This window comes from Ammospiza nelsoni, chromosome 4, assembly GCF_027579445.1.
Source record: "Ammospiza nelsoni isolate bAmmNel1 chromosome 4, bAmmNel1.pri, whole genome shotgun sequence".
In the NCBI taxonomy this organism is placed as follows: domain Eukaryota; kingdom Metazoa; phylum Chordata; class Aves; order Passeriformes; family Passerellidae; genus Ammospiza; species Ammospiza nelsoni.
The window spans coordinates 23,482,556-23,626,734 of NC_080636.1; the positions used below are offsets into that span (position 1 = coordinate 23,482,556).

At 43.0% G+C, this 144,179-nt stretch overlaps 2 protein-coding genes and 1 long non-coding RNA gene across 5 annotated transcripts; 1 reads left to right on the plus strand and 2 right to left on the minus strand.

The window, feature by feature from the left end:
• Positions 1–8,835: 8,835 nt before the first annotated feature.
• Positions 8,836–15,279, plus strand: CHRNA9 (cholinergic receptor nicotinic alpha 9 subunit). The gene is made up of 5 exons (XM_059471026.1): positions 8,836–8,905; positions 11,161–11,306; positions 12,125–12,279; positions 12,930–13,462; positions 14,735–15,279. The coding sequence occupies exons 1-5, from the start codon at positions 8,836–8,838 to the stop codon at positions 15,277–15,279; spliced, it is 1,449 nt and encodes a 482-aa protein (XP_059327009.1).
• Positions 15,280–37,848: 22,569 nt separating this feature from the next.
• Positions 37,849–112,437, minus strand: RBM47 (RNA binding motif protein 47). Of its 3 annotated transcripts, none has more exons than XM_059470665.1 (5): positions 112,251–112,437; positions 46,137–47,296; positions 44,457–44,660; positions 41,049–41,251; positions 37,849–40,684 (listed from the first exon to the last, which is right to left on the minus strand). In XM_059470665.1, the coding sequence occupies exons 1-5, from the start codon at positions 112,277–112,279 to the stop codon at positions 40,439–40,441; spliced, it is 1,842 nt and encodes a 613-aa protein (XP_059326648.1). In that variant the 5' UTR covers positions 112,280–112,437; the 3' UTR covers positions 37,849–40,438. The 3 variants fall into 3 exon arrangements, with proteins under 3 accessions (XP_059326648.1, XP_059326647.1, XP_059326649.1); XM_059470664.1 differs by having other exon boundaries at positions 44,457–44,663; XM_059470666.1 differs by lacking the exon at positions 112,251–112,437 and adding an exon at positions 79,053–79,197 and having other exon boundaries at positions 44,457–44,663.
• Positions 112,438–119,821: 7,384 nt separating this feature from the next.
• LOC132072850 (uncharacterized) lies at positions 119,822–121,115 on the minus strand. Its single transcript, XR_009418412.1, has 3 exons — positions 120,920–121,115; positions 120,323–120,494; positions 119,822–120,100 (listed from the first exon to the last, which is right to left on the minus strand). It is a non-coding gene; the product is annotated as an uncharacterized LOC132072850 (long non-coding RNA).
• Between the last annotated feature and the right edge of the window lie 23,064 nt (positions 121,116–144,179).

Consider the following 144,179-nt stretch of genomic DNA (forward strand, 5'->3'; position numbering starts at 1 on the left):
CTGGCTGGGCACTGCCCTCACCGCGGCGCGCTGCGGATACCCCAGGGAAGAGGTCACTCGCCTGGCAAGATGGCCCTGCGTGATCCCAGGGAGATTCCTGCCGAGGAGACCAACGGGAGAATAGAAGCTAAGGAATCATCTTCTTTATGTAGAGTCAAATTTAGCTGTATAGTTTATAGCTTTTGACAGGAATTTAGTGTTAACACCTGAAATTAATTTTCTACCTCACAGTGGGGTGATCCTAAATTAACACAGAACTTGTTTGTTCTGTCTGTGTTTAAAGGTGGGGGAATGTTAAACCCTTGTGCATGAACTGCATTTTTATCTTGTATAGTATCCTTATTATCTTGAGATAATAAATATTGCCTTTTTAAAAACAGTTTCTGCCTACTAGTACTATTGCTGGTATTTACTCAGAAATCGTAATCGTGGCACTGAGAGCAAAGAATGACAAACTGAATTTTCTCAGTTTGTCATTCTTTGTTCTCAAAGGAAAACAGAGCTTTTAAGGTACTAGTTCTAAAGAGGAAGCTGTTAAATAGTATTGTATTTTGGCATAGCTCTACACGTTTTGACACTAACATTTCACTAAGGTCAAAAGGAAAGTATAAGCTACATTATTAGCCAAATAACAGACACCAAAGGATGATCTTCTTAAAATGTTGATCATCATAAAATGTTCAAAATAATACCTTTTGCTGTTTAAATGGATGATAGTAGCTTTTCATCAAACTCTGCCTCTGAAAAGATTTAATTTAATCTTCCAGACTCAATTCCCTGTGAGCATAATTAGCTTAATCAGTATTTTAAATAACAAAAATAGCACATGGTTCACCTAACAGTTAATGATTTCCTTAGGATGTGCTATATGCTGGCCTTAATTTGACCTGCTTTTTTTCCTGAATTTTAAGCTACTTTTTTAAATTGAGTTTTCAACCATAACCATAAAGTACAATGGCTTGAACTTGAAGTACAATTTCTTATTTTGGTGTTAATAGCATTTGTAGCACTTTGATAGCCTCTGGTGGAAAATATTTTTCATCATATGGCTGGATGGGGACAGGAGTTGGTGAGTCAGACAATCCTCTGTCTGAGAACGGTGGTGAGCAAGCCTTTTAGATCACCCTGATTCCTATCACTGCTTCCATCCTGTACTATGATTATAGCTCAACAGGGTGGTTTTGTATCTTGCTCTGCACTACACTCTTCTCTAACAAAGAAATTATTATGGGGAACAGAAAGATGGTAGCTGGCTGAAATTGAATGCTGACTTCATCTCCATGTGGGTAATCAGCCGTGATTTCTGAGACTTTTTGGTTTTAGTTGCAATACACCCTGTCCATGCAGGGCAGCCCCTCAGTCTCTGCTGTGCACAGTGTTGGGGTCACTGTGGGAGTTACCTACAGCACAACAACACTTCTGTGGTTGTGCTGATATCAGAGACAGCAGCTAAAAGCTGTCTTTTTCACTTCTTTCCTTTGTTCACCTGAACAAAGGTGCACAATAATTTCCATTTCTGTGCATGAAATCTTCAGTGTAAATAGAGCTAAGCAAAAGTAGCATCTCCCCAGGAATTATTCTGAGGTGCCCACCGGCTGCTGCGGCTCTTTAGGCAGAGCAGGTACTTAGAACACACCTGCCTAAGGAAGTGCTTTGTGCTCCGTGGAAGCTTTGGGTTTTTGCTGTCCCCTGTGTATGTGATGTGTCTGCTCACTGGCTGGTGCTCCATCTGGGCAGGCTGCTTTTTGGTGTTGTCTGTTCACCTTGCTGTGAAAGGTCTGTGTATTGGCCTTGTGTTGCACAGCTTTAGTCGTGGTGGGAGGGGGAACTGCAGGGGTGGCTCTGTAGAAAGAGGTAAAAGGGGCTGCCCCATTCATACTTTTGTTACTCCCAGTACCCAAATATTTTTTAACAGCCTGACAATTTAACTAACTGCTAGGACTCTTCCTTTTAATTGATTTCAGCAATAAATTGTGTTTCCCAAATGGGGATACAGGAAAGTTTTTTGCAAGCATTTTAGGGGTACAAATAGTTGTCCTAGCAGACAGCAATGGTTGTATTAATGCTTGCACCTTTAATATAGGTGCTGTTATGAAAGCTTTTAGATAAGTCTGTCTTCTGGGGAACCTGGTATTTGGCAAACAAATGTCATGATGATTGCTCAGGAATATTGGGAAAGTGGATGTCTGCCTTATCTGTAATTTCTATGTCTCTGATGCACGAAGCAGAAAAAAGGATTATCTTTGCTCTTATTTCTGCCTACATTTTATACCTATAACCAGAGTTTTGATCTTGTACCACTCCCTAGTGGAAGTAAAACCTCAGAAGCGGCACTCCTGCCCCTCCTTCTCCACTGACCTGGGTGTCTGCAGAGTTGCTCCTTTCGCATATTCTCGCCCTTCTCTTGCCACACTTACATCTGCACGATAACTTTCTTTCTTCCTCCTCAGATATGTTATCACAGAGTCACTGCCACCATTTCTAACTGGCCCAGGCTTGGCCGGCAGCACGGCTGTCCTGGAGCCATCTGGCACTGGCTCTGCCTGACACAGGGGAAGCTTCTGGCAGCTTCTCACAGAAGCCACAGCTTTAACCCCCTGCTACTGAAACCTGGCCATGCAAACCCAACACACTAGTTCTTTTCATTTAGCAGTTCTACAGTATAGAAAATTAATAGGCAATAAGAAGGGTATTTACTTCAAGGTGTAAAGTAGGGAACTACTTCAACTCACATTTTTCCCTACCATGTCAATTAATAGTTTCATGCATTTTTATCATGTTCAGGATGAAAAGCTAAGTGTACTGACTAGAAAAAGCTGAAAACCCCTTTGTCTTAGGTTGCAATGCAAGATGTAACCAAAAGTGTTCTATCACCATCAGTTAAAACCAGGCAGAGCAGTGTTCTTTATCTCTTCCATGACCCATAACTCCAGGGGGGATGTCCTCTGTGAATAGGCCAGCTATCAAAACCCAGTAGGGTAGTTTTCTTTATCTCTTCCATGACTCATCCTTTGTCTAAGGAAATATTAATAGGCCATTAAGTCTCACTGCATCTACACCACCACTAGACCTTCAGAAGAAAACTGCAGCCTTCTACAAGGCCACTGCTTCAACAAAACTGCATCTGTCACTCCAAAAACACTGCAGCCACCATTTCAATTTGACTGCTACCAATACCCTGACCAACAGGGTGCCAGGCTGTATTCTGACTCTGTCAGTGCTGTTTTGTATTACTACATTTTTATTTTAATTTTCCTAATAAAAACCTGTTATTTCTATTCTCATATCTTTGCCTGCAAGTCCCTTAATTTCAAAATTATAATATTTCAGAAAGAGGAGGTTTACATTTTCTATTTCAAGAGAAGCTCCTTCTTCCTTAACAGACACCTGTCTTTCAAACCAAGACACTCTTGTATTACTGATGGCTCTTCTGTGGGATTTCACTGTATTATGTGCAGATACTGGTGAATCATTCATGTGAAAGTTCAAACTCTTAAAATTTCTAGAGTTTTTAATTGTTAATTTAAGTAGCTAGACTCTTCAAGAATGAAGGGGAAGTAATAGAATAATAGAATCACATAGAATTTTTTGTTGAGATCTTTAAGACCATCCAGTTGCAGCCACTCTGCCATAGGCAGGGACACCTTTACTAACTTCACCAATTTACTCAAAGCTCCACCCAGCCTCCAATGCCTCCAGGAATGGGGCATCCACAAGTTCTGTGGGGAAACTCTGGGAATACCTTATCCCTCACAAAGTGAAAAAAAAAAAATCCTGGTATCTAATCTAAACCTACTGTTCTAGTTGGATCCATTTCCCATTGTCCTGCCACTACACGATCCTGTAAAAAATCCCTCTCAATCTTTCTTTTAGGCTCCATTCAATTACATCATCGCTAAACCTTCTCTTTTCCAGGCTGAACACTCCCAGGTCTCTCAGCCTTTCCTCATAGGAGAGGTGCTCCATCCCTCTGACCAACTTGGTGGCCCTCCTCTAACAGGTCCATGTCCTTCCTGTGCTGTGGCCCCAGAGCTGGCTGCAGCCCTGCAGGTGGGGTCTCACCAGAGCAGAGCAGAGCAGAGGGGCAGAATCCCCTCCCTGCCCTGCTGCCCACGGGGCTCTGGATGCAGCCCAGGACACCTTTGGCTCTCTGGGCTGTGAGTGCCCATGGCTGGGTCATGTCCAGCCTCTCATCCACCAGCATCACCAAATCCTCCCTGGCAGGGCTGCTCTGGGTCTGTGCATCCCCCAGACAGGGCTGATACCAGAGGCTGTCCTGACTGAGGTGCAGCACCCTGTATCGGTCTTGTTAAACCACAAGGGCTCACTTCTCAAGCTTGTCCAGGCCCTTCTGGATGGCACTGGGTCCCTTGGGAGTGTCAACTGCACCACTCAGCCTGGTGTCACCTGCAAATTTGCTGAGGGTGCACTTAGTCCTTTCATCTATGTCCTTAATGATGATATTAAGTAACACTGGCCCCAGTACAGATCCCTGAGGGGCACCACTGATCTCCATTAGGACTCTGAGCCATTGACCACTACCCTCTGGATGTGACCTTTCTACCAATTTCTCATCCATCTAGCAGTCCACCCACCAAATCCATCTCTTTCAAATTTAGACAGGAGGATGTTGTGGGGGACTCTGTCAAAGTCTTTGCAGAAATCCAGATAAATGATGTCTGTAGCCCTTCCCTTGTACCCTGAGGCAGCCACTCCATTGTAGAAGGCCCCTGGCTTGGTCAGGCAGGTCTTGCCCTTGGTGAAGCTGTGCTGGCTCCTCAAATCACCTCCCTGTTCTCCACCTGCCCTAGCACAGCTCCTAAGAGGATCTGTTCCATGATTTTCCCAAGCTCAGAGGTTGAGGCTGACAGGTTGGCTGTTTCCCCTTTCTACCCTTTTAAAAGATGGATACAATGTTTCCCTTTTCCCAGTCATCCGGGACTTCACCTGACTTTTCAAATATCTCTTTTCAAATATCACAGAATGTGGCTCAGCAACTCTATCAGCCAATTTTCTCCAATTTCTAGGTTCAGAAAGTTTCTCTTCAGGGGCTGGGAGGTGGTTGGCAGAACTCCCTGTGTACATGCATAAAAAAAATTATATTCAGAAAACCCTAGAACTGTAACATACAAATGAGGATTTCCCATCTCTGGAAAATGTGGCTAATATTCTTCATTATCTCATGAGCTAGAATTGTGAACTCTCCTAATGCATTTCCTATCTTCTGTGTGTACAGCAGGGTGGAAGAAAATATGAATGAGTGTGTTGGTTTCGGGTGGTAGGGGATTTTTAGAGAGAAGGAAGGAGGAGGCAGTAGGTGGGTGAGAAAAAATGAGGTGGAGAGAAACAAGTTGCATCTAAATGAAGAGCTGTGTGCTCTCAGCTGTTGTTACCCGTGCTGTTAAGAGCAGTTAGTCTAAGGAGAGAAGTCTGACTGAACAGTTAGTGTGCTGCTTGACCCTATCACAAGATAATATTCAGTAGCAAATGCTGTGAAGAAAGGGAATGCAACAGCTTCTGTGGGGAAAAATTGGCAGGAAGGCAAGTAGCAGACTGTGAGACATTTCTTACAAACTGTGCTTAGAAACCAATCTGTTCTTCTTTATTCTCTGATGGAGGGATGGATTATAAATGGTACAGACGGCCTTAGGCCTGTGATAGTACAGTATCTGCAGCTTTTCCAGTTGAAGGCTGAAAACTCTTAATGGTTTTTATGCAAAAAAGGGTAAGAATCCATTAAAAAATTCTGAAAATGTACATGTAAAAACCTTAGGCTCAAGAGCAAATTATTATTTTATGCAGGAGAAGAAGGATTGAAAGAAAATTCTAAATATGTTTTTACACTTCTTACCTACATTGCTTATAGTTTGGCTAAGATAAATATCTAACTTTGGAAGTTTTAATATGAAAGAGATCTCTCTTATGTCATCTCTACTTCAGTCTGTCCTATTTATATTTTTGATGATGTCTATAAAATAGCATATGCGTGTCTAGAAGCATAAAAAGTTAGATGTGTTATGTGAGTGGTGCACAAGCTCAGTGCACCAATCAATGGTCCATAACACTGAGAGTTAACAGCCCAGACTCATTCCCGCGGAGTCCCATGTTGGAGCAGAGTTCGTGGGAGCGGGGTTGGCTGCTGCGCCGTGCCTCGGTGTCTCCGCAGGGGCAGAGGCAGCCGGTGCCCCGCTTTGCGCCGGCTCCCGGGGATGGCACGGCTGGAATTCCCTGCCCCGGAGCCCCCGGGCCGGCTCGGCCCTGCCCAGAGGGATGTCCGGGAAGAGCCGGGATCCAGCCACCGAGCGGTTTGATTCCTTCTGCTCATCTTTCTCTTTAAAAGAACGTCTTGGCTCACCGTGATTTACACCAAATGTGTGGCAAAGGATCCGCGAAGCTGATGGAAGCAGGCGGAGACGCGATGGGATTTTTGGGTGATCGGTAGGCTGGGTGACAGGGCCATCTGCTGGCACAGGGACTGCGACAGCATCCCGGGAGCTCTGCTGGGAACGGCTCTCCTTCTGGGAGGGGTTACGGCTCCATTCTAACCTCCCAACACCCGCCACTCCTCTGAAATTATCCTTGTAAGCGGCTTCGTATCTTGTATTAACTTCTGATTTGGTAGCAGAGCTTTTTATTGTAAAGAAAGACAACTCTCTAACTATGAATTTAAGCTTCATTAAAAGTTAAAAGGGATGTTTGATCTGGGAATAATATTGCCTTAGATCACGCCAAAACTTAAAAACTATGTTCTGAGGAAGTGTGGGTTTGTAGAAGAATCCCTCAGATCAACGAGAAATTAATGTGAATGCTCGGCATTCATACAAAATATATACATTAGGGATATTTTGTTTAAAAATACAAATCAGACATAAAGAAGCCAAATGATCTGTCATACTAACACTGTTAAATTTCTTGTGTCTTCAATATTGAAAAGGCTTTTGGAGGTGTTTGAGTTTACTTTTGCAAGCACTGTGCACTCAATGCAGCATCTCAAATGTAACAAACATGTCTGATATACATGTGTGCTCATGTTTACCTGTCTGTATGTTTAAGTACATCAGTCCACACTGCTTGACGTGTGTGTATTGCTGGTGTAACAGGTCACACGGTTGTCTCAAGCCTGTGGCAGAGCAAGGCTGTCCTGGTTCCAGTAGTGTTTATAGCAACTCTTTTAAAGCAGTACTCCTCATCACCCTAGTGATTACAGTAAGAGATGTTAAGCAGTAGCTCCTTGCTGACAGAATGGCAATTTATTGTAGACTAAAATTATCCCCTGAGAATGCACTTCTCTGACTGTATTGAAAAATCTTTCGCCTTCTGTCCACAATATTTGTTGTATCTAGCATCACATACCTTCATCCCACAGAAAATGCAAGGTATTACATACTGCCTAGGGGCTGTTCTGACCTTTTTGACTTCTAAACAGTTTTCCACTTTTTTACTCCTTTGACAATTCTTCAAATTAAATGACAGAGATGGATTCCATTACAGGAGCTTTGACCAAAATTTTTTATTGCTTACCTAGTAAACCTGGCCATAAATGTAATTGATTTATAAATCCCACAAAAGCACAAACATTAGCCAGTGACTGCTTGTAGTGCTGCTGTGTAGAAATTATGTGTATGGAGGGATAACTTTTCTTCTGGCCAAAAGACTGTGCAAGAGCAAAACAACAATATTTTATGACCTCTGTGGATCAGGACTATTCTGGACCAATTTTTTTCCTGGTAGCTCATTCTATATTTTCACTTTCTCTTTTAGTGACTGTTTTCTGTTTTCTGTTCTAAAAGGATGGCAGAATGGACTGCAGTATATCACAAAGGATGGATTGGACTGCAGAGAGGAGGAAGCAATCTCCTCTCATCTGAGAAACTTGGAAGAAAATGTCTGTGGTACTAGGAAGATAACCTGTCAACATGAGTAATATAGACAGAGCTGTTGAAGTTCTGACCATCAGGGTGAGATGGAAGGCCAGGTAAGGTATTGTTTCATATTCACATTTTTCTCCTGAAACTCTTTTGGCTAAATGTAAGTGTGGTCCAGTAACTAATTTTTTTTTTTTGGTCAAGTTCAGCTGTGAAAAATTGTACTGTATAAGGGAAATGGCATTTTTCCTGCAAAGTCCAGTTTTACTCCTGATTCACTGTGCTGAGTACTGGTCTCCAAGTGTCTAGACCTGTTAAAGTTCTTGTTTGCACAGATATATTGGGCTACTGCAAATATTAAATGTGTTTTCTGCCCTTGGTGCAACTGCCTCTCTTCCATATGGCAACACTTCGCTAATAAAAACCTTGTTTTATCAGCATGGGAGTGGCCGTGGGTATTGGCTTTTTTTCTGTGTGACATTGGATGTGTGATGTACAGTGTTACTATTCCTATTAAAGTACTGAGTCAGATCACTTTCTTGTGAAGGTCCACAAGTTCCATAGAACTGTTCTGAGCGGGATATTGCAGAACATAAGTGCAGTAAAACAAAGCCCTCCAAAGAGCTGTAAAAGGATTTGTCATAAATGGGACGAAATCTTGCATTTGTAGTACAATTGCAATGGAGTGCAGTTATGCACTGATACCCAATCTGTCTGTTTTCTGTCTCAGCCCTGGCTGGGGAGCAGCAGCGCTCGGGTTACTCGGGGAGGGAGGGCTCGGCAGGGACAGAGCCCACGGTCGCTGCAGGGCTCCGACAGCTGCGAGGGACGAACGAGCTGCTTCTGGAACCGCACCCGTGTACCAGCGCCTGGACGCTGCTGTACTACCTGATTTACATCCTTGGGTAGTTTTGGACGGTGGCAAACACTTCTTTGCCCTTGGGTGAACAGTTTTATTTAAGGTCCAGAAATGAAGATGAGGAGCCTCTCCTCCTTTTACGTCTCTCTGTGGATGCTGTGCACAGCAGCGATACTCAAAGGTGAGAACACCGCTTGTTAGTTAAATGTTGCACCAAAGTTTATCGCATTCACATAGGATCTTGTGACCTGATCTACCCTACATGGCTGAGCCCCAGAAGTGTTTGATCTGTTTAGTTTAACTCTGTGTTTGATGCATAGACAAAACGGTTATGTACGACCAGAATTGCAGCGATCTTCGGGAAGTTTTGATTTGTTGGGATATCTTTTTAGTCAGGAAGATTTGCTTTGAACTCCTAATTAGCCCGGGAAGTAGGTGTGAATCACCAGAGATGTACTCCAAAGCACTTGTCCCCTGCGAATCGCCACCTGGCATTTGCTGGAGCCTTGCAGGAGCGCTGAAGCGATAACGACCCGGACAATTGGCCATTTGCAGGAGCAGCGGGTGCTCCGGGCAGGCCGGATTGCACCCAGAACAGAGGGGAGGAAGGTGGGCACAAAGCGGGTGAGCGCCCATCACCGGAGATCAGCGGGACAAATTAACCCTTGTTTGGCAACAAGCTTGGGCTTTGAACCAGATAAGGGAGAACACCGATAAAAAGCAGGTCCTGTGAGACGGGATAATTCTTCTTATCATGTATGGTGATACCGGTCCTCTCCATTATCTGCTCTCATCCTTTCTTTCTTTTTCTTTCTTCTGTATTTTCTGAAGCTTAATCTCTATGTTTTCATATTGCTTCATTTCTATAGCTAATAACCGATACGACTATGTACCTCTTTCCCATTGCTGGAATTCAGGCAACTTTTAAATTTTTTTCGGTGACTTTAGTCAGGGCTTTGCTCGCCTTTGCCCGGGGGAGGGGAATTGAAGTTAGTCTTCAAAAGACTGTTCGCCGGGTAAGGTCTGATGGGTTTAACATCTACAGGTGGAGAGTAGCCAGAAGGTACCCGGGAAATAAAGGAACATTAACGGACATTACTGCCCCGGAGACACTTGGTCTGGGAAAAGGTTGATAAGAGAACCAAGGAATGAGATCCGAATGAGTATCGGAGGTGAAGGGATCAATAACCAATAAAAGATTGAACTCTAAGGACGGTGTAATTTAAAACGAGTGAACGTGAATTTCTTTGGGGTTTTTATGTGTAAATAAGTGAAAAGTCTGGTAAAGAACCATGTAGGATGGAATGATTTTCACTGCACAACCCGAGCATGTGTGGATGAAGTAATTTCCATTGCAGGTCCTGCTCAGAAAAACATCCTGCCCAGAATAAAGGATGTTATTCTGAGCAAGAAATAATAATAATAATAATAATAATAATAATAATAATAATAATAATAATAATAATAATAATAATAATAATAATGATGATGATGATGTCTAATTCTCCAACATGGAAAAGACTGAGTTGGCGAATTTCTGTTTTCCCTGTAGTTTCAGTGGCAGCGTTGCATCAAATTGCTCTAAAATACGCCTGCCATACATAAATATGTGCATTTATACACAACCAGTCGTTCAGTGTTGTTTCACTCTTGCCCATCCCAAGGGATCTATCACGAAGAACCTCAGTTACCCCACCTTCAGGGGTGGCTTGTAACAGAGTGGTTCTGTTGTCCTTGTCCTTTGCTTGCAGAAATTTGTGTATCTATGTAAAGAGGTTACCTAGAGAAACTGTGATGTGCAAAACAGTATGAAACAGCAAAAGTATAATTTCAAACCTCAAGTTTCAGTCAATTATCTTTAGTATCTAAGTTTGGATAGCAAGCAGCATCTCCAAATACATGGTTTGGAAAAGATGTTGGTGCACAGATGTATTCACACATTAAGCAATTGCCAGCTTGTGAAGAAAAGCAGCTCAGACATTTTACAGGTGGTAGTTTAAAAAGAAAAAGACTAAATTCTGGAATTAGCAGGAATCTTACCAGTTCTTCATTTGGGGACATACCAAAAGCCATTAGCCTGTGAGTAAGTGTAATTTCAGACCTTGCTGACTGTAAGTCAGTAATATCTGCCTGGGAGAGTAATTTGTAAAATAAAAGTAATTATATTTACTTTCAAAAAATGTAAGGATTGCTGTATACACTATCTTTCAGTGGGTGTGAAAAGCTCAAGTTAAGTATTCACTTGCTCCAGCTGAACGCTGTTTTTATTTGAATAACTCAATCAGGTACTCTTCTGTATCTGAACTAATGATACTCTACCATATATGACTGATAAATATTGTTAGAGCAAATACTGCTTGAAGCAGTAGAAAGAAGGTGTATTCTGATGCTGCTCAGTGCTTAATCTAATGTACTGAACAAGTCCATGTTTTATAGCTGTAGAATCAGCCAAAGGGAAATATGCTCACATGCTGTTTAATGAACTGTTTGAAGACTACTCCAATGCTCTGAGACCAGTGGAGGACACAGATAAAGTACTGAATGTCACCCTTCAGATCACATTGTCCCAAATTAAAGACATGGTGAGTGAAAGTAGAGTTCTGTTTTTCCAAAAATATGCAGGACTATACTAGCTGTAAGCCTTTTGTTTGGAGTAGGAAAAGCATCCTTCAGTTTGTTGTGACAACTTCAGGAATGCTTCCTCAGGGGCAGGGGACAGGGGGTGCCCTGAGGGCTTGGGGGTGTGTTCTATTCTCCAGATTTTGTACATTCTTCTCTGGTTGCATCACTTAAGGCTTCCATTATAAGTCTGGAAACCTGGAGCTGCTGAATTTTTAAGACTTCTTTTGTAGTTAGGTGTTGGTATAACACCCTCCAGGCAACTTTTGCTGAGTTTTAAATACAGCAAATGCTTTTTCTAAGCTGCAATAATTTCTACATAAAATCCCTAAAATTAGTCATCAGTAATTTTTATAAATATGGGGTTTTTTTTAGACACACTTTTAAGGCAAAAGAAAATGTGTCTGGAAGGAGAAGGAAAGATTATTTTTGCGACTTCTGAATTATAATTTCAAGGCCTCGCCAAGCTCTCAAAGAATTTTTGAGCCTGGATCTGTTAGCTATTTGCTATTCTGAAACTTGCAAAAAGAAATTAGGAAGAACTAGGAGGATTAGATACTGTGATTAAAACTAGGCAGGGTGCTGAGAGGTGAAGGTTTGCACAAGTGAAAATCCAGACCAGTGATTTTCCTGTACAGTATATGGGCCTAGATTATTTTGTGTCCTGTTAGTATTCTGGCCTGTTTTGAACTCTACATCAAAGGCACATTACAAATGCTGTCTGTGTCTAAGATGTGATTTTGTCACCTTCAGCTAGAAATATCTCTACATTTTTATGCAGGATGAAAGGAACCAAATTTTGTCAGCTTACTTGTGGATTCGACAGAGCTGGTATGATGCATACCTCAGATGGGACAAAGATAAATACGATGGGTTGGATTCCATCAGGATCCCAAGCAATTTGGTTTGGAGACCAGATATTGTCCTGTATAACAAGTGAGTGTGGCTGGAGAAAATCAGCTTGCATATTTGAGGGGGGGAGGGGGTTAAAGGAGGAACTGGCCTACAGAGTCTGAACTTTCATCTCTACTTACCTTAGCAAGGGGTATGTTTGTTGTCTTAACATTTGTTGTTGATAATCTAAATATTTTGCAATAAAGCTATAGACAAGATCTGAAAATTATGCTACATAGCAAAGCTTTTCTGAATTTCTCTGCGCTGGGAATTGAATACCCTGGCTGTCTGAGGTGCTTTCTGCTGAGGCTCCTGAGAACTCTGGAAGATTGCCCACAAAAAGATGATACATAAAGGCTGCACTCCCTGTCTGCTCTCCCAGGCCAGTACTGACCTGCAGACTGTTTTCATCCTTTAATGGACTCTTATCCTACTGCCTTCTGTTTGAGGTCAAGTTTGAAGGAACTATGGCCAACAAATGCAACATAACTCAGCAGCACTGATGTTTGGCATTCATGGGCATTGTAAATAATGGTTATTAGTAAGTTCCTACTAAAATGCAGTGTAAATATGATTTCAGGAACATGCTTTTAATGGTGTGAAAGGAGGGTCTTCCCCATTCCCCACCTTCTCTGGCCCTCACCCTTAAGTTTTTGTCTGTCAATCCTGATTGCCATTTTTCTGTCTTTTAGGGCTGATGATGACTTTTCAGAACCAGTAAATACTAATGTAGTGCTGAGATATGACGGAAAAATCACTTGGGATGCACCTGCTATCACAAAGAGCTCTTGTGTAGTGGATGTGTCATATTTTCCTTTTGACAGCCAGCAGTGCAACCTTACCTTTGGGTCCTGGACCTATAATGGTAATCAGGTAGACCTCATCAATTCTCTTGATAGTGGTGACCTCTCTGACTTCATAGAAGATGTGGAATGGGAGATTCACGGTATGCCAGCAGTTAAGAATGTCATCACTTATGGCTGCTGCTCTGAGCCTTATCCAGATGTGACCTTCACGCTGATTTTGAAAAGGAAGTCCTCTTTCTACATATTTAATCTGCTGCTTCCCTGCATTTTGATCTCTTTCCTGGCCCCGCTGGGATTCTATCTCCCTGCAGACTCTGGTGAGAAAGTGTCTCTGGGTGTTACAGTTCTTCTTGCTCTGACTGTGTTCCAGCTGATGGTTGCAGAGATCATGCCCCCATCTGAAAATGTACCTTTGATAGGTGAGCTTTACACACTTTGTCTTTAAGCATGACTTATTAATAGCAGGGCTGTATGTCAGTGAATCTTCATGTAATTTGTGATTTCTGGGAAGAAAAAATTGCTGCATTTTTGAAGCATAGTGAAGTACTTAAAATATGTGTGGAATCTGTATAGGTATGCTGCAGTTTTTAGAAGTTATTTTGTATTTATTTTAAATTATACATTAGCCAGCTGTTTTATATTTATTAAATATAGTTAGAGATTTCAAATGATGCTATCACATCTTGAAGTAAAGCTGGTAATTGAAAACAATTTTAGAACTAACACATGAAGTATAATCAAAAGCTATAAGCACAAGGTCAGACTGTTTCAAGATATGTTTCTGTCAGATGCAGAAGGTTGGATGGCCTGACTGGCACACACACCGTTGACTTAATATCTGACAATTGCTACATTGGATTATAGTTCCTGGGAATTCATTAAGCTGAAATTTAATTTTTGTCTGGGAGTTCAGGAAAGTTCATGTGCAGTGAAAGGAACCTAGCTCAGCTTGTTGTCTCTATTCCCACACTCTCCCTTGCCATCCATCCCAATCCCTTTGGAACTGGGCTCGCTCACACCTGTCTGTGGCACACTTGTCTGTGCTGCTGCTGTCAGCTCTGCTTGTCCTGGAGAGCTGCAGAGCAGGGCTGGGAGCTGCTTCTCTCTCAGCACAGCCTGGTTGGGTGCTCAGCTGTGTTGGGTTCGGCTGCCAAAGCAAGGGCAGAGGAGCACAGCTTGTGTTCCCTCCAGCCCCGTGCTCTGACCTGGGGCTGGCAGCACACTGGCTGTGGGTGCCAGCAAGGTCTGCCTGTTCACTGGATCTGCTGGCGTGGGCTGCATCAATAGCTCAAACCAAGTGTGGTCATCTCTGTTGTTAAGACCTGAGGAAATGGGATTTCCAAGGCGCTGTGTGAAGCCATTGGCATGGGGATTTTGCAGATACTATGAAAAGAACAAGGCTCTTGAGAAACATTGAGTAATCAGAGGTCTTAGCTTGCAAATATTTACCATGCTAATACAGTAGTCACACACTCATCTGATAAAGACATGCCAATAATGAGTATGAGATTTTATTTTAATGGCTTTTATCTTTGTTTTTAAATGGTGAATCCTGATCTAAGAGAATTAGGTTGATTAAAATTTTATTTCTCTTGCATTTATGCTTAGCACCTGTTATCATGTTGTTGCTTCTCATTGAATTTTTTTTTATTAGAGTAATTTCTTTAATATAATTTTATTTTGTGTTCTAGGGAAGTACTACATAGCAACGATGACCATGATCACAGCTTCCACTGCATTGACAATCATTATCATGAATCTCCATCATTGTGGCTCAGAAGCAAAACCTGTTCCACAGTGGGCCAAGGTGGTTATTTTGGACTATATGTCAAAAATATTTTTTGTTTATGATGTGGGTGAAAATTGCACAAGTCCGAAAAGAGAGAAAGAAGAAGAATGTAGGTTAGAGGGGGATGATGGGAGTCAGAGGAGGCACCAAGAGGTAAGGAGTCCTCTTTCCACTAGGAACGATGACTGCAATCTCAAGGAGAAGCTCAATGGAAATTGGAATAAAAGCTATGGAGTTCATGGTGAAAATCTTAATTGCTGTTCTTGTTACAAAATGCTGATTAAAAATATTGAGTATATTGCTAATTGTGTTAGAGACCATAAAGCAAACCGGGCCAAAGGAATTGAGTGGAAAAAAGTTGCAAAAGTGATGGACAGGTTTTTCATGTGGATTTTCTTTATCATGGTGTTTTTTATGAGTGTGCTGATCATTGGGAAAGCTGCTTAACTGACAATGAATATGTTCCTTTTGTAAATCTGAATATTCCATGTTACTTTGTTTAGGAGGAGTTCAGTGATAGGGGTGCTTTTGAGATCTTTGTCTTGCATTCTGTAACAATAAACAAATTGCTTCCGTAGGCTGTGACAGTGAGTTGAGACACAGCACAGCTGAGGACTTTGCTGGTGGCTGTCCTTGCCTTTCAGTATGGGTGAGCTAGGGAGGCTGCAGGATCAGCAGCCACTGTTCACCTTGGTGGGAGGCGGCTGTGGCTTCAGCCTCTCTGGGCCAGAGTATTGCGGCAGTGGGGCAGACAGCCCACCAGGGAGTTCTGTATTCACAGGGCTGCACCTCTGCCCCTTGCAATTTGATCAGCCCTTTCTCTCTTCCAGGGGAAAAAGTGTATTTGTGATATGGTGACATTTTCTGGAGATCATCCCTTCACAGCGTTGCCTTTCCCCCTTTTATTTTAGCTTGACTTGAAAACTTATGTTTTTGTTCCAGCTCTCTGATCACTGTTCATTTCATAGGCTCTACATGCTGTGCCTTTAGTTTCTAATATGGTTGAACTTACTGAATATGATCTTCCTCTTTATCATTTTCTGCTGCAGAATATTACTGGGTTGTTACCATGGCTCAAGTAAACCAGATTCCCAAGATTTCTTCCTCACTGAGACAAAGAGCTTCTTTTCAATTCTTACTCTTGAGCCTAATAATAGGAAGAACTTCTCCTGTCCTTCCTACGTGTCTCATTGCCCTGGGCATTTGTTCAAGATGTGCATTTAAATGTTACTTGAGACTGCTAAAATAGGAGGCTGTGACTTCTGTCTTCTCTCACTGTATTTACCTGCCAGTGTTCACCCTTTGTGTCCCTTGTTCACTCTTACAAGCTCTTTAATGCTTAAATTTTAAACAGTTTACAGGAATGCCAAGGTTGCTCTGTGCATTACTTAGCACAAAATTATGATTTACAGACTCTTTAAAGTAGTGCCATAGTCAACGCTCCTTGCTCAGCACCTTAGTTCTTACATATATGGGGAAATGTTAGTTGCTGACAGCACCAAAAACCCCTGTTCTGTGTGTTAATTTCTGTTAACCCTCTCAGACTGATAGAGCTCTGGAGAAGGTCTCTTGCAGTAAAGTAAGAACCAGTACCACGGGCATGCCCATGGCAAATAAATTGCTTTTGCAAAGCACCCTGAACTTTGAAACCATGATATTCTAGATGCAGTGGGAGAGGTAGAATGGCATTGTAATGGATCCCAGTCAAAAGTTCATGTGATAAAGCTAGTTTTCATAATGGTTGCAGTTAATAGGAGCATACCTGCAAATCAGTAACTTAAGAGCAAGGAGCTAAACTGGTAAAGTGATGCGGTTGTTATGCCCAAATTTATTAGAAGAAAGGGAATTGTTCTTTTTATTTTGATGATGTAAATGATGCATTGAATTGCTAATGGCAGGTTTTCTTTTGTGCTGAATAATTAGCACTGTAAACTTATCTGGATTCTCATACATAATGCAGGCCTAAAGTCCAGGTTTTAATGTAAAGCTAAACTGGGTGACTAGCCAAGAAAAAACTCAGTATGTGGAAAAAGTCTCAAGTGTGTTCCCTGTGTATTATCAGTTCCCACTCAACCAGGGTAATTTGAGTGGCTCCTTTAGAAGACAAGCTGTTCATTTTCGTTCACTGTGCAGAAAAATGATTGCATCCCTTTGCCACATAGTTCAGGGTCTGGCACTTACACTGCCTGCTTGAGGAAACTGGTTTGCTCTACCTTGTGGAAAAAGTTATTGTCTGGAAAGCTGAGGGAGTAAGGTATTTAAAGATAAGGGTAAAATATTCAGAACAGGAGCCTTCAGCATGGAAAACTGATGACCAAGGGTTTATTTAAGGCTTATGGGTGGCATAAAGAGCTACTGTTCACAGTCTCTTACAATATAGGAACAGGGTACATGAAATGTACACAGTGTGTGGCAGTGGGAGAGTCTGTACAACATGTGATGAGGTTGATGAACTCTTTGCAACAGGATGGGTGAATGCCAAAAGATTATATGGATTTCAAGACTTGAGGGAAAAAATAAAAGAAAAATCTACTGGCATACTTCTAAATACAGTCACCAAGCATTTAAAGGAGGAGCAATATTTTAGGGATTCATGACTACATGTTCTTCAATGCTCTTCATCCCACTGATGGCATCCACTGAAGGCAGCTTCCAGATTTAGACAGCTCCTTAGTCTGATTCAGAATATCTTTCTTAGAAATTCAGATTTGTCTGTGTCACTCTGTTCAAAACAAACTGCTGCAGTTGTGGGCTTTCCATGTGTAAAGGAAAGTTTGCAATCTTAGGTGGATTGTGGGCCTCTGTCCTGCTGGTGCTTTTCAGTACTCGGCATGCTTGGATGATGATGTTGAAACCATGCTTTGCAATTGCCCAATACTTTTTATGTGAAGATGTGATGGTATAAGAAATACTTTCCTTGCAAGAACATGATTTGAAAAATAGTTCTGATGATTCAGCTTATTAACCAATAAATTTGCTTTTAAATTTTTATCTTTTTCTTTGGATCACCAGACATTCTCAAGTGTTTCTTTCACCCTTTGTTTACATAAGGTGATTTTTCTTGATCTTGTAAGAAAGACTTTTCCATTTTTAGCTCATAAGAGCCCTGGATTTGATAAAGATTGTGAGTAGAAGATGATGAGTGCCAGTAGAAGCTGGTCCCTGAATTTTTGTGATGCTAGGACCCTTGAGCCATGTCCCTGGACTTGATCATCATTCAGGGTAAAAAACATGATATGACTCTGCTTGCCATGATTCTGGTGACAGGGCTGACCTACGGCCCATGTTGCTGCCGTGCAAGGGCGGCCTGGTTTAAAGCTAGCTCAGGGGCTTCTGACTAAACTGTGGGGACAGTAGCTTAGGCCTTCATGTTTGCAAAAAACCAGAATCATTTAGATTGGAGAAGACCTCTGAGATCATCATGTAAAGTCCAGTTATTTCTTGAACACCTCTAGAGATTGTGACTGCACCACTCCCTGGGCAACCCTTTCCATGCAGAAATTCCATCAAGAAGGAACTAAATCAGGGCTGTGTGTGACTAGGCAGAACTGCACGTGGGAGCTGTAGTGCTAAGTGAGACAGGACTGTTTAATTTAATTTTATCTGTCTTGGTCTCTTCCTCTTTCCTTTGTGTGCCTTGTGCTCAGATCCAGTAATCTTTGAGGAAGATGAATTCCAGAAATTAATAACTATCGTTCTATAACAGAAAATTAGCTATTTATGCACTGAGTAACTCTGTTTACCATGAAGGCAGCAGGGTGACTGTATATTTACTGAGGAGAATGATGATGCTGTAAAAACACTGTTTTAGCTCTGTGTGCTGCAGAGGCCTTCGAGGGATGAGCTGACAGATTCTTTTGTTGCACCATCTCTTGGCAGAGAGATCAACTCTCCTTTCTTGTACTGAGTCACTGCAGTGTTGAAATGAGGAAAAATAGGAACTGTCTCTTGTGATGCCTTCACTGCTCTTTTCACAAGCAGAATTACAGAGCTCAAGTGTAAAGGGATGTTGGGGTGTTGAATTTCAATGGTGCAGAAAGGCAGAAGATGGTCTTTCCTAACCTAGGAAATCTGTTTGTTTTCATGGAAATTGGAGCAAGAGGGTTCAGACTAAACCAAAAAGGATCATCCTGAACAATAAATGAGATTCTGAGAGAGAAGAGGAATTTCCTATGTTTCAGGAATTCAGATGTCACATTCTAAGCATCTACATCTTTTGTCCACTGGTTAGCAAAGCTTGGTTCTCTGACACTGCCAGAATTATGATACATCTCACAGTCATTTCTCAAGAAATGCAGGAGTGTGCAATAATTCCTGATTGTGCACCAGTCCCAGTTTGAGAAGCTGACCACCTGAGTGTGATTCTTTTGGAGACAGGAAAAGGAGACTATGGGGTGAAAGGCAAGTCCTCTCATTCTGTTTACAGAAGTGTGAAGAATCCATCTTTTCTTACAAACTTCTGTTATTCATTGAAGAAAAGAATATATTGACTCTTGTTTTCTTTCTTAACATGCTTTAATCAGTGGCAATATATAGGACCAAAGGCGACCTCTGTAGTTTGTGTGCTTTGTACCTGCAGGCAGAGTGAGTGACCTAGAGCTCAATTAAAGGCTGAACATCTATTTTCCCACTGTTCTCTGAAGTCTACTAAAAAGGAGAAATCTTTCTTCTTTGTTAGAGGCAAGTCCAACTCTGTGAAGAGACACAGAAGGTAGTGAAGGTGTTTGTATCTAGTTTGTGCTGTGCCAATTGGGTCTTCATTGTGTCCAGACACTTTTTAAGAACTCCCTTTTACCTTTGCAGTAAGGAGTAACAGAGATAGTGAGTACCTAGCTCACTTTTGTTCTTACGTCTGCCTTTCTAAACACTTTTGTGCATTTGATTCCCAGTCTGCAGGCCACAGAGCACTGAAGATCTGCAAGACCACCAGGAGGACACTGCAGCACCAAGGTGAGGGTCTCAGGTGGTGCCTTCTGGCTCCCTGGGCTGAGGGATGGATGCTGGTGGTGAGCTAAGTCATGCCTAAGTCACATCAGCTGCTCTGTCTGGCCATGACAGCACTGGATCTCCTGTCAGGGGCACTTCTAGCCATTGCTGTTGAGAAGACAACCCAGAGGCACCTTTCAGAGGTGAATTTCATCAGGATTGAATACAAATGTAACTGTAGAGGGTGGGCTGTAAGCTTCTGAGGAGCATAGCAGGGTGGAAAATAGGGTCTGTGAAAAAGCTGGCATCTGGAACTGCTGTCGTCTCTTCTTTGGTATCCCTGCTTCAGAGTAGAAGTCCATCTACTGAACATCCAGGAAATGCAAACTGAGATTAAAAAAGGGCATCTGCAATTTCAAGTTGGGTTTCTATTCTGCTTTCTGAAGATATTTATTTTAAAAGTGATCCACTACTACTTTTTAAGTAACCCATCTAGGATCATGGGTTTTTTTGGGGAGCAGGTATTGTTTTTACCTCTGCCATTATCATCTTCTGTGTCTTGGCATTCACACAGCTACTCACAACAAATCTTTATCTCTATTTTAAAAGAACCTGAAACAGATTTTCATAGGTCATTATTTTTATTTATATCACCCTTCACTGAACAAGATTTTATAAATGGTGTTGAGAGTGCTGGAGAGACTGCACATCACAGTCTTTCCTACATTTGAAGAAAACACTAGTTTTCTTCAAAAAGAAGTGAAATGATTAATTTCACTTGATTAATTTAAATGTGATGCCAGAGATGTCAAAAGAAGAGTGGAACAAAAGATCATATGCTTTTAAAAAAATACTTAAATTTAACCCAGATTATTGTAGGCAGAGTGTTTCACTGAATAGAATTATTAAACTGGATTCACTGGGTATTTGCTTTCTATGCGTCTGTCATCACTAACAGACAACTTGATTAATAGCAGTCTTAAATGCTGTATAATCACATCATACTCTGGTTTTGTTTGCTTTTGAATTCTCCATTAGCATGCTTAACAACAAGTTATCAGGAAATTTTTTGAGGCAATATAATATGAACAAATAAAGAATGATAGCATCATTAATGCACACATCTGCATTCTTCTGTTGTTAGTGTGCCATAGATAAGTCATAGATCTGGTTGTTTTATTCATTCTGTGTTTTCAGTTCTAGCTGAGCACTACCAAGCTGCTCAGGACATTGCAGTAACAAGAGTGCCTTTTGTTAATGTTACATTGGAGCAAAAGCATACCCTAACAAGAAAGGTAATAGATGGTAAAGTCATCTGGAGCAGTCTCCAGCAGTCAGAAAAGACCTTTACAGAGAAAGCATTTGGCTAGAATGTGGAGTCCATGTTCAATGGGGATGGAAGTGTTGGTTTGACTTCCACAGAGCCACAATTGCTTAGGGGATGGTAGCAGACACAGCTGTGCTGCAAAATAATGCCACAGAATGTCAGCAAAATGAAGAAGAGGAAAGAGATGGGAAAAGCTAACTAAATATGGAGTGAAAAATGTAAATTACTGAGACTATTGAACAGCACCTGTGGGTTCACTAGAGCACATTCAGGCAGTGGGATAGCTCCTTTAGTTCTCCATGTGCCATTCACTGGGCAGCTGTGTACAGAGGTGGGCTGCTGGCAACCCTGGGGCTGCATCCCAGCAGGGGCTCTGCTGAGGGGTAAGGGGTGGCTGTCTCAGTCAAGGACAAGGTGCCAGCTTACCCCAAATCATGATGAGCTGTCCAAGCCTTCACTAGCTTGATGGATCGGTGGGACCCTGAGGACCCACTGTCATCACCTCCTGGTAAAGAACATCTACTTCATCTCTCTGCTCAGTTCCCAAAAGTGTCTGGTGGCCTTCAGCAGGAAAATTGTAATTTCTATAGTCTGGAAGGTTGGCTTTCTCTGGGCTACTTGATGGCACTAAGTTCCTTCTGGCACCATGATTGTTCAAATAATTTTCTGTCCAGCTCACCCATGTTCTCACAGGAAGTTGGTAGCTTCCTCCACAGGAGGCCTGACATGGCTCTTAGCTGTTATGGGTGTATTTTCTTGTCCTGCAGGTTGTGCCTACTTTTGATTAGCATTTTAATATTCTAGGTGAATGCCAGCAAGACATTTGTGGTGAATTAAACTTCTGTTACTTTTATCTACTGTTTTTAACATAGCTGAAAACAGAATGGTGGTCACAAGGTAATCTCTTTCCTCATAGTCAAAGGATGAGAATTCATGAAAAACTTTATGAAAAAGGCTTACCATTAACATCCCAAACCCAAGGGTGAACTGGCTTCTTACTCCCTCACTCTGAAACAGTAGTGGAGTGCAAATGCTGCTCAGGTATGGGCAAAACTTAGTCACCTTCAGGTACAGTGTCTCAGCTCTGCTTTGGAATGCCATGTCCACTACCCTGCAGAGGCTGTTTGACCTGCAGCAAAGAGCATTCTCAACACCTTGGTTCAAAGTGGACTGGGCTGGATAAGTGGGTTATTTGGGACAGCACCCTTGAGCTGCATGAATCCTCAGCAGTGCTTCAAGCCAGCAAATTTTGTGTCTCCAGGAGCATTATGCTGGGGCCCTAGACTGCTGAGGCACCAGCAGCAAACCAGTCTGGGGGTCCTGCCCTCAGGGGAACGGTGGAGAGGTGAAGGGTGGTGGAAAGAATAAGTCCAGGGCCCAAGTGTCTGCTGTGAAAGTTCCTTCTGAGGAGATAGTTCCTCATCTGAATCCTGAGACCTCTAGGGGTCATACAAGTACTGTTCTAGTTCCTGGGGTGCTTTGAGGCCAGGCTTGAAGGCAATTAAAAAAAAACCCCACAAAAATAAACCAACAAAAAAAGTAGCTCTTAGCCCTGAATGTGCTGTTTTCTCCAAGATGCAACAAGTGATGCAGCCTTGCTAGCACAGCTGCTCCTGTTAATCCTTTATTAAGGACTAAGTAAATAAAGGATTCTATCCTATGGGTAAGAGCAAAGATTGCTATCCAGAAAGGCTCCTTCGTTACTTCCTCAAAAGCCATGCTTTAATTTATAGTGTGATTCAGGGGCCAACACTCTTAGGAAGAGATCTGATTTGAGCTAGGCTCTTAGTCCTTGAAGCACTGCAGGTTGGAGCTTTCATGAGCAGTGGAGGTTGATCCCTACACTTGGTCAGAATAGTCTGGTATATTGCTGGGACCAAGGGAAAATGCCTGCTGGAGGCAATTGGAGCTATGGCAGGAGAAACCTGAGCCCTTGACCAGGCTGTGAAGGTAATTTTCTCCATAAGAGCCCTCACAAAGCTGTGCTTTGCGTTGGTGGATAGAAAAGTGTGGCTAACACCCCAGAGCTTTGGCTGTCACTGAGCAGTGATTCATTGCATCAGTCTGTCTCTCCAACATTCCCCTTGCCAAGGAGGCCAGAGCTGGGCATGATTTTGGGAAAGGACACAGCCAGGACAGCTGACCTACTGATCAAAGGGTATTTCATAACACAAGACATCTGCTCCTCTATAAGAGCTATGAGAAAAGAGGAAAGGAGGGTGGTGGTAGGGAGGGGGTGAGGAATTTTTCTTCCATGGCAACTTCTGTGTGTTCTGAATCCCTACTCCCCAGGAAGAAGCTGGACATCATCTCCTGATGGAAAGTAGAGAACAAATATTTTTGTTCCCTTTGCTTCCATGCTTTTTGTTCCCTTTGCTTTTGCTTTATTAATCTGCCTTTCTCCTTATCCATGAGGGGTTTTTCCCCACCTTATTTTCTCTCTCCCTCTTCTGCTGAGGAGGAGAATGGTAAGAGTGACTTAGTGGGTACCTGGTGTCCAGTGAGGGTCAACCCACCACACCAACTTAAACTTTTATTGTTGCATCAGGTTACCATCCTCTGGAGAATTCCTGAAGTGTAGAGACTGTGCTCCTGAGAAGTGACAGATGTAATAAGACTGTGTTGGAGGTAATTTGGTCCAGCTCAAGAGACCCAGAGCACTCTAACTGCAGCCTGGGCCTGGTTTATGCTCTAACCTTCCCCCATGACGCTGTTCCCACTTTCCCTGCTGATGTGCTTTGTAGGTGGTGCTCTCAGCCCAGCCAGGCAGGTGGCTTCTCCTTCCCTCTGCATCCCAGTGGACTCACACCTGGAGCTCTCCTGCACATGGCAGAGGGGAGGAGGAGTGCTGCTCAGCAGGCAGAGTGGCTGCAGACACCACCAGGCTCTGTCATCAGTCTGGCTGTACTTGCTGGCATGGTGATATGACCAGCCTGGGGGCAAGGACTTCATCTTGTGCAGCAGCAAAACATCAGCCACTGTTCACTCCCACTGTGCTGCTGCTGTGACAGCTACATTGCTCTTCTGTAACTTATCTTTTCTTTAAAAAACCTACAAACAGAAAAAAAATAGCTGGAACAAGAAGGTAAACGTTAATCAGACCTCTATCAATATTGTCTTAAATCCATGAAATACACAAAGCTTCCCTATAGAGAAGGAGCATGGCACAAATACTGATTTCAGAAATTCCTGACATCAGAAAAGCAATTAACTGAAAAAAGGAAACCTTGTGAGAATGCTGTGGGACCTAAAAATTGCAGGTTTTGCACACAGGTGATGGGGCTTTATCACAGACTGGAGAGAACCAGTGGGCAGATCTGCAGTGCTGTGGCATCTAGTTTTAATGAGATGCTTGTTTAAAGATGAGGCAGCAAAGTGTTATTATAGGTCTGGGCCATGGTCCTGCTGCTGAGGACTGTGACCGAGGCTTGCTCTTGTGGCTTGCACAACAGCAAGCAACCCATGTTTTTTTTCTTTAGCAGGATGTATGAATAAATTGCTCTAGATGGGGGTGAATGCAAGACAGAACAGAAAGATGCTGGGTTTTTTTTCATTCCCTGCTTCACTGTGTTTAGTGGGGGTGCTTAGCTAGGACACTCTGTATTGGTATTGACTTCCCAATTCCTTTTATTTAATGACTGTAGCTGTTTTTCCTTTCAAAATTAAGCATCTCTTGACAAGTTTAGAGATGGCATTTGTAGAAGCAGAGCATTGTGCTGGAGTAGCTGCTTTGGTTAAGTTCTGGATCCTGCTGAGGATCTTCATGCCCTGGTAGCAGGATCAGCACTTTGGAATTATCCCAAAAGTATGGCAGGCTTTCCTACAGCTCTGTAGTTCTCAGTGTTGACCCTTCAGGTGCACCCAGGCATTACTGATGAATAAACAAACACAGGCAATTTTTATTAAAGAGATGAAGATTTCTCTTAAAAGAGATTAAATCTGTAGGGAAAGGGAATAGGGACTTCATTTAGTCCAGGAAGAGCTGTGGTGGGGAGCGGTGTCAAACAAAGCAGAACTTTGTAAGAATTTTCTGGCTTTTTACCTGGTATGTGAGCTTCCCCTCTTTTTATTGCTCCTGTGGCTCATGCTGTCTCACTCTAAGTAAGATCTCTCCAAAGAGCAGCTTTATCTATACCAGGTAATTCACCTAATTGCATGCTATTGAAAGAAAAGGGTTTTACTCTTGTAGGGAGCTAGAAGTTCCAAGGTTCATGGCAAAACTGAGAGAAAAAGTATCTTATCAAGGAGCTATACAATCCCTTGTAGTTTGCTTTTGTTCTCTTAAATACTGTCCAGCAGCTCTGGATCCCATGTGGAATAAGTTTACTTTTATGACCTCAGTATACAACAAGTGGTGTTTTGCATACCTCTTCTGACACCAATACTAATTCCTTTTGCTGCTCTTGGTGGATGTTGCACAGCCTAACTTCTGTCTTGCCTTCTTTGCTTTCAACCTTGCCGACTTAAATGCTAGAGGTTTATTACATGCTCTCTGTCTGAGTTAATTTTTTTGGCCTCTGAATCTACTAATTGCCATTTGTAAATTTTCCTGGTGGTAAAGGTCACAGAGATAAAGACTGGCCTCCATAGCTCAACCTCTTGGCACATCTCAGGTTATGAAAGGCGGTGTTGAAGTCTGCTGATTAAATTAATTACTCTTCTGAAATTTCATCATAAAGAAAAACTCTTTTGCCTTTGTAGTTCACTTCCATAAAATTTTTGCATCATATCTCAGAGCTGGGTTAGGAACCTCTTATTTTACTGGAGCACAATCAGATGGTAGAAAGAGTTTATGTTGGTCAAACATAAACCTGATCCTGAACTGGGTGTTGCATAGATGCCTTCCTCTGCTTCATAAGACTGGAAGGCATGCTGCTGATTTTGCTTTCCCTCTAAACTTTCTGCCTTTGCTAGGGACATCTCTGAGCTGGAAAAGCCTGAGAATAAAGCTGGAAAAAAGCCTGAGAATAAAACAAGAGTGTTTTGGTCTCTAAAGGCACATAAACTAGCACTCAACATTCACTCTATCCCCTGCAGAAAACTCACCCATGAAAGTGTGTGCTTCTGAGCATAAGATGCACTTTCCAAAGTTATGCTTGAGTGCCAAGAGGGGATCTGGTGCCCTAAATTAACCTATTCCTATTTGAGGGAACCAAGAGCAGTGTAGTACCAGGATGTTGTCATAGAAAGCTGGTCTCTGGCTATTCCTTACATCCAGCACTCCTGGTTAGTCCTTGCTCCCTTCACTGGAATGCCCTCTCCTGCTGCTCCTGACAGCCAGAGTCCAGCAGGGTGGGGACAGCTGAGTTAATACCAGGTCATGCAGAATAGCCCTTGATGTGAGCTGCTGGGGAGGGTGTGTAAAAGCAAATGCCCCTGTCCCTTCTGCAGGCTGTCCCCTCCTGCCTTCCTTTGCTGGGGTGGTTCTTACTGTGCTTATTCACTGGGTACAGCATTGCAAAGCTGGCGTTGCAGCTCTTTGGAGCTGTTGGAGTATAGCTGATTGTGATGTGCTGACACTTTCTGAAGCTTAGCAAGCTCCCCAGAGCCACTGCAGCAGAGAAGGCCACTACCTGCAGAGGTAATCAACCCAGGGACTTCTCAAATACCTCCTTGCTGCACTCTGGTGTCCCTATGGACCAGCATTGCAGCATTGCCCTTCCTACCAAGATCACCTCCAAGGCAATTGCAGCAAAGCCATTGTGGTACCTCTGAAATATAGATTATAATTTTTAAAATAAGCAATATAGTACACATGTGGCTATATAAATCACAAGGCAAAATATAATAATTGCATTTATAGAATTATAGAACGGTTTGGGTTGGAAAGGATCATCTACTTCTGAGCCCCTGCCACAGGTAGAGGTACCTCCCACTAGACCAAGCTGCTCAAGTCCCTATCCAGCCGGGCCTTGAACATTTCCAGGGATGGGTCATTCACAATTTCTCTGGGCAACTTGTTTCTGTGCCTCACCACCCTCATAGGGAAGAATTTCTTCCTAACACCTAATTTAAATTAACCCTTTCTCAGTCCAAAGCCATTTCCCCCTTTCCAGTCACTACAAGCCCTTGTGCAAAGTCCCTCTACAGCTCTCTTGCTCCTCCAGCTCCCAGTGCTGGACCTCAGCTCAGGCAGAGGGGCTGGGGCCAGAGTGCTGCAGCTGCCTGACCACCCCTGGCTGCTCTTCTCCATGCAAGTCCAAGCCTTTGGGGGTTTTGCAGAGCATTTGGAGAAGAAACATACCCTATAACATCTGTGTCCTCTTGTACTGGGGAAAAGCTGACTTCAGCTGTTTATAGGGTCTTTGCTGGATTATGTTTTTGCACAGAATTTATGAATACAATAATTAAATGTACTTTTGAAGCAGCTTTTCTGGCTCTTCACTGTAGTGAAAGTAAGGGCAGTTTTAGGAAAAAAAGGCCCTCCAATCAAGATCTAAAGGCAACATCCAAAAATATTCTTAAGATGCAATTGCCTTCTCTTTCCAGAACATCCAAACCTCATGTCGCCTCCTTTTTTACTTAGTCACTGCACTTCATTTTTCCAAAGCCCAACTTCACAGTTCCTCTGCTCTATCATTTCCCAGCTTGGAAATCATTTGCAGCATTTCCTTGATCTTGGATACGTGAGATTCCCAGTTGGAGCCAGACTTTGTTGGTCCTTGTGCACTGGACATAGTTGATACATTAGCAGTACTCTGCCCAGTCTGTCCATGACATCTGCTGCATTTCTGCCAGATGTCAGGCTATCTCCCTCACCAGAAGAGTGTTTGGGCATGATCTGAACAGCCTGAGCACCTATGGCAGCCCCTGGCACTGAAGTTGCCACCTGCCTGCCAACACAAATTGCTTTCTGCAATATTGGGGCTGTTGTAAGCTTTATTTGCTCTTGTGGACTGTCTGCTCTTTCTCAATTTGAATTGCCTTGTGGAAAGTAGCTCTTTCATCCATAACTCCTTCCTTAAAATCAGTGATAGCAAATACCAACATGTTCAGAAATGCTCAAGATGAGATTTTCAAGGGCACATTCCTCTAAACCAAGTTTAGTGCCTCAAAAGCCAAGACAGAATGAGGGCTAAATCTTCAGAACTGCAGAGGAAATGCTGCGGGATGGGTAAGCATGTCAGAGTAACTACCACAGTCTCCAAAGGTGAATGTCCCTTCCCACCTTCCCAAAATGAAACATTATTCTCCTTCTATGTTTCAGGCCCAGGAAAGTCATGTATAGTTTAAATGGAAGTAATGACAGAAGGTAGAGGGAGTGTACTAAGTACCTATGCAAAATGAAAAGGAACAATGTCTGGTTGAGCTTCCATCTGTTTTATTTGAGAGGGAGAGTACTTATGTGTTGACAGTTGCTAAATAAACAGAAAACACATTCATCTGCAGAAATCCCCCGAGCTGGAACTGCCTGGAGGTAGAAGGGATGCTGGGGAACTGTAGATAAAATTGTTCTGTTCCTTCTCTTCTCTGGTTATTGACTTCTGACAGTGGTGGACACTAAATCTTGGGATAAATGGATCCTGCATCAGACTCAGCACAAATGCCCATAAATTCTAACTGTGCAGCTGCTAAAGAGATGGAAATACCTTCCTGGGGAGTTAATATATTTCCTCCTGTGTTGTAAAAGGTGTGGAAGCAAATCCATCACTCCTGCTTCTTCTCCCCTATTCATCTTGGGCTATTCTGAAAAACAATCTTCTCTCTTAGCATTCCTTTCAGTAGCAAGCAAGTTGAGTAAATTCAAACTGCTTTGCAGTTTGGGCTCAGCAAATGTAGAAGTAGGAGTTCAAGGCAGTCACAGTTGTCTCTGTTCTGGCAGAGACCCCCCATAGTACGCTGGACCAGAACAGCCATTGCATGAGGCTCCTTATAATGGCAATGTCCAACCAAAAATCAGAATTTCACACGAGCAGTTGCTTTGGCAACAGCCTGTTAGCAAGCTGTCATCTAGCAAGCTGCCAGGGGAGCTCTTCACCGAGTGGGGAGGTGTTGGCAGCTCGAGCCCATGGGAGCAGAAGTGATGGGTCAGGGCTGCAGCGCGGGGGCCGGTGCTGCGGCTGTCCAGTGCAGCACTGCTCACTCAATGTGTCTGTCCTGATTGGGATGCAGCTCAAGTGGATGCCTCTGAACAGCTTTTTGGCAGAAATTTCACAATGATTTGCCCAGCTTTGTCATTTGTATCATAGTTCCTGTATCAGCTTATCCTTGTTATTGAGACTTTCATGTCAATTTAAATATATCTATTTCTAGCTTTCATCAGTTTGAGCCTCTTATGCCATCTGCTAGATGTCCAAAAGTTGCTTTCTTACTAGAAAATTGTGATCTGCTATATTTACTCTTCAATCAGATATTAGCTCATTTGGACTCATTTTTTTGTCTTTGATCAATAGATCCTATAAGGGTCATCAAAAGCTTTTGTTCCTTCTGATCAAAGTGAAAAAGTAAAATGTAGAGAATCACCTCCATTTTCCTTAGCATTCCTCTGCTTTTTGAGAAGAAGAGCCTTATTCCTTGTCTATTTTCTCTCTTCTACGCCTTCTTAAGGTTCATCACTATTATATCTTATATTTTGGGTTGCCATTATCTTCTTGGATCAAGCAAAGCCCTAATTACATTGAATTTCTATATTAAAAACACTGGGTAGCAGCTCCTTAGCCGGCTCTGCCATTTCTGGAGTGAAATTGCTTCATAAAGCTGCCCTTTGTTTTCATTGTTGACCTCTTGCAGGTTTTTCCACTCTGCCCTCACTTTTTTGCTTCCCCTTTCTGATTTCATTAAAAGAGCAGCTTTCATCTTTTGTTTTGGGAGGTGTGTGTTTCCATGGGCACTCTTGTGCTGGCTCTTTTGTGCTGCTTTCCCATCAAACTCAACAACAGCAGAAAACTTACAGGGGACAAGACCTGAGACCTCTAAGCCCTGTCCAACCCTGTGACATTGTCCTGCTCATTACACCGAGGTTGTAATGTCAGACTGCAAGGAAAAGCATTCTGGAAGAGCACATAGACAGAATTTTGTCGGATGATGACTATACTTCCACCCCCTCTACTCATTTTGGGGCTTATTGTTTGGCCAATTAAGAAATAGCCAGGTAACAACTAATTTTAAAAAAAAGGACTCTACTGGTAAGACTGGAATTGACAATGGGAAACCAGAAAAACTCTAAGAAAGCCTGTCAAGATTAATTTATAATAATGATTTTAAATTTATAAATTTATAACAATGCTTTTAAATTTAGAATTGAGGTATCAGAAAGCTGTTCTGAAACATCTTTTCGGCAGGCATGTTCTCTTTTTTCCCCAGCATAACATATGGTGCTAGGATGTCTTAGTAATCTCTTCTTAAAGACTTGTCATGAAATACACAAAGTCATCGAGTTATGTGTATATAAGACTGTTACATGTGATCCCTTATCTTATACAATCTGTTCCAGGGTGTTCCTAAGTTCTGCCAAAGTCAAATCCTGAAATGCTTCTTGGTAGGAATTTTCCATGGTTGTGGTAAGATGAGAAGCATGTAGCTGTGCGCAGGTGCAGTCTGATATGCCAGTCAAACCAGACCCACAGAGGAGGCCAGCTCATCCTTTGCTTTTCATTAATATTTTTGTCTGTTCCCTATTACAGGCCATGTAGTCTCTGTGGATCACAGCAGCCAGGCCAGGTCTCTCCACAGCTTTCCCTGTCTGCACACATGAAAATCCAACCTCTCGGAGGTGAGCGGTGGTCGCGGCGTGTGTGAGCGCCGCCATCGCTCGGATGCTGACACCATGGCAGGAGCAAGGGGAGCAGCAGCCTCTGGGCAGCGCCCACGTGTGAAAAGTTATTGGTGCTCAATCCTTCTCACTTGTGGCTGCTGCTGCTGCTGTGGCCCCTCCTAAGCCCTGGGGAGATGTGTAATGCCATTGTGCAAGCAGCGGGCGAGACAGCAGAAGAGATGAGAGAATTCTGGTGGAGTAAGTTGTCGGGGAATGGGGGCTGTGTTGGGCCCAAGAATTATCCTAGCAATAAACCTACTCACAAGAATAAATGGGAGCAGGAGAGCTGCCAGTTCATAAAAAAGGCTCGTAGCAGAAAATATTGGGCTGAGCACCAGAAGCAGCCTGACAGGCAGAGTCACAGTGCATTGCGGCGTTGCCCAATTTTATGTACAAGATGTTTTCTGTGCCAAAGGTGGGGCTTTCACACTGCTCTGCTGTGCCATGCTTACCTGCCAGGGCATTGCTTGGTGTGCTGCTGCTGCTGCTGTGCCCTCAGCATTGCCCTGTGGATGCAGGCAGGCTGAGACGGGAGCAGATGCTGGGCTGATCCTGCAGAACCCCCTTGGGCTGCACAGCTCAGCCCTCTGCCTCCTGCAGTGGCTCCTGTGGGGACATGGCACACGGCATCAGGGAGCTGAGCCTGGTTAAACACAAGCCTTCGCTCCTCCCCTTGGGTCCTGCAGCCGGTGGGAGCTGGGGCAGCCAGGCTGGGGCTGGCAGCAGCCATTCCCCGGGCTGGTCACAGGTACCTGGGCTGTGGGGCTCACCCACCACTGCTCTGGGCTGGTCAAAGCTGAGCCAGCTCCAGTCTGGAAACCTGCATGTCATTCTCTCATAACCCCTGAGATGGAAAGCCCTGCTCAGCCTGTATGGGTGTCCAGCTGGCAGGTCACAGGAGGTTGCAGCAGTGCCTTTGCAAAGGTACATTTCATCTTTAGCTGTTGTCACACTTGGGCCAACATTTCTATGGATTGAGCGGACTTCAACAAAAAGCTGTTTAAATAATATGATGAGACTAAGGTTGTCCTAAAGAAGATGTTGGCATGTGTTAGCATGTGAGAGTGAAGCCAAACAAAAACCACCAAAAGTGAAAAGCCACAGTTCTCAGAAATCACACCACCCTAGGAGCTGAAGAAGACAATCTCCAGTGCCCAGCACTCTGACAGCTGCAATTGCACCCCTCAGTCATTTGAGGTCTGTTCTTTGTGCTAACAGGAAAATCAGAGCACACCCTCTGGACTGCACCAGGGCAAGCCATGGGCACAGTCTGCAGAGTTTCTTCAACATCTTCTGTCCCCATTAAGCTTTCCCCAGCCTGCGTCCTCATCTCAGCTGACAATGCTGACTAAACATTGCCTTGCCAAGGACTCATAACCTCACCTACTGTGTGTCTCAGGCCAAGACTGCCCTGGTCCCTTCATGCTGGTCCCTGGTGATGCTCCATTAGGAAGGAGTTGCTGAGCATACCCTGGCATCTCCACACATTCTTGGAGCATGCTCCTGATCCAGGGTGGTGGCAGACCTGTGCCTCTGGTTGGTCTGAACTGGATTTCCCTGTCACAGTATAGCAGAGTGTGCAGCTCCCCAAACACCCAGCTGTCATTTCAACAGTTCATGATATTCTGGAGATGATGCAGAAGTTATAGTAATTGCTGCTGCTCTATCTCAAAACATAATTGGCTTTTGGGAAGTTGTTATTCATACTCTGGGTGCAAAAGGAAATGGTGGGCAATCCTCACCTGTGACGAGCTGACATGTCCCTAAATGCCACAGCCAGGGAGAAATAGTGAAGCTCACTAAGAGTTTTCAAGGTAAGAAAGAGTATTTGGTCACGAACAGATGCCCAGTCCCAGCCTTACCTATGTTAACCAATTCTGTAATATATTTTTTCTCTCTTGTGGGCAAATAATTTATAGTAATTTAACAACAACCTCATGAAATTCACTTCCTTCTGTTGAAAAAAAAAAAAAGACAAGAAAAATAGGATTAAATATCTCAGTTTATCTTTCCACGTAGGTCACATGGCCAAAGTTGATTGTAAAATGTTGAAATACTAGTTTGAGGTGTAGCCAGTGCCAAGTGTTGTACATTTCCGTGTTCTCCCTCCCCTCCTATCACTCACAAAGATGTCACAGAAAGACAAGGAAGTTCATTTTCTCAGGAGGCAGATTTTTTTTTTTAGTGTAAATTTAAAATATAATTTATTGTCCTTAAATCTAATCCTTTTAGACCTTGTTGTTGTCCTAGTCCCAAATCCAAAAGGAGCAGACTGAAAAAAACTCATAGAAGCCAAAGTGTGTAATGAAGTCACTGCATCTAAGAGTGTCTCAAAGCCCCAATGAGCTGCAAGGAGTGGGCCCAGAAATGTGAAGTGAGACCCTCATGTAGCCTTTTGTGGAAAGAGCAGTGCAGGTCCCTGTGTTTTTGGGGTGTCTACAGACCCAGGCAGGGGCTCAGGCAAAGGCGAGCTGGCTGAACCTGGTGAACACCTGCCTGGCAGAACGCTGAGGAGATTGGGGGTTTGAATCAGCATTTGGGAATTTGGCTCCTAAGGGTCATGGGTGTGGAGGAGTTTGGGACTCAGAGACAGTACAGTGCCATACAAAACTTGATTTTTCTTCCCAGCTACAAATTACAGCAGACTTCTATGACTTGTTTTTCCATGAGCAGCAGTTTATGTGTGCTATGGTGGAAGCAGCTTTGGTGCTTCAGTGCTCTGCCAAGCTCTCCTTAGCTGTCCCATTGCTGCCTGGATGCCTGCATTGCAGCTGCTGACTAGCATTGTGTCCCTCCGTGTCCTGCACAAAGGCTGATGAGCCAAGGGTCCATCTACTGGAGTGAAGCCAAGCTTTAAGGGAATTCTTGGCTTATCCACATGGCCAGAAAGCCTCCTGCAAGGGACAGCACCTGAAATGTCAAAGGCTCAAGGAGTTAAGGATGCCCTATGCACAGCCAACGCATGCATAACAACTTTAATAAGTAATCCCTTGTCATTACATGCCCTTTGCAGTGACTGTAAGACACCTTGGTCCATAACCTATGGATTTGTTACAGGAGTGAGAATTGCTTATTGTAGTTATTGCTTCAAAGATTTGGAACAAAGGACCTGCTTTAAGGGTAGGCTGTTTTGCCTCTGACTGACTTAAGTGCATTTTTCTCTCTGCTGGTTAGCTTGAGGTCACTAGGTCACTTCTGTGGGTTGTGTAGGCTGTTTGCAGGGGTTTATTTTATGCTTCATGAAGATCTTTGGGCTTACCTGTGGCTTCCTGCTTCCCACCAGTGCACAGATTGCAGGCAGTGGCTGAGCCAATGATGAGCTTCTGTGACATTGCAAAAACATGCAAGGATGGGCTCAAAGTGCAACCTGGCTGGCAGAAATTATGTGTGTGTGTTTGGAAAGAGGTGAAAAAAAAAAGAACACAAGCATATTTTTCTTCACAGTAGAAGTATGATGGTGTCAGCCAAAACATGAAAAGTGACCCAGCTTCCTCCAGGGCAGTCACCACCCCACAAACCAGCTCTGTGCAGAAGCACAGGAACAGTCAGGGTGAGCACCAGGTTAGTGATGGTGTGTCTCCAGATGCCCTGGGGAAAGGTGGCTGTGGGGAGCCCTGGTCAGAGGAGGTGAAGCCCCAGGGCCCACTATGGAGCAGAGTTTTAACTTTCACAAACTGTTAGGTGGAGATGTCTGACAACTGACACAGCCTAGACAAAGACATCTGACACTATGTTGGGAAGCCACAGGCATGTGGTACCTGTGGGACAAAGCTGAGCATGCCTGAGCATTTTTCCCTGTAAAATTTTTTGGTGCAGGCAGTCCTTGACTGGTCATCTCCCACATGCAGGATTTACAGTTTTGCCTGAATCAGGACTGTGAGACCGAACTTCTGTCTTCTTTGATTAGCAACCAAGTGCACTCCAGTTCTTGTCTTCTGGCTGGAGGAAAAAAAAAAAAAATCTGATCTAATTCATCAGCTTGACAGAAAATGTTTCATGTGGAAGTACTCCTACAGTTCCAAATTTCTGAAACTTACCGTTTTCTCTTTCCTCTTTGAACAATCATAATTGCATGGCACAGTCTGTCTTTGTGCCAAAAGGGAGGGACTTGGTGCCACAAAACTACTTTTTTTTTTTTACTCCCTAGCTTGCAGCTTCTCCCTGCAACACCATCCTGACCATTTTGCTGCCAGGCAGGACTTGGCTCTAAAACTCAGTCAAGTGTGATTCAGCATTTAATTGACACACTGGAGCATAAAACCTGAATATTACTGGCTTTTAGATGCACAGCAGAGGTATTTTCTCTTGTTACAATGTAGGTCCTCGGTTTATTTATTTTACAGGTCAGCATGATGGGCCAGTTTTGTGGCTGATTGGCATCCAGGGAGCAGAGAGTCCTGTAAGTGCTCAGGACTCATTCAGACCAGAAGGGTTAGGGTTGTAACCCCAGCCACAGAGAAGGAGATGAAGTACTGCATCTACCTTTTGGTATGTATGAAAAATGCATTTTACATGTACTCTGAGTGTTTTTATAGATGAGATGTTGCCGTATCAGAGTGACGCACTTGGATTTCTTCTAAATCTGCTCGTGTAATAGTTGTGTCACAGTTGTGCTACTGGATGGTGTTTCCTGAAGAAAGCCAAAGCTGGTTTTTAGCATGGTTTTTAGGATGATACCAGCCAGGGAAGAGCATATCTGTTCTTCAAGACCATGAAGAAAGACATTCAAAAAGGGAATGGGATCACCTTGATCCTAGCATTCTGAGTTGTCACAGTGCCCAAGGCCTCAGCAGAGCTCCTGACATTCCCAAGGCAGCAAGGTCATCCTGAAAGCACAATTGCATTTCTCTGGCATTGTTTATGTTAATATCCTGAGAATGACTTGCATATTTCAACCTTACGACGAGTTAATAATTAATTAAGATCTTACAAAACTGAAGACAGAAACCAGCAGTCTAAAAAAATAAAGAAATAATCTTGTAAAGTGTATGTTTAGAAAAAGTTGTGTAGATTAATTTTCTTGGGTAGTTTGGGTAAAGGGAAAAAGGAAAGAGCAGAAACATTTCAGTGTGGCAGAGTTCATCTCATTTGGAAAATATTGCTTTTTGTGAAGGTCATGCCTCATGTTTAAACTATAAAGGACCGGGGTTTGCTGGTGGTTTCTTTCTCATCCAAGTGAATTATTGAATCATTGAGGCTGGAAAATACCTTTGAAATCATCAAGTCCTGCTAACCTAGCACTGCTATGATCACTAATAAACCATGTCCCCAGGTGCCACATCCATATACTGTTAACACTTCCAGGGAATGGTGATTCCGCCACTTCCTTGGGCAGCCTTTCCAATGCTTAACCACCCTTTCAGTGAAGAAGTTTTTCCTAATGTCCAATCTAAATCTCACCTGGCACATCTTCAGGCCATTTCACCCTGCCCTGTCACTTGTTACTTGGAGGAAGAGAACAACGCCCACCTGGTTACAATCTCCTTTTGGGCAGTTGTAGAGAGTGATCAGGTCTCCCCTGAGCCTCCTTTTCGTCAGGTTAAACATCCCCAGCTCTCTCAGGTGCTCCCCATAAGCCTTGTGCTCCAGACCCTTCCCCAGCTCAGTTGCCCTTCTCTGGACACCCCCCAGCCCTTCAATGAGCTTCCTGTGGTGAGGGGTGCAGAACTGGATGCAGGATTTGAGATGTGTCAGTGTTGGGTACCGGGGGAACAATCACTGCCCTGGTCCTGCTGGCCACGCTGTTGCTGACACAGGTCAGGATGCCATTGGCTCCTTGGCCACCTGGGCACTCACTGGCTCATGGTCAGCTACCTGTGGACCAGCACTCCCAGCTCCTTTTCCTCTGGGCAGCTTTCCAGCCACTCTGCCCCAGCCTGCAGCACTGCCTGGGCTTGCTGTGACCCCAGTGCAGGACCTGGCGGGGGCCTTGTTGAACTTCATAGTGCTGGCCTTGGCCCATGGATTCAGCCTGTGCAGGTCCTTCTGCAGAGCCTTTGGCCCTCCAGCAGATCAACACTCCCACCTGACTTGGTGTCACCTGTGAACTGACTGATGGGCACTCAGTCTCTTTGTTCAGGTCATCAGCAAGGACATTTAACAGGACTGGCCCCAGTACTGAGTCCCGGAGAACACTGCTCTTGGCTGGCTGTCAGCTGGATGTAACTCCATCCATGGGTGTAACTCTGGGCTTGGCCAGTCAGTCAGTTTTTTACCTAGTGAACGGTGTGCTCCCTCATGCCATGGGAAGCCAATTTCTCCAGGAGAATATTGTGAGAGACTGTGTCAAAGGCTTTACTAAAATAAGGTTAGACAACTTCCACAGCCTTTGCCTCACCAACTAAGTGGGTCACTCCTGATATTCCCTTTGGAAGGTTTCTCCTTCCACTCCTTCTTGTAGATAGTTGTCAGATTTGATATCTTCCAGCAACTGGGACCTCTCTGGTTAGCCAGGACTAGTGCCTCAGACTTCTCCACAGACTTGGTATTTGCAGCAAATTTTCTCCAGGTATATTTACACTAAGGAAACAGCCAGGGAGTCTAGAACACTGCAGATGAGGTGCAGCTTAGCTTTCTGTGTGTTTGAAGCATGGAGCATGCTGAAATGAAAAGGATGAACCAATTCCCAGTGCTCCTGCTTGGCAGTGAGGATATACAAGGAAATATAGGAATTTGTGCATGGGGTGGATGGAAAGCACAGAGAGATATTAGCTGCAGCTCCATCCACATCTAGGCACTGACTCTAAACTGCATACAAGAAGAGATTTTGGTTGTTCAGAGGATGCTGGAAGAATGGAGAGATGCCCACTGAGCACGCTGGGAAGGTCACTGTCCTCTGCAGGTGGTGGGACAGAGGAGTCAGTGGGACAGTTCATCTCCCCTCCCTGCAGGAGCCTGCAGGGATGCTGGCTGCAGTGCCCTGCTTCCCTCCTGCCCTAAAACCCTCTTCCCAGCTTGGAGGGGAGCACAGCCTTGCCAGAGTGGGAGGTTGCAATGAAGTAACAGTCTCTGTTTTTAAAGAATGCTTTATTCACTACATCCTAGAAATGTACCATAAATGGAGCAAGAACTAAATAAACTCAGAGGCTTCTGACAATAAAGAGAAGAGAGATACAATAAAATATCTAAAATATCAGCTCTTTTGAGAATAAGGCACACTAGTTTTGTTTTATTTTTAAATATATATACTTTTTTTCTTAGAATAGTTTGTTCTTAACCTAAAGATGTTCACATTTCAAGTTATTAGACTTACCTCCGTAGTAGTGTACATGAAATGTTTTAGAAGTAAATGTCAAGACAGGCACGGGCAGAAGCCTCAGCATGACCTGGCTGCCTGCATGCCTGGGTCTTGCCTCCATCCCTGGGTGCTGCCTGCTGCTACCCAGGCATGGGCAGCACCCACTGCTGGCTGGGGACACCTCACGGTTTTCCCTCATTGGCTCCTTTCTCTTCCTGCCATCTCTGTGAGCAGCAGGCCCCTTGTCCTGTTGGCAGGGAGAGGATCAGTGGGAAGGGAGCCCTCACCCTTCCTCTCTCCTCTGGGGGTCAGCCATGGCGTGGGGCTGGAAGGGCCAGCCGAGCCCAGACCACTGGAGTGCCTGTGCTGGCCCCAGGGCTGTTTGTGCACGGCCCAGGGACCCACGCTGGCATTCAGTGTTGAGCCATGCAAGACCTTAGACTGGAGGAGGTAGTGCTGGACTCTGGCTGGGGGCTTGGCCCTTGGGCTTTGCCCAGATCTCCTCCTCTCTCACCCTGCACAAGGGCAGGACCTTGGGGCTGAGGTCTGGCTGTGCTTTCAGGTGTGCAGGTACAGACAATAAAAGTTTCCTGGGAAGGGGCGTGGAGGAGCAGAGTCCAACCTAATGGGTAACCTCACAGTGCTTTTACTAATGGGTTGGCAGGGTCAAGGGCAGCTCAGATTGTCTGAGCAAGAGCACCTAAAATACAACTGCTCAATTTTGAGGCAAGCAAAAGCAGTGTATTAAAAAGGTCACTTAACTGAGCTCAATATGGTCTGGAAGTGGTTCAGTTGTCAAAATATGGCCAATGTGAAACTCCTTTGGTATGTACTTATACCTCAAAAAGTAAAAGAACATTGTTTACTGACTCCCTGCTTCTCACCTTTTGTCACCGGACTTGTGTTTGTAGAGCTGATGCACTTCATACAAAGGGCAAGATATTTTTTACCATTTTACTCTATTTTACATTCACTGTACTACTAAATAAAAACCTTTAAACAGGCCACAAAACACTGCAAGAATATATTTACTTCTTAATAAAACAAACTTTTTTATAACATTGCAATAAAAGGTTTTTGTTTTGTGGCAAACCACATACCATGTAAATTTGCAACATAAAATGACTTTAAAATGAATATTAAAAGATATTTACAAGCTCAATGTCTTAAAATCATTGGGTCTAATCACTCCCACCCCTGATGTGCATGTACAACTCCAGTTGTGGAGAAGGGGAATTAAGAGTGGAAGGGAGGCTGGGAGGGAGGCTAGCCCTGTTTCACTAATTCCAGTATCACTACCACCCCTAGTACCTTTGGAATTTCTCATGGAGCATGATGGAGCAACGAGTAAGTAATGCTGCACATCCTCTTGGCGAGAGTGTGGCTACTCTTGCTAACAGCAACACAAAGTGTTCTCAGTCACTACAACATATACTTCAAAGAATAAAATGAAGAGCATTGAGAAAAAGCCTTGGCTTTATACTGGATGAAGATCTAAGTCAAGACACCTCGCGTGAAAAGCCAGCTACTCGTTTCTGTACGTGCTGCAACTACAAGTAGCTTCAATAAATAGAAAATCCAGTTGCTAAGGAAAACCTGGAGCCTTTCTTTAGCTGAAAACAAGCCTGCAAATCACACTGTGAAGAGGTATGTGTGAGGAGGCTTTTTTCTTTTCTCTTTCTTCCAAACAGGCAATATTAGTTACTTGTGATTTCAAATGAGAATGAGCAGATTGTATTAATGCCAGCAAAAAATGCAGAGGTCTTGCACATTTTTCAAATTGCACTTTCCAGTATAATTTTTAAATAAGATACTTGTTGTTTTCTTCTTAAAAAAACAAAAAACAAAACAAAACACTAAGGTATGTATTTAAATATTGAATATACTCTTCAAAATATATTGTTAAAACTTTCCCTAGCTGCTCAGGTGTGCTTTTTAATATATAGCTGATATATTATTAAAGGCACTACAAAATAGACATCTCTGGAGTGCAGAAATTACTAAAAAAAAAAACCTTCATACCACAAATATATTGAAAATATAACTGCTAAAAAAAAAAAAAGACCCTATGCAACCCTACTGCAGTGCATATAAATGCATGTCAGTGGTGGGCTGGATGCACCGAGGTCCTTTGGAAATGTATGAATACAGGCATGTTAAATTTTTAAAAATAGCCTAAAAAAGTTAGTGAAAACTTCAAGCATAGAAAATATTTCAAACACGTTTTTCTATGACATTCTTCACTTTCTGCATTGTTTTACCAAGCCCAAATGTTTACTCTTTCGCGGACAGTTCTTTCTTCATAAATAGTAAAGTGTTCCTTCAGTGTGTGTTTCCCCAGCACCCTCCTCCGCCGACAGTGTCAGTACGTGGGGTAGACGTCGTGGATGGGCACCTGGATGGTGGCGGCCGGGAATGCCGGCGGGATGTAGCCGGCGTAGCCCCCGTAGGCGGCGGCGGCGGCGGCCGCGTTCTTCTGTAGCGTGGCTATTGTGGCCGTGGCCGCCGCGGGCGCCGCGAAGGGCACGTAACTTGTCCCGTAAATGCCGGCGGCAGGGATGCGCTGCACGCCGGGAGTCATGGTGTACACCGGCGTGATGGGGCGGCCCTGCAGGGAAAGGGAACAGACCTCGCAAAATGCGCTTTGTTGTGACACCCCACTTCCATGAATGGCAAAGCCCCAGAAGGGAAGGGGGTGATGGAGAGGGTAGGCAGTGCGTGCCCTGTTGATTGAGAGTTTATGCTGCCAGGGGAGGCTGCTCCCCCCTCACGGTTTGGGTCCCCCACAGCGGGGAAAGCAACAGCCCAATGCGCAGATGTCTGACAGGTGAGATGGACTTCAGGGCTCTTGGGCACTGTGACACCCTCAAGAGCCTGTCCTGAATGGAGCAGGGCAAGAGAACAGGCTTTCCCCCCACCCTGGGTATGCACAGCAGGATGCATGGGAAGCGGGATTTCTGTGCTGAGCTCACCTGGAAGGGAGGAGGTGTTGACACAGCTGGTATTACAGCTGCGGCTGCGGCCGCTGCGGCAGCTGCTGCACTAGCTGGGTCCTGCTGGACAGCTATGGGGTTGATGATGTGCTCAACAGTGTGGATTTTGCCATCTTCCATCATCTTGGCTGGTGGTGCGGCCTGAAACATGGAGTACTGGGCACCAATGGCAGGGATGGCCACTAGGAGAGACCAGACATATCAGATACACTGGGAAAGAGTTTCCAGGACCTCCTGTCAAAGACTCTCCCCCGCAGCTGTGCCAACTCTCCAGCTGTGATCCTGTGCTGCTCTCATCAGGGCAGGTAGCCTTTTGTGCAGGCAGGGGACCTGGGGCATCTCTTCCCTCCCATGCATGGGAGCACCATAGCTGATGCACAGTGACAGGCTCAGTGCTGCTTGGTCCAGCATTTTCCCCCATGCTCCTGCCATGAGTATCCTAGGGCCAGTCCTCCTGGGGAGTGGGAGCTGTGACCCAGATTTACACAACCCCTTCTGACCACTGCTGTCCTTCTCTCTGGCTGAGAGTGGCCTGATCACAGGCAGTAAGAGTGTGTAATGTCCCAGTGAGTCCCTGCTCCAGCTCTTGACATCAAGGAATATGTAGCTGCCATAGGAAGAGCTGCTCCAGGACAGAAAGTTGTGGTTTATACTGCAGAAGTTACAGGCAGCAATGGGTCTGCTTTACATGCCATCCTGTGGCCAACCCTGTGAAAATATCAGCTCTGTTACCAGCATTTCCCAGGACTACCTTGGCTAAATATGTTTTATCCCATCTGTTTGCTACTGGAGTGCTGTGTCCAGTTCTGGAGCCCCCAATATAAGAAGGAAGTGAACCTGTTGGAGCAGGTTCAGAAGATGTTAAACAAGAGGGAGCACCTCTGCTGTTAAGTCAAACTGGAAGAGTTGGGGTTGTTTAGCCTGGAGAAAAGATGTCTTCGGGATAAAGACCTCTGCTGGAGTTTTTCAGTACTTAAAGGGGTCCTACAAGAAAGACTTTATGGTAAGGCCTGTAGTGATAGGACAAGGGGTAACAGGGTTAAACTGAAAAAGGGTTGGACATAAGAAAGAAATACTCTATTATGAAGGTGACGAGACACTGGACTGGTTGTCCAGAGAAGTTTTGTGTGGTTCATTATTGGAAGTGTTCAAGTTCAGGTTGGATGGGTCTTTGAGCAACCTGATCTAGTTTAAGACATGTCTGCCCATGACAGGGACATTGGATTAGATGATCTTTAAAGTCCCTTCCAATGGAAACCATTCTATGGTGCTGTGATTTCCATCATTGCCTCATATTGCACACTTCAGCATTCAGCTTGTTAGCTTTTTAGCAGTAAGGCTATTCACAAGGAAAACAAAGAAATCCATAAATAATAGATGATGGACTAAGAGATGGCATTGGCATTTATGGGAGGTGCAGCCACTAAGCCAGAAATGAACCCTATGTACACAGGTTTATTTCTGTGCAATGGAACTTTGCAATGTTAAAGTGTGCAGTTATGCCTGGTGGAAGGAGGTGACAGAAAGCACTGCTTTTGCTCTGATGCTGGAGACTGCAACAAGGAAGCTGCTCAGATATCTTTCAGGCAGAAATGTGCTCTCCACCAGTGGACTATCACTGTTTCCTCAAGCAGAGACCCCCAACACATGAGGTTTTCCAGTTCTCCTTTTACACAGAGTCCACCTGGTCAGGTCAAACCGGTTTTGTCTCTGGTTTAAATATCCTGGATAATTTCTCACCAAGGCGAAGAGCTCACGTGCTCCATTCTCACATGCAATAACTTCTGGCAGAAAAACCATAGCAGGTATCTGGGGTACTGGGGTGACCTCCCAGGAGTATTCCAACTATTTGCAGAGAAATGAGCTTTAAGGTTGGTCTAAACAGTAGGCAGGAAACTTTGCAGTCAGTACATTTCTACTCCTCTGCTCTGGTAATGTGCTTTCAAAGTCATACCCTCTTAATAACAGAGGTAACTCTTGTGTGAGGTACCTCTTATTAGATCAGCTGATGTGACTGGGGAAAACAGACCAGGTGCTGCTGTGCTCAGAGGCTGTGCTGAAACCATAAAACAGGGGAAGGTCTGATAAAAAACCCTGAATTTTAACATGCTTCAAGTGTAGAAACACTTTGGCTTGAGCTTCAAGCTTTTGTTTGGCAGTCAAATGAAATATAGACACCACTAACATGCATGCATTTCCAAGCTCACTTTTCAAGCATCCTTTAGTAATACCTGGAATTCCTAAAGTATCTTTGCAAACACACGTAGCAGTAATATTTTCTGGTGGCGGGTGGGTAGTTTTCTCAGGAAGTCTGATCTTTCTCCAACTCTAATCTTAACAGCCTTCCTTTGTCTCTAGACTTCTGATATTACCTCATCCAGTTGTTATGAGGAACTCTTCACAGACTTCATTAGATGCAAGCTGTAATTTTCACTGACATAAATGAAATATGTTTTGGGAAACCACAGTAGCTCTATTATTAAGCAATCTTGCCATTTACAGTTTACTTGGAAAGAAAAATGAAGGAGAAGACATCAGGACTTCAGGATGGGGTCCCCATCCCCTTCATGGACCTTCTTCCTTAGGCTACTTTTCCAAATAAAAATCTTTCCAAACAGGATCTTGAGGAATTGCAGAGCTTCAGATTTCCTCTTGTTCACTTGGGAATGACAAGGGCTGGGCACTCAGCTGGCAAAGCAGCGGAAGGAGGCAATCCCTGTCCCAGCCCTTGGACTGGCCCATCAGAGCCCAGCAGAGATGAGAGCACTCCTGTAGGCACTGCACAGCTGCAAAGATGGACCTGAGGGCTCCCTGCCTTGCTCCTTCCCCATGCCACTGATGGAGATGGAGGAGCTTGCCTCACCCAGGGACTTTCCTGCAATGGGAAAGCCCCAGATCCTTTTCTCAGCCTCATACCACTGGAGCAAGATGGACTAAACAGGGCAGGGCTCCAGCCTGGCTGGAAATCTAGGATAGGCATCTCCCAGGGTGAAACTAGCATTGAAGACCTTAAAAGAGAGATTGATCTTAGTCACCATGTTCTGGTTTCCAGGACTAGAAGGAGAGGAAAGTCTGCTTCCTCCTAAACAAATGCAAAAGGGGAGAGGAGGAGTGGGAGTTGCTTTAGTCCTTTTTACTTTGGTCTGAAGAACTCCCAGATATCTGTGTCCCCTATCCTGCTGTGTGCCTCTTGTGTGAAGAAAGTCTGGCCAGGACCAGGAGGCACTCAGCACAAGGGAGCACTGAGCCCCAGCCCTGGAGCCACCCCCATTGCTGCAGTTGCAGTTGTGGACTGGCCCTGGAGGGGTTCTCACATGCCTGAGACAGGGCTTGGAGTGGGGGCCTGCCCACCACCCCTGCTTTACTCCCCTCATTACACATACTAACCTGCACCAGGCTTAATGGCCACTGGATTGACTGCAGGTAACTCCAAGTTGGGAACCAGTTCGAATCCTTTCTCTTGCTGCTTTCCTTTGCCTTCATGGTACCTGCTGTAGATTCCACGGCCGGCGGAGTATCCCCCCAGGTAGGACCCCCTGGGACCCGGAGCTCTGTTGCCAGCTGCGCCTCGCCCTCTGCCTCGTATGCTGCCTGCTTATGATAACAACACAGAAGATGGTGAGTAATGGACAGCGACAGCCCTGTGGGGAGCACGAGTGACCCCAGGCTGAAACCTGGAGGCTTGCACTCAGAAATGTGGCTGCTTAAGTCAGCATGGTTGAGTCTTAGTGACCCTGCTTAGGGAAACAGAGGTGCCTAAGAAGTATCCAGTAAGCCTATGCTTGTTTAGCTTTTGATGTTTGTGAGCATATATTAACTGCTCATTTATATTGATGGAACTCTTGTAGTGAGTGTTACAGGTTCAATGCAGTCAGTAGAGAGTGAGAGGATCCTCTGGCTGATTTCTATGCATTAGGAAGAGCTTCTGCTTTCAGATGTCCTCCAGAGAAGACCAAACTTGTCAACCGGCTGCAATGGGACTCTGCCAAGATGGCACAGCATCACACCTGCCCTTTAATCAACTTTGTCCCATGACTGCATATATTTTCACTTACATTGTTGAATTGTTTTCTCTGCTATTTTATTAGGTGTATATAACCCATTTCCAATAATATTGCCTTTATTCATCTTAGTGACTACACATCTGTTCTGACAGTACTTTGAACACTGCAGTATAGATTTACTTTATGATGACCTAATTGAATATTTAGTCTGTTACTCAACTCTGCCATAGTTCATTGCAAGTACAAACCTGGAAATTGAGAAGAAGCTGAAATTCTTGAACGATTACGGTTAAAAATACTTCTCGGTTTATGTGGGAGCTTTAAGAATATATTTATGCTAAATTGCTTCTTCTATGGAAATACACATCAAATGTCAGGAAACTCTAATTCCTGTAAGTACAGGATAATTGTAATTATAATACCAGTTATAGCTGTTAGGTTTTTTTTTAAGAATAAGTGATTTTTGGTTAATTTTTAATGACTATAACAGATAACTAATTAAGGTATATATAATAAAATAATTTTTTTTTCACTCATGTGATTCCTTCTGCTTGTAGTTCTCAAATGACTTTATGAAGGAACATTACTGTTATTTTAATGTGGAAGGTAAATGACACCTAGAGAGCTCCTAACTAAGGCTTTCCCTCACTCCTTCCTTTTGGATAGGTCACCATACCCACGCCTCCAGAGCACTCTGCCGTAGGATGCAGCTCTTTGAAAGGAGACATCAGACAATGGAATCCTTAGACTTGCTCAGACTTAATACATTGCTCATAAAACCCAGATCCATCTGTTCGCCATCTCATGCTTGGTTTTTACCTGCTCTTAACCCCATATTTGATATCTCTCTCATACTATCTTGCACATTTGCAATTATTTATAGATATATACATTTTATGTAGTCATAAACTAAAGTAAGACCCAACAGAAATATGACAAAAAGGCCTATACAAGAGTATTAAGAAAAATTGCGTAGTACTAGCTGTCCTTTGGCTGAGGCAGACCTCTGGCATCAGCCTAAGATCAAAGCTGCCCATCACATCTCCTAATTGTGCTTACTAACCTTTCACAAAGTAATCTCTGTTGGGCCCGATCAAGGCATTGTATGGATATCCATAGTATGCCAGTGTATATGGATCACAAGAGTAAACATAGTTAGGTTGCTGCGTTACTTCGGAGGTTGCTGCAGCCCCTCCTTTTGCTGCTTTCTGGTAGCGAGTGTACTGCTCCTTGTCTACAGGCTTGGCCAAGGTAACCTCCAGGCACGAGCCCTCTAGTTCAACACCATTGAGGTTGTTCATGGCATGAATGGCATCTTCCCTGGTTGTAAAGTGCACAAAGGCGTAATCACGGATTTTTTTCACTCTCTCTACACAGCCAGGGTTAAACTGACCGAACACCTTTTTAATGGTGTCCTCTGTGGTCTCAATCATTAAATTCCTCACATATAAGATTTTAACAGTCTCCATGACATCTTCATCCACATCTATCTCTGGTTCTGCCCAGTCAACAGCAATTTGATGTCCCCACAGCTGGATCCTTCCTGGCATGAGTTTTCTCCTGGCCATGGCTGCTGCTCGATGGCTTTCATACTCCACAAAGGCAAAGCCTCTGTTCTTCATCTTGTCTGCGGCGCTGGCATACACGATGACATCCAGCACGCCTTCTGTCACCTTGGCAATCTCTTCCAGGATCTCCTCTCTCTTCTTCATCTTGGGAATGCCTCCGATGAAGAGCCGGCAGTTATCCACGCTGCAGCAGACCCCCAGCAGCCTGCCGGGGCGGATTTCGTAGTTGTTCAGCTCCCTGACGGCGCGCTTCGCCTCATGCTTCTGGGTGTACATCACGAAGGCGTAGCCACGGTTCTTCCCATCGAAGTCCATCATTAGGCGCATCTCGTAGATGCGGCCCACAGACTCGAACACGGGGACCAGCTCATCCTCGTAGACGTCGCGGGGGATTTTGCCCACGAAGACTTCGCAGCCCCGCGGCGGGTGCAGGCCCTCCCAGCCGGGAGGAGGCCCTCCGTACTTGCGCTGCCCGTTCTCCTGGATCATGCTGTACCCAGTGCGGGCCATGAGGGCCAGCAGAGCCGCCTCGTTGGGGGCACCGGCAACGCCTTCGGGCACTTTTGTGGTGGCCACATTAGTGGAATCATTGCTCATCCTTGCAGTGGAATCCTCAGCGGTCATGGTGTCAAACTCATTCACAGCGTGATAAAACCTGGCCAAATGAAGAAGGAGGACACTCGTTAAAAGCTATTAGCTACCATGAGAATTTCACCTCTCTTTTATTTTCCTGTGGTTGTTCTGCAAGTTTGTTTTTCAAACTGGGACTAAGACTGCAGAAAAACAGAGTAAGAAGTCACACCAGCCTGAAGAATGTTACTGCAGGAACAGCACATCCTGGACATAGGCAAAGCTCCTCTTTGAGGGAATGGTCGAGGATCACCTGCTCACACATCCCAGGCATCAAGAGCTGCTGTCACAGGACACCAAAGGCACATGAATGGATGCCATCAAGTACCTCAAAATCTCAAGACATCTTTGAAATGGTAAGAAGGAGATTGCACAGAATTGGGAGAGAAAAGATACTGACAGGAAGACAGAGGTACCCTACAGAGCCTTCTCTTCCCTCTCAGTCACTCATCAGTTAATCCATTTACTGCTGAATAGCACAAGCACCAGGTGCCATATTCCATGGTGAAAGGTGGCAAATGCATGAGAAGCACCAGACAGCTTCCATTTGATAACAAACCCCTTGCTCCTCTAGACCTCTGCAGTAACTGTCAAGTAGGAAATAGAAAATACACTTTAGCAGTGGGGGTGGGGGACAATTTGTGTTCTTTTTGTGCAAAGAGTGATCTGACAAGTTTCTGAGTTGCCTACTGCGTGTGTTACAATGTCTGAGGTGTTTGTCTCTTCCATTATTACAGCAGGACTTGACAAAAGCTGAAGAGAATCACTCCTTTATGAGAGGCTGTGCTTTAAACCAAGCATGGCACTGCAAGCCTGCAAGAGGAAGGTAAATCACAGAAACCTTATTCTGCATTTGAACAGAGGCAGAGAGCAGGAAGTGAAGACATACAGGAAATGACCATGCTAACAACCAAAACTGCAAGACAGGGAACTTTCTTTCTGAGCACAATTAAATAAGACACCTTGGACTCTGAGAGTAGTTAGTTCATCGACTTTTAAAACTGCAGTGGTCCACCAGACAATTTAATACAAGTGATTGTATATGATATGGACCATTACATTTTAGTGTTATTTGCACATTAGGTGCTATAGCATTTATCTCAGTAAATTGTATTTTCCACAAGGACCTTGGCTGTAAGTAATCAGAGAGCTGTGGACCACACATCCCTGTATGGCTTGTTTGCTAACCACTCCCTCATACAAGTAAGTGTGCAATATTTCTCACGAGAATTTCTCTGGCTTTTGTTTCCAGACAGGATTAGATAGACTAAGCAGTCTTTCAAGACCTCTGCTTATGCCTTCTAGTGATATTTAAGTCACTGAATCACAACACAAGTCTGTCTTTCGAATAGAACTTGCAGGCTAAGCTCACAATTAGTCACTTGCACCCAAAATTACTGGGTTTTGGTCTTTTGACAGTTCTCTAGAGCTTCAGCCTCTTTCACATTTGCTATATACAGGGATGAGGATCATCCCTCTTTCTTCTCCCCACGTCTGTCTTGCCAAAGCCTGCTTCTTCACACCTTCTCACTGGCAAGTCACATGTAGTTGGGGAGAGTTTTTTCAATTCTAACCTCAAATCCTCTATAGAAGCACCACGTGCTCTGGTTATGTCCCATGTAGCAGGCATGACTTGTGTTTACTACTCTGAATGCCACAACCTTGCATTCAGCCCTATCCCAACTGCATTTCGAATAGATCCCACCTATTGAATGTTACACTATTGGCTCCTTCCCATGGTGTTCTACAACTCCATCAGTCTTTCCTTCACTGATTTATTTGTCATGACTTGCATTCATCACCAGTCTGTTGATGGAACTGTCAAAATACACTCACCCTTGTAGGACACTGCAAACCGCTGTAAGAAATGTTCCCAATATATAGGTTTGACAGGATTATTTTTTATTTTAAATAAAAAAGGATGAAGCTTCAGAGAGATTTATTTATTCTATACAGTTTTCTTATTCAGTGAGACATAGGTTTCTCTCTGTCCCATAATTGCATTGGTGACCACCAAGGAAGATTTTTCATTAGTGCAGCAAGCCCAAGTTCACAAAAATATCAGCACAAATTTTAGGCACCAAAGTCTGATTTATATGGTTCACAAAATCTATTAAAATCCTAGTAACTTCAGCACCTCAGATTGTTTTCAGTAAAGCTCCTGAGCTGTCCAGAGCTGTGCTGGTCTATACCCAGAGGTGCCTCTGCACAAGCCAGGGCAAACACTGTTGAGCCTGGTTCAACTCTTAAATGTATTTGGGATTAAGAAACCAGACCTCTGAGCTTTGGTCTGTGGTAATACCTGATCCTGCACGTGATTTTGGCTATGAGTGTTGCATGCTGATGCTTCTGAGCCATTTTAATTTAAGAATATGGAGAGCAGAGGAGAAGATAAAGAAAGTGGAGAGCAATAAAAGTGATGCTGATGCTCAGGCAATACTTTACTAAACATGATTCCTTTGAAGCCAGATCTGTCATGAATAGCTTCTTGAACTGTTGATACACATTTCTCTCAGATTCAAACATCACCCTTTAACAGTTATTTAACAGACACCCTTTAACACACATTTTAATTTTATTCCTGGGAATTATTTGAAATAATTAAGAACTTAAGATAGAGTAAAACATCTTCATTTTTCACTTGATAGTTTGGTCCTAGAAGTGTAACTTCACCTTTCTTGGAATAAAAGCACAGCTGGTTATACAAACACTTTGGTGGGAAATAATCATTACCTTTACATGAGCCACCTGTTGGCAAGTCAAGTACTTATCACCCCAAGTTTGGCTAAGTTTAAAAATTACCAATTCCATTCAAACCACCTGTTTCAGGTCAACTCACAAAATAGGTCTCCATATCTCTGTTATCTGCAGGGCTCTGTGTCTGGGGCTATAGTCTGGAAAGCTGCAGATGGCTACTGGGTTTGTGAGGGGAGTTGAAACAATCTCCCCTGAGCCCCAGAAACCAGTTGGTAATTCAATGGCCATGCAGGTGATTGCATGTTCTCCAGCATTTTGCATTGCACCAGCAAGATGATTTCTCATATTGCAAGTTGTACCTGAAGCTGCTTCTAAGTGCTGCTGGCCACCTTTGCTGCAGACACTGCCACACACCATTTGTGATAGTGCATCATTAAAAATTCCTTATGAACCTAAAATGCATTTATCCCTATGTAATTTGTTTTGAATCAAGATTCATGATCAAATGTGGTTTGGGTTTTTTTTCCTGTGCAGCTACATAGAGCTGGGTTTCATAAGTAAGTCCTACCTAAGAAAGTTATAATGCCCATATAGCCCTAATTTTTGTAACTAAATACACACTTAACAACTTGTTCATTCATTGTCGTGCTACACAATCAACACCTTGACTAAGTTCATATAATCAACACCTTGATAAATGTTACCAGAACATTTATCATCACTGATCACCTGTAGCTTGATGAGAAAATGCACAGCCTGTCTGGTCTGAGTGCTTTTCTCTTCTGCTGCTACTGCCTTTAAAAATGGGCTACCAACACAATTTAACCCTTTTCAGACTAAAATGCAATCCCTCTCAAGAAAACAGTTTTTGAAAATACCAGCTTCCAAAGTGTTCAAACCTGCTTGTGCATTTTTTAAGTCAACAGTAAACTGATCATGAAAACCTGCTACCCTGTGTTGTGGGTCTACACAAGGCACGGGCTGGTAATATGGGTCTAGTGGCCTTAATAAAGACAAACTGATTTCCAGCACCCAATAAGTGAGATTAGTGCTAGAAAAGGCAAAAATTTAATCTCCATTAAATTACAGTGTCTTGTGAAATATAAGTGCTTGGTTTCTAGACTCTGAGGAGGAAGGCACATCTGATCTTGATAACATAGATTCAAAAAAAGAGAGACAGGTACATACATTTTTAACAAGAAAGGTTGTGTTTTGGAGACAGCAAAGTTTTAAATGACTCACTATCAGGACTGAGACAAGTCCTTGGCTTCTTTTTAGAAAAAGGTAAATCCTGCTTGATTGTTCACACCAGATGTTGTTAGATGGACGCTAACATCTGCCAGCCTACCAGGAGTGAGGCTTACCAGCCTCTCAGGAGTGAGGCATGAGTCCTCTGTTCCAAGGACTTCTTGCACAGGTGAACTAGCAGACATACATGTTGCACTGAAACCATTCAAATTTCACTTCACCTTGCTTGAGAAACTCCTCTGCTGCCAGTAGGAAGACTGTAAATAAGTGTTGCCCTAAACATGAATTACCTTCTCTTTAAAGGCACTTACATCCCACATCCCAGAATATTAAATGGCAAGCTTACTGCGTTGGTAGTGACTGACCTAAAGCATACTGTAGGCAGGCTGATTAACTGAGGTAGGTATTTTATTAAGTAGAAATACCACACCTTGATCAACAACAATGCAGGGCCAGATGGTGATGTCCCTTGTCCCAGGGCAAAGGCAGCTTGGGGCCCCATCAGGAAAGCAATGCCCAAAGTCCACAAAGGAACTTATCCCTGGGTTAGTCCAGCACTGGGCAGTGCCCTGTGAAGTTAGGCAGACACGTTCTCCTCTGTTGATCCTAGTGTGGTCAAACAGGCTTTTACAAACACAGGGACACAGCCAGTGTCCTTGTGGCAGTAACTGTGTGTCCACCTCACTCACCTGATCCTAGAAAATGAGGTTGTTTATGTCTGGACTTAATTCACCCCCCCCCAGTTTTGTGTTACATGGGTTTAGTGGCATCATCTGTGGGTGACACAACTGCTGGCAGTCCCAAAGCCTGGGGACAGGTGCCAGCATCACCACAGGCAACAGGAGAGACCAGGGAGATGTGCTGTCTCTGTGATAACTGTCTAGGGGAGGCATGGGGACACCTGTGCCCCACCTGCAGACCCTGTACTGCACAAACTCCCACTGAGCTGACAGGGTGTGTCCTCATGGACTCTGCACAGCTACTGCTTCCTTCAAGAAACTGCCACAGCTTTGCATTTTAAACCACAGAGGGAAAGACAGTTGCTGAAATTTCAAATACACCCAGTTGACAGAGGAAAATAACAGCTACTGGCTTAAATGTGACCTTCCTGGTATTTTACTTGAAATAATGAGGGAAAATGTTGATCCTGATGATGATGATGATAGGGAGCAGCTCTAAAAGCATGGCTGTCATTAAAGTTCTTTATTTTCAAATCCTGACTCTATTCCCATGACAACTTTATATTCATAAAATGCATACAAAACCAACAGCTTACTAAGAACAACTGTGTAATTTTATCACAAACATCAGACACCCCAGAAATGCTCCTGCTGAAAACAGTTTGCCTGTTTAGAGATCTATTGGCTGAACAGAAAAATTCAACAGCCTCATCAATTCTAAATAAGGTAGTGACTTGTGCATTGCTTCAAGTGTCCTGTGCAAGTTACCTCCCTGCTTAAAGATGATTACAGTATCATTATACCTCACTTTGCTCTTTCTTGACAAGACTGTCACTCTTTTCCTCCTCATTAATTTCAAAAATGAGCTGAACAAAGCAGATGTCTTTTTTGCCAAAGCTGACCCATGGCATGCCCAGCTGCAGGATCTGGGGCCAGTGGGGATCAACAGGAACTGGATCACACTTGGTTTCCTACTTTCTGCCATTAATGAAATTCAGGTGTCCAAAGCTGAAATTTGTGAAATTTGGGTCAGTGCAACAGAGCGCAGCATTTCAGTACAGCTTTTTGGCCAAGGCCCTTTTCTGAAGGTCTTTTAGGCAGGAAAGCAAAGGTTGGATGGGATGGATGATGCCTTCACCCTTTTACAAAAAAGCCATACCTGAGCCAACAGGCCATGACAATGTCTGCAGTATGTCAGACACATCTTTACCTGCAGCTGAACTGGGTGAAGAAGTTGTTGCAGGCTAGGTGAAACATTTTGAAAAGGTGAATTTTCACAATCTGTATCATTTTGGCAAAACTCAGTGGAAAAAGTGGTGAACTGAGTCAGCAGACCTGAAGGGCAGGAACAACGGCTGGCGAGAGGCTTGATGAGTAGCTTGTGATGAACGGCTTGGAAGAAAGTAACCTCAGAGATCATTGACAATGACATGTCTGTCTGCTGTGCAATTTATCCTCCTGCCAGCCCTGCTAAAGGACTGCTTATTCTCATCATCATCATCTGCATGCCTCAACTGGGTCATTGAACTTGTCCCTCTCCAGCCAGGGTCAGGAACGTTTTGACTCAGGTGCTGCACAAACACAATGAGATGTGCACGGAGCAACATTTGCTGCACCACGTATTTCCCACGAATGTTCAGACAAGAACATGCACAAGCAGAGGCTCTCTGCCCACTAGAAGTATTATGCTTAAATATAGAGAACAACAATGCCTGAGAGGTAGGATAAACCAGACTATTAAATCCTGAGGCTAGCTGCTGAAATTAGGACAAAAGGAAACAGCCACAAGTTGCACCAGGGAAGGAAAGATTTCTTCATTGAAAGGGCTGTAAGCATTGGAACAGGCTGCTCAGGGAAGTGCTTAAATACCAACTCCAGAGGTATGTAAAAGATACGCAGATGTGGCACTTAGGGACCTGGTTTAGTGGTGGGCTTTGCAGTGTTCAGCTAATGGTTGATTTCAACCATCTTAGAGGTCTTTTCCAACTCAAAGGTTCTATGATTTTACGAAATTCCCACTTCTACTATGGTGACAATTAGCATTCTAATCTAGAGCCTATCAACAGAGTTCTGATTGATTGCAAGAGTTTGTATTTCATGCTTAAAGTTCAGTTTTATTGTGGTCAGTTAGTTATGTTCACTTTGTATGGGGCAAGTTAATGCTCAAGGCCTGAAGAGCAGTCGTCAGGGTGGATTTACTGCAGGGAGGGCCTGTGCATGGTTTTTAGTTGCTTAAATTTGTCTTAAGTGGCTAAACATGTTTAAAATTGTTTGTTCCATTTAAAACTCACCAAAATCTGTTGACTGTGACTTCTGATTGTATGAGGTTCAAAGAAAGAAACAGAAAATAAAGTGTGATATTCTGACAGTACTCACACGTAGCATGACTCCCCTGACATCAGTTACAAGACTCTAATGGCTGCAAGAGGGATATATTTAAGATAGGGATGAGCACTACAGAAAATCCTGTTTTAAAGGTCTTGCAGAGACAGGTTATATTCTCCAGGCACCAATCAAAAGCAATGTATTTGGCTTTAAAAATTGTAACAAAATTACTAGAAATCTGTTCTTTTACTTCTTGCTTCTTTTTAGTAGGAAAACACCTGAAATTATTCTGTAAATTAATATCCTGGAATTTCCAAAGTTAAAACTTGAATGCTAATCAGATAATTCAACAAGGAATTTGTACAGTCAACAATTGGCTACAGCTTCAAACTAGGATTTGAAGGTTAAACTTCTTATTTTCACCTTTATCATTAGAAAAATAACAATTAAGGATCTAATTCCCCTAACCTTGTTATATCAGTTCCCATGGTGTATTAATCTGGCCTCACAGAAATTTATGTACAATTTAAAAAATGGAGCTAAAATTATGATTCCCATACAAAATAAAGGCACCTTGTGTTGTGCAAACATCCTGCCTATCCTGTTACCAACTCTCTCTGCATCTTTCTATGGTGTATTTAATCTTGTGTGTGATCCACTTGCATTTTATGTAAGCACTATCCATGCCTAGCAGTGAACATTCCCAGGAGGAAGGTCCCTCAATGACCTGACCCCTGCTTAAAAACTGCAAAAATTATATTCAATGAGATATGAGTAATAAGTTTGGGTAAGCAAAACCTAGTCCCCCCTTATTTTATAATGCACTTTTCTGCAAGTCATTCAGAACTTTGTCCAACAAGTTGTGTAACCCCTGTGTTATCCTGTTTGCCCCAGCTCCATCTTTTACCCACTCCATTTGACACTAATTCATAACTCTCCCCTATTTGGATAGGAGTTGTTACTGGCTGAGGCTGAAGTTATTACCCTGCAATGTTTTGAAGCCACATGTTGAGGAAGGCTGAGAAGATGAGACATGGTTTGTGTAATCATTTTATCAGTGGTCTAAATCAGGGAACAGCACAACCATCCCCTTCTCCCCAAATTCCCATATTTCAATCTAGTCAATAAAGTCCATCATTACCATGATCAGACAGGAAAATGCGTGATATATAAATTTCAGTGTACTCTTTCCTATTCTGGATAAGCTGTACTTGATGGGAAACTTTTTGCAGCATTTCTTTACCAAAAATGAAATTCAGCACTGATCTCTGCAGAAATGCTGATACGGGTTAGTGTGTCCTCCTCATTAACTATCTGCATTAGAAAGCATTCTGCTTGGAAAGGGAGAAAGTTTCATTCAGGATCGACTCGAAGCTTGCAAGCTTTTGCCATAAGAAGGACAGGAGAAGCAATGTTCTGCAACTGAAAAACAAAACCACAACTAGACTCATCTGTTAATCATTACATGGGAAAGATAACACATTCACTTATTTTGCTTTTTGTTCTTCTGAAGAAAAATCTTATATATGAACACAGTGATTTAGTTCAATAATTGAAAATGTCTGTCAAAGTCTTTGCTGAACTCTGTGGTAAAGGAATTTATAACATAGTATCTATCTGTCTGTCTACCTAAATATTACATTAGTATGTTCCACTCTGCAGTGCTATCAATAGTATCTTAAAAAGTTCATCATCTGCAGCTTTTCTGATCAAACTTTTTCCTCTAACTCTCCTGGAGATTTCAGAGTGAAACATAACACATTCTGCCTGTTCATATAAAGTCTACTTGCTTATCAAATTTACTACAATAAAAATAGCCTCAGAATTTTGAGTTTACCCTAATCCCAGGCACTACTTTCATTGCAACACTCTAAGCTCTGTGTATACCACGTGAGATCTGCAACAACAGGGGCCCAACCTGCAGCCCTGCTTTCAGCAGGAGGCAAAGATTCCAGGAAAAGCTGAAAGTGGCTCAACATGTTCCCTCCCCCTCAGGTCACCGAAATGAAAATCAACATAAGGCAAACCACAGTTGGGATGTGAATATGTGAATGTTCACTGCTGAAAGTACATTAAACTCAAAGCATTTGGCTTAGTCAGTGGCTGGGATTTCGTCCTTTTTTTTTCCTTTGTGCACTGACATTTGACCCTTTTTATAATATGCACCTTGCACTGCTGAAACCCAGTTAGTTATTAATTAAACGGTGGTACCAATGGCTGACTTGTGCCTATCACCATTTTAACTGCCTGTGCACAGGAGTGGGGGCTGGAAGGCAATCGTCAGTCCTGTGAAATTCTGTCATATCGGCAGAAAGGAGCTGCAAAGTGCAGCAATTTGTACCTGACCTCTGAGCTAAGGAGTTTGTATAGACCTTTGAACGTTGGGTTGGAGAATTGAGAAACAAGATTTACAAGTACAAGGAAGAGATTTTCAGCACTTGTTACTCGTGCCCAGTGTTAATATTATAAATTTAAAAAAATGTTTAACCAAGGCAGGAAATCCCTCAGAGGGCAACTCTCCCGTGCTGGGTTAATTCAAGACAATTTAAGTCTACTGAAATTGCAGCTCACTTGGAAATATCTATGGTTTTGAAATGAAATTTCTGTTCACTCCAAAAAAGGACTGGGGTTTGAGACACATATTATTTGAAATTAACCTTTTGCTGACCTTAAGTGAGATTATTTCTCTTTTAATTAGAAGCTGAAGAAAGAAGACAAGGATCGTTTGATTCAATAAATTTTTTTCAGCAAAGACTGGAGGTAAAATGCAGAATTGAATGGAAATCATTAAAAAGACTAGCAAAATCTTTGTTAATTTTATTTTTATGCAACATATTAGCTAAACTTGATTATACAGTGCAAATCTGTATGAGAACCCATGGAAAAATAATCAGACCAACAACATTACAACAAGTTCCTGACAGACAGTCATGTGGCCTTGCCTTGACAAACAAGGAGGGCACGTTTCGATGTCCCATTGGATTAACCATGTTAATTTAATTAGAAACCTCTCTCAACTCTTACACACACTGGCAGGGTCTTTGGTGCAACACCATCAGCTAGCACCAACTGCAGACTGCATTGGGTGTGAAGGCCTTCAGAGATAACACTGAAAAGGATGTCCTTTCTGCAACCCAGTCTGCCAGGCCATGGAGCACTGCAGGGCACAGCATTTGCCGTGACATCCCTCAAAGGTTCTGAGCACAGGCTGTCCCCCATGGCAAGCCTGGATGTGCAGGGGCAGTGGGGGTGCTTTACAGATACATTGTGAATCATGGTTTCAATCCCACCTAGCTCAGGACAGGACAACATCATGCACAGCTGCTGCATCTGGTCCACATGTAAACTGACATTTTTGTCATTGGCTTTAATTGAACCTTACTTTCAGCAATTGCATTTATTCTTTTCCTGGTTTAAGTTCAAACTTCGCTATTGTTATCAGCACTGACCCCAATAAAGCAATAAATTAATAATGAAATAAATAAGGGTGAACAGATTAGCGTCATGTGTCCAATGTCACATACAAGTCTTACACATCTCACATGCTGCTTAAGTAGAATATGAATATCAAAGCTGACTTTCTGTAATGCTTTCAAATTTTCAGTATGCACATTGAGCTATAAAGATTCATTTGTATTAATAATACTTGCAGATATACCCTGTTTACTTAAACCTTCCTAGCCACCTTCAATTTACAAACCCCAAATTCTTCACCAAAACCTGATAATCCACTTTTAAAGCTTTATTTTTTATGTCAAGCTCTTGAAAAAGCAGAACAAAATACCAGGCAGCACAGACAATGGCAGAGACAGACTGACTGAAAACACAATGTCAAGCAGTTGCAATTGGCTACCTTTTGCTTCCTTAATTTAAGATAGCAGAAAAGATATCTCAGAACCATGATTTTGTTTTCTTCTGTCTAAAATATCCATGGCTTAGTGTTCATTGTTCTGACTTTTTTTTTGGTATTTGCTATGCAAATTCTTTTAGATATTCACATGTTGATCTCACAGCTCAGTCTCACAAGCAGTTGCTTAATTCTCAAACAACCCCTTAGGACCCTCTAAAGGATGGCAAACCCCTGAACCCAAACCTTGATGATGACATAGTTTTGGTCTCAACCCCCTGATAAATGAAAGCCAGATGAAAAGCCCTGCAGAGCAAACAAGATTTCCCTTACCTCTCCGCTCCTGCGATCGAAGTGCAACAGGTTAAGGGGACTCGCGCCTTTGCCCGAGCAACCTTTCTTCCTAATGGCAAGAGCTGTGCAACCTGGTTATAGAGTTTATGCATCTCTTTATTGGCCAGCGAGCGTTAGCCATTTAAATTCCTTGGGAGTCATTTGTTAAGGGCTCTTAGGCTGAGGCTAAGTGGGTGGGACGGGAGGGAGAGGGGATGTTAGTGCTGCCAGACGCGGCGAGCTCTCCGAAGTGGTTTGAAGATTAATAGAAAACTATCTGCAATGACGGGATCTTTGGGGGGAGGGCTGGGTCCAACCTTCAGGGAAGCATAGGAACGAGAAATTGTAACATTTTCACAGGTAAAAAGAGTTTGAAGAGAAAGATTTCATTCAAAATTCAAAACTTGGAAAAAAAGGAGTGAAACATGTACAAACAACTCCTTCCTAGCACAAGGCGTTGTGCAAATAGCTTGGGTTACTCACGACAGATAAGATAAGAAAAGGGCATATTTTGCTTGACTGCATGAGGCTTTTTCAGTGAAATATTTCTTTTTCTTCATGTATGTCTGGTAAAATTATTTCAGGGTGCGCTGAATCAATTTACCTTTGGTTGTAGGAAAAACAAAGGGTCTGCAGCTCCTGCAGTCAGAAGCAGATTTACTGAACATGTCGGCGGTGGGACGGTAGGAATAACTCAGCCTGTGCTGTGTACCCGACATGCACTGTGTCAGCAGTAAACACGGAAACTCCAACGTGTTTGCTCAAAAGGAAAAAAAGCACCTGGTGCAGAAGTAAAAGCACAGGGGTGGTAAAACATGATTCATGACAGTAGAAATGGTCTGTACATAACAACGGAGCATTAGGCCCTGGGAGCACTTAGGCAAAGCAAACAACACACCTTCTCGAGCAGCCAAGAGGAGGAACTGCTCCCAAACACTCTCTGGATGATAGATTTGCCCAGTTGGCAAGCAGTGTGCACAGCCAGCCGGTGGGAGAAGAGGGAGCAGGGCAAACCTTGGGAGATGGCTCATTTCTGGGAAAGGAGACAGCCTGGAGAAGGTGGGAAGCAAACAGCATATTGCAGTAGCAAAACAACTACAGTCTTTAGTCCTTTCCCAGGTGTTTTTTACAGGCATAACCATTTCTTTCTTCTTTCTCTGCTTTTTTACTGTTTTTTCCTACCCTGAAAAGAAAGCCTGATCCAAACCTCCATCCAAAGCACACAAGCAACAACCTCAGGTCATCCACATGTGCAAGGAAAAGTGTCTTAAGCTCTCAGTGACAAATCATAAATACAAGTATATTCTGCGGAATCGGTTTGTTTGAGATGGTCCTACATAATAATTTATTCTTGTCCTCTGAGTCCTTTAGTCTGGGCATGTAAAACTTAAGAAATAACCTCAAATTGCCAAGTCAGAGGCTGGTCAATAGGGAAGAGGGGTAAGGGAGTCAGTGGGGTGTAGAGATAAGCACTCTAATACTGGACGGCTCCAAGTTAGAAGAATGTGGAGGGTGGCAAAGACTGGCAAAAGAAGCATCTTTGTGGTGGTTTCTGAAAGCAAACAGGAAGGAGAACTGTTCTACTTACACTGCAAACCAATGGGTGATTACAATCACTCTGTTCTGGATTTTTATTCTTGTTTATCCACTGTGCTGGGCTGTGGTGTGTTAGGCACTGTACAAACACACCTGGAGCCTGGATCCTGGTCCCAGAGTGCTGGCAGCCCAAGTCTACTGTGCAAGTCTTTCATCTTCAGAATTCATCCCTGCAAATGTTAAGCTGTAAGAGCTGCAGAGAAGCAGGTACTGCCCTGCAGGCAGGGAAGCTGCAGCATGGAAATTTAAATGGTTTACCCAAGACTATGGAAAAAATCAGTGTCAAAACTGGGGCAAAAAATCTAGGAGATTCTGCCAAAATAAGATCCATGCCTTAATGCCACTGATCTCCACAGGAAAGTGAATAAAAGTGAATCAGCAGTTATGAATTTGCAAAACTCCAAATTAATTTATTTTTAAAATTCAGTATCATTCTCTTACTTCATATTTTTCTGTTGGAAAAAAAATCAAACTTACAGCTAAAAATATTGTCAAGTGAATTCTATCAGCTACAATTGTATGTGTACTTGAATGCCCAGAGAAGAGTCCTCTGATGTAAGTGAGAAAGCACTGATGCTAGTGAGTTGATGGGCTCATTTTCAGAAGGCTGTTCAAGGCTGTGTCAATTAGGATCATGTTGGGAGGCCTCTCAAACCCATGGCTTTCATTTCATATGTTCACTTTTAGCTGCATCCTGTTGTTAGTTTCCAAGTTATTTTCCCGTTATTGTTTAAAGCAATGATCATCAACAGATCATCTACTGCAGGGTATTCTGAGGTGTTGCCATTCCCAGTGGCAGAATTTAAAAATGTACTAGCTTTTCCTGCAGGCTGTGCTTTTATAAGAAACCTCAGAAGTTAGGGCAGAACTCTGCAGTGTGTCTCCCAGCTTTCCCTGACATTAGACACCTGGTTTCCTTTGACTTCAAAACCACTGTGTTCACAGTGATTGCACAACTCTTCATGTACCTCTTTATGATGGCACGTAAGGAACAGTGGAAAGTGTTAAGGGCAGAGCCATGCAAGCAGCAGGAGAATGGATTGTATGTACACCACATGCTCCTCTCTTCATACAGCATCCACTGCTCTGGGCTAAAAATATAAGCACTTCTTTCCTAATGTACAGCTGCCTACAATGAACAAAACCCACCCACTGTTACAATAATAACATATATATTTAGTTGTTTTGTCATTTTAATTATTGACAGTGAAGCAGGGGCTAAATCCTAAGAGATGTGAAACGAAAACTGTCCAGACCAGTCCATGCCCATGTTTCCCTTAAACCTTCCATTGCCTTTTATTCTTTCCTGTAGAGGGATTGAAGGTGAAAGATTTTTCCTAAATAATTATTCTCCTGAACACAGTGATAGAAAAGAAATGTAAAGGAAAAAAAAATGATATTCATTGGAATATGGTAATGCCTGTGAATGGGGATCTTCTCCCTGATGCAGAAAAGACTTCCAACAAGTTGGTGTGCTCCCCTCAGCTGTCTCTCTTCTGCAAGTACACACATAAACTGGCCTTTACAGATGGAGTGCACTGGGCTCCTCAGTGTGATGTTGTCTAATGAAGCATTGAATCTGCCTCTGAGATTTTTAGAAAGATCAAACCCAAATGCTTTGGGAGATCCAGAGGCTGAGCATAGGCTTACAATGTCTGGATGTCATTGTCCAGATAAGAGTGAGTGGTTTTGATGATTATGGTAGTAAATAGGTTTTGAGGAGATATTTCGTTATGGAAATTTAGCATTATGTAACAGTGCAGACATATGAGCAAGTGAAAAAAGAAGGGAGAGTAAGGAGTGAGCAGTGGGTTGGCCTTTATGATTTTATTTGCTCTTCAAAAACTGCTGAGAGACTGCAGTAGGAAGAGAAGGGAATGTACCGAGTGAAATATTTCACTGAAAGGGCACATGAATGTAAGAGTGACTGGCAAGGTCTCTAATCTCAGTCTCAGAAAGTCTTGATCACTATATTCACACATAAACCCAGAATCAGTCACAATACAGCTGCAAAAATTGGGATCTCATAATGTAACAAACAGCCTTTTCCTTTTCTATAATTTCCTTCTCTCTTTAACAAAGCCACTCTGTATTTGGTGAAACAGGTTCCCACATGTTTATAGAACAATTTTATTGCCTATTTGAATGTTTAAAGGGACAACATCACTTTATGTAAATTAATAACGTTATTTTACACGCGTTCTTATACAATGTGAGTTAATACAGCAGATTTTGTCATTTCCTGACTTCCCTAACCTATTGCAGACCAAAATCTGGGAAGATCCTTCAGAGAACATAAAGTCTGTAACAGGCACAGCTTTCCAAGTTCTCTCACACCCAAGCTGCTTCTATGCATAACCTATGTCAATGTTTTAACCCTTACCTTGCCACATCACAGAGAATTACCCTTTGAAAGATGGACTCCCATCTGCTCCCAGCAGCCACATGCCTTATCCCACTAAGGAGATGACAAAGTCACAGCCCTGAAGGTGGAGTACCAACAGAGGGAAATTTGGCCAAGGACACCTTGTGCTTTCCCATTTTGTTTTTTAGTCTTGGGCTTTTCTAGCTCATGGGCAGTAGGATTTGCTCTGATAACCTTTCTGGTCACTAGGCAAAGGTTTTGTTCTGTTTTTAGCAAAAATTTATTTTATTGTCATTCTGCAATGAAAGTCAGCACAGAGGATTGCTGCAACAGTCAGGCTCAGTTTCCCCATGTAGAATTTTGTGCTTTCATTTAAACTTGAAAGCAGGCTTTAGGTTCAAAAATATAAGACAGATACTGAATAAACCCACAGAGTGTAACAGCTTTTTAATTAGCACACAAAACAGGAGGAAACTGGCAAAACACAAAGTAGGTTTTTTGTTTTTATATAGCCATAGTCATTACATTTCTGTGGCATGTTTGCTTTCCATTCAAATAAATACAGGGTGGGTTCTGCATAGACATATCTACAAGGGAGGTTAATACAATAATTGCCTTTCAGTCCTAGGGTAAATAAAACACTCCATAGGAAAAAGGTTTGCCCTTGCTAGGCTGATGTGGCTGCACCAGACCACTCTTTCACACCACAGCTAAACTGGTGCTGTCTGCACAGGGTCCATCTCCATCCTTACTGCAGCCTCTGCCGGGGCTGCCACAAGGGTTTGTGCAGCTGCACCACCACCCACCCACACCACCTGAGCACGTGTGCTGGCAGAGGGGTAAAACAGGGTGGGACCTGTCCCTCTGCCAGCACTGCTGGCTTAATGCATTTATCAAGTCACCAGCATTGAGCAAATTCATGGGAAAACAGGGGAAGGGTTTCTTTTAAAACCTGCTGAATCAAGTTTCACAGCTCCTCCTCTGAGGAGGCCAATGAGATTCCACAGTGAGGTAAATGACAACCTTTCTGTAACACCAAGGAGCTCACTGAATAATCCAGGGAGACCAGAAGGTAGAATAGTAAAGTGCAACTCTTTATTAGTCTTTATGCAGCTGGGGAATTTTATTGAGGGGCTGAAGGTCCTGGAGGAACCAAGGAAGGAGGGGCAGCACAGCAGCGTGAGCTCAATAGGTCACCAAAAGGTACCCAATGGCCACCTCCTGTGGCTAGCAGGGATGTCCAACCAGCACAAGCCAACCGTGTACCAACCAATTTTGATAATTAAAAAGTTACTGGCAAACAATATTCTTGCTGGTTCCTTGCAGGGCTTTTTGCAAAGAAAACCACAGGGTTATGTGATACATGTTCACAAGAAGGAGAATAAAGACCTCCAAACATAGATTTACAGGAGCTTTCAGAATCAGGGTATGAAAATGAGTGTGGTTAGCACACACAGTCTCTTCTAAGAATTGTTCTGCTTTTTTACAGCTCACAGTAGAATATAAGGATATTAAGGGAAAAACTCTTCCTCCAGCCAACAGGCATCATCTTTGGTCAGGGCATGAGCTTTTCTATTTTCATTCCTAATGTCTTATTGAAAATTAAGCAATAAAAATCACATGGAAATTGTGTGTAAAAAGAGGTTATCCAATAAGGAGACTGATAGAGTTTCCTTTAGGAAGGCAAATTTATTTTTCTGCCTCCCAGTAACATGGAGGAAAAGTTTAGACTACAGGAGACTGAATGATCTGCTGGGGAATTTAAAATATCCATTAACTCCAGCATCTCTAATATTGTATTTTATTACATGTCCACAACTTCCATTTTTCAGAAAACTGGTTTACTATCAGGATTAGAAAAAGCAGCTTTTGGTGATGTTGGCAGAGTCTGCACGGGCGTGCACAGCAAAGGCACCTTTACCAGAGAAGTCTGTGTTGAGCAGGCTGCGATGGGACTTCACAAGAAAGGGATTTGCTGTGACTCAGTCACCCATCAGTGGTGGGTGCTGCCATGAGACCAGAGTGGGGTCACATCTCTTGACCCATGGCACGGCAGATTTTGGCCATGTGGTCCAGCACAGATTTACCCATGCTGTCACATGCCTTGCCTAAGCTCAGCCCAGCACTGGCTCCTCCTCTGCCAGCCTGTGCATCCTGTCTGCTCCTCTCCACTGCTGACCTCCCCTAGGGCAGGCAGGACTGGGGCTGCAAACCTCTCTCCAGCTCAGCTTTCTTCTCTGCAGCCAGCATCGCACCAGAAACGAGCTGCAGGCATGCTGCTCCTGAGCCACTCTTTGGGGTGACTTGAGCTGGGTTGCCAGTCTGAGGTGTGCTTCTGCAGAGTAGGAAACAGGATGGATTTGCCTCAAATGTTATCTACAGCGCAGGCAAGTGCTAGAGCTACATCTATCCCCAGCCACCTGCTTGGCACACAAAGAGAAGGGGAACATGAGCGACTCTTGACAGAAACTTTGCAACCTTGTGGTAAACGTGCTCACCTTAATGAAACATGCTTAAATAGTAAAAGGGCACTTTCACCTCTGCAGCTGCACCTGGTGTGGGACCCTCAGGCATCATCCCCTGACTGCCAGAGCTGCCCAGGTCACCCTGTGGGGTACAGCCAGCCTAATTAAACTTGAAAGTGCTCAAAGGCTGTGTTAATGGGCAGCTCTCCATAACCACAGTGAGGTGATTTTTTTACAGAACTACAATTCTGCTATAAAATGCTTCTTTCTCAAAGAAAAATCTTTGAGTGCTGGTGACATACCTCAATTGGTATTTGACAAGATAAACCAGGAAAAGTGTCTGGTTTCAAGGACCATAATAGCTGAAATAGTTAGGAATAAAAAGAATGGTCTGAATGGCTGTAATTATTAAATCCACTAGCCAAGTTGCTCTTTCCCTTTCTCAGCAAAGAAAATATCTCTACAATGACCCAGGATCTGCCACTCTTGAGCCATTGACAACAGGAGATATATCTCATTCAGGAAGAACCTAAGTCCCATACCTCCTATCTCTAGGAGAAGGTTTGTATTTTCAAGAGGACGTTTCCAAACGGGCAGTAAGACTTAAGTCAGATCTGGAAGCTACATGAAATGGTCCCGAGACAGGGAGACACTTTTACTTTGGTTAAATGAGGGGCTGTAGCCACAAAATGAAATGTTTTGTGCAGTATCTGCACTCTCAGCTCTGCTGTGTTTCTCACATTTCTTCTCTGCTCCAGGATGGATGCAGACACTTGGACTGCCCAAGCTAGACCCTGTGGTTGAGGCCACCTTGTTCTGGGGGGAAGGAGAAGGCTTCATCTAAAAGGTTGTCTGCTGTGCCGTCTTTGGGTTCAGGGAACACACCCCAGCATGTTTTATTTGTTAGGAGAGATATAACCCATGTGATCAACTGCTCTGCTGTGGGGCAGAAATAATGCTCACCATGCACCTGAGATATGAGCTGTTTGCAAGGATGCATCTGCAGTTAAGCTGGAAGTTGCAGCTTGTGACAAATGGCAATCAATATGCAGAGATACTCCATTTCTTTGGAAAAAAAAATTAAAAATCTTCTCAGGAATTTTAAAAGGTCAGTGACTTTGTCCTTCCTAAAAATAAGCAAGACAAACTCACTCCTAAAGGAAGCACATTTAATTGGTGGGAATATTTATAGGTTACATCTTCAAAGTAACCATTTTTCCAAATATCCAGGAGCTGCAACTGTCTCTATGCAAGCTAAAATGGTTGAAATGTGACCTTTGCATGGCTGTGTGCTGTCCTCAGAGAACTAAAGGAGGTAGGCAGAGACTTAAGCATGAGGACATTGCCCTTCCTGCTGCCTCACCAGTGAGTATTCCATAAGATTAGCACAGAATGTCTGAATATGAATAGATAATATATTGCAATCTAGCACATAGATTAATGTGCCAACCACCAGGTTGTCATCTGTACAAATACTCAGACTTTCATGTCACTTCTGAGGTCTGAATTTTCTATCTGTAGGAAAAAATATTTGTTCTGTTTATATTTAGAGGTATATGAAGAGGTGGTTGAAATTTTGTTGATGTATTACATTTATTTGAATGAAACCAATACACTCTTGGTGCCACATCATCATGCTTGACATGAACAATGTCATATCAGGACTTCAACTTGACTTCTCGTATGTTTCATGGTATGAAACTGGTGGTATGTAAAAGAGAGCACATTCCAGAAAAAGCAAATAAAGCTATCAGGTGGTGGTGAAGTTTGTCTTGTTCTAATCTCTGGCCTTCGAAAAGTGAAGCAAAATTATTTTCTGAAGATGTACCACAAGACCACTGAAGAATAGTAAGGTTATTCTGAGGCTTTAAACTGTTTTTCTTTGGAAACTCTCAATTCTTTTGGGACCAATTATTGCTAGAAATTAAATCTAAGTGTATTAAAATTGCCTTGATGATGCCAACAAAAGAAATGTCTTTATGCAGTTACTGTGTTGCATCATTTCAGAGAGGAAAAAATATAAGATTTTGACTTTGTGTATTTACTCCAAAAAAGAACAATTTATCCAGTTGAAAAGGTTACTTAGAAGATGAAACAACACTAAAAGAGCACTTGGGGAGCACAGCATGGGGGTTACTGTACATGCTGTGGCACTGGTGACCTGGAAGAACAGGAGCCTCCACAATGCCTGCCTGTTTCTAACAGGGATTCTCAGTCATGCTCAGAGCACAGTCAGCTTCACAAAAGGATCAACTTTGCTATCTAAAGCATAAGACAGTCTCTTGCATTTTATAGCTAAGAAGACAGATTCCTGAAACAAGCTTTTCCATAACCCCTCCTCAATGAACATTGCATTTTAGGGCATCTACTACTTCCCAAGAGACTGAAACATCTCTCACTGCCTAGGCTCCCCTTTGACACAGCCAGAACCCCTTCTAAATACCACAGGACCTACAACCATGACGACAATGCTGCCATGGGTTATGGTGACTAACCTAAATACCATACAATCACAACCACAATACTACCATGGGTTATGGTGACTAACCTGCAGGTTGTTCCTCAGCTGGCTGCCAGAAGGAGGTTTGTGTCCTGCTAAGCTGTCACACACCTGGTGCCTCTGTCAGCAGGGTGTCCCCAGCACCCGGCCATCCACTGCTTCAGGACCTCAGCCAGGGACTTTGGAGGTCACAGAGAAGCAGCAGGACAGACCTTGTGCTTTCAGATGCTCTTTTACTGAAACTATCAACGAAGCCTAAATCATTACAATCCCTAACAATGACTGGAACTGATTAAAGGGCATTTTACAGAAGGTTCCTCCCTGGGTACACTGTGATCGTGTTTCGCCGGGAGCAGCCAGCTTCTCTGCTACTTCAGCTGGCCAAAGGTTAGCACGTCAATGTGAACAAAGTCCAGCTGTAGTTCATGGTTAAAAGGCTAAAGCCACTCTGGCTCTAGCAGTAAAGCTGCTGTGACACTGAAAACACACACATAGAAACTACTCTAAAATTTGGAAGGGGAGAGAGTGCATTTCGGCACAGAAGACAAACAAGGTTTGCTGCTGTAACTGTGCAAACGGGCAATAATAGACTCATTGTCATTGCCTGAGTTAATTTCCCTGTTTGCACATCCTAACACTTGCATGCCCTTCCTGGTTTTGCTGAATGTGTGGTGTTCCCATCCTGGTTTCCTAAAAATGGTCCCACACCCTGCCCCTGCAGAGCCTACAAACTTGTGGCATGTCTTCCAGTCTTTCATCTCCTCATTCCCACTTGTGGATCTCTGCACCAGGGGCAGTCAAGCCACTCATGGGTGGGGAGAGGTCTCAGGGAGTTCATGCAGCCTTGGGAAAGCCAGGACTAACTCTGAGATTACATTTGTATGAAGCTGAGGGAGAAGCAGTCAGAGCTGAGCTTTTCCCCAGTGCTGTATGGGGAGGCAGTGGCCAGCAGGGCTGTACAAGGTGCAGGTGATGGCACCCATGGCTTCAGCAGCCACACAGCCTGCAGGACAGGGGAGAGGCTGGGAGGATGGGAATTGCTGGGAACCTGGACTAAAGCTGGAATTTCTCTGTAATCCTACAGTGGTATTGTAGAAAAGCAGACTTAGCAAGTTGTGTTAGTCATAGATCAGCCTGCTATAATGATTTTAAATCCTTCAGTCCTTGTCTGTCAAACACGCCAAGATAAGTACAAACTAAACATGCTCAAGAGCCTTTGAAGACTGTATGGGTGCCTAAATACTGGGCTTGGGAGGTCTGACTTTAATTATTCATGTCTTAAAACAGCAACATATAAAAAAACAGTTCTGTTCAAACACAAACTTGAATCACTCACATATTGCCCAGGTCACAGAAACTTTATCGAAAAAAGTACACAGTAACATTCTAACCCTGAGTAAAAATCAATTTTCTGAGACTATGATGTACTTTATTTCATTAGGCATAATTTTTAATTTAATCTAGACTTAAAGAAACATATTCCAGAAGAGCTTATAATGAAACAAGGAAGAAACACTGAGGACAGGTAGAAATCTGAAGAGCAGAGGATATCTTCTGATAAGGATGTATAAGGGAACAGTCCCATTGCTTGTCTGCCTGTTGGTTTGGAAACCTCTGACAGCTAAGGTACTGCATGCTTCTGTGCCTTTATTTCAGCAGAGGGAAAACACATTTTATTTATTATCCCATTATAGGGCTTTGTTTCTGATGTCCTTACACTCAAAAGCAGTAAAAGCACCAAAACAACACACTGTTTAATATCAACAGTGCTCTTGTTTCTCATCAGAACAGGGAAGTCAGTGCTTCCTCAGCTGCACAGACAGAATGAATATAATTATATGTTTAGACTGGGATTATCAAAGAAAAAAAGGAACAGTGTGAAAGCAGGGCAAATTTATGATAGCAGCAAAACCTGTTAGGAGTTTCTCTAAGTGCCTGTCAAGCTACGAGCACAATGTTTTATAAAAACTCAGTGTCAGTTCTTAGCTCAGAAAAAGGAACCAACAGATGCAGATGTGGCATGGGGAAAAGAAATACATTGCATTTCAGTGCAGAGTGGCACACAAGAGCCCCAACTTTTGTAGCTGGGAGAGAAGTTACTGCTGGCATCTCACAACTCAGATAGGTTCTCTGCCCTGCTTTGCAGCAGTTCTTTCTCTTGGTTTGGCCCATAAATTACGTTCTGGACATGAAAGTTCAATAGAAACTTAGTTCTTAAAAGGACATTTTTTGGTTCTAATCATGTATGCTCTGCACCAAAACTGTGTACAGTCTCAACAGGCCATAACATAAGCACATCACCTGGACTTTAGCTTTCATATCTTGAGGAGGAGCTGCAGAAACTCCCTTCTGAACAAGGATCACTTATACTCCTAGGAGGAGATTCCTGGTGAAGGAAGGACTTGCCCACTGCCTGTGCTGCACCTCCATTTGACCTGTGAGACAGCAGGGCATGGTACATGTGTGCTGTCCTTTCCCAGCCAATGGACCCCTCTGCTCTTTCTTAGATCCTCTTTTAGAGAGAATCAGCCAATTCTTCCTGACCAAAGCCTAAATGTGGCTCCAGGGACAGACAATGGATCAGCTAGTGCCAGGAATAGCTGCCTGGGCTCATGCAGCAGAATCTTCCAAGAGCATTGTTGCACTCCCAGGTGACCCTGTGTGACCCTGAGCTCTGGTCAAATGCACATCTTCAGTTTCATGACACCTCTCTGCTATACTTCAGGAGCTGACAGCAAACAAAAAGCATATGAGAAATTCTAACTATGCTTAGAACTAGGAGGGCCATCACATGTACTAGAGAAGACGTGGGGTACCTGTTATATGGATGAGCCAGCCTGCTCCAGAGAGGTTAGCAAGCCACCCCCAGCTTCTGGCACAAATAATACATTGATAGAAATTTAAATTAATAAACTGTCTGCTACCTACTTTTATTTTCCTTGAGCAACACAGCATAGTTAGTAAATGTAAGTGAAAACTGTTGGTTACAAAAGTTACTCTAAACAAAAACAATATCTAGGAGGCAAAATAAATTTGGAAGTCTGAGGTGCAAGCTGCACATGTTTAGTGTCATACCTCCAAATGACTTTCTGTGATTCTACTGAAACCTGCCAGGAAAAACCTACCCTGGGGTCAGGTGAGGCAAAATTTATTTTCCTTCTGGTTTCTCAGAAGTGGAGTTGTTGTATGAAATGTGGGCCTATAATTAAAAGGTTATTTCATTTATAAATGTGCAGAAACTTGCATCTAGCATTGGACCAATTAGAGGATGCTGTAAACACTCCTATGTCTGCCCCCCTCTCATAGGCATTTGCACTGCAAGTGGTGAAAAAAACCCCACACAAATGGAAATGGCATCTTCCCCTGGGAGGAGACAGGCAAGCAGAGGAGAGAGAGGCACATCATGGCACAGCCTGTGCTGACAGCCTTAAATCACCAAACAGGAATGAAATACTGTGCCATTACACCCAACTTGCACAGAAAGCATCTCACTGCTAGCAGGTGAATGGGAAAGTCATATTTCACAACCAGATTTCAGCAAGGAGGTCATGCTTTGAAGATGAGAGGCTGTGCAAAAGAAACAGGCTATTTTTAAAAGTGAAGCCCAAAGCTTGGAGAAAACCTGTTAAAAGGTAGCCGCCAGCACAGCTGTGTTTATGGGTCTATTCAACCAGAGAGCTGGCTCATAGAACTTGAGTGCAAGCAATGATTCAACATCATGACCCAAGCAAGAAACTGGAACACTCCAGAAACAATCTTGGCAAGGGTTCATTTAATGAGTCAGAGTGTCCTGTTATCTGATGGCATGCTTTTACATGGGGGGAGCTATTTTAATTGCTGTGTAATAATCTGAGAAGCTGCAAAGGGTTGAATGCTTCCCCCTTCAGTACCTGCCCAGTCAATGTCCATCATGGTTGTGCATTGTGTCCTCCTCAGCAAGGCAAAACTGCTCCCTCTCCACTGGACCCATCTGGTCATGGGCCAGGGCATGGAGTCACCCTGCCCATGCCCTCCAGACAGCTGGGACTGTGGCCTGGGCTGCAGCTCTCCTTTCCTTTCCTCTGAACTTTCCTTGTTTTTATGGCTGGGGAAAGGGTCCCATCCTCCTGGTGTTTGTGTCTGTTCTTTTTCACATGAGCACCAAGAAGAATAAATGAGAAATAGAGCATGTTCAGGAATCAGAAATAAATCATATTTGAAAGCAGAAGAGATGATTCAGATGGGTACATTTGTTCTGGTGATGGTTTCCATAAAAAACCACCTTCCAGCCTCTTTACTCAGTCCCACATTAATTTTCCAAAAAGCCCCCAGCAAAACCCAAATATTTGACCCTTTTGATCTGTTACTGATAGAACTGACAGGAGAATTATAGACACTATGAATTAACCATATGACTAAAAACTGCCAGTCCCAGATATTTTTATAAGCAAACAGGAAAATCTATTTCATGTAAGAAAACCACCAATGTAATATGCTAATCTGAGATGTCAAAAAGCTGCTCTCACAGCTAAAAATATTTAACACTTGTAAAGTTGCTTAATTAGAAAAAAACAGTGTGGTTTTGTTTTTTTTTTTTGATCAGGAGAAAGTTAGATCTGGAATGGTCAAATGCCAATTGCTGAACTATATGCAATCGCTTTTCTGTCAGGAATTGCCGTAATCTCTAATACCAAAACTCCACCTGCAGATATAGGAATATTGATTATTAACTGCCTTCCAGGGTCAAGGTGATCAGAGGGATTAAAGAGGAGAAGCAGAGGGATTGCTTGCACATCTGTTTGTCAGGTCCTTGCATGTGCTCCCCTCACACAAACTCACAGATCTTGCTTGCTAACAGCCTGAAGGACAAAAAGCAGAGAGGTTTCCAGTGCCTGCTGTCTTGACACAGAAACTAATCCACAAGATAGAATAACTCTTTTTAAAATTGCTAGCAGTTCACTCACAGAAACATAATATTAACATTAAATAATTTACATAATTTCAACTCTGGAAAACCTGAGTTTAAACAAAACAGCAAAATCCCTGGAACTGGATTGGACAAGCAGGAAAAAAAAAAAAAGAGGAGACACAGATCCTATCTTCCGTAGCCTGGCATTTTAGCACAACTCTATTCCAAAAAATTTACTTCCTATAAAACCTGTAAAAATCTGTCCTCTTGAGAATAACCTTCCTGCCCCCTTCCTCCCTGCCCCCACCTTTCTGTTTAATGTACCTTTATGGCATATTCAAGAACAAAACAATCATGCCTCAAAGTTCAGCACCGTTATCAAATTAAGTGCCAGTTAATAACTTGCCAAGGAGAGCAGTCCTGGACTCTGGACACAAAGTCTAGGGAGGTCACTGGAGTGTCCTACATAGCCAGGGCTAATGGAGATCTGCACCATGAAGTTCTGTTACGTGGTGCTAGCACAGAGTCCCTTCACTTCATCCGGTAGGAGTTTAAGAAGGCTGCTCATCACCATAAGGAAAGAGAGGGAAGAATTCTTGAAAGGATGAGTTTATCAGTTTTGCTATTGTCCATCAGAAATTATAAAATTTGACTAAGAATGATTATTATGTGTGTTTTTGAAATAATTCGTTCTTGACCTGTTTTTAACCTAGTTCTTTAGTTTTCCACAAAACAGAGCTCTAATTAGACTCCTGATGCAGTAAAATATCTAAGCAAGTGCAAGCAGTTTCATCACATTAACACAATTATGCTGTGTCTAAAACTACATATGTGCTGTTGGGGGTGGATCCTCTCTGCATCTCCCAAGGTGTAGCCATAAGTCAGTAAACTTCCTACCACTGTGGTTAATGAACAGAAGAGTTTCACTGTCTTTTCACACTGCCCTAAAGACACTCCCAAGTAATTCAACAATTCCTTTATTGAAACTTCCTTCTTTAAATGCAAATGAAGAGCAGAGCTGAGCCTACAGTGTTGAATGAACATAAATTTAAATGCCTTAACCGGATTTAATTTCCATGCCTTCCCTCTTCTGTTAGGAAGATGTGTCATCACAAAGTTTAAAAGAAATCTCTCTATATATCCTCTTTCTATTTACAGAGGGCTGCTCACCTTTCCATTTCCCACTTTTAAGATGAACTAAAAAGAAACACATTCTTCATTGAAACATGTCCTTTACACCTGTGCAGAAAGCAGTCACTTTGAAAAATGCTCAGTTGCAGACATGTACATATTCCAGTTAGTGAAAGTCATAGCATTTGTTTCCAACATCAACACTAACTTCCCATTTACATCAAAATATTCTGCAGCACAAAATGCAGTACTCTTAGAGTGAAAAACTTAGCATATAGAACAGTACCATATTCAACAGCTGTGCATGACTCTAGCTTTAATGTGGACTATCTCTTATTATGGTGGTAGTACAGAATCATAGTGGTGGTTTTCACTGTGGCTGATGAGAAAGAAATTTTCTTCAGCCTCATTGGAGCAACTGCACAACACAAAATGGATCAAGAGAGTCTGACTTTTGTTCAGGGTGAAACCCCATTAGGGCTTTGAGGAAGAGGACTGTAGCCTGTTGAGCCTGTCAAAATAGATTTGCAGTGGATGTACTGGCCATTCCCCTCATCTCTGGATTGTGAAAAGGAGGAGCCTGTTGCCTGTTGTCAAGAAGACAGGCTTGTTTAGGCCCTTTATATTGCTCCTCAGCACTCTAGTCCTGGATCTCCAGCCAAATGACACCTTTCTGCTATGGGGTGTGATACATTCCTGAAACAGGCAGCTGGTCATCAGCCCATCTTACTGCTCCCCCACTCCCTTCTCCCACCATCTCCCTGCTTGTTTCTGTGACGTTGCTCCCTTCCATGGAATTTTTCTCAATGTTGTCCTGATACAGGACAGGTGTCCAGAGCCCTTTTCCTGTCTTTCAGCCTTCTCTCAACCAAGGGCAGCAGGGTTCCCAGGCCCACCACCATATCAAGTCCTTTCCACAGAGATCTCTGGATCAGTGGTGCTCATTTGGATAGATGTACTCGATCATCTCCCACTCTCCCCTACGATATTGGTTTTGCAGGCACTGTAGTATGATAATGTCAGCATTACTCAATTTCAAACAGTGTCCCCTCTGCTGAGAGATTCCCACCTGACTGCTGATGCAGAGCTAAGCTTTGCACTTCTATACTGATTGACAAGAAATTGTAATAAAAATGTTGAGTAGATGAAAATATAGGAATTTATAGAATGGGGTCCATAGGCACATCCTACGAATTTTTTGGTACTGCAGCCTGTTTGTCCCTGGCAATCCATTCAGAGCTATCCCTGAGGTTATGTCCATATAATGACCCAGGCATGCATTGCCCTTTCAGACTTACTCACGAGAACAGTCCCTTCAGTATGTGGGATATAATTGCAATGTAGGTCCCCAGGATAAAGTTAACAGGTATAAGCCTGCCACCAGATAGAGGAGGGTTTGCAGAATCAAGATTTTATTTATTATTCCAGTTGATTAACATCAGTGGAGCAAATAATCTTGCAAAATTCATCCTGAAGAAGCCTATCCTCACATTTTCTATTGTTAAGTCCTTAGTTTCAGGTTTATAAAATTGTCTGCCCATACAGAGCTGATTACAGGTGTGGTTTGATCATTTCTGGGAATCATTCAAGGAAGAGCTTCATGATAGAGGGGCTGTGACTTGGAGAAGCATGAACAAGAGTGCCATAAATGAGGGTAGCAAAAGCTGTTTCTGTGCATTACAGAATATTTACTGAACAATGTTCCTTTTAAAGCATCCCAAATTTTTCAGGTGAAAGTATTCTGTTCAGTAAAGCTTATCATGATCCCAGCTAACAGTTTGTTTCAGGGCTGTTGTGGGGGCTGTTTCCAGTTGAGGTAACAGAGACTTCCCAGAGGAAAGAAGAGCAAGATGTGCAATTTTTCTGGAGACCATTAAAAACTACAGTGCTGCTAAAGTACAGCAGCATTTTGTCTGATAGTGTCTTCACAGGAGGTAGGAAAGACTGGAATAATGACTGTTTTCTGTAGTTCTTCAAGAGGGATGAGAAGCTTGTAGGGGCTGACTCTTCACTCAAAACCAAAAAAGATTTGGTTTGAACAATGCATTAAATTTTTAATCCAAATACTCATTAGATGCAAGAGATACAATCTGATGACCTCTCAAAGCTGCTTCTTTCAAAATACAAAGGTTCAATGGCACTATGGCACTTTTGCTCAGTGTCTTTTTGCTTTTCACCCTTACAGCCTGGGAGTTGCAGGGAGTCAGAATACTGTGCTATGAGAGGTAAGCCTTGCTTTAGTTCAGCCATTAAAAAAGATCTATGCACAATTATTTGTTATTGCTTCTACTTCTGCCTTCCAATGTGCAAGCAAATGGTGTTTGATACTGACAGCTGTTTAATGCTGGAATTAAAGGGAAACATTGTGGCCCAGCACCAGGGAGGGGAAGGCAGAACTGCCATTCATCTGGACAGATATGCTTGATCATCAACTCTGTACTGCACTCTGATCTGCGCAACTCCTGACTTCGGAGGAAATAAAAGGTCTGAAAGTTATTGCAGGAAGCAAAAATTGCATAAAGAAATATCACTGAAAGCACACATTGCAAAGAAGGAAAAACTAAATCAAGATCTAAGCACTCATTCCTCTTTGGCACCATTGGGAACTACATATACATGCATGCAGCACAAAATAATTTTTGCAATTAAAATAATTAAAGTTACTTCATTTTATGGAATTTGTATTTCACATTCAGCTGTAATTCATGGGTTAACTTTGTGTTATTTTAGCAAAATTGAAAAGCTGAGGTTTTAATGCATCATTAGTACTTCTGCTCAGCTAGAAATGTGCAAAGGTAAGTTTGCTTGTCTCTAATCACTGTCTTTTAATGTTTTCATTTTACCTGATAATTTCATTCACTGCAACAGAAAGAGGAGAGTCAGCTTATTGTCTCAAAATATGCTTCTTCAATTGGCTCTGAAAAAATAAATAGCTTCCCCCAGAAAACTCTTACTCCTATAAAAGAAAGTGTCCCCAAGTAAGATTTACACTTCTGCCTTAAGGAAATAAACTACTGAAATGTCAGTGTTTTAAATTGCTCCCAGAGTGACACACAGAGCTTTTTCTGGTCGTGTGGGTCATGTACAAGTAGACTTCTATAGAAAAGATTGTCCAATATTTAGGAAGAAAAGCCAAAAGCTTTTTTTTTATAGAAGGAATGAGTCTTCTGCCAGAGGCTGCAGAGCACTTGCTCTCCCGCCCCGAGCATCTGCAGTGGCCATAATCAGCTGCCACACAGCTGTCGGGGGAAAAAAGGTAACTACAAATTTGTCATTTGGGGTAGGCTCTTAGACAAAGAGGTCCAACACAGCAAGACACAAGTAACCCATCTGACCTAGGGGATTTGTTATCAACATCTTTGTAAGGGGGAATCTCACCAGAGGTGTGATAGCTGCTACACAAACAAGTGCAGTAAGGAAATGCAAGCCACCAGAACGAGCCTCCGGTGCAGGAGGTCTCTGGAAACAGGGCCTGGATGCTCCTCTTGGCACCCTCCCAGTGCCAGCCCTGTCACTCACCCACAGAGAGCAGGGACTGAGGCTATCCCAGCCTCCAGAGGGGCACTGCTCACCCTGTGGGGCCCTGGCAAGCATGGGCAAGCTGGGAAATGCTGACACTTTCCGGGGAGGAGACAGCAGAGTTTTGCAATGCCCATGCTGCAATCCTGGCTGCATGAAGGTTTTTCTTAGGCAGGTTTTCTTTTTTTGCCATTCGAATATCTGGCCCTGACATTGGGAGCATCATTCCCAAAGTATCTGAAGAGATCATTTCCATTTAATATGCCCATTTAACATGGTAATTTCTGGTTCAAATATAAATTAGAAATTTAAAATAGCAGCATTATGTGAACTTTGTGAGATCCAGAACATTTTATTTCATATAGGTTTAGCATTAATGCCTGTGTCACAGGAACTGCCTTCAAGGCTGAAGAGAGAGTTGTTTTTAAGCAGCAACTGTATAACTAGCCCAGTCTAAACTCTAGCCTCAGTCTGTTTTGCCTTGTATGTCCAGAAAAAGGTTTTGCAGAGCAGATTGTCCTCGTGATCCCTGTGCAGCCCTGCTCCTTTCAGTCTATGTACACAGGTTCAACCAACTGAAACTTTGTAAACAGCTCAGCTGAAAATCAAGCACAGGGGATGAAACCGGTTTGCTTCATTGATATGTTACTATTTACCGAAACAATTTAAATTGTTCACAATTTACAGATTGTCATGGCTCCCTTATCTGGAAAGTTGTCTCAAACAGGACCTAAACACTGAGCAGGTTTTGTCTGTGAACTGTCAGATACGATTTTACCACTTTTTTTTTGTTTTGTTTTGTTTTGTTTTGTTTTGGTTTTTTTTTTTTTTTGTTACTGCAAAAGAAACTTTTACAACAGTCCAAATTTACTGTCAAACATTGTTCCTGGGAGGAGAGGGCAAGAATCCCACAACACTGTGAAACAGATGAAAATCACAGGTTTTAATCAAAGTCATGCTTTATGTCTACAAATTCACCAGCAGACTGAAACTATGATGCAGCCTTTACTAAAATTTTATTGAATCATATTTCAGTCCTTTAAAGCAGCCTTTTGTGGGAATCCAGTTGCTTTGTTCTCCAGCAACCTTTCCTTGCACTTTTCTCTAGGAGTTTTAGTACTGCTAAGAGTTGGAGCCATACTTAGACTACTTTTAATAAAGTAAATGTATTACCACACTCTACTACAACTTTGCACCACAGAGCATGTACTGAGCATAAATATCATGTAGTGTGCAAGCGCAGGTAGCAAACACATCAAGAAAATCTCTGTCACATCAGGAAGGATCTAAACATGAAGCAAGCACAGCCAGGGCCAGACATGGATAAACTGGAAGCAACAGGTTATTTTTGTTTTAAATCTCTTGCATTTTGTTTAGCACACAAAACATGCTGATGATAAATCATGAATACAGTCAACACATCATTCACTTCACATTGAGCTGTCTTCAGGATTATTTGACAGTTGCCTGGGGTGTAAAAAGTAATTTCTGAGGAGTCACGATATGTACTTTTATAAAAGTACATCCAGATCAGCAAAGCACCCATGGAGGATGGCTCCTGCATGAATGAGTCAGTTTCCACTGCCTGGCAGAAACTTTGAGTCACTGAGCAAAATTAAAACAATTATTCGAATCCATTCATCTAAACCTGTCTGAGTGGCATATGCATACTAGGAACTTAAATCCTGGCATTTTTTCTGTGCCTAGTGTCCACGTTCCATGCTCCAAACATGGAAATAATCTTTAAAAAATTAGTCACTTTGACTATTTCTGCAAAGCTCAGTCAAAAATCAGCAAGTGTTTTTCAGCATGAGTCACTGCCCACATCCCCGTTGCAATAATTGGATTACACATTTTCATTAAAATCTCTGACTATTATTCCTACTCTTCAGTTAGAAGATGAGCAGAAGTCAGGTTTGGGTTTTATTAGAAGGCAATGACATTTTCAAATGCAATTATGCACTGATTTTGTTTATTTGAAGACACAACAAAATCCAAACTAATCAAGCGTGAGTTAATCAACCCATTATCTAGGCGACCCCGTTCAGCCAACTACAGCTGAAAAAAGCAAACCGCAAAATAGCGAGGCTAACTCCTCTTACTCCTTCCAAGCTTTGGCAAACCCCATAACCCAGCACCACTGCCCTGCTGCCTTTCAAGGCTGGGAAAATGAAAGTGGAAAGGTACCTGTGGAGAAGCTGCGGAGCTCCCGCGGGCACGGCTGCCGTGGGCTCTCGCTGCCTGCCCGGGCAGCGCTGCGCTCCCGGGGCCTCGCCCGCCTGGTCAATGTTTTACCAGGCTGGGAGCAGCCCGTGTGTGTCCCACCCTCCTGGCAAACATCTGGGCCACAAGGCAGCGCCGGGGCCACGGGGCAGAGCCGGGCTGGAAAGGTCGCTCCTCTTCTACCTGCCCTGCTCTCCGCAGGGAAAACAAAGCACTCCAGAAAACGAAAACTTGCTAAGAGGGTGATCTAGGGAAAGCGTGTCGTGGAGGGTAAAAAAAAAAAGGTACATAAGTGGTGCTATTAATAGATAATTTGTGGCAGGTAAGTCATGATAACCTTTCTCTGTATTGTTCTGAGGTTGCAGGCAAGCCTAGGCGTGCCTTGCTGAGGGCTGAGTGAATGCTTAATTTGTGGGAGTACATAAATTTCCGAGTAAATCTTTTGCATAAGACAGCACTCAGACAAATGACAGCTAAAACTCCAAAATGATAACAAAAAGACTAAAACTGCTTGACAAAATAATGTAAAGGGAGCTTAAACACAAAGACAGGGGGAAGAAATGGCCAAAGCAATCTGCAACACCTCGCTCTACTCCCGTGCCTTGGCTTTTCAGGAGTGCCTCAGAGTTAAAGCTCCACCTGTGCTAAACAGAAGTTTCCTGTTCTCAGGAAGTTAACAATTGCAAGCAGAGGGCAGAAGAAATGGGCTGGCAACAGAGCACAGTGCTGATAAGGTGACACTGCTGCTCCCTGAGGAGGAAAGGGCAGCTGCTGAACTTGGGAAGCACCCAGAGGCTGGGACTCAACATGGAGTGGCTGCTCCCAGCATGGGAGACATTTTCTGGACCTGGTACACAGATGTTCGCTCATGGAGGAACAATGGGAAAATTTAGGCTACGTTGTATAGTTCTGGTTTTGTGATGTTGCCTTGTCTGTCACGGGATTTCAATCCTGGTTTTCAATCCTGGGGAAGAGCAATTAATTTCATCTCATTTGGATCTCCAGCCTAAACAGTATGTATTTTAATGTACATATTTGAGGAGAAAATCTACACCACAGCTGCTCCAGCTAGTCAGATTAGCTGCTGAGACCTGCCACATGGTGCAACAATGATCACTGTAATGGGGTCCATATAATGGGGCTGCTGTTGATCTGGATCTTGAACAGCCTTGCGAAGGGTTGGGGATGTCCATACCCGGTGCTGCTGGGCTGAGGGACATCATCTGGGTCCAGTCAGGTTGGAGAGGCACTCTGCCTGCTGGGTTCACTGCTGTGTGTGTATCACAGGTGGCCAGCAGCACAGCTCCATCCAGCTCAACAGCTTGCACACACATGTGACACCGTTGCCTCAGCAGTGGGCTGTGGCTTGACTGCAGCAGATGTGTCACTGGAACCAGGAGAGCCTTCCCTGAGCCAGGAGTGCCCAGAGCCCAGGGCACACCTGCAGGGGCTGAGGCATGGCCACTTGCTGCAGTAACACAGGCCCCGTGGCTACAGCCTATTCCAGATGCCCAGTGTACCCAGCACACAAAAGTCTGCTCAGCTCTCCAGGGTCCATTTGCTCTGTGTGTTTTCAGGTGTGTTGCTCGCTCCTGCATTCACCTCCCATCCCCTTTAACCTGGAAAAGGAGAGGCAGAAGGGGAATGTCTCATGCATTTGGTACTATGCCACCATGGCAGCAGCCTGTGACTGCCTACTAGGATGGTTCTGTACTGGGAATGGGCAGGATGCTGGCATGATTAGAAAAGGCATGTGGACTTCCCTACAGCTGCTACACACAATCCTGCTGCTGTAGGGCAATCTGCAAGACTGATCAATACCTTTTGCATGAACCTCATGAATTCCCAACACCAATTTTTATACCCTCTGCATGAAAATCCCTCCCAGCTGCTTTACAGCATCTGCTCCCAGCCTGTGAGGAAAAGTGCAATAATTGTGCAGGGGAGGGAGAGACCCATCTTCCTCTGCCAGCTTCTCAGGCTCGTAAGCCACATTCTGATAACCTCTATGTGCCTTGCTGATACCACAGTAGGAGTAAGAACACCCTGCTAATCCTCCACTCCTTGGAGTCTCAGCTGTGGCTATCAGCTCCGAGACCCCCAGGCAGAAGCAGGGGATTTATCTGAAAGAGCTTATCTAGGCTTAAGACCCTGCCTAACCAGATTTAGGGAGCAGAAACTTCTCATGGCAGTCTTGCTCCTCCTGGTAACCAATGCTGCTCACAGAGAGGTGCACTAGAAAGGCAAGGGAGAAGGTCCAGCCAAGCTGTTGCTCTCTTCAGTTTGGATAAGGAGCCCACTCAAGATCTCTCAGATTTTCCCAACAAAACCTAGTTGGAAAAGACCATGTTTCTGTGAAAAGATTTACTTTTGGCAGTTTAACATTTTCTGGTTGCAGTAGCATTTCACAGAAGACTGGAGGAGACCTGGCCACAGATCTCCATTAGATAAAGTTTTTGTCACTGCTGTATTCCATGTCATGGTCTGGACTTTGGCAAGTTGAAAACTGAGGCTGCAGTGGTGAGATTTGGGAGTAGAAGAGCAGCACACTGGTACCTGGGTTATGGAGCCAGCTCAAATTTAGTTTGCCTGGCAGCATAGACAAGGTTACTGCTTGTTATGGGAAGGTTGTACAAATACTCAATTTTCCACAGTGCTAACATTTCTACAAATCATGTTAGCCTGGTACAAGCCTAAGAAAGTCAAATAGTGTGTTGTATTTACACTCTGAGGGCAGAGGACTTCGAAGAAACTCAGTTATCAGTTGTAGCTGCCAGGTATAGCTACCACAGAAAAATGATGGCTCTACTACAGCACACCTAAAGTTGTATCATGTCCCCCATGGCAAAGAGAGCAGTGGCAAATGTGATGGGTCCTCCCTCTGAATTTGCCCTTGCAGATCAGCTGATATAAAGCAACAGAAACTGAACCTTTTTTTCATTGTTGCACAAGAAACAAAAAAAGAGCCTTCCCTGTATAGCCATCACCTTGAGAAAACTCAGTCTGTTATTCACACATTTTCGCTCTCAGAGATAAGGTTTCCACAGGGCTCAGAGAGAGGAGGATGCTTCTGAGGAGGCCGAGTCTGCCCTGGTGTCACCAGGTCCCAGGTGTGCCCCACCAGGCTTGGGCAGGTCTCTGGGGTGGGCTTCTGATTAACACACACCTCACAGAAGGGACTGGGGCCCATGGAAACTTGGCATTTCAGTCTCCTTTCAGCCTGCAACCTTTGTCACAGAGCACAGGTTTCAAGGGCAATGTAACACTTGCATATTTACTCACTGTGGATGGAGGAGGTGCCGGGTTGGACAGCATACAGACCGTGAAGTCAAACATTAATTTGATACAGACATCGTATGACTTCTACTGGCTTGGGAGCAACTAATACACAGGGACATTAAAACTGAGAAAGCACCTAAAATTCACAAAGCTCTTTCAATGAAACACCAATTTACTTACAAATTGTTAACAACCTTAACAACACAGAGACCAAAAAACAAAACTAAAACATGCGTATCAGGTACCAGAGGGGAATTTCTGTGAATCTTAAATAGGGCTTAATTTTGTTCCAGTTCTCTTTCAACAGATGCATTTGTATTTCATCCTGCAGGGCCACACTTGCTTTGGAAAAGAGTACAGGCAGATCCAGAGGGGCTGCTGCAGAGGCTTTGAAAATTTTCCATTGCCAGTAAAGAGCCTGCATCTGAGCACATGGGGCTATTAGGAATATGTTTAGGCCCATCCCTAAGCAACGTGTCGAAACCACCTCCCCAGGAAACACAGCACTGATCTCTCCTAGAGGAGCTACATCCCCCTCTCTGGAGCAGAAGGATTAGCAACTACCTGCTGCTGCTAAAAAGCAGGTGGGAGGGGGAAATAATGGCTGTGAGCTGTGGAAGATCTTTATCACAGTAAAACAGCAGAGACCTGAAGTATGAATTGAGAGCACTATTTCAACAGCGGCCTGAATGCTGCACACATGAGGACACCTCTCCAGCTGTGGGTTTGATTTGGTGTCTGGGCTCCTGGAAATCCTATCTGGACATGCCAGCAGTGCAAGATCTACAGTCCTACCATACCTACTCATCCTTTTGGTCCATAATCTAGTATCTTGTGCTGAGCTTTCAGATCAAAATGCCCTGTAGATATTCATCTATCAGAGAATGAGTCCTCAGCACTTGACAAAATACTCCTCTGGATGACAAAAGAGATGGTAAGGAAACTGAAACATTGCTGCTAGCTGATCCCAGAGCTGTTTGGCTTGTGGTTTCACTGGATAGGAGTTGAAGTCATCACTATTTCCTTAGAGGGAGCAAACCTTGCAAAATACACAAGATACGTAAGAAAAGTTGCTCATGATTCACAGAGAGACCAAATGTTGATGGGGAAGAACATTTGCAAGCAGTTTCTGTAGAGCTGCTACCAAAGAATGGGCAACACTGATACAAAATTATATATCAGGCTAGAAAACATCCTACAAAAAGAGGCCTTTTTTCAAGAAACAAACCAACATATCCCACCTTTCTTGTTCACTCCCTTATTTGTAGCTTTTTTTTCAAAAATAGTATTACGAAACATTATCATCCAAAGCTTTCAGGGAGTATTGCCTATTTTTACTCTATCTTGTTTTGTAAGACCACACTACACTTGTGATTTGGCAACTTCACACTGTGGACAAGTATTTCAAAACATTCCCTTCTTATGAACACACAGCTGTTAAACCACTTTTACATGTATTGCTGCATTTTGTGGTGCCACCCACAGTCGTTCTTAGGAAAGGACCTGGGAAACTCAGTGCTTTAAAATCAGGGATGGACATACCCCATGGGTTTGATTTTAATGCAAAAGTCCCCCATCTAAGCTGCTTCTGGGATCTGCTGATGGGGCAATTTTATGTAAACAAGGAGAAGCTCAGGCTTTGGTGGTGCTGATTCAGTCAGGATCCTCACTGGACAGCTGGGAGGGGTATTGTGGCCTGGAGGCTTTAACAATGTCCCCATCTTATCCCTGGGCCCTTGTATCCAGTTGTGGAGACCAGGTGCAGAGGGACAGATGGACAGGTCTGGGAGGAGATGCCTTCAGGAGCACTGTGCCACCACAACTGCCTGGCAGGCACACCTGCCCTGGCAGCACTGGGATGGCACTGCCTGCAGGTAGCAGTGTCTGTGGGGCACTGGTGTGTAGGGACCATGACATTAATTTATTTATTATCGATTATCCATTATCCAGCCTTATGTCGAGATACATTAGGTTTTTAAATGCTTTGCAAGAGCTGACTGGACATGTGGAGCTCTAAAAAGTTATTCTAATAAAAGAGAATACATGTGTTGCTAACAATACTTTAATTCTACTTTCTTGGGCATTAACATTGGAACTGAAACTAGCCTGTAGCCATTTCAGCAATGAGCATTCTTCTTACTCTGTCCTTAGCACCTTATGTTATATTTGGGCAAATATTTGCTCTCAAATTCAGTTCCTAACATTTGATGACATAAAGAACCTTCATTAGACTCCACAAGTGCAGCTAGTTGCTTTGAATGAACCCCAGGAGACAAATAATGTTTCTAATTTAAAATAACACTTAAGAAGGTAGTACATACAGAGATTTTTATAGCTGAATGGAAAAGAATGGGTCTGAATCAGCCTTTCCAGAATATACTGCCAAGATGATGAATTAAATATTTTTATTCTTATTTGCTTTACTCAAAATCTCACAGGAGATACTGATGTGGATCTCTGTGAGGCCAGTTCCTGAGGACTGTACTTACGTATTTGGAAGCTATTATTTACTTAATTATCTCCATGCATCCCAAAACATCCCAAAGCTTCAGTACACAGATGCCTTTTACAGGACATCCACCTCATCACCAAATTCAAAGCACAAGGAAAAACATTTGTAGAGGAATAGGATGAAGATCTGAAGGTTGGACCCACACGTGGACCTCTTGCTTTGTGGTTTTCCTATCAGCTGCTGGTAAGAGGTGTCTGGCTGACTCTCACTTCTCTCTTTTGGTAGAACTCAATAAAGAGCTCCTGCCTAGAAATAGCAGAATGGCTAAGACAGAGGTGGAGGTAGATGGGTTACCACAAAAGCACAAGTTAGTTGAGGATGCCAAGGGATAGAGTGAGTGACTTGATGATTGTCTGAAAGGAAGTTAAGAAAAAATCTGGAGATTAACAGACATATGGTTCAGGAGGAGCAGGATATTGGGAACTGCTTACAAGGTGAGTGATAGATGCAGAGGAAGGTGGGATAGAGCTCAAAAGCATCTTGTCAGTAGAAGAGATAAAAGGAAATCCACAGTTTCTGAAGGGAAAAAAAATAGGATGGGGCAACCCGGCTGCTGAAGTGAAGTTGTTTTGGAGGGACAGCTGATGAGACATAGTAATGCTTGTGAGAAGGGAGAAAATGAGGGTTGAATTGGAAAGAGGAAGTAGCAAATACAGGATGTGCAGATGATGGCTCTGAAGGAGTGCCTGTGAGTCAGGTAAGATAACAGTGTACTGGAAGAACATAACCAAAAGGACATCTAGTCCCTGGGTGAAGGGAGAATTGGTGGGTAGTGTGCTTCCAAGCCATGCATCTGGCACCATTGCACTGGGTGCTGGAAGCTGCTCAAAAGTTGAAGAAATGGAGTCCATCTAGAGAGAGAAATGGGAAAAGGTCAGAGGGACAGCGCAACGAAGCCCAACCACATTAAAAAAGGGACAAAATTCCTCGTGTGGTGAAGCTGGAGGGATGAAAACTATTCAAGAGGGACTGGTGGGAAAACCAAAGTGATGAGAGCTCAGAGGTTTGAAGATCAGAAAATAAACTGCCTATGGGGATCTGATCAGTTAGGGAGCATTTTTGTGACCAGGGTGAAGTCTTGCTTCACTTTCAAGAAGTCAAGCAAAGCTGTGAGGCTGAGAAGAGAGAAAGCTAACAGGGATATGGGACATTGAATGACAGTCACTGTGCTGAGAAATGAGAGATCTTTGGGGCAGCAGGAGAGAGCCTGAGGTGCAAAATTTTGGGAGGCAAACAATGGGGAGCAGTGTGTCAGCAGGTGGTTGAGCAGAGGGAGGAAGGAGAGGCAGTGCTGGGTGCAGCCTGCAGGGACTGAGCTTGTTAGCCCTTGCTGGCAATTGGCGGAGCAGTGTCAGGAATGGGCAGGCACCATGGCCCCTGCAGGGCAGCAGGGAGGGCTGGGGAGGGCTGGGTCAGGGTGAAGGGAGGAGTGGGAACCACAGGGGGAACAGGTGAGGAAGAAAAATGTCAAATGAACCTTTTTCCTGTTTATGATGGAAATACCCTCAAGCAGATTTTCATACTAATTAAAAATATTAATATAAAAGGCTCCTAGGAAAACCAGCAATGCCCTCTCTACAGTAGCTACATCACATGTGCAAATAAAATATGTTGTTAAACTTAGTTTTTTTCTGTGTAAGGACTAAAACTAGATATCATTTAGTCCTATGCACACACAGCCAGTAATAGTTTATGCTTGTGGAGTTCCCATCTACTGTATGAAAACTAGACAGCTGAGTAACACAATGTTCTGTACCAGAAAATGGCAGCATTTAGCCATTCTACCAGCTCCCCAGAGAAATTTTATGGTGTTTCTATTTTTTAAACCTTCTAGTAACAGTGAAAGTGGATCAGATTAGTCAAATCCTTTACCAATCTGAACTTGAACACTTGAAGGGATCTCACATCTCTCTGGGTAACATGTTCCAGCATTTTACCACCATCATCATATTTTTTTTTTCCTTATATCTAGTCTGCATATTTTATCTACAAATCTAGATATAGTAGATAGATAGATAGATAGATATAGATATATCTATTTACCCTCTTTTACTTTAAAAGCATTACCCTTGTCCTATTGCAACAGGCCCTGCGAAAATTTGCCCCCATCTTTCTGCCTTTATGTACTGGAAGGTGCTATAAGACTTCCCCAGAGCTTTTTTTTCTCCTGGCTGAACAACCTGAACTCTCAGATTTTCCTCATAGGAGAGGTGATCCAACCCTCTGATCATCTTCACAGCCTTCCTCTGGTTTTTGCTCCAGCAGGTCCATGTCCTTCCTGTGCTGAGCCCTCCAGAACTGAATGCAGCACTCCAGGTGTGGTTTCACAGGAGTGGAGAGGGAGAATCACCTCCCTTGGCCTGTTGGCCACATTTCTCCTGATACAGCCCAGCCTGTGGTTGGCTTACTGGTCTTTGAGAGGACACTGCCAGCTCATGTGCAGCCTCTCATCCACCAGCACCCCCAAGTCCTTCTCCACCGAGCCATTCTCAATTCCTTCATCCCCCAGCCTGCTTTGATGCCAGGGGCTTCCTTTACCCAGGTGCAGCACTTGCCCTCAGCCTTGTGCCTCGTGAGGTTCCTCTGGATCCACTTCTTGGTCCCCAGGGATGGCATTGCATCCCAGCTTGGCACCATCTGCAAATGTGCTGAGAGTGCACTCTTTGGGTTTTTGTCTTCAAAACAGTCCCCTAAGCAGTGAGGAATTAAACACCTGAAAGTACTTCATTTGATTCAACACAAGTCCATTTGTTCCATAAGGACTTTGAAGAGCACTTAAATTTTGCCTATGTTGTGGACCTCTAGATGGATCATTTTTCATCAGTCATGGAAAACTACATGTTTTTCCTGTTTTTTAAACAACAGAATAGATGGATGAAAACAGCCATTCAGAAATAGCATACAAAGAGTCCTAAATGGATGTCATAGACCACTGTGAAGGGAGATGATGAATCATATTTTAATTAATGATTACCAAGACTCCAAGCATCACCAGATTATGAGAAAGGTCTTAGAAGATGCCTTAGTAAAGATTGCTAGACAGAGTCTAAGTCACTCAATTTATCACCATCAAAATACCAAATGCTGAACCCAAACTGTTAGTCTCCTGTCCCCAAATGTGAGAACAGTGCTACAAACCTGTTATCAGGGTTTCTTCATGATTGATTACTTACTTTTTTTTTTGTTTTACAGTTTATCACCTGCATCTAGACTGAAATGTGATTGGTAGTTTGAAATAATCCTGAAGTATTCTACAGTGATAGTTGGTATTTCATGTTACACCTATGTTCTTGTGGGCTTTCAAATCCTCATAACAGTGTACATTTCCTTAGCCTTTCCCTTGAAGGAATCCCAGCTCACTTGTTCTTCACATGGTGCTTTCACCTCCTTTGACATACAGTCAGCTCTGAAGGAGAACACTGGAATGATTAAAGTCAGAAATTAAAAAATAATACTTGGTTTCATTAAGTTTACTGTGACAATTTTGAGTGATAGCAGAGCCATTTATCTGATCTCACACATTAGTCAAATACTGGTTAAAAATGTAGGGATGGGAAACTGAGTGTCTTGGCCACTTCTAAAGATTTTTGTTCTTAGTTAAGGACATGCTGTCTCCAGACACAACGTACCAGCAGCAAGCACCATTCATCACAAGAAATGTCAGAATGCTGTCATATATTTAACTATTAAAATTGAAAATGGCTCCAGATCATGGAAAGTGTTTCCACACCTTCACCCATTGCTTGGGGTGGCAGTGGGGACATCAGACTTCTCAAAAGCAAAGAACTGCAGAGACCAAGAAGAGGTCCAGCACAAAAAAGAGCAATGACTCTGCTGTGTTTTTTCTGGGGCCAGCCAAGACTGCTAAAAATTTCCTGTTTGCCACTTATACTTGTTTTATTTGAAGAAACAGATTATCTCCTGCTAGACACTGGGCCCATTTGGGCCAAGTAAGAATTGCCATTGCAGCACCTTTGCAGAGATATGGCACATAGCTGGCGTGAGCGCGCCCTCTCAGCTGAGCTCTGGTAGCCTCACCCCTCTCTCAAGCTCACTCCCAGGCTGGGGCACCTTCCAGAGCTGGACCTGTGAGCTGCCACCAGGCAGATCCTGGGATCCTCCCCCAGCCCAGCATTCCCTCCCAGCAGGGCCACGGGGAGCTGGGAGAGCAGCCAGGGCTGGGAGTGCCTGCCACCCGCCCGGGCTGAGGTGTAAGCCCAGCACACCCAGGACAAAGGTGAAGCTGTTTCTTCACCAGAGGCCGCTCGCAGGAGTGATGGCAGTGCATGCTAGAACACCCTCACTCCTTGGCACAAACAAGTGAGGGCAACCCAGACAATCTAAATAAACAAATAGAAGCACAGAGGGAGGAAAAAATACACATTTTGGATTTGCTGCTATTCTTCATGGGTACATTTGACGCTTAGATGTTGTTTCAGGGGATGCCATGGTTCAGTTATTGATTGAATCCAAGTTGCTGAGCCCATTTCTCGTTTCTCACTGATGTCATTTATTGATAGGTTGCATATACTTTCATTTGCTTGTGGTTAAGTAAATCATCAGTGAAATTCTTTATTTTCTTGCAATGCTAAAGCCACTAAAAACATGAACAAGACATCGATGAATATAAGCCTGTGGGATCACACTGTGTATGAGCCTGAAATTCCAGACTGTGAATCAGTCTGTCTGGCAGAGCCTTTAGTGATCCTTTGTACAAAAATGGAGTAAGCCTTGTTGAAACTTCATTCTCATCGGTGTGTTAGTCAATGTTTTGGGTGTTAGCATCTCGCTGATTGCTTGATGTGTTAAGGAACAGTAAATAAAATGGTAGTGTGTAGCTCCTTTGCTGTGCAGATCTCTCACCTGTGATGCTGTATCTCTGAGGGGAAAAGCAAAGGAAAGATGGATTTATAAGCCCAGGGTTGTACCATGGAATTGCTACTGTTAAAACAAAGTTCACTCCATCCTTGTTCCTTCTATATGATAATTGGAAATGAAGGCAAAGTGTGTATTTTCTTAGCTCAGCTAAAATCCCTCCCTTGCCACCTATAGACCTATGTAAAGTAGTATATGCAAGGAAGGAAAGAAGATAAATGATGTTCCAGAGAAGGTGAAAGGAATTCTCATGGCCTCATTAAAAATACATTCCTGGGAAACTGGTTGCTAGAAAATAAATTTTCTATTAATTTCATTCCAGTTGAGTGAAGAAGGAAAAGGTGGGACTATGGCAGTCAGTCAAAAAGAGGTTTCAGCCCTATCATATTTTGGTGACATTCTTTTAGAAACCTGTGTCTCCAAGATCCTTTTTGCCTTGTGAATGAGATACTGAAGGAATATCCAAGTTAAATGTCTGCATTTCTAACCTAAAGAAAAATACCATGCTCAGTCATGAAAATTAATGTGTCAGTCAGAACCCACTGACATCCCTGGGACATCAGATCAACTTCTTTTAACTAATGAGTCTGCATTCTTCATTTAAACCAATTAGCACAGTTCCACTAGAGTCAAGACAGAGGTCCTGTTTCAGAGGGCTTCACAGCAGAGCTTCAAGCAATGTGACTAATATCAGGAAAAAGTGGCTTTATTCCCTCTGAAACAAAACCTAGAAGCTCTATAGCAATTAATGCTTATATAAAAAACGTAAATAATGCATACACCATTTATAAAACTTTATAAAAGCCTGTATTCCAGGCAGTACAGCTATGTACACGTCTCAAAAAATGCCCGTGTGAAAACATGCCTTAGCTCCCTGCAGCCACAGGGAGTCACATCTTATGACTACATGCATCTCTGCACACATTTGACACAATTCTCATGATTTTGTGTATATATGTGTGCGCAAAACCTGCAGTATCCCTTTTTGAAAAAGTATTTGTAAATAAAAATATTTATTATATTTTCAAGATTTTAGAATGCTTATTTAATTAATTTTTACCATTACTAAGCCATAGGAGTATCAGAGTGGTTTTTCCTTCATAACACATATTGCATATACTTTGCCACATTGTCACTCAGACGACAAACCCACAAAACACAGAGGGCCAGAAGCAGCTTCTCAGAGCTTCCCCTCCTCACAGCTTCAGACTTTAAGGCAATGGAGTTGCACTGATGCTTTTCACTAAGTGCTTATCTTTCCTGTTCTGTAAGAGAAGGGGATAAATAACATTTTTTTTCTGGTAGTCTGAAGATAAGCAAGTTAATTTAAACTACTGAGTATAATGTTTCTTGCTATATATTCTCAAGTACAACGGCAATCTAAGTTTTGCTGTATTGCTGTGACCCATGTTTTACTTATTTGGAGGACAAAGGAAGAACTTGGGGTCATTTGTTAACCCACAAACTTTTAAAAATTATTTTAGTTACATAAAAGAAAGCACAGATCTCAGTTCTGAGTCTTCCTATGCACAAAAAGAGGGACAAAGTGGAAGAGAAGGGACAGAGAAGGTGCTCTTGGCTAGGGCAATCTTGTCAGGCTAGTTTAACAGGGTTGAAAAACCATCCTAGTGTAAATAAATGGGAGCACTATAGCACGTGGCTTCACAAAGCATAGCCTGCAATTTACTGGACCCCAGACAAAATACACTATCATGCAATGCTGCCCTTGCCACCCAGCCCTACTGCAGTGTCTCCCCATGCATCTGGTACCTATGGCCACGGTGTAGGGGACAGAATGATCTGCTTCCCAGAGGTACTGTGGCACCACGGCTCCCTGCAGTGCTCTCCCTCCAGCTCAGGCATAGATGGGAAGTCAGAGTGCCTTAAATTAATCTACACATCAGAAAACTGATATACAATTGGCTCACAATTCAAATAAAAATATAAGAACAGTGTTATTATTTCAGATTTTTGGGGCTCATGTAGCCCAGTAACCTGTCTGCAGCAGTGACAAAACCTGACCCCTGAAGAATAGCAACAATGGGATGAACATAATTGGTCTTTTCTGCAAGTTGTCTCCCAGTCTCCAACCATTTTCAGCTCAGGGGTCTCCTCCAGCCTGATCTAGATTGCCCAGTGGTGGACCTCTCTTCCAAATACTTGTCCAGTCTTCTCTTGAGTGTCTAAAAAAATTGCTGTATCTGTCATAACCTTCAGTAAAGAGTTTCACAAATACAGTACTTGCTGCATGAAGAAATATCTCCTTTTATTCTGAAAATGGCTCCTAGATCTTTGTCTAACAGTCACCACCTCTTGCATTGGGAGAGAATGTGAATAGCTCACCCCAAACCACAATTTCACACCACCCTGGATTTTATAGACCTGAATCAAAGAAAACCCCATGGTGATCTCTGCCTGAGCTTGAGCCTACTCAGCCAGAGGCTGACTATCACATGTGTTTGGTTGCTTTTTTCCAGGGGATTAGGGAATTTACTAAAATGTTCTTATTGCCCAGGGTCTCAGCACATCCTTGTGGCAAAACTTCAGCCCTCACCCACTTGCTGGACATTGAGCACACTGAGCACAACAACCACACAAAGCTTGGTGTGGGCCACTGGTCTCAAATATTTCATTGTCAGAGTGTGAGTGTTGAATTGCTCTCTTCATGGTACTTTGCAAAGTACCAAAGATTTTGCCTTACCTGGTGTATTAAGTTTTGGATATTATAGGTAAGATCCCCTCACTACTTAGGTGCACTCAGTAGCTTTTTATTGTATTGCCTGACATCATGTTTCCCTTCCATCACATCATTCTGCCACATTTTAATTTGCCTTATGGTTTGCTTTCAGTTAGTTGTAAGTAAGCCAGAAACCAGAACTTTTAATGGTCATCAGCACTGTAAGCACTCATATATTTATTGCTTCCTGCAAATATTTGCATGTGATGCTACTGAGTAAGATTTTTAGTTGCCTTCTGAAAGTAAAAAATTCATGAGCTCAGTCAGCAGACTTCTTTAAAAGCTGGCTTCCTAAGGAATGATTTCTAATGCTCTATGTTTTTGCTATTTTAACTTCTCTCAATAAGTGGGCTGGAATGGAAATCCTGCCTGATCAAGCAGATCTTGTTTAGGCAACATACCTTCAATTGATTTTACATCCATTCATCAGAATAGTTTGCTTTATAAATTGATTTTATGTCTAGCTAGAACACAAGAAAATATGTTTAAACCAGTTACTCCATGTTTACATATGCACCATATGGCTACGTGGTTTATCTCCCATACTGGGGCAGGAGGGCATTTTTAATTATTTACAGCAAGGGCAGCTCATCAAAACTATATCTGTAAAAATCATCTTGGCCAGTCATATTCCTCACAGGTCTGTGAAGCATCCCAAAAGCATATCCTGCCCTGCTCACTATGCAGACCTTGCAGACATCTTCCCCTCTGCTGAGGCAGGGGAGGGCAGGCAGGGCTCCCCAGCTCTGAGAGGAAGCAAATGGCATCCTGAAGAAGAGCAGCTGGAGCTGGGAACGAATATGTGCAGAATGGTGGGACAAATGTATCAAATACCTCGGGTTAATTGACAGTCAATTAAAGCTAGTGCCTAGGAAAGCTCTCATGATATTGCAAACTCAGGGCTGAAAGTGGTGGATATAGCAACTTTAAATAGAAGATGCTGATATTTTTTCTCACTTATTTACTTACTTATGTTTACTATGTTTAGCGATTTTCCAAAGCAAATTTAAGATGATCATATAGACCGGAAATAACTCCATGGCAGCACACTCAATGGGGGTGACTTGATCAGCATCACTTCTACTGGCACAGATGTTTCCAAAACACCACAGTGGCAGCAGACACAGCAGAGGAAGACAATACTGCTTTAAAAGTGCAGTGAAGTGATACCCCCGTGAGTCACCACTCATGGCCTTTCCCTCCATTCTCAATGATCACAGTATTGCTCTGGTTTCCCCAGGGACCTGCTGGAGGAGCACTCTTAAATACTTCACACAGCCCCCAGACCCCTCTGAGAGAGACTGCTGGAGAAACAGCTTGGACCTGAGAATAGTTTATGGGGGGGCTCATGGGTGGGCTTTGCACAGCCAGGGCCCTGGTTCTGTGGCAGAGCTAGTCTCAAGTTAGTAATTGCACATTTAGCATATTATGCAAGCATTGATTCCTGCTTTTTCACAGGTATCAATTCTGCTTTGTGATAGCCACTCCTTTTGTCACTGATTTCACGCGCCACAGGAGCCCAGGTCCTGTTGGCATCAGCATTCTCCCCCCAGCCTTGCCTGCCCTGCAGCAGTGACCCTGTGCTTCCTGGGTTAGGGCTCGTGTACTGCTCATGCCATGTTTCTCCTGGATTCAAATTACTAGGATCAAAAGTTCAGCAGGTTCTATACTAAGTCAGTCTGTTTATATGTTTATTTGTTCCAGTAACCTGCCAGGTCTTCACAGGTCTTAACCATCCCATGAGAAGATCTCTGCCTTTCTTCAGAGTTGGCTTGACTTGTGCAAGCACAAACTGAGGGGCTGCTTTGGGGGGAGAGCAGAGATGGGGGGTTAGTGGAGGATCATGAAATGCTGTTTGGAGCCAGCAAATTGCCATTAAAGAATGCTGCCCACTTATGTAGAAAAACTGGGTGCCAGCCACTCACCAACCCTGTTATTCAAGTTCTGCAGCCTGCAGCAAAAGGCTCCTAGAATTAGCTCTCCCAATCTGGTGGTGAGACACTTCTGATGTCTGAAATGGGCTTCCCTTGGGGTTGTTAAATACCTGCTCCATGTGATTGGGCTAATTAAAAGTTTTTAGCCAAACAAACCCCTGTTTGTGAGGGTATAAGAGCTAAGAAGATTAGATATTAGTTAAACTAGACATAACTGAGAAAACAAAGTTGCTGCTGTTAATTCTTAAAAATGCTGCCCCACTGTGTGTGGGTGAAGGAGTGGATAACAAAATCAATAGGTGAAACAGAAGTCTCAGATGACAGGTATATCCCATCAGAAAAAGTGCTTCCTTGAATTCAATATTGTGATGTAACAGGAGAATATATTTATTCTACACAGAGATGGCAAAACCAGCTTTAGAAAAAATTAGTCTTGATCTCCTGTATTCTTCTTGCAAAGGACATGTAGGTATTTTCCATTATTCTATAGATTTACTACTATAGCTCATTGACTAAACAGGTGTAAACAAATCGCCCCAGAAGCTGGCTAAGCACAACTCAATTCCACACTTTGATCAGAAAGATTGTCCTCTACCACACTGAGAAACTGGATGAGTCTCATTGTTGTACTGACCAGCTGGGAAGTCAGAGCCTCTCAAAGACTTTCTACCCTGTCCTTCCAGGGGGGTCTCAGTTAAAAAGAATCAGCTTCTTTTACATTTTCATAGGAATCAAAAGTCAACTGTTTTCTTCTTCCAGTAGGGAACTGCTTGCAATTGCATCCCCAGTAAGAATAGTTTAGGGAAAATTGAACTTTGATCCAGAGCATATTTGTGCTGAATTTGTTTCCTCCCTACAAAAAAAAAAAAAAAAAAAAACCCTAAAGAAAAAAAAACTAAAAACCCCACAAAATCCAGGCCATTAGTGCCTCCAGACTCCTCCTTCTCCCCCTCTGCAAATAGACTCAGATCTTATGCTTGCTTAGAAATTCTTGACTTTATTCCCAGTGAAACTGTTCAGCAGCAGCCAGCAGCCCTCTCCGTCAGCATCTGCTGCTACCTGTCATCTTGCCTTGTTTCACTCCTTCCTGGGCAGACATCCCAAGGATCCCAGGTTTTTATCTTGATGGCTTCGTTCTCTCCTACCAGCCTCATTCTAGAACACCTGCTAAAGCTGCTAGCACTAATTATACTTTTATTTGAATGCAAATACTTTGCTTGGGGACATAATAAGTATTCACCTGATTTTGGAGCCTCTGAAAGAAGGCTGTTGAGCTGATCAGTGCCAATGAGGAAGGGAGAGATGTAAGAACTACCTCCACAGAAATAAGTGAAGTCAAACCATGTCAGTGGGCATTCCTAGGCACTGGAATGGAAACCAATTGCACCTTTTAAAGTCCAGAACAGCTGACACACTTTGGACCCATGTAATTTAAGTACACCAGAGGGCAGATCATCACTCTCCCAGGCACAGACTGAGGCTCAGGGTGAGCTCTGCATTGTACCTTACACACAGCGTGGGTGTTGCAGCCATTGGGTTTTGGCAGGTGACACAGCATCCTCCTCTGGAGGCAGCCAGCCCCTGTGCCAGAGAGCAATTCTGGGCACATCTGATTTACTAGCAGAGATGTAGCTAATGGGGAACAGAGATAGAAAACCAAACTCCTTATTTAACAAGTAAAATAAAGAAATCTTTTACATCTGGAAATACTGAGGCGGATGATCAAATAATTAGCACTGCAAGTTTGTACTGCCTGCAGCTAGAAGAACTGCTCTCTGTGGAAGCAGGAATGTGGTTGAGCCTGCAAAAACGTGATAAGGGATCTGTACCTAAGATTTTTGGATGGTCTGCATACGTCACAGGTAAGTTTCCACAGAGTTGAAGGAGTATTAAGGACCTGACTCCCATGGAAAATCTCCCTGCTCTATCCAGCTGAGGATGGCTTGGCAAGCAAGTGCCAGTGCCACATTTTCACTCCTTCTGAGGAGGTGTAGCAAAACTAAAGGTGTAGAAACAACCTTCCTTTTTCTTCTATCACAAGGTGACCCCAGAAACAGCAAATAGAAATAGTCTTTTTACTTGCTTTTCTCAACCAAATAAAAAATCAATTTCAGTTAAATTTTCCCCCAGCACTTTAGAGGTTCCTTCCATTTCCACATAAAATGCTCACAATTGAAAATTGGAAATATTTTCCTTAGAATTTTAATTTTTATACAGTCTGTTTTGCAAACTCTACCTAAATAGTTTTATTTTTACGAAATATTCACTTTTGGTAAGTATGTAAGCTGTTTACACATTTTTATCCTAGCTGGAATCCCAATGAGCTTGCATATTGTAAAGAAAAAAGTATGGGTATGGATTTCTATGCTGATGTTTCATCACATGTGTGGGCTGAGGTTGGCTGTAGCTATGAAATACAAATGTAGTATATACAGATCTTGCTGATCTAGTAGAAGTATTAAATAACAAATCTCCTGGCTCTTTTACAGAAGATGATTCAAGCAATCCATAGGTTCCTAGGCTGCTGCACGAGATCACAGCCTGATCACACGTGTATGATGGCACAAAGATGAATAATAGCAACTGCATTTTCAGTCCCACCCACATTTCATCTTATTTTTTTAAATCACATTACACCTACACACAATGCTTGGCAAGGATTGACAAACACAGACTACAAGAAAACCAATATGTTGTTTTCTATATGTGTGTATTTCAGGAGGAAGTAATACCTGGGGTTTTTTTCCCCCGTTTTTCCTTGTTTTTATTTTCAAGGAAACAAATCTGAGAAAACAAACAATGGAAGTCATTAGTTGTCATGGGATTTCAAATGCTGAGTCCTAACACAAGTGCAGGTAAGATGGGACTAGAGCAGGAGACAGCTGAGCTGTCCCAAAGTATTGCTGCCTGGCCTCCCCGTTGGGCTGCTGTCAGCTCCAGCACATGCCGTGACCTTCCCTCTGCTGAGAGCTGGGAGAGTTCTGGCCTTGCCTTGAACGGCAGCAGGACCAAGCCCTGCCCAGCCAGTTTCACACTCTGCGTGCTGTGCGTGCGTGCCAGCGTTATGCAACGGGGCGAAAAACGAAAACCTGTCAGGCACAGAACTGGTGCACTCAAGGACATACTGTTATTTGTCTTGCAGCTTTGCCACTCTACACTCTGCTTTGCCACAGGGATTAGCCACGTGCCATTGATAGCTGCCATGATAAAGTCAACCAAAACACTTCATTTTTTAACTTTCAGAACATGATCTAAACTTTTGAGGGAAATGGCTTGCTTGGCATCAAGTTTTTATTAGAAAAAAACCCAAAATTAAACTGGAAAAACATTTACTTTTCCCAGTCTTCTTTCCCCAATTTTCCCTTCCTTTGTCCCTCAGCTAACAAAGCAGCAGATTGAATTCACATCCCAATTCCTTTATTAATTATTTTTTCAACCAAGTGAGTAGGTATTGTAATTGCCAACCTTTGCTTTCTGGAAATTCTTTGGTGTATTACTGCATAGCAGAGTGGTGTGACAAGGATAAAGAGATTAGAAGTAATTTCATATAACTCCTTCTGTCAAAATCTGCAGAGGGTTTTTACTGGTAACTCTGAGTGTTGCTGAAATTCTTCATTAAAAACTTTCAATATATGGGCAGGAAATCTCTAAGCTCTAAGACACAAAGTAACCAAAACAGAGGGAGAGAAGGAATATTAAGTCAAAGTCTGAATAGAGAGGGAATACAAAGGAAAAAAAAAAACAACAACTCACCCCACTCAAGTACTACAGTAATAATGCATGTTATCTCCAGGGGGTTTGACAGCAATTTAGCTTTGAAAACCAGAAAGCCACATGCTGATTTTCACCAGTTTCAAGTAAGTGGGCATAACCTGTGCAGACACAGGCTTTCCCTACTAGCCTTAGACTGCCCAGGTGGCTGTGACCTGCTTGATGGTCACTACTGCAAGCTGCCTTGGCTCTCACAAAACCCAGGCTGTGCTTTTCCTGTTTGTTGTACCAGCACACTTCACATACAGCCTAGATGGGTGAAATCTGGCCAGTAGACAGAGAATGTTTCCTAGTGTGGTTGTCAGGGATGGCCCCGAGCACTGTCAGTGTGAGAAAGCAGAGGTGAGGCACACAGAGAAGGAACTAAATATGATCTGGCCAACACAGCTGGGCCAGCCTACAGACCTGATAAAAAAGCTTTGGAGACAAAAGGAGGGTGGTTTGCATTCTCTGTGGTTGCTCTATTAAATGAACAGAGGAATGGACAGATATTAAATGATAATGTCAGTCCTGCATCTTTTCAAAAGTTGCTATTGTGTTATAAAGCAATCTCCAGGTATTGCAGGTCCTCCTCAGGGCCTGTGGCCTTGCAGAAGAACAGAGAAAGTGCAGATAAGCATGAGCACAGGTGCATGAAAGGGAATGTACTGCTACCACCATGGAGTAGGAGAGGAGTATCATTGCTCTGTCCCCTATTTGAGGCGCATACTCTTCTATGTTTTTGGGAGGTCCTTTTCTCTCTTTGTGAATCATTCTCCCATTAGTTTCCACAAACATGTTCACACCTCAGGTTTGCTCAATGAAGACTGTAGCATAATCTGCTGTGTTGCAGCCCACCCAGGGACAGGAGTTTTCATCCTTGTCTTTGGCAATTTGCTATGAATGAGGGGGATTGCTCTGTGTGCTTCATTTCTGATCCTGGATTTCAAGTTGGTTGATCAAGGGATATTTTCCTCTGCTAACTGCAGCACCCAGTGCAACAAGTGTTTCCCAGTTGTCCACTTCTGCTTGAAAAAGAACAAAAGCTTTCCCAATATGCATTGTTTAGGAAATGTAATGCATTCAGGTTTTGATCCTGCACCTTTCTTGAGGCACAGTTGCTTTTGGTATGAGAGGGAAAGCAGCCCCATTGTACAGCTGTGCCTCAGCCCTGGTCTGCCTGAAGGCAAAGTGCAAAGGAGAAACACAGCCCTGTGTGGTGGGCAACCCTGGGTGCACAGCCTCTAACCAATCTCCTGCTCCTCTCCTGAAAACAGCTGAACTTCAGGCAGCTATCACTTGTAACTCTCATCCAGCAGGAAAAGGAGAGTAAAACACCACAACAGCACAGGGTGAATTGCTACATTTGACTTCTGCCACTTTACAGGACACTTTAATAAACAGATCTCTAGAAGAGGTGCACTGTGGTGGCCAGAGCCATGCTGAACATATTCCCTAAGCAAGGGAATGTCTAACCCTAGTACACCCAGCATGGGTAATATCCCAGTCCTCAGCACACTGCTCACTGTATGTCTTCCTTCCTTACCCCCCTATCTTTTCTTACCATGCAGAGGACACCAGCCTCATTTATGTTTTCATCTGTTTTTTCAGCTGCAATGCTGTCAGCAAACGAGGCTTGCTTTGCAAGGTTTTGGTCACCTGTCCTGCTTGGCCAGTCTCATCAGATGTCCAGCTGACCAGCAGGGATGCATGGTCCCAGTGTGGGACCGCTGCATCCTCAAACCAGCCCCTAAGTCAGCACAATTCAGACTGTGAGTGACTCCCACCATGAGAAGCCATGGCTCACTTCTCCCTCTTTTACCACAACGTGCAGGGATGGGGATAAAACACAGAAAGGGGCCATGGCACAGAAATGACAACCCAGGATCTCCCCTTCCCAGCCCAATACCTAATCAACCATTGGTGATGAGGATGCCTCTACTTGTGAGTTCTCCTCCTGGCCCCACACATCCCTGACTAGGCAGTGGCAGGGTGCTGGCATCTCCCCACTCCAGCCACTTATTTCTGGTGTACCCCAATGCAGCTCTACAGCCAAGGAGGGACAAAAGCATTGCAGGGCTTTCCTTGGGTACCCTCCAGTCTGACAAGGGCCAGGTACCATTGCCCTCACTCCCATGTTTCACCATGTTTCACCCAGCCTGCGTCTGGGTGGATCTTGCAGACATGTGCATGGGTGGGTGAGTGGTGCAATGTGCTGCTCCCCTGGAGCTCCTCATGTTTGGAACCTGCAAATTTGATCTCACACTGCTCTGGACCCTCATGGCAGACAGGGGCCTCCTTTGCTTGACATGCAGTAGAGAGGGTGGCCTTGTTCCTGCAGAGAAGCTGGGCTCAGACACCAACAGTGGCTGCTGTCCCCAGCATTCTGCTAGAGACAACAGAGGTGACAGCACCTGATGCACTGCAGGAAAGGGGAATCCACAGCTAAGGCAAATAAAGAGGCTCTTGATTACAGCTTCCTGCCTTTGGTCTGCACATGGATCTTGCGTGTCACTGGACAAGTCATTTAAACCAAGCTTTGTACAGCTGGTGACCAGTGGCATGTTCCTGGTTTCCAGATGGGAACATTTTCTGGACTGCAATTTGCTTGCAGGAGCGCTTAGAGCTGCAAGGAAACTGTTTGGGAAATGCATTTTGAAAATGTGGATCTGAAGAAAAACTAAGTTTTCTGGAAAGTGGAGTCATGAGGTGAGCAGTGTGACTGACTTATACTAGTAGCTGAAGTACAAATAAAACAAGAAAAGAGGACAATTTGTTTTGCCTTGAGGCAAACATTAAATTTCTGAACTCTTTACCCTATTTTTATCGTTAAATTTGGTGATATTTTCTAAATGAAATTCCACTCTAAAGCAAAAATAAAAAAGTGATTGCACAATTTTGAAAACATGGAAATAACACATCAACTTATTTGTGTACCTGTATTTGTGACCGTCCAAAACAACCTCTCGGCTTGACACAAGCCTATAGCTAGAGCTTGTTTAGCCTTAGGAACACTGTTCAGTGAAGATGACCTTTATGTAAGCAAGTTCACCTGTGCCTGGCCCTAGCATCCCAAACTGTATAATTAAAACTATGGCAAACTTCTTCATTTATATCTTGTGTCCCTATTTTTTAGTAAATAAATATCAAATGGTTGTTATGCAGATTATCTCATTACTGTTTGTAAGTATTTAAGTTTATAGTAATGACCACTACTAAAAAGCCAAAGAATAATAAATCTCTCTTCAGAGATTTGGAATTCAAGGGCATGAACCATTTACATCCCAAACAGCAGGACAAAAAAAAAATTAAATATTTAAAGTTTATTGTCCACCCTCATTTTTATGGATGGCATATTGCAAGGCTCCTTCAAAAAGCCTCATCAGCACTGAATGTGTCAAAAAGCCATGATCATACTATAATAATATATATAGCAGAAGGCAAACTAGGATTGTGCAGACTATAAATCTGGCACTTCACGTTTTTATGAGCAGGATATAGCTGTGCATGGTTTCCTAAGCTTCCCTGTTTTTGTTTTTTTTTTAATGAAAACAGAAACCCAACCCCAAATTCCATCATGAGGCATCCTACTGATGTGTGTGTCACCAGAGGGGTGGCACATGATATTTACTGCTTGGACTTCTGTTTCACGAAGGAACAGTAAATGACAAAGGCAGGGCAGCAGCAAAGAAAGAGGGAAGAGGCATGAGTGGGGGACTCCTCACAGCTTCTTGAGGGAAAGTTAGAGTGGTAAAAATCCTTGAATTCACATCCCAAAGTGCTTTGGCTGCATCCAGTCACCTTGGATGACTTGCCCTTTCTTCTGCTCCTGCCCTTGTCCAATAGCAGTGCCTCAAACTCCCACATCTCCCTCCTGTCACTGTCTCTAGCCCTGGGAACCCCAACCTGGCTGGCTCTGAGTGCAGCCCCCATGTCAGACCTTGCTCCCAAATGTGCTGCCTCCCTGCCCAGCCACCTCTTCTCAGTCATTTCTGGGTTGTCAAATCCCCTTTTCCATCAGCCTTCTGACTCTGCATCAGCTCTTCAAGGCAGACAGTGCTCATCTCTCTCCTGCCTCTTTGTCTCTCTTCTTCCTCCTCCTTTCCCACTAGGTTCAACCTGTTCTTCAGGAGCCCCACAGCCCAGCACCTGTTTCTTTGCTTTCTTTATCTTTAGGTGCCCTATAGCTGCTCTTGAACACAGGGCAGAGAGCCCAGCAGGCTCAGGCTAGAACTCTGACTCAAGTTTTCTCAGAGCACAGGCAGCGTCAACAGTGGGTTTGGGGACTTGGACATTAAAAGTTGAAGTTTCCAGTAAACACATGGAAACTCAGTTTTCAAAGGTTCACATCCTGCTTTGACCCTCCACAAGAGCTACTTCCCTGCTTGAGGTCGAGTACTTAGTAAACCTTAGGAAGAAGTTGCAAAAGTTTGAAAAAAAGCAAATTCTCTAGCTTTGATTTTCAGAAATTGTCAAACACTTTTAGGCTGAGTGACACTTAGGTCTCTATACAGGTAAATGCAGAACAATTCACAGGCCTCAGGTATCTTGCCACGCAATGCAAACTTTTGCAAAATCATGAACAAATAAAAATGGTCTCCTAATAGAAAATGCAGGACATTCTTATTAACCAGAGATGCTCTATCTTCTTCCTTTTACATCTGCTTGTACAATGGAAACTTTTGGATGGTAAATGTCATACACTTGGAGCAGTTACAGCCCCAGATCTCTGTAGGTTATATTGTGTGGACACTTTTTTCCGCAGAGTTCTAGAGTGGGCTACAACAGTTATATCTGCTTATCAACACTAAAGCTTCAGGCCCTTTAGCATTACATTTCAATCTGCTTTTCCAAAACCAGTGATCTGAAGCAGAAACTTGGGATTGTCCCACCAACATCCTGAGGACTCCCTGCTCTCCTCGGTCCCTGGAGTTCCACAGCAGGTGCTGCTCACTGCTCTGTCAGCAGGACCTTGCTCTCACTTCACAGGGACACAGCTGGATCATGAAATGCTGGCGGTGCCCCCTTCCCGTCCCTTGACAGCCTGTGCCATTGCAGTGCTCCATGGAGTCCCCCTCACCCCAGGGCTGTGGGACTGAAGGAGCTGAGGCCAGGAGCCCAGGGGCTGCCAGATGTTTGGGTTAGTGTCCAGCTGGGACTGGCACCTTCCCTCATCCTTCCCCAGGACTCGCACAGCACAACGACCCAACCTTATCAAAATGAAGGCATAAACCAAACACAGAAAAATCCCTGAGATTTGCTGAAGTTCCCCACCAACTGACCATAGCAGACCTCACAACCTGGTGGGACTTTCAGCTATACCAGCAGAGACCAGCAAGCACAAAACAGATATCCACAAAAACCACTGGACTCTACTGCTGTTAACTCATGTGTGTTATTTTCTATGGCAAGGCAGGGACATGAACCCAGGTTTCATAAGTTTTACACTGGTGCTTTTCCTGCAAAACCAGTCATTTGTATACTTTTTCTTCTTGCCTGGCTTGTTCTACACCCTGTTGCACATAGGTGTACAATAGTACCCGTGAACTCAGAAGAAACCTTTATTTAATAGTGACTGACATTTGCAGGAGCTTTAAGAATGCAATGATTTTGGCATCAGTTCCTTTCCAGGTAAGGATTAATGAACCAATGTGTCAAATACCACCTGATGTTCTTTGTTTGAAAAAGGCCACGTTTCAAAATGGCAGCAGCTTTCAGATTTTTTTTCAGAATGATTGTGCTTTGGTTTGGAAATAGGGAAGCACAGCAAGGATTGCAACACAAAACAGATAAGATTAGATGAAGAGGAAATGTGATATAAGTGGTTTGGATCTACAGAAGGACGAACAAAATTATGTTCATCTCACACTGTTCATGATACAATGCTTGATTTAGAAGACACAAAAGCAGTGCCCCTCATCAGAGATCAGGCAGAAGCTAACCCCTCTCTGTGTCTTGGTATTGTGGCTGAAACCACATTTAAACAATGTAGAAAAGCAGTGAAAAGGAAGGTCTGGTTCATCCACCTTGCCTGTCATTGAAAGCTCCTGATGTTGGCCAGAAGGGGGTTCACCCCTTTTGCTTTTCCACGGTTCCAACACCTGTACACCCAGCTGTTTGCAAGGATGCAGAGTGGGTGGTCTGTGGGGCACCAGGGCACACACACGCCAGTTCAGAGCGCGTATCCTGTGCCAGGATCCCTGGCCACAGTGCCAGACTCACTGACTGACACAGACAGAGCATGCAGAGAGCATGGAGACCCAGAAACTGGCACCAGGGCCAGAAGGCAAAGGTGAACCTCTGAATATGGGAAAGCAGCGAGCCAGCTTTGAACACAGAATTCCGAAAGAAACTTGCATAGCAGCAGCAACTAGCAAGCTTAGCTAATCCTCTTTGCACCAGCCTCAGCTCTGCAAAGGGTTTGTCTGACTTATTTGTGGGTATTCCTGGGGCACAGGGGACAGGTAACCTTGTATCCACAATCACAACACAATTACAGCTCCCAAATTGCAGTGGGATCCTTTGCGATTGCTTTGGAGTACAACAAAAAAGAGAACATAGAGTTAGTTGCCCATGTATGAAAAACATGGAGGTGCACCTGAAGATACTACAAACTTACACCCCAGCTTACAAACCCCCTGTTCAGCCCATGTCTTGTGTACTGGCAGCATGCACTGGGAGTTGAGGTCTTTAACTGATTTTCACTATTACGAGTATGAAGCTTTATTGAGAACTTAACCTTTTAGGCTTACAGATGGAAGGCATTTTCCATAAAATTAAGTTTCTCATACTGCCCATGGGAAAGTAAACCTCACTGTCAGCAATTTTGCTTAAACTTCCTTTGGATAACTTGTAGTTTTTACACAACTTATTTATTTAGAAAAAAACACCCTGCTGTATCTGTTGGAAAATACAGAGGCAGAGATGCTTCATGTTTCACCTCTTTTATATATGTAGTATATTCTTTAACAGCTCGTCTGTTGTGGCACTCAAGAGTGTATTTCTGGTATACAGAGGGAGAGAAAAAATATGACACAGTGGGCAAAATGATCCCATAAGATCATCTCCCTGAAACAGAGATAAAAATGGTAACTGACAGTGCTTTAGGAGTTGGAAATCCAGCACTGAGACTGATTTGTGTTGATATCTCTAGCGCACATGCTGTTTATATATATGTACAAATATACAAATATAAATACTATATTTTCCTTTTTAAAACAAACCAACAACCCAAAACCTCAGTGATCTACACATGGAAATGCCAGGATTTGACTCAGATTTCAATGTCCTTGGTAAAGGCCAATGAGATGGACACCACAACCTGCTCTCAGCAGCCCCAGAGCCCAGGGACTAGCAGGATCACTGTTAACACCTCTCAAATCCCTGAGTTTTTTTAAAGGTGCCTCCCTTCCCACTGGCATAGCACCATAAACCCATCTTTGGGACATGACAGGAATCAAAAAGCCACTGTTGAAACTCCAGGTAATGCTCTAGACAGGGGAGGGGGAAGAAGCCCTGAAACTCTTCTGTCAGCAAAATGCTTGCCCTGGGCTCTTCTCATTCTGATGCAAAAACCAACAGACAAGACCACCAGTGCCTTTGGTTTAGCAATACTTGCTGTATTTACTCAGGGCTTCTGGCAGTTCATTCCACATTCCTCACAGCTGTAGGATTTATACAGTGCCCTGTATATCAACCAGACAGTGTACCTGATAAACTTCCCCCGAGGCAGGTGGCCATGGGAATGGCCAGGAATTTGTGCAGGAATTTGCACAGGAATTTGCACAGGAATTTTCTTACTTATAAGGTTAGCAAAGAGTAAAAACTAAAATTGTTCACCAGTCAGTCTTGCTGCTTACCAAAAGTGTCAGCTGATGACTCCCTGCAGAAAACCAGAGCTTTCCAAGAGAATTAAAGAGTGACCATGGGAAGACACCTTCTCACCACCTCCAGCAAGGACCTGCAAACACCTGTGGTGAATCACAGGTCAGAGAACAGACCTTAAAATATCAGGGAGGGCTCCCAGTTGGCAAGGCAGAGAGGGGCAGAGCAGCACAGACACAGCTGTGTTCAGGAGCTGTCTCAGACCCTCTTCCCACTGATCACACACCATGGAAGGCAGAGCACTGTGCTGACATCCCAGATACCTCTTGCCACCCCTGTGGTGCTCAGGAAGGTTTATTCTGCACACATACAGTCTGACCTGTGACTCACATTGGTAAGCTGAGACTTAGGACTTCAGTATGTGGAAGAAGCATGTAAAAGCCTTTTTGTTTATTGTTGCTCAATACAATTATCCTCTATGAAAATCACATTTTTTCCTTCCCTGCAGGACAACTGTGGCCTGTTTGAGCCCTGCCCAGGTTGAAGCTTGCTCTGGGCCCTGGAGTTGTGCAAGGCTGCTGGGTACATCTGCAGCCACCCTTGGCCTGGGTGCTCAGGATGAGCAGACAGTCTTGTCAGTAGCATCTACTCATCCCATTTGCTTTGTAAACACTGACAAAGATACCACAAATGGCAGCAACAGCAAGCACGTTCAGATCTCCTTGACCCAGCCAGAGGCACCTCCATGTTCATTGAAAGTCTGCACTCAGTAAGTCAGATAAGTTGTGTCTTTTCTTGCCTGCTTCATGAGGCCAAGAAGCTAAAGGCAGAATCCACCTTCAAGAGCCACAGACTATTGTGCAGTCCCAAAAGTTTGAATGCACTCACCAATTAAGTCTAGGTCTGCTTGCAGCCTTAACTGTGACTATGCTCCTGTGAGCTTCTGGTGCTGTATTAGTGCTACCTTTAATGAAAATGCTAATGACAGTGAAATGCTTCCTGTGAGCACTAACACTCACATTAGGATGTGGATAGTAGTGTATGAACTCTGGTGAAATTTCAGCATACAGTCAACAGAAATTTTACTGCCAGAAACATGGCCTCAAGTCATGGTAATAATGTTAATATTTAATTGAGGTGAGTTGAACGTGCTCTTTTGTTGCAAAAACATCTAGAGGACATGTCCCTGCGTGCATGATCGTGTTTGACTCTATCTTCCCTCCTTGCCTTTCACGCTTTTTTACCCGCTCCAGCTCTTCCTCCCTCCCCAGCCACAAGAGCTCCCACAGTTGCACCCTGCACACACCTCATACACTCTGTTTGTCACCCCAACACAACTTCCAGTGTTAAAGACCTGTTAGCCACAGTCTCTTCATAATTTCACCCTTACAGGGTCCTGAAATCTTGAGCATAGCTTTCAAACCCTAATAAAGCCCCTCTGTCTCAGCTTTTCTGATCCCATTTGGGGATCAGACTCAGTGAACTGACCTTTTCCTCCCCTGTCTCCTTCCTCCTCCACCTCTTCCTCCTCCTCCTCTTTTCAAGGATTGCTCATTCGTCATTTTCTCCCTTCCCTTCTCTTCTGAGCCCTGCAAATGCCTCCCCTTCACCCAAGTCCATCACCTTCCTCCTTGGGTTTTGATTCCCCATTTTTCTCTTCTTATTCCTGCTGATTTATGCTGATGACCCATATCACCCTCTTTGTCATGCTATGTCCATTTTAACAATTCTGTTCCTCTTCTGCCCTGATCCTTTTCTTTTCCTCATTAAAAAGGACTGTTTATTTGGCATGCACTGTCCAGAGGCTTTCTACTGCTGGGTTATTCCTGCACTAAACTACAAGTGGTCCCATTCAGCACCACCCATTAGCCTCCCCCATTATGTCCACTATTCAGCCTTTTTGCGATTTCCATTCCATCAACCCTCATGACCCCTCTTTTGCTTTTAGCCCTTACCTCTATACCGAGTTAAATTGCAAAATCTCCCTACATTTCAATTCTCTTCGGTTTTCTTCCCTATAATATCCAGCCCAACCAACACCCCTCAGCTGTTTCTCTTCTGCTAGAAAGGTTGAAACACTGTCTCCTGAAAGCCCAGCCATCACTTTCAGCTGTATGTGGATAAAGCAGAGCCTCTAATACTGCCCCCCTCTCAAGGAATACCCAAAGTCTCTTTTCTCTCCTTTTCACAGTGACCATTACTGCTCTGTTTGCAGGCAGAGCAAAATTTTTATTTGGGCAGCCTTTCTTTCAAGGTACAGCTAAGACCTGTTGATGCTTTCTGCATGCATGTCAAGGACATCGGCTATTCTCTCTGCCCTCAAAACTTAAATGCTTCCCTGGAGTCTCACCCTCACATTAGCTCATTAATGGTGACAATCCTTTTTGCTCTTTCATAATTTGGTCCACTGTTGATCTACAATCTTGATCACTGTTTTGTCTTCCAAATATTATTTCAAGAGTCATTTTCATAGCTTTGAATGTGCCACTCATTTTCTGTGCTCCTGTTGATCCTCCTTCCGTCTTCTAACAAATAAAATAGAAGGTCCTTACACACAATACTTGCCTAGGCAGGCAGAGCTGAATAGTATAACCAGGTGTCTTTTGTAGCTTATGAACACCCACTTTATGCTTCTCATCATATGCCCTTCTGTTTTCCTTCATAATTCCTCGCTGGGACTGCCTCCTTGGTCACAGCTGCAGAGGAACTTTGCTCACCTCTCCTAAATTCTTTCTAAAATCTCTCCCTTGCTGCTGAGATAGCCCAACAGCAGCCAGCCTGCTGGCATGCTGCTCTGCTCTGTACCCGGCTGACCCCTCACCATTTCCTTGTGCTCCACCTGCATCCATCCCATCCCCTGCCTCTCAGCAGCAGCTGTGTTGTGCACAAACCCCAGTGGCAGTGGCAGCCCTTCCGCTCCGCCTGTGTGAGCGGCTCCCCGCAGCAGAAACACCCAGGTCAGGAATCCCAGCTCTGTGACACAGCAATCATAAATGACATCTTCAATGTTACTGGGAACTCAGCTTGCTGAAACTCAGCCCACACCCTGACTTGCGGTGGAGCTGAGTTTCTCTGGTAAAAGACAAAAAGGCAGAAGCAGTACCTCAGTTTATTTCTACGGCACAGCTCCAGCCCATCCATTGAGTACTCAAAAGGCCAAAACATGAAAGCAAACTCTGAGCTACATCACTTGGGGTGCTGCTTTTCCAGAGTAAACCTTCCAATGGCTCTCCCATTGGCAAATAAGTTAGAAAGCCTCTCAGTTGTTAGAGGCTGGTTAAGCTGTTCTCCCTTTGGAAATACATGGAAGTTACTGTTGTTGCATTGTTATTGGTTGAGGATTCTCATGCCTTTATAATTTCTTTCCATCTCATGGCAAATAAGCCCATCTGTGCTGTCTCAGTCTCAGCTTTATGACCTACCTAAGCAAAAGATAATATTCAAACTCTAAGCATATTTTGTAAAACACACTTTAAAAATATCAGAAACCTCTTTCTTCTTTTCAAATAAAATCTTACTTGGGATCAGGGCAAATGAAAGTCTGGAAAGGACAAAAATGCCCTCAAGTATCAGGTAGTCAGCTCTGCAGTTACTAAAAAGTTGCTTTTCTCTGTTGAGTTTACTGTGTCACCAAAGCCCTACCAGCCATAGCTATACAATGCCTGTATTGTCTCAGCAAGGCTACTGAGATGTTCCTGATCTTGGCAAGAGCTGGGTCTACCCAGAAGCATTTTATTGAAAAAAAAATTACTACAGCAGAAAGAAATATTATTTTAGGCCTCATATTGGAAAGATAAAGGTCAGAGTCCTTCCCTCTTACTAAGGGAGCAGACAAAAATATCCTGTTCACGGGATCCATTTTACAAACTTGAAAATTGCACCTAAAAATCCCCTTATGAAACAAATTTCAAAGTGACTACAATATAAGGAAGGATTTGTTGGTTTAAGTCATCAGTAATTTGGAAATTTCAACTTCATGACAAAAGAGGCAACTACATGTACCATATACAAGCATGGAGATAGTCTCTGTATACTCTTTATGTTAGATCTGCTTCCTTGCTACAAAGCAAGCCTGATCTTTATGTTCACCTTTGTGTTTATAATTGATTTTTTTTTTTTTAACAGGAGCAGGATCTGCCCATGTTTCTTCACAAAGAGCACATACTTGCCCCTACTAAATTTCTCAGTAAATTCTAGCAATATTCAGATTCAGGAAACTGCACACAAGTGATCAGGGCCATTTGAATGAAAAAGCCAAGACCACCTTTTTCTTTCACCCATAAATGTGGTGCCACCTCTGCTGGAGTTTGTCACCCTAGCAGAGCAGTGGGCCCCATGGTAACCCAACAGGTACTCTCACATCACTCCAGGTAACCCCTGGTTCTCTCTAGCTGTCAGATGCTCCCACAGCCTTCACAGAGGAGGGTGTAGCATTTCATAGAGTGGTAGTAGCAAAATGAGGGGCTCTGCCATGTGGAGGAGGCCAAGACTCCAAAATGTGGGAAGCTGCAAAAGCAGACCCCAGTGCCAGGGATAGCTTTGCTGAAGCCAGCCAGGTGAGGGCCACGCAGGATCAAGGGTTCAGACCAAACTGACATAGAAACAGTATTCCCTGAAGGCTCTACCATCTCCACTGCCTATATTAAATCTTTTTATTACAATGTTTGCAACTTTAAAAAAAATCTGTTGCATTGAAGGCAGCACGTTCTTTTGTTTTCTAAAACTTCAAAGGAAGATTTTGCATCCTCAGCTGCAGCAGGGACACTCAGAAATTATTAGCAACCCTATTTAAATGCCAGTCAACACCAAATATTTCCCTAACAACACTGAGGGCCCGGAGCCTGTGTCTCAGAGGAGGTCGGACCCCAAAAGCACAAGAGGGTGCTGGGGCTACGAGGTGAGGTGGGAACAGCCGCCCTCAGCCCTCGGGATGCACAGCTCTGAAACGAGCCCCGAGAACAACCTCTCTCAGGACGGGAATATGCAGGGGAGCGGCGGGAGGGAGAAGGACCGTGCAGGAGGAGTGTTGAATGTGCAGGAGGAGTGTTTGTCTCTTGGTTTATCTCGCAGACAGCGGTCTGTAGGCTTCGAGCCTGCCGGACACCGGCAGCGGCCCATTCCTGGCGTTATCTCCAGCTCCTCTCGGAGAGCGCAGCTGCCTCCCGGTTTCCAGCTGTACACCGGGATACCAGGCTCCGCTTAACACCGCGGGCGGCCTCTGCCCCGGCCTGGCAGCTCCGCGGGCGCGCACCCAGCGCTCCCCGCGCACCACGGCAGCCCGGCAGGACCGGGACAGAGTAATTGCAGGCTTGTCCAAATTATCGCTTGCAGTCTCCCAGACACATCAGGGCACCGATACTCAGCGTTAGCCTCGGGCGGCTCATTTCAGCCCCGGCTAATGCTGCTCCCGCCTTCTGCCAGGTCAGCTCAGTTGAGCCGATAAAATTTAGTAGGGATCTTGCGACCTGTAAGGTCCCAGCCCATCTTTATCCATTACAATAGGTTGGCTTTTGCTCGAAGTTTTATTTCAAGTTCCTGAGAAGAAATGAGCTGCGCAGCCTTTCCTCTAAAAAAACTTTAAAATCTGCTGTTTCTTTTAACATGAACCCTAGTATTTCTCATCTACTCACGCATATCACAGCCTGATCTCCTGATGGATACATGTATTCTAAATGGTCTTCAGAAACTTTTCACAGATAAGGTCCCATTCTTATGCTAATGTCTATAACAGATTGGCAGACAGCAGACTCAGAACCCTCTTGTCACCTCCCTGTCACTTGTGCCACGGCTCTGGGGTCTGTACAAATTACAGCATTTTAAGTGTTCAAAAAAAAAAAAAAACCAGCCATGAAACGAAACACTACTTCCGAAATTGACTCCAAAGACATTAGGCAAGTCACGCTGTGCTTTATCTTTGACTTGGAGAAACACATATTTTAAATTAAAACTCTCAGATCTGCAAATCACTTCTCAATCTGTCCTTTTTTAGTACCTGTCTGTGCCTCTCCCCTGTCATCTTTCTTCAGAATCACCAGAAGTCTGTCAATTGGAAAGAGTCACCAAAACTCCATCGAAAACATCTGCAGTTCTCTCCATTTGCCTTTCTCCCGTAAAAATACTTTAAAATGTATTTTCTGAGTGAACTTCTGGTCGCTTACATTGTCAACCCAATCAGAGAGGAGTGAGTACAATCCAATGCACAGCCAAGGGCGGAGGAAGCGCGGAGCAAACCGAGCAGCGGCGGTACCTACCTGGAGCCCACCTCAGCGCCCAGTACCATTCGCAGCGGCGGCCGCGGCGTTTTGGGGTAGCGACCTTAATGCATTGTCCTTCCTACCGCGCTGCTGAGTGAGAGTTGAGCAACTCCTTGCACTGCTTCTTGGAGCAACAGCTCTCCCAGCCTTAACCCCCTCTCTTGGCTCTTTGCTTGCTTGGTTTTTTTTTTTTTTTTTTTTTTTTTTTTTTTTTTTTTTTAACCAGAGTTTTTGAGCACTAAAACTTGCAATTAGTACCAGCTAAGCCAAAACCCCTGCTCGCCCCTGCCCTAAGCCGCACATTCCAGGGCGCTGAGCTGAGCTCTCTGCCGGCACCGCGCAGCTCCGGCACCCCAGACCCGGCTTTCTGCCTGCAAACTCGATAAGGCTGCGGGAGCTCAGCAACACGCACTGAAACTCGGACAGGGGAAAAATTGGTCTCTAATCTCCAGCCTGGGTGGTTTTTATTATCCTCCTCCCCCCCTCCTCTCTTTCTCTCCACATTCACAGTAGCAAGGTTGTCTCCGGACTACTCCCTGCCTTAAACTCACCAAACCAGATTTTTACTCCCAACACCTTCCCGTAAATCTGAACTGAAATTTTACCCTGCTTGCTGAGTTGTGGCTGGCTGAGGGCCAGCCAGCATTCCTGTTGTTTTAAGAGGGCAGATTAAAAAAAAAACCAAACCAAACAAACAAAAACCCCAAAAAACACCAACAGCAAACCCCTCCCCCAACAAACAAAAAAACCCCCAACCCAAACCCCAAAACCAAAACAACAACAAAATACAAACAAAAACAAACAAACTCGCCCCCCCCCCCAAAAAAAAAATCAAACCCTCCAAAACCAGAGAAGAAAACCTTGAGAGATGCAAGGGCTTGAAGCAAACTTTTAGAGGAGCTTTACTAAAAATACTGTGGGATGAAGTGATTCGCGTTTATCTCTAAAGGGCTAAAACAGTGAGTTGGGTTTTTCTTTGACAGTGTCAGTCGTGAAAAAATACCCTTCTCAGCCATCTGCCTCCTTCAGGTGGATGGATATTTGAAAATAAAATAAACCTGTGGTACTCACCTGAAGGACGGCAGCAGGCATCAGCACAGCAGGGAGAGGAGCCTGCACCTTTGCCTGATCGAGTTACCCCAGGGCAGCCGTACCGCTGGTTTGAGAAGTGCCACATTTTACACTTTTCTGACCTAAAGTTACATGTGGTTTCTAGAAAAGGAACAAAAGAGAAACCAGTTTACATAGACAGAAAAACAGCAACCAAGCCTTCTTTTAAACTCCGTGTGATCCCTCTCACCGTTGTCTGGAACGCTTAAAGAAACAATGAAGCAAGACTGTAAACTTTCTTACCCCCTTTTACCTTACTTGTCTGCGCCTGGCTAAGGGCTTTGATGTATTGAAACAAAGCACAAGACCTGTTTATAGTAAACGAAACCAACCAACAGAGAGATCTAATTCAGACTTGTGACTAAACAAACTGGAACAGGAAGCACACACCAGCAGATTTTTTTTTTTAACGTAGTAATTCCTGCTAGCATTGTCATGAAATAGAAAAAAAAAAAAGGTTTTTCTTCTCCCTTCAATTACTTTTGTTCAAATGCAGGAGTTTTTGGTGGTGTTTTTTTGTTGTTGTTGTTGTTGGCTTTTTTTTTTTTTTTTTTTTTTCTGGAGTGAAAAAGCCCAACCAATCAACCAACCAACCAAAATCCCAAAACAAACAAGCAATGTTCCATCTGTATATGTAAATATTTAACAGAGCAATATTTACCACTGGTGGTGACCTGGAAATATTCTTCATCCATTTGTTTCCACATGTAGGTCATTTGTGCAACTGATTAATATCATGACCCTCATCCCAATTAACATCTGTAACTGATGAGTAGACAGAAGATCTTCATCTAGGCTAGTTCAAGTCCCCAACAGTAGATTAGAAGTCCTGCAAGTTAAATTTTTAAAGAATAAATAATATTGGAGCTCAAAAATAGTGAAAGAAATTGATTTCCATAATTCTTTGTAATTAAAAAAATAATTATTTTTATTCTTAATTAATTCTTAGCAATTCTTATTTAAGAATTCTTCTTAATTCTTCTAAATTCTAATCTTTTAAAAAGATTTATTCAGAGCTGGGTACCCACTATGCTGTCTTTTTTCTGGAATATTACCTGTACTTTTTGAAAGCAGTTTGTGCTTCTAAACAATTGTAAATCTAATTGTATTCTTTTTCAAGCATAGAAAAATCTCACAGGTTTTACCTAAGCAAATCCCTAAGACAGTTTTGCTGCAGGTAGAAACCAATCAAACTACTATTGGTATAGTATGTAAAGCTCACAGTCAAATGTTGCAAAGTTCAAGTTCACAGTGTGTCCTCTCCAAACTATTGCAATTTAAAAGTTGATAAAAGCATGTGAGTCCAGTTTTAGTAAATGCATCAAGAATAAACAAAAAAAATTCTTTTAGAACTTACCTGCAGTAATGAGCAAATAATCACAGGGAAAATTTTCATTAAATACTTGAATTAAAATGGGAGTTCAGCATTAGCAGCAAATATTATGCAGTTAAATTCTTCAAGAAAAAATAGTCCAGAATAGTAAATAATGAGGGCTTTAGTGGTACAAAAACCTCTCAAGTATTCTGTAGGACTCTTTAAAATCATGACCCATTCACCCAAAGGGAGGTTTTCCCTTAGAATCCTCATCTGATAAGTTTGCCAACAAAGTTCTCAGGCAATCCATCTCAAGCAGAGAGAACCTATGCTCCATTTGCTCCATTTAGAGGAGCAAATTGGCTTTACTGGCAGAAGTAGTTCCTTGCCAACATGTACAGATTACCTCTAAATGAGCATCTCTGTAATACAATGGCTAGTACAGAAAATACAAAGACATGTGAGTGCAGTGCCCTGCATGTCCAGAACACAGGTACACTACCAAAAGCCATGGTTGCACCACTGTGCTCAAGTCAACTATTTTAAGGTGTGCTGCTAAAGTGTAGCTCTGCCTGTTCTACTGACTGCACATGTGCTTGTGGGCCTTACCTCTGAAAGCCAGTTCATGCCTTTCTGGTGCAGGATGCAAATAGGTTTCCTTGGAAGAACCAAGGATAGGAAAGAGTTTGACTTTCTTCTTAGTTCAGTTCAGCTGCAGGTGAAGTGTGTGACTGCACTTGAGGCGTCTAGTTAGAGCTAATCCCTGCCAGCAGCTCATCCAGCAGTTAAAATACTCCTTATTGCTCACCATCTGGGTGAGGAGACACATTCCATGGACCCAGGTGAGATTGCAGGGTACCACATCTCTCTGCATACTCCTGCAGGTGAAGGGATGATTGAGAAACATCTGCTCACAAGTTTTTAACAGACTTCCAGACTTTGGTGAGGAAAGCAATTTTTACATTTCTCATCTGCCAACAAAACAATGGTGCAAAACCTCTACTATTTATTGCTTGTGCTTTACTCTGGTTCACAGATTCCAGATCAAATAACAGGTAATGGTGCCAGGTTGTTCCCTAAGTGCACTTTCTCAGCACAAAGGAGAGGAGCAATTCAGGAAAGTCTCTTCTTGACCACCAAATGCTGAATGTATCATAAGCTGAGATAGGACAAAAGCAACCTCAACAATCAGTTGTAGGAATTGTTGCCATTGAGGTTTCAGGTAACCTAAAATTAAACTTTAGATCTAAGCGATAAAATTACAATCTGAGACATTTTTGACTATTTTGAAAAGGATTATTTTTCTCCCTTTTGTCCCAGTTGTCCAGCTGACAAAGTGTTCTGAGGGGTTGTGAGCTCCTTACATATGAAGGAAGGGGTGACCCACATGTAATTTGCTGCAGCACCCTCCAGTCTGTGTGTTAAAATGAAAGAGCAGTCACAACCCTCCAACCTGGAGAAGAAATTTCCTGTTTCTCTGCCAAGCCATGGCAGGGTTTCTGACCAAAAGAAAGAATTTAATGAGACCATAGCAAAGCAAATTAAGCTAAGTGCAGCATGATTAGGCTGTGAACACTAATCTTTAAAGGCAATAGTATTTGATTAAGAAAGGTGTCCTCCAAAACTGGTCTTAAAATTGCAATAAAAAATGTCAGGAGGTTTGGAGTGTTTTTTTGGAGGGCCGTGTCTCCTGAACTGTAATTTTTCCTTCTGAATATGGCTTACTGTATTATCAGTTATGTGAAATACCTAATATAGAGTTTGTCACTCCTGCCCAATAGCTGACTTCACTGCAGCAAGCAAACTGCATGTTGAAAGTTTGGTGACTGCATTTCATTAAGGAGATTATGGCAAAATGTTTTTTTCACCCTCTCTTTAATAGGGAAACTATGAATAAGTGAAAGTATATTATTCAAGAATTAATTTCTAATTATCAGAAAAGTAATTGGAGAAGTAGAACACCTGCTACTTTTGTCAAAAATTAAAAAGCTTCTACCTTCAACTCTAAATTTTGTTTAAGTTTTCTAACATAGAATGTTTCCTACTACAGGTTAAACATTTGAATATAATTCAGTAATCAAAGAGTCTGTAAATAAGTCTGCAATCATACAGCATTTGATTTTTTTCCCAGTTGAAGTTTGCAGAGTAAGCATTTCTGATAGTGGTCTGTGAAATCGTGTCCCTTCCTCGGATCTCAATATGCTTAGTCTGTAACACAGCATCTTCTTCCTCAGAAAGATCTTGTTTGTGATACTTCCATGAAGTTTATTTGTGACAGAGGTCACTGTGGCCCCCGTCATCTCTTCCCAGCCTGTAACTCTTGCTTTCCTGCTTGGTTTGACCACCCTGCCCCTCTCAAAATCTGCTTCATCTACACACATTTCAGATTCAGGCTTTCATTTAAACTCATCATTTCTCAGCCCTTTTATTCATATCTCCATCTCAGCACTTTGCCTCTGTCTTTCCACAGCTCCAGCAGCACCAGCCCAAGTCATGGTAATATTTGCTTTTCTACAAGTAACTTCATGTGCTCTTCCATGCTGTCTTCACACCAAATACAATCCCCCAAAAAAGAAGGGGGTAAAGCCACTGCTGTCCTTTCTTTGAGTCCCTCCTAAAGGCTATCTGTTGTGACAGCAGTGAGACTCCCAGTGTTGTGTTTTGGGATGGGGCTGACAAGGCTGGATGTGTGTCCTCACCGGGCCCTGGCAGAAGCTCTGTTGCCTGCCTGGCTGTGATGAAGGTGCTGTCTTCTCTTTGCCCTTCATCTCACTGCAATAACTCTCCTCCACCTCCAGGCCCCGGGTCTCTGTGCAGCCATTTACACCTGTGGGAGCCAGGCACAAAGCAGTGGGTTGGAATCTGCTCTGTGCAGGAGCCCCCAGCAGCAGAGGAGCAGCTGCTGCCCTTGGCCCAAGGCCTGTGAGGTGCCAGGGGCTCTGTCCCCATCAGCCCAGGCTGGGGGTGTCACAGCCCCAGCTGCTTCTCTTTGATGTCAGCCCTTCACCTGGGGCAGCTGGCAGGTTGGCATATATGCCACGTGCTCCTGCTGCAAATTGTTTGGCTAGCAAATAGCCTTTGGGGGGTTCTGGCCAGAGGCATACATTGGGGTGTTTCTGCTCAGGGGTGTCTGCATGATGCACCTTGGCTGTATGCAAACATGCCCTTACATAACCCTCCAACCAAACCCACAACTCAGAGAGTAATGCAACAAGCTGTTGCTCTTCTTCCCTCTTGGTTTTATTAAAGCTTTGGAGGGAAGAGAGCTCCACACTTTTACAGAGCCACAACCACCTCCAGTGCAGAAATAATAATAGTCATGTCATTTCCATTGTTATTATGCTGAGCTCTCTCACACATACAAAGTGGTTTTCCAGTCCCCATAATAAAATGAGGACCTGAAAAAGCAAGGGCAAACCACTCTGAACGTAGTATTACCCTTCTCTCACAGTTTTGCAGCTCATAAGAGTAGATAGTTTGCACAGGTTATCTTCTTCTTTGCATATTGTTGAGAATTCACAGCTGAAAACTTGGGTGCTCTCCTCACAGCAAACACACTTTAGCTCAAAACTGGAAGCCATTGCTGGTGAAATCAGAAGCTGGGTAAAATCACAAGGCTCTGTGGTCAGATTTAACCCCGGCTGGGAGTCACACTGTTCTGGTCCAATATTTACTCTGCAGTCACTTCTTTTGGAAGGGAAGTGAAACAGGCAAAGTGCAGCAGAAGCAGTTCAGCAGGAAATTATCGTTATGTACTGAAGCAAGACCTAAGAACAGAACAAAAGTCAAGCCAAGTATTCAGCTGTTTATTAATCCTTGTAAAAAGGGGGAGGAGAGGAAAGACATGGCCTAAATTTACTTCTCTGTCTCTCAGCACACATAAGCAGCAAGGTCTGAGAGGCCACCATGACAACAGCAGATACCACTGTGGCGCATGTAGACATCTATGTGCTCGTCTGGGTGTGAGCTTGAGCAGAGATCAGGGGAACAACCAGGAAGGTTTGTGACTGTGGGAGGGAGTGTTCACACACATCCCGTAATAGTCATGGGTGGTTACCAGAAAAAAAGGACTCAGATGACTCAGGGACTTGAAAATAATGGTGAGAGCTGAACACCTTCCACACTCCAACGGACAGAAGTGCTCCAGCAGGACGCAGGAGTCCCACAGGCTGTGGGACTATAATGCACAAAAGGAAGCCATCAAACAGGAAGGTCGCTCAGATACACAAGCCTTATGTTTATGTTAATAAACACTGATATTCTTTTTGACTTAAATAGCCAGGTAATTTTTTTTTTAATTAGGAATTTGCAACAAAGCCAGGAATTTTCTGGATGCAGGAGAAATCAGATAATCATGAAATAATTTCAGCAGCCACAATATTTTTTCTTTTCTCTCTTTTTTTTAAGAGAAAGACAAATCATGCAAAAACCCCACATCATGTTGAAAAACTAATTGAACTGTAAGCCATTATAAGAGTTTTGTACTGAGTAGTCTCAATAGATGTAGTCTCAAAATTGGATAAAGGAAATCTAAAACCATTCTGCTTGCCTGTCTAGTCCACTTGAAACCTAGAGAGAGTAGCCAGCTCAGGCAGGAACACTCTGAGCAGCGCTGAAGTCCAGTTTTGAAAATTTCTATGAAAATAATTTCATAACTGATCATCCTATAACAGCAGCACAATGTGACTTGCTGCAATATTTGGAGAAGATGCCTACACTTACCAGCCCCTTCAGATTCATAGCAGCAAGATGAACAGTACAACATGGTTTTGAGGTGTTATACAGGAAGCATATTTACCAGCTTAATTTCCTTACTAGCAGTGTCTTGCAGTTGGGTAACAATGAACTTTTGTATGTTTCTGTTTCTTCCTTTTTTTCAATATTTCACAGCATCTTTTCAGCTTAACTTGAGAGTTCAAACAAGTCGATTCTAGAGAGCAAGTAAATCCTCCCCAGCTGAAAATTAATTACAAATGTAGTGTAAAGATAAAATTCATCCAGCCTATGTGAAAAATGCAGACTGTATATGCTTGAATGAAAGACATTGCACATTAAAATTCATGCTTTATTTTAGTCTTAGTTGCAACATTCTAAGTAATTCAGCGTTCTTTAAAAAATTAATCTAGAAGCAAATGTTTAGCACTGCATATATCAATTCATGAATAAGAACAAGATCAAAATAAAACTATGAGTTCTGATTATACATAACATGGCAAGCAGAAGAATTTGGAACACAGTCACAAAGAGGGGCACAGATATAGTTCATTTCACTTTTAAATAAGTATTACTTTTAAAGTTATATTTTTATTTTTTGAGTATAACTCACAACAAAAAAGGCAATTCTTGCTGTTTCATCTTTTTAGTCCAGGTGTACTCTACCTCAAGGAATATCTCTTGACACAGTCTATTCAGATGAAAAGTTCTGTGGGGAAAAACATGGGACATGATCCACATTTGTCAGCATTTGGCATAACAGGATCCTGATCCATGACCAAGTCCATCCAAATCTACAGTAAGATATGGTCACTACATTAGTGACCATAATAAACATTAGCTCTTCTGTAGGTTTTCCCTTTAGGGACTCTGATGAGATATCTGGCACGTTAATTAATGGGATTCACCAGAAGAAAAACTAATGGCTTACTCTGGTCTTAGTAAGTGAAGGTCAAATAAATCTGTGCACCCTCCAATAGTCTCTTAACAACAGCAGTAAGAAGCACAAGTTGCCACAGAGCTGATGACTTAGACTGACGAGCTGGAAGCCAGCCACCCTCTGTGCCATGTAATGGGGCTCTGCCATCCCTGTCAGACTGCTCCTACAAAATTAGAGAGATTATATGAATTTTATAGGCCTTAATTGTGGGGTGTTTCTTTTAATTCTATTAGCTTAGTAATTAGTGGTTTGCTAATAATAACCTTGACACAGCCAAAATATCTGCTGGTATTGTTTTAAGCAGGAGCGATGGAGAGGAATGGCACAGAGTCAGGAGCACTTTCCCTCTAGCCAGGGCTGATATAACAAGGTTTTAGCAGCACTTCCTACTACAATGGACAAAGTCCTTCCCTTCCCTTCCCTTCCCTTCCCTTCCCTTCCCTTCCCTTCCCTTCCCTTCCCTTCCCTTCCCTTCCCTTCCCTTCCCTTCCCTTCCCTTCCCTTCCCTTCCCTTCCCTCTCCACTGCAGCTTTTCCTAAAATTCACCAGTTTAAACTGCAGGTAGAAAAAAAAAATCATAGATTCTACCCAGTGTGCAGGAGCAAGTGGAGAAATCTAGAAGCATGCTTTGAGCATCTGAGAAACATTTCAGACAGAAGCTACACAAAATCCTAGAGTGCTCTGACCCTATTCTCTCCAATCTTCTATCACTTTGTTAGTACAAGCTGAAGCTGAGCTGACAAAGAAATCATATGTGCACTCTCAAAATGTTGTTCTGGTCAGAGCCATCTCACTCAGCATAAACAGCCCCTGAGCCACCAGGGAGGTGCTACTGAGGGCAGCAGGGGAGGAAACGCTCAGTTATCAAGGAATGGTCACCACCTGGGAACAAACCTGTTCATGCCCACAAGCTACTGCACCGGCACCAGTTTCAGGCCATCACACTTTCATTCACATTAGCATCATGAAAAGGTTCACCAGGTGAAGTAATTTTCCCCTTTCAAGGTGAGTATCTTTACTGAAAATTGAAATTTTCATTGACTTGTGTAGTGTTGTTCCTAGTTTTCTTGTGGAAGATAGAAGAGCAATGATGAAAATGGCTCTGCAAAAATCTAAATCTCTGAGATATGGTGTCTCCTTTCTTCTCTAATATAAACCTGTTTCAACTGAAACAGGTAAGAAAATAGTAATTTTACTATATATCATTGGAATGAATTCTAAAAAAGTTCATTGGGCTGAAGTCTCTAAACTAACAAGACAGCAGGACACCCCCTGCAACTGGGGCTCCATTTCCAGATCCATACATTACAGCTGTCACAAAAAGCATAATTTGGAACAGAGAGCCTGCCATTAGCAGCTAGCATCATAGTACAATTGTGGTAATAATTGGAAGAAAATAAACAAATATTTATAAAAATATTTCATGGCAGGAGAGTTTTGCATACCTATCAATGAGCTCTCCTTGCAGATGGAAGGATGTTTTTTCCTGGCTGTTAACTGCAGCCCTGCAAAGAGCTGACTGCTAGAAAAACAAGCTGGGGGACTTTTGGCTTTGTCTTGTCACAGAGTCACAGTGCTGGAAGAGACTTTGAGAGGTCATTCTGTGCATCCCCCTTCCTTAAAGGATGAACAGTTATTCCCAGAGTTTCTGACCTACTTTGCCATTAACCATCACTGTTAATTATGAACCTGGAGACAATGTTGTGCCCACGGTGCTTGCAGTGGGGACTGTACTTGCAGTGCGGATGCATGAGATAGCAAACAAAAAAGATCCAGCTTTCTGCTCCTTACCTGTGATGGCTTAGAGGATCAAAGAAATCCAGAGGAGAAGGGAAACAAACAATAATTTACACTACTAAACTATCAGGATTCTGAACACAAAGGTGCTTTTTGTTGTTTGGGTTTCTTTTAATTAGGATCATACTTTGTAATAGTGATCATGAGAGCTATGCATGACACTTCCTAGCAAAATGACTCAAATTCCTGCACGAATTTTTGCAGTATGCAGTGCTTTCAAGCATAATGGGCTTAGATCCACAAATTTGCAGCTTGTAAACTATTGAGACTATAGCAGAGAGATTCAGAACACCAGAAAGAAAACTCATTTGCTATCATTTCAGCTGCTGCTTAAGCAAAATTCTATAACCACTGTGTGTGTGATGGATTCAAGCAGAAGACTTGGCCATGCCCATCAGTGCAAGGTAGGAGCAAATCAAGAGGTGTTTTGAACCGTCCAAGGAGTTGACTATGTAAGGGAAAAAATAATGAACAAATGTGCTAGACAGGATGGCAAATGGCAAAAGAAAGATCCTTTGCAGAGGCAGAAGGCCTAGAGGGTAAGGAGAGGAAAGGAAGGAAGGTCAAGTGACTTATTCAGCTTCTTCTGCTGCTTTGGATAAGAAAAATATTTTCTTCACACCAAGTCAGCAAAAGCATTTCCTGACATCTTGATCTCTTTGCTGCTGTTTCTTTTTTCAGTGAAAGCCGCTTTCTAAAAGGCATTGAAAAATGTGGGTGCTGGTCAAAGGAATGTATTCAACTGTCTCCAGGCTTAATGCTGGCCCTGTTGCCAGAACACCCAGGCACTTTCCATCACACTCCTGTGCCAAGGGTGAGCTTCACTTAGGCAAAGCACACTGTGCAGAGCAGGTGGAGGGTTCAGGGAATGGAGCAGCATGAGCCAGCAGCCAAGCAGAACCTGGAAGGGCTGGCATCAGGAACTCTGATGTGTACAAAGCCAGGTGTGGGTGCCTGATTTAAACCAATCCCTTAGACAACTTTTCTTCAAGCATTCAAGCCTGTAGAGTGCTTTTGGGTTTTCCTCCTTTCCTGCAGGCGAGTCTGTAGCTGGGTACAGTTCAGGGTTGTGCTCTCGCTGCTGTTCAGCTGCTGTGAACCCACTGAGTTTTAAACTCATTAGTGCTGTGTGGAACAGCAGTGAAAATATTTCTCTGAGTAAATCAAGCGGCAAAGGGAACCTGAGGCAGGATTTGCCTCTGGTTTTTCTGAAATGTAAAAGGTAAATGGGGACTTCCCTCTGCACTCAGGTAGAGCTGGTTTTACTTTCACGGGATGAGTTGTTAATAATTTCAAATCTTTCCTATTTACATCTTTTCATATTCTTTTAGTGAGAACAGGTGAAGTTCTGCAGAGCAACTGCCTAAACTGCAAAAATCTGTTTGCATGATTTGCAGAACTCTAGGAAAACAAGCTTGAGAATAAACTGTAAATATTTTGTATAAATGTAAACTGCTCCACTCACCAGCAGGATTCGGACCCAGGATTCCCCCTGCTCCCAAGCCTGGACGAGGACAGCAGGAGGGAAGGGGCGGTGGGTCCGGTTGGGAGCGGCGGGGCCGGGGAGCCGTGCGGCCGCAGGAGCGGAGCGCAGGATGCCGGGCCGGGACCGCTGCCCCAGGGCCACTGTGCCGCCCTCCTCAGCGGGGACTCTGGCAATGGCCAGTGCCAGGGCACCTTCCAGAACCTGCGGTGGAGCCACGGTCCCGGCACGCCCGGGACAGAGCAGCATTTCTTGCCCGGATCGCTCAGTGGTGAGCGTCCTCCGCGCCTCCCCCTCACAACGATTGCTGCAATTCTGTCCTGTTGGGACACTCCAAATAGACAAATTATTGCGAGCACACCAAGTGCCCTGGATGACCCGAGTGAACTCATCGCAGCAGACTTGTGTTTTGTTTTGCAGGGTGCGGAGCAGTCCCTCCAAGGCTGGACAGCAAGCGGCAGCTGCGGCAGCTCTCCCCCTGCCACCGAAGCGCTAACACACATCCAGCCAGACAAACGGACCGGGCTGATCCTGAACTTGGAGTGACCCTCGGTCAACGCACCTTCGCACTTTGTGTTACAAGGAAATGCCAGGCAGCAGCACCCCCTGACCTGCTGGTTTAGGGAGATGGCCCTCAATGAAAAACTCTAATGAAAAAACAGCTTCCACCAAGTCTCTCCATTATGTGCTAGTTGTTTTTATGCTCTCAAACTAGTTTTCCCTCTTATTTTTTCTTTTTTTCTGTTACCTTTTTTTTCTTTTTCTTTTTTCTTTCTCCCCTGTTGCTAATGAGCACTTGAGAATTTGATTTAGCTCCTTGGAATGACTGCCACTTACTGCTAGAATGTTAATCTGTCTAAACCCATTCAGCTCCTCTTACTTGGAAGTCAATCACCTGGAGCCTGCATTTTAAAGAGATGCTGGCTAAGGCCGTGCAACAGCAGAGATGTTTTGGGACAATTCCCACAGTTGGGAGTAATGTCGGGAAGCTCATGGCTACCTGACGGCAGACAAACAGTGTTGAATCCCCGGAATAAGCAGAACTGGAGCAAAGCCTGGCAGAGACCAGAAGGGCAAGTGGAGAGGAGACAGGAGGCTGCTGACCTGCAGCTGCCACACGGGATGCTGTACTGGCCTGTTTTGGGGGACAGCCTTTAGTTAATGGTGAGAATATACCCAAGGAGGGCGTAGGCAAACCAGCTCAGAGGAGATACGCCAAGACACAGCTGGAGATAAAGCTTTAAAGTGTCAGAGGAGGAGTTTGGCTTTCCAGAAGTATTTAGAGAAATAATTTAATTTGTCTTGTACTGGCCATTTTAAAACCCCTGTTTGGAGGGGGAGAAAATGTGCAGAATTCCATATTAAATGTAGGAGACATGGACGTCACTTGGGATAGTTGATAATGTAGTGGAGCTGTGTATCTGTGAATCATCCCACTGTGCTATTCTGGAGATGTTTCTGTTTTAGCTTACTTAGCATGCTTAGAAACCTCCCATGGTCTGTCAGACCATGCTGCCCAGGCCAGAGGGGCAGCCACCACTGGCCACGAGCTGGAGAGCCAGGATCTGGGAGTGGAGGGGACCGTGAAGTCCCTGAATGCCAGAATTGCTCCTGGGTATTGCTTTGCATTTTTGACATGGGAAGAAGCGTGTTTTACCTGTGGTACACCCCACCTCTGTGACTGTCCCTTCACTCCCTCTGCAGTTCTCTGATGTCAAACTTTGCAGAGAGAAGATGTAAAAATTTAACAGCAAGAAAAGTTGCTTTGCTGCTGCTGCAGAGGAGCAGACTGCTCCTATGATCCCATGTGAAAAAGCACATTATTTGAATGAGCAAATGTTCAGAGGCATTATTTGCTCTTTCCATAGAATTTTTCTTTCTAAATAAGAAATACATCTTCAGGGTGCCTCTCCAGAAACCTTATAAATAAGAAATGCAGAAGGAAGGTCACAGTATGTATTCTGTCAGCATATGCAATCTTTTATGAAGAGACAGTTGGAGATGAAACTGGGATTCCTTTAGGTACTTGTACATTTATCTGCTGTCCTAGTTCTGAAACAAAAGTACATAAAAAATTAAAAGTCAAATGTACCATTATTATTGATTTATAAGCAAAATGGAAGATTGTGTCCATAAGGTTTAGGAGACTTAGGTTACATGCTACCTAATGCTACACGACCAGCCTGATACACTTGCTACAGACTATGATCAGAAGAATATTTTAGCAGTTGAACTTAAATCTGCAGTATGCAGGCACAGTAATGCCCTAATACCTCAGTGTGAGTTTTCTGTGCTGTCTAGGTGGCCTGGAAAGGCCCAGGGATGGCCTTGAAGAGCCCGGAGCTTCAAAGGACGAGGAGAGACTTCTGATCTTGTCTCGGTCTCGGTGTTTATTAATTGTTTATCTAAAAGATTTTCTTTCAGCCCGACAGAGGTCTGCACAGCAAGTCAGCCATGGGCACACTCCCGAAGCCCCCGGGCGGTCACTTATCTTTATACCCAAAGTTACGTGTACAATATTTATCATTTCTCCCCAATACCTTCTACCCTTATTAACCGGTGCACTTTTAGTAATAACCAATCCCAAAGTGCCACCATCACCACAGAAGATGGAGGCCAAGAAGAAGAAGAAGAAGAACAGGACACGCCCCAATTCCTCCATCTTACTTCTTTAGACCCCCCTGTACCAAAATCCTAAACCCTGTGTTTTACACTCTAATTAACTTATCCCTTCACCATACACCCAGTGAAACCTTCCCAGTCCTCATACAGGTGTCGTCTCCTGTGTCAGATCAAAGTCCAGCCACCAGACACTTCTGGCAACATTCCAGGACTCCCGAGCCCCCCAAGGGTGTTCTCGGCCACTCTGCACCTCCATCCTGAGGTGCTGAGATCCCACACCTCAGTTTTGATGTAAACTTTCTTTAAATTACTTATTCATTAGCAAAAGTGATTTGAGGGATCAAGTACAGCAGTATCAATGTGGTTTCAAGCTCTCCTCAAAAGCAGTTTTTTTGTCTATAATGGAAGAGGTACTTTTGTGAATTTGCCTCTAATTTTCCATAGACTTCAATAGGAAAAACAGTGGGAAGAGCAATATATTCTGTTTCTGAAAATTTCAAAAGAAAATGATGGACTCAATCTGCTGCAGTTACCAGCACTGCACCCACTGCAGAGTCCCTCAGGGGAAAGCTTGGTACCCAGTAGCACAAGCAACCTGCTCAGCCTGAGACCCTCAAAGGAAAACATCCAAAAGTGGCCATTATTCAAATAACAAGATGTTTTCAGGAATGAGCCTTTGTTGGAAAAAAGAAAGAGCATTAAGTGCAGCCAGGTTTCAAAGCTAATGTGGATGGCTGGCTTTGTATTGTGAAGCCAGAAAAATTTGCCCCTGTAGATGTTGAGACCCTGTGGCAACATGAGTCTTTGTGTGTGAAGAAATTAATGTCTTCTCCATTTATTAACATCAATTCTTGGTAAAGAAATTAAGAGATGCACAGATTGTAGGTACCTGAGGAAGATTTCTAAACTCCTGTCAACTGGGGAAGCCACTTCTTAAAAATGAATAAATCTCCAGCTTATTGGAGATTTGGCTGTAAACTTCCAGATCACAGGTTTTAAGCTTTTTTTTTAAAAAAGTTGTGATGATTTCTATTTTATTTTTATTACATGAGGTCTAAAGGAAGACTGTTTTTTGACACACTAGATTATTCAGAGCTTTTGGCAGTGATGGGAAGAAGATAAAACACAGCTTCTTAATGTCTGGATGAAATAACCAGACCTGCCAAAAAATTCCTTTGGGAGGTGGAGGAAGAGCAAGCTTCAGGCTTTTCTTCATCGACCATTGTGGCTGAGGGATAGATGAACACCTGTACCAGTGATGGCTGTGGGACCTCTGCTTTGCACCCTTCTGCACAAGGGAGTCACCCTGGGCTCAGAAGCATCAAGGGGACACAAGTCTCCCAAGCCTGGCCAAAACTTGGTCATGCTGCCAATGCAGCCCCTGCAGAAGGATTAAAAAGCCTTTTGTATTTTAATTGACTCTGCAAGGATATCTGAGGTACCTAATTTTAAAGATCTTTAAAAAGTATGTCAGCCACGAGTTTGATCTTTCAATAATTTTCATGAGTCCCATTCCACAAAAAGTAGAGGTTTGTTATTATAAATGGTTGTCAATGACTGGGGTTAAGCTGTAAGCTGATCTGGAATTTTTTTAATAAAGTGGCTATTATTTGCAGAAAACTGCTGAGTAAAGTTGTTGTAATGCCACCCTATATTTAAAAAACACTGTCACAGTGTTTTAAATAGTTAGGCATACATTTAGCTGTGGGGCCTGGCTGAAGACATGCACCAGCTGAACTCCAGCACACAGCACTGGTACCAGTTATACTCCACTTGTATGTGTGGCTGCTACAAGAACTGAAATTCCATCACGGTCAAACATGACTGCCTACATTTTGCAGGTACATTGTCCAACCCCAAGTAGTTTCAAATGTCCCAAAGAACATCAAGATTCAGCAGTATAGTCTGAGGCTAAGAATCTCAAATATTTGCGTGGGGAAATTGTCTTCCTGAGTTTCAGTAGGCTGAAAATGTCCAGATATAAACTTCTACCAGCTGAACTAGACATCTCCAGTGCAAACTCCTCAGCTGGGCTGGTTATCTTCTGCTCATGGAAATCTCATGTTTGGGAGCTGACCTCAGTTGTTTTAACTAAAGAAAAAGTAATTCTGGACAAAACCTAAGATTTTCTTCTGTGTGTCCTGGCCTGGGGTTTCAAAACCATGGGCCAAGTCCCAGCCATTACCAACCGCAAGAAAACTCATAAAACAGCTGCTGTGCGAAAATTCCTATGTTCTTTCTCACACTGCTCACCAAACCATTACTAGGAAACTCAAATCACACTTCTCTCAAGATATAAAATTTCTGACAGAACTAGTAAGTTCCAAAGAGCTGAGCCACTTTCTTCCCGTCTCTACCGGAGCAAGCAGAGCTCCTACCCCTTCAGCCTAATTGGGCAACTCAGCTTTTACCATGCTCTGGTCTCTTGCCAGCCACAGGAGCCCAGCACCTTATCTCCAGGCAGGTTAGACCCTTTGGGTCACAGCCAAGCTCCCAGGCTCTCCAAGCAACCATTGGCTGCACCCAGGACAGCATATCAGTTCATCTGCTCCTGGCTCTAACAAAATCTTCAAGCCCTTCCCAGAAGGGAAAGGGTTTAAAAAAAAGCCCAAAACAATATAAAAAAACCCAAACAAAAAACCAAACACACAAAACCCCAAACCAAAACTGCTTCCAGGAGACAACAAATGGGAAAAAAAGGGAAAGGGTGTAAAGGTTACAAGCTCAGAAATTGGTCTGTAGAGGACTGGAGGGAGACAGCAAGCAGAGCATCCTTGAGAGCACCCACCACTCCCTGAAGCTGTCCAGACAAGACACCTCTGGGTTGCTCTGCACAGGGACTCAAGAGGACTAGGTGTGGATACAGGCCACCACCAAGGTGCCTACACAGCTTTGTCCTCCTGCTGGTATGTCAGATCAATCTGACCAGGGCCAGGAGGAGGCTGATGAGGAGCTCCTGAGACCATAATGCTATCTCCCTCTGCCCCCTTACAAAGAAGGTCTTGTGTTATCAAGGATGTAAATATCCCTTCAAACCCTCTGGTAGGCCACACAGCAGCCTTTTAGCCCCAGGGTTATTCCAGGTGAGTCCCCATGGTGTCATCCCATGAAGTCCATCATGTGACTGTATGAAATGATAGGACAGACCTCCTGTTTTCCTGCTCTGAGCTGAACAAAGCTGTCTGGGAAGAACTGGAAGAGGTAGATGTAGAGCTAAAAGCTCTCTTTTTCTGTCCATGACCCCATCTCATCTTGAGAGTGGGTATTAGCACTGATGTGTTACCTCGATGGCAACACAGAGCTGCTCAGAAGCATGAGGAGCTGCCTTTGCATATGAGCTCTTATAAGGAATATGAACTCTGACAATGCATTGCTGAGGCCACCCTTCCAATTTAAACCCTTTCTATTCAACAGAAAACTGTTCAAAATCCCCATCTGCATGGCTATTTAAGGCAAGTGTATCAAGCTGGACTTAATAGTGCTGTGCAGAAACAATATAACTCACAGGCTTCAGGTTACAGGGGAATAACCTCATCTTCCTCGTAATGAGTTGTATCATATAATGGTGACATGGCAGTCGAAACCAAGAGGGCTGAGCTCCTTTGCCATAACTGGGGTTGTGCTGGAAATGCAAATTGTGCTTATAGGGTTTGGCTTCTCTGCAAGACCTCTGTGGTTAGTTACTGCTGCTAAGGGCTAATCCCTGGGAGCAGGGGTGGAACAGAAGGAGCTCCAGCCTTTGTGCCTTCCCAAACACCACAGGAACAGCACAGGACACGCTGAGCCTCAAGCCCCAAATGCAAAGGACTGCGGTCAGCTTGGGCTAGATCTCAAGGCAGTTCCTTCACAAAAGCCTTTAAAATGATCACCTGTTTTTTTATCTGCAGGCATTTCACAAACCCTGCACAACCAGCTGGCCATTCCCATAAAACATGAACAACAGCATTCAGAAATGCGACTTGCATGAGAGGCTTTAGACAAACCAAACAGGTAAACAAAGGCTCAGTGAGACCCTCTTTGGCCTGACAGCTCTCTTCATAGATAGACAGCCTTTTGTTTAGGTTCTTGGCCTCTTGCAAGGGAATAAAAGGGATCTAATATATAGAAAATATAGAAGATTTTTCTTTTAAAAATTTTTTAAACACTCCAAAGCACTAACTTGGTACAGATTACCTCACCCACGTCAAAGAATGGAAACACAGCTATGTGAAAGAACCCTTTTCATTGGAGAAAAACATTCCCTTCCGGTGTTTGCAAACACACTGTACGGAATAATAGTCTTAAATTCATCAGCTAAAGCAGGCATTTGTAGAGTATGTGGGGAAACATCAGTGGAAGAAAAACACAAGGTGTACAAGATCTAGTGCACCTTTCTTAAATTCCTTCTGATATCTGTAAAAACTATATTTGCACTTTTTTCAACCTTTTTTTTATTCTTTGTTTTCAACCAGGGATTTGCAGCCTCTCTCCACTCTCCTCAAAACTCTCAGCTGGATTTAAGCTAACAATGTGCTTATTTTTGATGAACAACGGGGAAAACTTCTAACCATCAGCATTACTTGGATTTTTTTCTTTTGTGCTGCTTGTTGAAAGATAGATTGTGAATGCAGAAAAGCAATCTATTCAAAGTCAGTTGTAGTATGGATTCACACATCCAGCCGAGTAGCAAACGCCTTTTAACAAATCCTGCAACATCCTACACAAAAGTTGAGAAGATAAATAAAGCTAACAATATAATTTAATGGAAAAAGAACACATGTCAAGTCTACCACTGTCAGGAAACACAGGTGAGAAATTCTGTGCCTTCCCTCCCCATATGCAGCAAATTAGGTTGTCCATAAAATGGAAGTCTTGAATGGCAGAAAACCATGTTCTTTACCCAAAAATTGGCATATGCCTTAGTGTGAAGGTGTCACAGATAATTCTTCCTGAAATTGGGAATCTGATTGCTCAGAACAGGATGCTTTTCCTGCAAATTGTTGGTTTGATTCTAGTTTAGGTAGCAGCTGTCATTCAGCTTTGGTAGTTCAGCCACTGCTGCCAACCAGGGGAGATGTCTTGGCAGAGAAGGGGACACCATCTGGAAGATAAATGAAACTGAGTTCTGGGGGAACCTCCACAACAATCCAGAACCTCAGAATTGTATATTACAGCCCATCACAAAGGCAGCATGGATTCTCCTGCTAAGCCACATGGGATGGTCACTTGAATGTGAGGCCATTTTAGAAAACAGAACATGTAGAAGACAAGCCAAACATAAACAGAGAGATGAGAATCAAGTGCACACAGAGACACAAGAATCCTTCCCCGCCTCAGAGTATCTCTCCTGGTCACGTGCCATTAGTGGGAGCTTTGCTAAATGAGTGGTGTGTGGAAGCAAGGAAACTTCTGGTTTCCTCATCTGGCATAACACAGTTATGCATTAAATAGCAGCATAACAGCCTTTCCTTGATTACAGAGCTGATGTGTGATCCAGTGTGGTGAAATTTTGTCATAGTATAAATCTGATGGAATATTTCTGAATTTTGACTTAGATTGGCTTAATTGTTTTCAAGAATTGGCCAGATTTTGATGAACAGTGAAGTACCAAGCAACTGAGCATTTCTGTGTGTTGTTTGAAAGACTTGTTTTGGCTTCAAATTTCTGTATTTGTATTCCTGAGATTATATAAAGTAGTCAAAAACTCCTACAGAAGAGGTAGCCAAATGTTTGCCTTGTAAGAGATAAACCCTCACCATCTGTCCACCTTCCACAGAGCAAGAGGTTTGCAATAAAAAACACACCAGGGTCTCACAGCTGTCCAGGTACCATTGTGCACCTGTGGTTCCATAGATCTTTTTCTCAGTAGCACTGCAAACATAAGCATTTAATCCCACTTTTTAAAAATTTCTGGTGCTCATTTCCAGCCCTCATAGAAAATTTCAGGTTTGCAGGCAAAACTGATGTACAGTTGTGGGAATCAATACCTAAGCATATCTATGAAGAAAGAAGAAGTGAAATTAAAAATAGGCTGCACTGGAGCTGCACAGGGCTGAATTAGTATGTAGGAAAATGAATGGTTCAACTTTCTCTGTTTAACTTAATTCTGACTTGCAAAGGAATTTCAAAACTTTACTGGAAATAAAATTCTTATCCAGGCATATACTAGACTGGTGGAATAATACTAATCCTCATCTCATTCTCTGACATTATTGAACAATGGCTCTTTTGTCTGATATCAAGGTATTTAAGGAAGCTCATATATTAAGAGAAATCTGTTGAAACCTGTGATGAGAGCTACATAATGGAGGTCTTCAGCTTCACAAGCACCACAATCTGCAGATTCCTAAGACCAAAGTGAAGTGCAGACATTTGGTCTCTGACTTGTATAAGCTCATGGAAAAGGTTTGCCTTGTTTTTCTCAAATTAAAAGCTTCTACTGTTTCCTAAGGAGATACCTGAATGATGCATTTGAATGGACACCTGGAAACCTGTCCCAGCCCATCTCTTCTACATTGTGAAATTCAGCATTTACTAGTGGTATTTGGCATCATTAGCAACTCTTTTATGTACACAAAGGCTTTGGAAATCAGTGCAGTACTAGTTTTAGTCCAAGACTTCAAAGCAAGACCATAGTGACATGTAGGGGAAGCATACCCAGATATAAACAGCCATGGGTAAACACAGGAAACACTTCAGTTTTCTAATATTCCACTGCATGTGCAGAAACCAGCAGATATATTTATTATCTAATTGGGATAACATGGACGTTCCTGAGTCTACTGTAGTAGTGATTTAAAATTCAGCATGCATAGAGTCAGAAAAAGGTCACAAACTGCAACTTTCATTTATTTGTCGTGGAATAAAGGTCTGTAGAACAGAACAGCAAGATCTAGAATACCTGAAGATTACAAGCAGTGAAGAATGGATTCACTGAAGCAGACTAAGGAAGCACAAACATTACATCTACCAGCAAAGCCTCTGCTTGTCCAAGAGGCTTTCAAGTCTGAAACTGCTGAGCTTGCTCCTGCCATCCTGATTGTGTACGACCCCTAAAGAGGATATACAGCTGCTTGGTCAGTTCTGGAGGAGATAAATAGGGATCATTCTCCTTTTCCTTTTTTTTCTTTGCAAACCTTTTCCCACTGAGTGGCTCTGGCCATTGGCACTAGTTCTCTGAATCCTCTGCTCTTCAGCAGATGAGGGTCATAGTTGGTGTACAGTTTCACAAATTCTGAGTAATTTCTAACCACCTTCTCTTGAGCTGGAAAGGAAGAGATTTGAAAGCTGGGCACCCTCTGCCTCAGAGAAATTTGGGGTAGGATTTACATCTATAGAAATCTCTCCCTGTAATGCCACCACTAGTGGGGACCTCCAAAATTAATGCATAGTTAAAAACCCAAGCTACATGAATTTGGGTGAAATTAGCGATGCTACTGGGATCAGCAGCACACAAAAATACACAGACAATATATTTTTGCCATGACAGGCACAGAAATAAATGAATTGTTCACCATTGACCTGGTGCAACTGGTCAGACTAGTAATGATCACTTTGGTAAACAGCTCTCATTCCTGCCTTTTCTGCCTCATACAGGTTGTGCTCTCCTACATTAAAAGCTACCACAAAGAACTCTCTAAAACAATATTGTGCCTCTTACACAACCTAGGTGATTTAAGTATGAAAAATAAGGAGCTGCTGGCACACTGCTGTGCTATCAGAGAAGAAAGTGGAGTTAAAGGGTTTTCTGAAAGGCAAGGAGTTGTGAGGCAACATGCAGCACATGTGACCAGCCAACAAAAGCAATCAGTGGCACAGACATGCACCAGGCATGGAGGCAAAAATGGAGAACAGGGACAATAGCAGGAAGCCAGAACAGTCCTTGCAGCAGAAAAAGGGGGGAAAATTACATTCATCAAGTGCCTCTATAGATTTGCTTTGTGAGAATGTGAAACAAAGGGAAATGCTTTGATGCTCAACTTTCAGGATCACTAAATGCATCCTGGGAATCATTGTAATTGTTATCCCCATGTTCCACTCAAACAATTAATGCTTTGCCTTCTCTTTACATTAGAAAGGAGTGGTTTGCTAGTTTTGTGGGGAAAAAAAAAAAGGAGGCATGTCAATACAAAAGATGGACAAAAAATGTATCTGAAAGTCCAGTAGTCATTATTACTGTTATTTTAAGGTTTTAATTAGTAACAAGCATCACTGAAGTGACTCCTACCAAACTAGTAAAGTCCTTACCCTCATGAATGTGTGCATATGTTCATGCATGTATGGCTGTCATGATTTAAGTGATGCATAAGTGATTTTAATAGCATTCAAGGACATGACTATACTTTTGATTACTCCAGCATTGTACTGCTCATGACAGAGCTAAAGCATAAGTGCAAAAAAAATCTGTGAGGCCACCACTTGAAACTACCTTTCTGGTTAGCTAGTAGGGTATCTACCCAAACAAAATCTGAATAAAGTGAAAGGCTAGCAGGGACTTTTTGTGGTTGTTATTTTGAGAACGTTAATGTGTGACTCAGCTTGAGAAATCTGAAGATTAATAACTTTGCTCTTAAGAAAAACTTGAAAAATGAGGTCAGATATAGTTCAAACTGGTTAAGATTCCCCAAGAGTAAAGTTACAAATACAAATAACCCCAAGACCAAATATATTATTAATTACCTATCAGGGAGCTAAAGGGCACATAGTAAATGAAGATAAAGAAAAACTGTAGTAAATACACAGAAGTAATTTATCCTTCTCATGGGCAGGGGGGAATGGGGCAGAAGGACTAGGGACTCAACCTTTGTGCATACTATTATATAGAGATATTCTGTTAAAATATACAAATCTTTCTTGTTCTAGCAAGAAATGCCAGGATAAGACTCCACTCTGATGGTGATACCCATTCACTACAAGAATCTGTATCAAAGAAGAATGTTCTCAATATCCTTTTGCTGCATATCAAAACCAAAGAGTCTGTTTTTTTACCTCTACCCAGTTTGTCACAAGCTTGAGGAACCTAACAACAGATACACATTTGATGCAACATTTCTTCAGAAATTTGACACAATTAACTGTATCTAAAATAAAAAGATACAGGGATTTTTATTCACCAATGATGGGAATTTAAAATCATAGTCCATGAACTTATGTTTTTTTGCCTTTAATTTGTGAAATTGAGCTAGAATCAAGACAAACTCTGAGTTTATCTGACATTTCATGATAAATTTACTATCTTTCAAAATCAAAAAACATATTATACTTATTTAGATCAACTTATATTTTTCTAAGTATTGAGAAAAGATGCTTTTTTTTACAGTCACCTCTATTTTATATAATTAGAACATTGGTGATGAAGAAATTTGTGTAAGCCCTAGACATATTCAGAGAGCAAATTAAGCATCCTTATTTTTGATAAAAATCTAATAAGTAATTATTTTACAGAGGTGAAGGATTACTGATTCTGGACTTTTTATATCTACATATTTTAAAGGATCACTGGAGCAGGATCACTGCTCTCAACAGACTCAAAAGCATCATGTCTATAATGTTTTAAGTGGAGGCCTGGAGCTATACTCAGATGAAGACACCTTTCAGGCTGGAGATAAAGTGATAGTTGATAAAATACAAGTGATGAAAGAGGAACAAAAATCACTTTCTTTGTTCTTGTTTGAAAATTTTGTTCCAGGAGACAGTAAACAAAGGAGAGGCCTCCAGAAAAATGAGTGTGAAGAATATAATGGTGGGCATCCATCCCTGAGTCTCACCTAGACTCAGAATAGGACTGACAGAGTCCCTGTATTTCTCTTGGCACATTAACTCAGGCATAGAAACTGGAAAAAATCTAGTTGCCCTGACTTCAAAACAAGTGCAATCTTCAGAAGCAGTGCAATTCCTTCACAATACTATCAAATGTAGGTCCACTTTTCCCCCCTTCCATATTTTCAAACGCCAGCATTTCAATGCCAAGATTGTATGAATGTGCATGCAGCTATCAGGATGAAACAGCACCAGATTTACACCTCAAGATCCACCTGTTTCCAGCCTAGGATTCTTGTCTGAAAGGTATTAGAAGTCAGGAAGAAAAGATGCCAAACACACTGGATCTTCAGTTTCCTACTTAAACACAAACATCCTCAACAGCTTCACAATATTTTGCACTCATCAGGATCTTGGGCTGGCAGACATGGGGAAATTCCTAGAACCCCTCCAGAGTGGTATATGTGCAGCTGCAGCCTCCTTTCATTATCTCCTCCCTCAAAACCGTGGTCGTCCTGCCTTTTGAGGCAGAGGCAGCCAAGCTTCATATTTACTTACTTTTTGGTTCAAGACTTGCACAGCTCTGTGAGGAGCACTCCCAGCCTGGCTGCTCTGCGGTTATCCCTTGTGACCATGTCCTGTTTCCACCTCATCAAGTAACTAAACAAATAAACATGTTCACAGTGACACATGCTGAAAGTTCACTCTTTTGATTAAAGGAAGGAGAGGATTTGACATTATCATCTAGTCTGGCTTGGAAAGCTTCCAGAACAAGCTCTGGCTTTGCCTTACCCATTCTTTGGAAGGGGGATTTACCCTTCTCAACCTGACTGAAGAAATTCCTGAGTATAACAACTTTGTGGCAGGACCCACATAAATTTACTCCCAGTGAAGTGGTTGCTAATGCATCCTTTGACCATGTGTTGAAACAAGCAGATAAGACAAACTTCTCCTCAGTAAAATTCTGCTACTATTTTATCTGGATTCAGGAGCTTGTCAGGCTACTATAACCAGCAGGCAGAAGAGCATATGAATATGACTGGAAGGTGATATATTCTGCAAACTGTCACGTCAACGCTTATGAGCATGGCTCTGGAATTCTGCGGAAGCATTGAGAAAAGCACCCAAAAAGACTGCTTCAGAGATAGTGAAGTTCAGGACTCATATCTAAACCCAAACTTCCATAAAGTTTAGATTTGGATATTTTCTACCTGGCCTGGAGGCTGCTTCTGTTTCACAGTTTAAATGCACACCTAATTAAGTAGTGTGACACCCTGTGCCAGAATGCAAAGCTCCACCAGAGCTGCACGCTGAGCGTTTATAAAAAGGAGTGACGTAAAAAGGATGGTACAAGTATCCAGGTGTTGGGGTGCCAAATAACTTTATATTAATTCCTTGTGCATGAACATCAAATGCTTTTAGGACCTGGCCAGTTATTTTCCAGTTTATTACAGAGCCCAACTTGGTAAATGAAACATAGTATGTCTTGGTCTAACAAATGCCCAATGAGAGAGGGAAAAAATATCACTGTGACACTGCATAGTTTGAGAAAGAGACATGAGGGGCAAAGATAATGACCAAACCAGTCAGCAAAACCTAACCAGATGTAAGTTATTGGATAAACCTGCTACGAATAAGGCCAAAATCCTACAGAGTGCTTTGCACTTGCTCAACTTAGAGCATGTAAGTTGTCTATTTGCTGCCATTGTATAATTTTTTCAACTACAAAAGTGTTTGCTGCCACACGTGTAGGAATGAAATCAAACCCATGCAGAGAACTTGTCACAGGATCTGGTCATAACAGAGTCCCAAGGTAAGACAAATGAACAATAAGAAAAAAACTTCCATGAAAAAGAGTGAGGATATAGATGAAGTTATGCCAGCAGGATGGATACATTTAGTAATGAAACAGAGCAATATACAAGAAAGGTACAGGAAAAATTACATGCTGAATAGATAGCCAAACTTCTTTTTATCCATAGTTAAATATCTATTATCATGCACAGTCAATTTATTTATGCTCCATTTCAGTTTCCTTTGCTTAGTTGCACTATTCTGCTTGTTTAAAAATACTGCCCTAAGTAATAAAAAGCTAAACCTATACTGTCCCTTTTAACCATATTTATGTCTCTTCTACCTGGATTTGCACAGCTGTCACGTACTCAATAGCTAATAACTGACAGCTGAAACTAAAAAGATTTGCTATACATGAGTACTCAACAGCACTACCTTAATTACTTGATAGACCTTTTACTCCTTGCAAAATGAAGAATAAATTGGTTGATAATAAATGACTCTCTCCAAAATATCTTGTATTTGACCTATTGTAGAGTAGCATAGACGAAGGGGAACTCTCCTGACAAATGATCCCAGGTATTTTTCCTCGGTCTAAGTTTGAGAGGAATTGGCTCCTTGTTCCTGCAGCTCCTCCTGCTGGAAAAACAGCAGAGTTGCAGGAAAAAGGAGAGACCCGCTCCTGGCTCCGCGCGCTGGGAGCAGCTGCCAAGACCAGTCATTTTCCCGAGCTGAATGAAACGTTTCGTCATTTAATAAAGGGAAAACCCTGAAAATACCAGCAGACATTAAATAGTGCCGTTATATACCACTAGCCCTTATGGAAGAAAAAATGTTCCCTTCTGGCGGGCATGATACTTTGTGATTATTGCACAGCAAGAAAAAAATATGGCAAAATGCACTGATAATTACTGTGATACACCCATTAGTCAGTACCAGTTCAGACACCTAATTTCACAGCAGTCTGATGACTAATTGAAAAAACAGCTCAAAAGTCAGCATCCACATTACAATTATTGACCTTGCAGTAAATGTTATCATCCGTGGGACCCCAAAGGTCGATGCTTTTACCCAGTCAGCACCTTGAATCTAGCTAAGGTTCAGTTCACAACCTGCACATAGGAAAAAACAGGATCTGAGAAGTTTGCTTATCAATTAGCACCATGAGTCTGCTCTATTTGAGAAACAGCAGACCCACAGACTTTTTATTTTAAATTTAAATTAATTTTAATGGAAAGGTGGTGAAAGTGCTGAAGCGCCAGTCCTGAAGACTGGCATGTACTATTGCCCAGAGGAAAAAAATATCCAAAAACTAGCTTTAGCTTTGATTACAGGACACTACAAAATTTTAATCAAATTAGGTTTTCACTTGGAAAATGACATATAAAACTACTGATGCAGGAAATCCAAACCACTGCTGATAGATCAAGTTTTCCTGTCTTACATGTCTTCTTGAGAGGTTCAAATAGGTAGAAGGCCCTCTTCATGCCTGCTGGTCTGAAGTCCTCACATAAGCACTCTTTCTGTGATAGAGCTTGCAATGCCTTTGTTCTCCAGTGTCATCATGCTAGAGAACATTATTTACCAGGACACTGCTGGTGTATGATGAGTTTCTCTGCAGTTGGTAGTATCTTTTGGCCCGTTTTTGCCTCCTTCTTCTTCACAGGTCTACAAAATTTAATTTAAATTCTAATTAAAATGGTTCCTAGACTGCTGTACAGCTGGGCATATTCACCAGAGGCACAGAAGAAAAGATATATAATGCTAACTATATAATTTTTTTCTGCTGGTTTTGTTATATTTATTAACCACTCAGCACTTTAGTGTTTTCATGTATTCATGAGATTTAAATAGAAAATGCACCTGCAAGGGGAGGGTGCATTTTCTAAATTTGATGTTAAAATGTTTCATACACAGCAAGCTGAGGAATATTTAAATGGAATGACTCTAAATAAGACCAAGCTCTAAGCCCCCAGAGAAAAGCATGATGGAAGTCATACACAAAGTATTCACTGAAAAAAATACCAGAGACTGACAAAGCCTATGGCTCCCAGCTGTATGCCCCCCTCTGAATGTGCTTCCCTCTTAGTTCTGCTGGTGGAAGAAAATATGTGGGCATTTTCTGTCATCTATGCAGTAACCCCCAGCCTCACTTGAACTGCCTTGTGCAACAGCTTAAGTTAAGCCATCAGACTTTGCACTGATATGGCCACAGAGTGTTCAGGTGCCATTACACCAGTGGTAACTGACACAGAGGTGATAAGAAATCCTAGGACAAGAGGTGTGGTGAAAAGGCATTATCTCTAATCCACCTGTCAAATGATCAAATGTTTTAGGCTTAGGTTTACTTTTGTGACGGACAAACATTGTATGTCCCTACCAACTATTGGCTATACAGAAGGGTAAATGCATAACCTTCCATATCTCTCCAGAGATAAATGGAGAAGCACAGGCAAGGAAAATGAGGCTACTGCTCATTTGTACTGGATGCCAGTTAAGAAATACTGAACTTTGTCCAAAAGTCAGCAGGCAACATATAAAGCCAATGAAGTGGATGGGTGAGGGTGTCCCTGGTGCAACAGTGGATTGATTCTCAGCCTTAGCATCTGAAAATACAGCGAGGACCTGCAGTGTTCTATGTGAATGCACAAACCTCACACACATGAAAGCACCTTCATACTGTCCCACGGGCTTTACACGACGGGAAATGCCCCGTGTTTCCCCGCTCACCATCCTTTCCTGCACGGCAATCCCCAGCCAGCAGCGCTGCCCGGCGCTGGAGCAGCCGGAGCCGCTGCCCCCGCTCAGGAGCGGAGGGAGCCCAGCAGAATGCCGGCCGGGAGTGCCGGGGCTGGGCCGGGAGGTGGCAATGCCGAGCCGGGCACGGGCCGGCTCCCTGCCCCGCCTGCAGGGCTGCAGCTCCCGAATGCTGCTGGCAGCTCCCGAGCCTGAGGCTGGTGCACTGCGCGCACTTCGGGATGCGCCACGCGGCAGGGGGCCGCTTTCCCCCCGCTTTCCCCTGAGTGAAACAATTAACATAGAGCACTTGACTCCACAACATCGCCTTAATGCCTGAGGAGTCTGCTGAACCAGCTAATGATGCTGTTTTACTTGATTGAAGGTCATATTTCTTCATAGCAGTTGAAGAGATGTCAATACATCAGGAATGTAGGAGAAAAACCCAGATTGTTATGAGGGGCTCAGAAAGGCTGTGATTAAATTAAGCTTATCTAGAGAAAAGCTTAATGACTTTTATGGTATTTAAACATTATGTTCCAAACACACAAATGTTGGATCTGCAATTTTCAGTGTGGGACTGAATGAGCATTAGCGCCAGAAATCACATTAATTCAGTTAATTCAGATGAAATTTGAGCTCTGGACTTACGGGTTGGCCCTAACTCTCTTAACCATGTGCTGTGTGTCCAGTCATGGATTCTTAACAGTGAACAAGATCTTACCAAAGTGTGCTTTTCTGTTCTCTGAGATCAGAGATGTCATTCATTCCTTTGATCCAACATGTTCAAAGAGTAGGGGATATTTTCTTATTTGACTCCAGGGCTTGGATTCCAGTGGGGAGAGATATAACACCAGAACAAGGAGAATCTGGATATGTAGAATTAATGCAATCAGATAACTAAGATGTCTGATGAAACACTGCCAAATTGACAATGTCTTCTATTGAAATTATGTTTTGTATGGTAAATTCAGTGTAACATTACAGAATTTCATTGTAATGTTCAATTTAAAAAATATTCTGTCAGAGTTCAGTTTGGAAATATTGCTTTTTCTCTGGAATTCTTCTCATGTGAAGAAATAGATGGCAGTATTTTTCAATTTCCTTCTATGTAGGTATCACTGTGGATTGAGTTCTGCAAGGTAAACTGGAAGAATCTGAACAGTGCCAGAAGTAGCAGAACCATAGGAAATTCAGCAATCAGATCAGGTTTATACTACTATTAACTGCTCTCTTGGCTGAAATTGTAACACAAATCACTACTAGAAATCTTTCAGATGAGGAGAGTAGCCCCCTACACCACAGATATCCTTTCCATGCATTCTGGGAGCTTTCACATCATCTGTGTAAAAACAGTGTGAGATTTTTGCTGTAGGTTCTGAATGGATCATTGGACTTTGTGTTGTGAACTTCCAACACAAACTTGAGAGATTAAATCTGGAAGATTTCTTAAGAGCAATCCAATGCCTGTTTAGAAGACAATGTTCAGATTCCTTACTGGAATATCACTGAAATGACCATTATTAATTGTTTCTCCTTCTCACTGGTACATCTCAAGGAAAAAATTGCACTAATTAAGTGGTATGAATCTGCAGGGTAAATATCCTCAAGAAAAAGTAAAATACTCTTCATTTGTTTTAGAAATTTTTGTCAGTTTTTCTAACTGGCAATCACCTGAACACATACATTTAGAAAATATGCAATTCCATGTAACAAAGACATTTTAAATTTAAACTGGGTGAGCTAAGTAGTATTTTGACTGCCCAGGGCTTCCTGTGACCAATAATACACTGCTGAATCCAGGTGGAGTTGATTTGGATGAACAAGATAGGGATTTAATAAATTAGAAAAGATTAAGTAATTGAGAACTTCTTCTGTAACTTAAATATAAACATATTGGAGCACTTGTTTCCGAAAGGAAAAAAGTTGCTTAGACTTGCATCCCTATATTTTCCTCTCAATGATACTTCTGCAGATAAAGGGAAATTCAGAAGCCCTGTCAGGAAGAACAAAATCTTCAAATTGCCAATAAATACACTGATATCAAACAGTCAGTGTTTCATTCACCTACATAAAAAGATGAAAACTCAGGGCACAGCAGTGCTTCTATTTGATTAACAGTATCACTGAAGGTTCTAACAAGTGAAAGAACAGAAGAACTTTACCCTTCCATGTAATTTTGCAAGTTAATGTCATGGTATCCTTTGCTAGCATAACTGAATGAGTGCTTCACAAAGAATTTAATATATGTAAAGATTTGGGAAAAAAGATTATGATAAATGAGAATATACTCACAATCTTTTATACTCTCATCCTTTTTTAGTATTTCCCTGTTAATTTTCCTTGCACTAATTTGAATAGAACTGGTTTTTCTCTATGAAAAGCAATAAATAAAATTCCAACAGTCTCTACAGAAACTCAAACTGAGAACAATTACTAAGTTGTGAAATGCTAATGTACACAGTGTTCTTTGGCTTGAACCAGACTAGAATACAGATGCAGAATCAGTGAAATTTTAAATGGAAGCCTGATGGCTGTTTTGATCTAGGACAGACAAGCTATTTCTGTTCAGGAAATTTTGCTTGGAAAGCTAATATGACCACAGCAGTGCACAACAGCTTTTGGTATCTCTAGCTATTAATATTAACAAATTTAACCACTCAGAAAGTGCAACCTTATCACCAGCATCCACTGAGTAATGCAAAAAAGCAAACAAGCCATAAAATCACATGCAAGAAAGACTCAGGCCAGTCCTCAATGAGAACAGTAAAAGCTGCATAAATCCTTTTATACTAAAACCATGGGGAAGAAAATTGTCTTCTTATGTCCATGTTGACCATTCCAGTATTGAATTGATGTACTTTCCTGCATGGAAAGAATAGAAACCTGTCAGCAGCCTATAAAAATGCTTTTCTTAGTTTGTAGCTTGTATGTCTCTGCCTACTTTGACACTGTGATTGCTTGCACAAGGCACATGCACAGTTCCTTGCCTGAGATGCTATTATTAGATGCATGAAATCAGTTGGAAGGCTGTGTTTTCTAAAGCCTGCCCCATTTCTTAGAGCACTTAAACACTGCAGGATACAGGCTAGGGAAGTGCCAGACTTTATAACAGGTCACATCTGTTCTTCACTCCCTAAAAGAAACCAGGCTCAAAGTGAGGAACACAAAGAGAGGAAAGGATGGGCACTGTGAGAACAGGCTCCAAGCCCTAGCAGTGTTCTATTACACAACATAAAGACAGCTTTAAAAGTCACTGGGGTATGCAGGTTACCTGTTTTGCAGACAAGAGGTCTAAAAAAAGCCACTAATCTAAAATGTATCGGAAGGCAAACAGTGACAACTTGCTTCTAGTTTTAGGTTATGTCCTGAGCAACATTGAACTTCAGCATAATACTAGAACAGAAATGTGATTCAAAACCACTGTTTCTCTTTATCCTCCTGGGTTTGATGAATACTCCTATGTTGCTTCTGCTTGTTCAGTGAATTAAATTCTTTTAATCTTTGTTTGGGAGGACTTTCTCATTTCTGTTTGTTCAAGAGGGTAAAAATGCAACTGTGACTTGCCAGGGCTAAGAATGTGTCTTTTCATTATCAATTCTGCCAGGTATTGGTGAGAATGTAATGGTCATACCAAAAAACTTGTCCATTCATGTTATTAACAGACTATTTTGTCAT

Coding starts and splice junctions, on each gene's coding strand:
- RBM47 (XM_059470664.1), bottom strand. CDS start 112,279: ATGGTACTGGGCGCTGAGGTGGGCTCCAG. Junction 47,297..112,250: donor GGCGCTGAGGTGGGCTCCAG/GTAGGTACCGCC, acceptor TCATTTGGCCAG/GTTTTATCACGCTGTGAATG. Junction 41,252..44,456: donor GGCCATTAAGCCTGGTGCAG/GTTAGTATGTGT, acceptor GGTCTCTCCTAG/TGGCCATCCCTGCCATTGGT.
- CHRNA9 (XM_059471026.1), top strand. CDS start 8,836: ATGAAGATGAGGAGCCTCTCCTCCTTTTACGTCTCTCTGTGGATGCTG. Junction 12,280..12,929: donor GATATTGTCCTGTATAACAA/GTGAGTGTGGCT, acceptor TCTGTCTTTTAG/GGCTGATGATGACTTTTCAG. Junction 13,463..14,734: donor TGAAAATGTACCTTTGATAG/GTGAGCTTTACA, acceptor TTTGTGTTCTAG/GGAAGTACTACATAGCAACG.